Here is a 143,485-nt window from a genome sequence, read left to right on the forward strand (position 1 = left end):
GATTTCAGATCAAAATTGATAGGGACTTAGTCAGGAATAATATAGCTAATCTAATAAATTCAAATGTGCAGAGCCAGATAAAATACATCTAAGTGTACTGAAGGAACTTGCTGATATACTCTCTATACCACATGCCATCATTTTTCAGAAATCTTAGTGAATAGGTGATGTGCCAGAGGACCAGAGAAGGGCAAACATTATCTCTCTCTTGAAAACATACACACAAAATGCTCCAGGAAAGTACAGACCTGACCTATCAGAAAAAGTGGTAGAGTGTATTATGTAAGGGCTATCTGCTAGAATCTTGATGACAACACAGTGATCAATAGATGCCAGCATGTGCTTGCCCAAATCCAATACTGCCAAATAAATCTTACATTTTTTTAATTGGGTCACTAATTTAGTAGATGCTGGAAACTCTATGAATGTCATGGATTTCAGCAAAGGATTCAATGTAAGTCCCCCATAAAATTTTGATTAGCAAATTGAATAACTGTGGAATAAGTGGCTCAGCAAAAGAATCCGGAATTATTGTTGATTATAAATTTAACATTGTGATACTGCAGCAAAGAAGGCGAATGCTATTTTAACTGCACCAATAAAGCATCTGCTCTGAAACTCAGAGAAGATATCTTCAACACTACAATTTTACTGGTACATTATATGTATCTGGAACATGTGTGGCATGACAATAAGAGATAAAGTCATTAGTAAAGAGCTGCATCAAAGAACCGGGATACATGATATAGTCAAGATGGGCAAGGCATATAGCATGAAGAAAAGGCAACCAGTGGACTAACAAATGACTAACAAACTGGATATCAAGAAACCACAAGTGGCCCTTGGGCAGACCTCTTATTTGATGGGATGAACCAATGGTTAAGCTATTTGGCCAGAAATGGAAAAGAAAAGCACAGGATCATACATATTGACAAATGAGAGATTTGCATGAAGCTGAAAGGAGTGGACTGATGAAAAATTGGATAGGAATAGAAGCATACTTAGTTTACATGTCAAAGGGAGTAATAGTCCCACTATATCTGCACTGACAAGCATGCCATTTCACAGGTGAAAGGGAAGGTGCCCGGCTTGTGGCACCCTGTGCACCTTCCCTCCTCCCCTCATCACATGGTGGGGACAGGAAAGGGTGCATTTGGCATCCTTTCCCTTCCCCCATTAGATGGTGGAAAGAAGGGTAACATGTGTTGCCCTGCCGCCCTTTCGGCCATCACATGAGGATTTAGGGAGGAAAGTGCGGGTAACTCCGTCTGAATGACACTTTCCTCCCTGTGGTGGAAGACAAAGCCTCCACTTTGGGAAGAAAGCAGGCAGTGCCTGCTGTGCATCATGTGATGGCACATGGCAGGCCCAGTCCAGGCCACAAAATAAAGCAGCAAAACGGGGCATTTTTGCCCCATGTGAAGATGTCCAAGGTCTCATCTGAAGTACTGTGTTCAGTTCTGAGTGCTTCATTTTAAGAAGGATATAGACAGGTTGCAGAAAGTTCAGAGAAGGGCAACAAGGATTCTAAAATGTATGGAGAACTTGGAAAGGTTGAAGGAGCTGGCTGTGTTCAGTCTAATGGTTTTAAGGGCCAGGCCTAATGGTTTTAAGTTACCAAAGAGTAAGTGAGTTCAAAATGCAGAAGTAGTGTGCATGCAGTTAACTCAGTAGAGATGAGAAGGAGTAAAATCTTGTCCTTCCCAGAAGGCTCATCCAAAAGCAAACTGCTGCAGCCCCTCTTAGCTTCTGTGTTCATCCTAATTAATAACCTGTTAGCATCTTGACCGCAGTCTGATGTTTGGCCACACATGTCCCTGTTTTCATCTGTAAAATGTTGAAAGTATGTCATGATTGTACCCACTCTGGGATTTGTAATTTAGTGAGGCATTAGAGTTTTCTGGTTGAGAGTTGTAAATAACCCTCCATAAATGGTAAATTGTAGGATTCCAATAGATGGAAATGTGGCAGTTAAAGCAGAATCATAGGGCTTATAACTCCGCAATGTAAAAGTGCCTATACAATTTCACAAATGCAGGGCAGTAATTGTACATTTTTCTGCAAGTAAGCTGCATTATTTTCAATAAACACACAGAGAATTGTGTTATAAAAACTTCATAATTTTAGAAAGAATAAGCCCGTACAAGGTCTGATTTGCAGACATCAGCAACAGCTAGATCTTCTCCATTTGAGAAGTAATTGATATAGAAAGAAGAAAACAATCCATGGCCTGAATAATTCATATATAGTTCTTGCGACGATGGGTATATAACATGCTATACTATGACATAAGAGACATGTAACTAAGTATTTTCCCAAACCTCCTGAGAGGTTTAAAATAAAGCCAGCAGATGATCCTACTTGTGTATATAAATAAATTGGATGTTTGTTTTGAAATGGTTACATGCTCTGATATGTTTAGAAAAGTGTTTTAGAAAAAAGAAACTACTTTCCCTCTTACCTGTTCATTAATACTAAAGGCAAAGAACAAAATACTGAAAGAAAACATGAATTACCAGACAAAAAATCTTTCCTAGAACAGAGACAAAGTACAAGGAATTAAATTCTCAAAATGCATTACTATTCAAACAACACAAATGTCTTATCTAAAAGAATTTGTTGAATTGTATGTGTTTTTATATTGCAAAGGCTCTGTTTTGGGCTGATCTGTGATGTAATTGAAAGATGGAGAATAAGTAGTTCTGTCCTCAGCAGGATGAAGTATTGCCAGGAGTATCGGGGCCAGCAGACTGCCATATCTATAAATTGTTGAGAAGTGAGAGATAAAAATGGCTTGGAAATCCTCTGCCATATTTCTCTCTGCCTGGAGTGAAAAAGATTAAGGGATAACAGGACAACAGCTTCCTGGGGCTGTTATAGCCATGAGAGAAAACAACAGAGAGAAGGGCAAGGGCAAGAGAAACAGGATTGGAAATACTGTACTGTTGTGATTTAGTTTGGATTACAAGGGGAAAAACTTTGTTAACTTTAAATTACAGAAAGGTTCTGGTACTATGGAATGGAACTTTGACCTTGTCTCCTTGGTAGAAATCCTATATACATTCATCTGAGAGCAATACCTATGGGGCATGACAATTTGTTTTTCTGCATGAACATGATCAGCTTTATTTAAAGGTTCCAATTCATTGCTAGGTATAAGTGGTCCATTGGACTAAGACTTCAGAAGACCAGGGTTCAAATCTTCACTCAGCCATGGAAACAGTCTATTTTATCCTCAGAGGAAGGCAATGGTAAACTGCATTTGAATCAATCTTGCCCCACAATAGGCTCACCATAAATTGAAACTGACTTGAAGGCACATAACAGCAACAAATCTCAATGCCAGGAGACTCACTGACAAAAAGGGGTTGATACAGGAGTTGATTTACTACCAGCAATCGATTCAGCGAGTCTAACTCTTGTGGGGACTAACAATTGAATTCTGGCTAAGAATAATTATGGTTCTCATCCTGTTTTCAGTCCCAACTGTTTTTACCAACTGCTAACACAAAGTTGACTTGACAGCAGTTAACAAGAAATAAAAAAATCCGACTACATCCCACAATTCTCCAATCTGGCTGCCTCAGTTTAGTGAACACTTTTCAATACCCCTAGACTGAGATTGCAGACTTGAGGATTGTGGGACGTAGTCTGATTTTTATGTATTGTTTGCTGTCATGTCAACTTTGACTTAACGCTCAGATCATGAATTAAAGACCTCCAAGCCCCCCCCCCCCCCTATGCTCAACAACTGTGCTCAGTTTATTTCAGACTCACGGCTGTGGCATCCTTGACTGAATCTGGTTTCTATATTTAGTTGCATGTAAGGGAAAGATAAAGGTTTTCCCTGACAATAAGCCTAGTCATGTCTGACTCTGGGGGGGGGGGGGGCATCTCCATTTCTAAGCCGAAGATCCGGCATTGTCCGTAGAAACCTCCAAGGTCATGTGCCAGCATGACTGCATGGGGCACCATTACCTTCCCTCAGAAGTGCTACCTATTGATCTACTCACATTTGCATGTTTACAAATTGCTAAATTAGCAGAAGCTGGGCCTACCAACGGGAGCTCACCCCTCTCCCCTGATTTGAACCACTAACCTTTTGTCAGCAAGTTCAGCAGCTCAGCGGTTTAACCCACTGCGCCACCAGGTATGTATTTTATGTTAGTTTATGTTTTGACTGTTGTACTCCACCTTGAGCCATGTAACAAATAAAATTTATTACTGTTAATAATAACATTATCATCACCATCGTTATCTGGAATGCTGTCTCCCACTTCTTCTGTTGCATTGCTGTCTTTTTAGTGAGCAATTTCTTTTCATGATATGGCCAAAGTACAATAACTGTGACTTCCAAAAAAAAGTTCATGTTTGATTAGCTCTAAAACCCATTTATTTGTCTTTTTAGCAGCCCAAGGTGTCCACAGAGCTCCTCTCAAACATCACATTTCAAATGAGTGGATTTTCTTCCTATCAGCTTTCTTTATTGTCCTGCTTTCACAACCATGCATAGAAATAATAAATGTGATGCCTGTCCTAAAATTCAATCATCTATCTTTACACTTCAGTATCGCATCTAGCTGCTCTTCCATTTTCCTAGTCTTTTTCTACTATTTTGACTGCAGTCTCTTAGTATGGAAAATCTTGAACTATTTCTTGAGCCAAGTATGGAAAATCTGGCACTATTTCAGTTGATTGGGTATTTTTAAAAACCAAAACCCCAAAATCCACCACACAGAAACAGGTATAAAAGACTTAAGATAAAATCCAATGGCTAGTCCCATTGGATGGATGAATCTTGCATAAAGTGTTGTTTTACTAACTTCTCAGAACTTCAGGAGACTTTCTTCTCCCATGGCACAAACCATAAGATGTAGGCTGTGCTTTTCTGCTCTATCTCCCTCCCCTTACTGGTATGCAAGCAAAGGCTTGGCAGACTTGAGCTCACCTTTACTAAGGCATTTCACATGCCAAAACAAACAGAGGGATGAAGCGGAAAGCTGTTGTTTGCCCTCAAGTCACTTTCAACTTCTTGCAAGGTCTCTTCAGAGAGAGTTTGCCTTGGCCCTCCTCGAAGCTGCATCTACACTGTAGAATGAATACAGTTTGACACTACGTTCACTGCCATGGCTCAATGCTTTGGAATCTTGGGACTTGTAGTTTGATGAGGCACCCTCACAATTTGGCAGAGAAGACAAAACAAAACACTTGCTTATGGTCATCCAATGAGTTTTTGTGGCTTGAGCCTGGATTCAAAGCCTGGCCTCCAGAGCTCAAGAGTATATCTACACCAGGCATGGGCAAACTTTGGCCCTTCAGGTGTTTTGGACTCCAACTCCCACAATTCCTAACACCCTATCGGCTGTTGTCAAAGTCTTTCATGGCTGGAATCACTGGGTTGTTGTGAGTTTTCTGGGTTGTATGGCCATGTTCCAGAAGCATTATCTCCTGGCTTTTCACCCACATCTATGACAGACATCCTTGGAGGTTGCGAGGTTTGTTGGAAACACAGCAAGTGGGGTTTATATATCTGTGGAATGTCTAGGGTGGGAGAAAGAACTCTTGTCTGTTTGAGGCAAGTTATTTATTTATTGTATCAGAAGCAAACTGAGGGTACAATTGGAATGCTCGTATTTAAAAAACACTAGCAAGGTTGGAAAGCTTGACATTATACTAAATGTCCTTTGACCAGTAGCTGGCCACTTGGAGTGCCTCAGGTTTTGCTATAAGAAGGTCCTCCATTGTGCATGTGGCAGGGCTCAGGTTGCATCGTAATAGGTGTTCTGTGGTTTGTTTTTCTCCACACTCACATGTTGTGGACTCCACTTTGTGGCCCCATTTCGTAATGTTGGCTATGTATCTCATGGTGCCAGAACACCATCTGTTCAGCATCTTCCAAATTAACCAGTCTTCTGTGTGCACAGGGGGGAGTATCTCATCTGGTATCAGTCATGCAGTGAGGTGATGGGTTTTAGCCTGCCACTTTTGGACTCTCACTTGCTGAAGTGTTCCTGCAAGTATCTCTGTAGATCTTAGGAAGCTATTTCTTGATTTAAGACATTGACATTCTGGCTGATATCCAAACAGAGAATGGGCAGGAGATGTCACTGCCTTGGTCCTTTCATAGGAGCCCCCAGTGGTGCAGTCGTTTAAACCACTGTGCTGCTGAGCTTGCTGATCAAAAGGTCACAGGTTTGAATCCTGGGAGTGGAGTGAGCTCCCGCTGTTAGCCCCAGCTTCTGCCAACCTAGCAGTTCAAAAACATGCAAATGTGAGTAGATCAATAGGTACAGCTCTGACAGGAAGGTAACGGCTCTCTATGCAGTCATGCTGGCCACATGACCTTGGAGGTGTCTACAGACAACACCGGCTCTTCGGCTCAGAAATGGAGATGAGCACCAACCCCAGACACAACTGGACTTAATGTCAGGGGAAAACCTTTACCTTTACCTGGTCCTTACATTATTGGCTGCTACTTCCCAACAGATGTCAGATGGATGCGTAGACATCCTGTGATAATGCGGCATGTCTCATTATCTAAATTAGCATTGAATAACTTTGCAGTTTCAAAGCTTGGCAACTTTCCGCCTGGGGGGAATCCTTTGTTAGGAGGTGATTAGCTGGCCTTGATTGTTTCTTGCCTGGAATTCCCCTGTTTTTGAGTGTTGTTCTTTATTTACTGCTGGAATTTACTTTATTTACTGTAGGAAGTTTGCCCATGCCTGCTCCATCCCTAGCACTGAGCCATGGCAGTCCCCCTGGTGTCAAACTGGATTCATTCTACAGTATAGATGCACCCAAAGCCCAACGCTGAAGAAGCCACCCAAGAAGGTACACCTCTAGGCTGTCAAGGAGCACTGAAAGGGGCCCTCTCTCTGCCTGGCCCCCTTTCTGATCCAGGTGAGCTCTCCCTCCCGCCGGACTCGGAGGCGTGGTGGCGGAGGAAGAGGAGGAGGAGGAGGAAGGAAGGAGAGGGAGGAAGCCACTCGCCCGGCTGGCTCCGTCCTGTCCTGGAAACCGCCGCCCGGAGAGTCCCAGGCAATCGGCCGGCTCTTTCTGTCTCTCTCGGGAGGCGAGGAAGTTGGCGAGCGCCAAGGAAGGCGGCAAGCAGAGAGACGGGGAAGCCCAGCCTCTCCCGGCGCGGTAGACTGGCTCCTCCGCCAGGTACGTTGCCTTTCTCTCTCCCCCGAGTCGCTGTTCCCGTCCCATTTTCCATGTGTCCATTCCTGCTGCTCTGCTTCAGCCCTGCTCTGCTTCAGCAGCTCCTTGTTGGACGGTTTCTCCAGTTCAGCCTCTCTCCCCTCACTGTTTGAGCGACAGCATTCCTCCTCTTTGCAAGCGCTCTGCCTCTCGGCCCTTCACGTTGCCTTGGCTTGTGTTTTAGGATGCTTTCCTCCCTTTCTTTGGTCCTTGCTTGGAGTTCAGCAAGGATTGTCATCTCTCTCCCTCTCTCCCTCTCTTTCTCTTGAATTTCTCAAAGGAAAGTTGCGGCGGCAGCAGCATATCAACGCTTTCTCAAACTTTTCATCACACTAGAGAAAAAAAATCCACTTAAAATCCAGTTTCTGCCTCCTGCAGAATTCTGGGGTTTGTAGTTTAGTGGGGCTGCTAAAGGTTCCTCCCTAAACTACAAACCCGAGCATCCTGCAGGAGGCAGAAAACAGATTTTAAGCGGATTTTTTCCCTCTAGTGTGATGAGGAAGGAACTTGTGGAGTCCACCTGAGAATAGTTACTTAAGGAATCCCTCGTTGTCCGAGTAGGATTGTCTTCCAAGATGGGTGTAATGTTCGAGGACAGAAAAAGAGATTTAAAGATGGGTTCAAAACCAACCTTAAAAACTCTGACATAGATACTGAGAACTGGGAAGCCCTGACCCTTGAGCGCTCCAGTTGGAGGTCAGCTGTGACCAGCAGTGCTGCAGAATTTGAAGAGGCACGAATGGAGGGCGAAAGAGAGAAATGTGCCAAGAGGAAGGCACGTCAAGCCAACCCCGACCAGCCAGGATACTACACTTGGAGGAACATCATCCTCAGACTACGAGGGATCGCCTAAGTAAGTATTCCCAGGTGGACTGCACAAGTACTTACTTAGGTGATCCCTTGTTGTCCAAGGATAAGAATCAAGGGAACTGGGACTCAAAAAGATGTCGTTGTAGGCGTCTACTACAGACCCCCAAGCCAGGAGGAAGATCTTGATGAAGTCTTCTGCCAACAGTTGACCAAACAGGCACAGAAAAGAGATGTAGTAGTCATGGGCGATTTCAACTATCCCGATATTTGCTGGAAAACAAACTCGGCCAAGAGTACAAGGTCCAACAAATTCCTCGCTTGCCTTGCAGACAATTTCATGGTCCAGAAGGTAGAAGAGGCAACAAGGGGATTGGCTACTCTTGATCTCATCCTAACAAATGCGGAGGACCTGATCGATGCGGTCGAAGTGGTAGGATCCTTAGGGGCAAGTGACCATGTGCTCCTGCAATTTGAGGTACAAAGGAAGGCCGAAACTAAGACAAGTCAAACCCGCATTTTGGACTTTAGGAGAGCTGATTTCCAAAAAATGAAGGAAACGATGAGCAGCATTCCGTGGACACAGATACTAAAAGACAAGGGAGCTACGGATGGATGGGAATTTCTCAAGAGTGAAATACTCAAGGCGCAATTGCAAACCGTGCCAACAAAGAGAAAAAATAGGACAAGTGCAAAGAAGCCAGAATGGATGTCCAAAGAACTTCTAACTGTGCTAAGACACAAAAGGGACATGCACAAGAAGTGGAAAAAGGGAGAAATCACCAAAGAAGAATTCAAACAAATAGCCAACACCTGTAGGGAAAAGGTCCGCAAGGCTAAAGCAAAAAACGAGCTCAGACTTGCCAGGGACATTAAAAACAATAAAAAGGGCTTCTATTCTTATGTCAGTAGAAAAAGGAAAAACAAGGAGGCGATAGGACCTCTTCGAGGAGAAGATGGGGCAATGCTGACAGGGGATAGGGAAAAGGCAGAACTACTTAATGCCTTCTTTGCCTCGGTCTTCTCACAAAAAGAGAGTCTTCAACCTCAGCAAGATGGAGTGGGTGAGGGATTGGAGGACATCCAACCCCAAATTGGGAAAGAAGTCGTCCAGGAATACCTGGCCGCTCTTAATGAGTTCAAGTCCCCAGGGCCAGATCAACTACACCCAAGAGTATTGAAGGAACTAGCGGAAGTCATTTCGGAACCATTGGCAACCATCTTTGAGAGTTCTTGGAGAACTGGAGAAGTTCCAGCAGATTGGAGGAGGGCCAATGTGGTCCCAATCTTCAAGAAGGGAAAAAAAGACGACCCAAACAACTACCGTCCGGTCAGCCTCACGTCGATACCGGGCAAAATTCTGGAAAAGATTGTTAAGGAAGCGGTCTGCAAACACTTAGAAACAAATGCAGTCATCGCTAATAGTCAACATGGATTTATCAAAAACAAGTCATGCCAGACTAATCTGATCTCTTTCTTCGATAGAGCTACAAGCTGGGTAGATGAGGGGAATGCCGTGGATGTAGCGTACCTGGATTTCAGTAAAGCCTTCGACAAGGTCCCCCATGACCTTCTGGCAAGGAAACTAGTCCAATGTGGGCTAGGCAAAACTACAGTGAGGTGGATCTGTAATTGGTTAAGTGGACGAACACAGAGAGTGCTCACCAATGCTTCCTCTTCATCTTGGAAAGAAGTGACGAGCGGAGTGCCGCAGGGTTCCGTCCTGGGCCCGGTCCTGTTCAACATCTTTATTAATGACTTAGATGAAGGGCTAGAAGGCATGATCATCAAGTTTGCAGACGACACCAAATTGGGAGGGATAGCCAATAGTCCAGAGGACAGGAGCAGAATTCAAAACGATCTTGACAGATTAGAGAGATGGGCCAAAACTAACAAAATGAAGTTCAACAGTGACAAATGCAAGATACTCCACTTTGGCAGAAAAAATGAAATGCAAAGATACAGAATGGGTGACGCCTGGCTCAAGAGCAGTACATGTGAAAAAGATCTTGAAGTCCTCGTGGACAACAAGTTAAACATGAGCCAACAATGTGATGTGGCGGCAAAAAAAGCCAATGGGATTTTGGCCTGCATCAATAGGAGCATAGTGTCTAGATCTAAGGAAGTAATGCTACCCCTCTATTCTGCTTTGGTTAGACCACATCTGGAATATTGTGTCCAATTCTGGGCACCACAATTCAAGAGAGATATTGACAAGCTGGAATGTGTCCAGAGGAGGGCGACTAAAATGATCAAGGGTCTGGAGAACAAGCCCTATGAGGAGCGGCTTAGGGAACTGGGCATGTTTAGCCTGAAGAAGAGAAGGCTGAGAGGAGATATGATAGCCATGTATAAATATGTGAGAGGAAGCCACAGGGAGGAGGGAGCAAGCTTGTTTTCTGCTTCCTTGGAGACTAGGACGCGGAACAATGGCTTCAAACTACAAGAGAGGAGATTCCATCTGAACATTAGGAAGAACTTCCTGACTGTGAGAGCCGTTCAGCAGTGGAACTCTCTGCCCCGGAGTGTGGTGGAGGCTCCTTCTTTGGAAGCTTTTAAGCAGAGGCTGGATGGCCATTTGTCAGGGGTGATTTGAATGCAATATTCCTGCTTCTTGGCAGGGGGTTGGACTGGATGGCCCTTGAGGTCTCTTCCAACTCTTTGATTCTATGATTCTATGATTCTAAGTAGGATTGTCTTCCAAGATTGGTGTACTGGCGGTGGGTCCATAAGTGACTGTGGAGCCCTATTCTTGATCTGCATGTAATCCTGCAAGTGAGGGCATCAGTTTCCAGGTGGAAGGCGGTCCCAGTCAGAGTTGGCTTGACACACCTTCCTCTTGACATGTTTCTCTCTTTCGCCCTCCTTTCGATCCTCTTCAAATTCTACAGCACTGCTGGTCATAGCTGACCTCCAGCTGGAGTGCTCAAGGACCAGGGCTTCCCAGTTCTCAGTGTCTATGCCAGAAATTTTGAGGTTGGTTTTGAGCCCATCTTTAAATCTCTTTTCCTGCCCACCAACATTCCATTTTCCATTCTTGAGTTCGGAGTAGAGCAACTGCTTTGGGCATCCGGACAACCTGACCGATCCAGCGGAGTTGATTCTGGAGAACCATCGCTTCAGTGCTGGTGGTCTTTGCTTCTTCCAGCATGCTGACATTTGTCCACTTGTCTTCCCAAGAGATTTGCAGGATTTTCCAGAGGCAACACTGATGGAATCGTTCTAGGAGTTGCATGTGACATCTGTAGATGGTCCACGTCTCACAGGCGTATAGCAGCCTGGGAATGTGGTGGCCTCAAGAAGGACATTGATACACTGCAAAGGCCTGAAAGCCAAGTCCTATGGGTCCCTGTATATGTGGGGTTTAGGGAAGAGGAGGTTGAGGAAGGATATGATGTTTAAATAGTTGAAAAGGTGCCCTGTTCAGGAGGGAGCAAGCTTGGTTTTTTTTTTGCTATTCCATAAAAGTATTTCTCAACCTTCCTAATGTCGTGACCCCTTAATACAGTTCCTTATATTATGGTGACCCCCAACCATGAAACCATTTTCATTGCTACTTCATAACTGTAATCTTGCTATTGCTATGGATCGTAATGCAAATATCCAATATGCAGGATGTATTTTCATTCATTGGACCAAATTTGGCACAAATACTTGATATGTCCAAATGTGAACACTGGTGGAGTTTGCGGAAAAAATAGACCTTGACATTTGGGAGTTGTACTTTCTGGGATTTATAGTTCACCTACAATCAAAGAGTATTCTGAACTCCACCAATGGTGAAATTGAACCAAACTTGGCACACAGAACTCCCATGACCAACAGAAAATACTGGAAGGGTTGGGTGGGCATTGACCTTGAGTTTGAGAGTTCTAGTTCAGCTATATCCAGAGAACACTGTGGACTCAAACAATGATGGATCTGGACTACACTTGGCATGAATACTCAATATGCCCAAATGTGAACACTGGTGGAGTTTGGGGAAAATAGACCTTGACATTTGGGAGTTGTAGTTGCTAGGATTTATAGTTCACCTACAATCAAAGAGCGTTCTGAACCCCACCAATGATAGAATTGGGCCAAACTTCCCACACAGAACCCCATGGCCAACAGAAAATACTGTGTTTTCTGATGTTCTTTGATGACCCCTCTGACACCCCCTCATGGCCCCCCAGGGGTCCTAACCCCCAGGTTGAGAAACTTCCCTATGAGGATCTGTATGTGTGTGATTTAGAGAAGAGGTGGTTGAGGAGGGATATGATATTTAAATATTTGAAAGGGTGCCCTATTCAGAAAGAAGCAAGCTTGTTTTTTTGCTACTCTATAGATTAGGACATGGAGCAATGGATTCAAATTGCACCTAAACATTAGCAAAAACTTCCTCATGTTAAGGGCTGTTTGTCTGCCTGGGAAAGTGATGGATTCTTCTTTGGTAGTTTTTAAGCAGAGGCTGGATGACCATCTGTCAAGAGTACTTTGATTATGTGTTCCTTCATGGCAGTGGTTGTACTGGATGGCCCTTGGGGTCTCTTCCAACTCTATGATCTCATTATTCCGCTTCTCCACTTATGGCAACCTACTGAATTTCACAGCATTTTCTTAGGCTCTTGGCACATTACAGCTATTAGATCAATGGTTTTCAGCAAGCCACCCACACATAAAAATCTCCTCATGCCTGGTTTGCAACAGTATTTTGCTGGTCCTGCACGTATACGAATGCACTAGACAAAAACTTCCTTCCACTATACATAAGCTTTTCTGGAAAACCTGTCTCTCACCGCTATCCTTTAGGACAATCAATATTCTTCCAATATGTTTTGCATTTCCATGGCTTTTTTCACACCTCTTCCTGTTCGTCCACTGTGGCTTCCCTCAGAGCATCTGATGAAGTGGACATGCTAGCATGTTTTTCTTTCCAGTTAGTCTCAAAGATGTTTTTTTTGTGCTAAAATGGATTTGCACATCTATTTCTTTGAATTGGTATCCTTGACATGTGACGTGTGAATACAGTTGTTTTAGTGTGTGTATTTGAACAAAGTCCTATTCTTGATGTTAAGGACTTCAACATTCTATGGATCCATGACAAGGGTTTTGAGGATATCATATGCATATTATTTGATTGTAGATTGTATCAGAAGGTGAGAAGCTTGTACTTTGGCCCATATACCAAACAGACAATTTATTGGGACTATCAATTCAGAACAACATATTTTATATGTGGCCAAGACCCAAAAATAACATCTAAAACAGCTCTGTAAAGAAAAGCAATACATCTGAGATCCACATACGTGGGGCTGATCAGAGTGAATTGTAGAGGGGTTAGGGAAATATGATGTATATATTCAGTTTTATCATACCAAGTATTTACACCTATATATAAGTGTCTTATTTAACTTACTATATGGAGTTTTATTAAGTTGAGCAAGCTTTGTTGGAGTCCAAGGTGGCACAGTGGGTTAAACTGCTGAGCTGCTGAACTTGCTGACCAAAAGGTTGGTGGTTCAAATCTGGGGAGTGGGTTGAGCTTCTGCTGTTAGCCCCAGCTTCTGCCAACCTAGCAGTTTGAAAACATGCAAATGTGAGTAGATCAATAGGTACCGCTCTGGCACGCTCTATGCAGTCATGCCGACCACATGACCTTGGAGGCATCTACAGACAATGCCAGCTCTTTGGCTTAGAAATGGAGATGAGCACTACCCCCCAGAATCGGACATGAATCAGACATGTACAGGTCAAGGAGAAACCTTTGCCTTTACTTTAAAAGCTTTGTTTTTGAGTCCGGTATGGTGATAGGTACCGCTCCGGTGGGAAGTTAACGGCGCTCCATGCAGTCATGCCGGCCACATGACCTTGGAGGTGTCTATGGACAACGCTCGCTCTTCGGCTTAGAAATGGAAATGAGCACCACACTCCAGAGTCAGACATGACTGGATTTAATGTCAGGGGACTACCTTTACCTTTTACCTATGGTGATATGGCTTAAGGGCTAATCAAGAACATTTATTTATTATTTACAAGGGTTTTGGGGTTGCTTCCCATCCATAAGACCCCCTCAAAATTATTTCATTGTTGAGAAGCTCTGTCCCCAACTATTTATGGAATGAGTTTGCATATTTCTCTTAAGGATTTTGCCTTAGTCCTTATTTTAGTTAGTCCTTATTTTGACTGTGTTTTCATGAATTAGTGGGCCTAAACTTCTGTTTCCCAACAAACAGGTATTTTGTTTGCGGTGATGGTTCTTCCTTGAAGTCTGAATGTGCATTTGGGTCTAACAGAGAGAAGTAGAAATGTGGTAGATGTAATTTAAGCATTTCCCTGGCATATTCTGAGTATGCACATAACACTTATTATGGTGTAAACAAGAGACTGGAATGACTAAACCACTGCAGAAAACTCATAAAAGCAAGCTTTACTTTTTATGGGCTTCAGCATGAAGTGTGAAAGTTCTTGAATTTATACTCCCCCATCATCCTGCTTTAAAAGGAAAAGTCACTTTGGGTTCTTCAAACAGTATTGTGCAACAAAGTCAAATGTTTAGTCTCAGAGCAAATTATGTTAGTATTATGCAGGAGTCAGTGACAAAGTTTTTTGGAAATGCTGTCAAGACTGCATCCTTAGCCAAGACAGACACTGTAAGAATTGTGTGTTGTTGTTGTTTTGAGAATTCAAATCACTTTGATTGTCTTCTTTTCCATTATTTATATTTTAGAGAAGGATCAAGAACCTAACTTTTAAAATAAATGTGTAGCAATTGCTCAAAAAGGAGCAAAACTTAAAGTTACAAGGAAGTGATTGCTTAGTGCTGTAGCACTTTCCTTGGAAATAACTTTTTATTGTTTTATTGCGCATATAAAAATAAAACAAACAATAAAAAGCAAGTAGCCGAAACAGAAAAAGAAATGCATACAAAAATGCAAGCATACAAAAAAGTTGGGAAAGTAGTATACAGCAAACATTTGTAAAACATATGAAAAGCAGATATTAGCTGTAGTTATCACACCTTAACATGTCCTTACACGTCTCACTCCACACCCGTGAACCCATCCCCCTTGACCTCTGACACCACTCAATGTGGATCACATAACCAGCAACTAATGTTATATCTTCTTTCAATCTACCTTCGTCTTCTTTTCTGTTTCAATTCATCTAAATGTTTATATTTTACATTGAGAATTGGATCCCTTCTACACTGAATCCAAATGGTAGCCCAATGCCACATGCTAGACACTGGATCAGGCCCAACTGGAATCTTCATAGGGATTCCCTCAACCAGAAGTGGAGGGAAGTCTCTACTGCCCAACTATGCTAGATGTCCCTCTCCACCCCCTGTGTCATGGCAGGTCCCAGCCACAACATACCACCTATCTTATCCCTAGGGTGGAGATGTGGAAAGCCCCTCCTCTAATGTCAAAACAAGCACAGGGGATACGGAAGATGACAAGGTGTAGTCAGGGACCATAGTGATATAGAAGACACAGGGAAGTACCATGCAATTTCCTCAGGATGGCAGGCAGACAGGACAGCTGCAACTGGTTCAGGTTGGGAACCAGTCCAGCTGCCTTTACTGTCTCTAAGTCAGAGGGAAAACCTGACTTAGAGACAGGAGCATTTAAGGTAGGTTACCTGGGGCAAGGCTTCATTAAGGTGGCTTTTCCCCAAGATAACCTTGAATCAGCCCTTGTGCAGTGTGTAATTGCCATGGGGCTGATCAACCAAAATGTTCAGTGTCGATGTACCCTAGGATTCCAAATTTTGATCAGTTTAATCACTTATTGATTGGCCAAATATTTGTCCCTGTATGGGTAAGGGATATCATTCATCTGTCTACACACAGAGACACATGCATTAACACATACATAAACATGTGTGAGGATAAGTATTGTGCATATACTGAAAGCCTGTACACGTGAGACATTTCCTCTTCACTTTTACAATTGATACTGCCTCGTCTATGATAAATTATGTTGGAATACATTTGTATGAATATCTAAAAAGTATCCTTTAATCTTCAAAATCACTGTCACCTGTAAATGTCATTGATACTAATATTTCTATAATTATGTAGGTTATTAAGCTACCTTTTGCTTTTACTATGAAGTAGTATTCCCTTTAAAAAAAACTATTTTACAGGGAAATAGTTCCTATTTTTCTTCAGTGCAAGTTCCATTGAATTTAATGGGATTGAATTTCAAGAGAAGTGCACATATAAAGGTTGGTTTGCCTCAAGGTCTGGCTGCAGTGTCCCCTTTCATATAAATCTAGTATTTGTTGCTTCTCCATTGTGTATGTTTTCTACCAAGCTATAAAATGCTGAAATTTATCTCCAAAAGCTCAAGTACAGAAGGGGGAAGTTTAAGTCAACAATGTGCTGGTATATTTGGTTCCATTTTTTTTTTTTACTTTGACCCAGCCCAGCCATTAAAATTCCCATTTCCAAGAACTCTCGGAAATGAAATAATGTCTGAGGACTGAAGTAGAGGATGAGAACTTCACAGCCATGTAGCAAAAGCATTTTCAGAAGTCTACCTGACCTCCTTCAGATGTATTCCCTCTCATGCCTCCAACCAATGTGTAGAAAATGAATTTTATTTTTTTGCATGAAAATAAAACCCATAAGAATGAGTGACAGAAGGAATTATACAATATTCATTGATTTACACATTCATTTTGCTTTTGGGGGCTCTTTGGTGTGCACAAAAACTTGTGGTTGGTTTTTTGTTCAAAAATCCTCACTCTTTTTTGAAATTATGTGAAAGGAATACTTTCTGGCGCCACATTCACAGGGATTAGGAGCCCAGGATTTTAAACCCACTTTCAGCAGTGTTCAGAGTTCTGGTCATGATCTGTAATGCCACATATGACTTAGGTCCAGAATATCTGATAGATTGTGTCTCATTGTAGGAATCTCTCAGAGCCTTAAGAACCACAGAGAAGGGTTTTTTGTGGTCCTTCCATAATCACAGGCTTGTTTGGTGAGGACACGAGAGCAAACTTTATCAGTGGCTGGTACCACCTTCTGAAATTCCCTTTTATAAGAGGCCAGACTGGCTCCCTCCTTGCTCTCCTTCACCAATAGGAAAGAATCTGTTTGTTCAATCAGGCTCTTAATGTGTACTTGGAGAGAGGCTTCTTAATGGGTGAATGTGTGCTTTATTTATAATTTTGGTATGTAATGTAATGATTTTATATTGTTATATTTAAGTCTGTTGTTTTCATATGATGATCTTAATTAAGGTTTAATAATTTATTGTTTGTAGCTAATTCTTTTTAGGAGCTGCCTTGGGACCTAATCCTAGATTAAAGATGCCATGTGAGTTAATTGATTTATTAGATAAATGTCATGGAAAGAATAAAGATGGATTTCTACATCATATAAAAAACAAACAAATAAACCCAACCCAAAATTAAATTGGGTTCAGCCTGTTTCAACAAATGCTTTATTCACTAACAATATGGGCACGTGAAATGAAACAACCAAGTCAAATAAGGCTTGTACAGTATAAGTAAATAAAAACATTTTAATCTTCTAGAAACCTCTTAAAAATTTGTCCAAAATGTGACCAGGTTTTTTTTCTTTCACTGCCCTTTCTTCTTTTTATACTTTGATTTTGGTGGCCTAACTGGCAGATAATACCTGCCATTTTAGCATGTTGGGTGTAGCTAGTTAGGTAGGCTTTTCTGTTTTCAGTTTTTCTCTCTATTTTACTTTTATGTATGCTTTGTAAGAGATTATGAAGGCAGCTGCTGTTTATCTTACTTGTTGCATGCAGGCACACAGAGCTAGAGCAGTATGGGCTAGACAGAACAAAACTTCTTCAAGTACAGGTCACAACCACAGATGGGGTCCCTTCAGCTCAATGTTGGGGTCCCAAAGTTTTTTCCTGAATGTCACCATGTGGCTGTTTCAGACATTTACATGAATCTGCTGTGCTTTGTTTACAATGGACTATGAGGAAGATGCTTCAGCTGTGCCCCATAAAAAGGAAAATCCTATTTATCTAGCATGGCTAATGCTGATATATTATCAATGAATGTTATATACATATATATCCAGGGTCACGTGAAGGTTTCTTTGGACAAATGGGGGTCCCAAGTAGAAAAGTTTAGCAAGTCCTTGGCTCAGGCTGGAGTGAAGACCTGCTACTTCTCAGCAGAAACTTTATTGTTTATATGTATTGTTTACTGCATACTCAGTGCTGCAGCCTGTCACTGAAAGTCAGTGTTTCTTCAGGGCTGCTTTGTCATTTCCCCAAAAGCTGATACTGTTTCATAACTTCTAGCTAGCTAGAAATAAAGGAGGAAAAAGGGGGAGAGGCTGGGCCATCATTAAAAGGAGCTTCTCTGCTGGAGGCTTTCTTAACTGAAGCATACCTGTGTGATGTCTTGAATTTGATGGGTCTTCCCTCTGTCACTGACTTTGACAAAAGTGTGTGCCTCATTTTGACTGTGTTGTAGCTTGAAGCTAAAAACATTAGTAGTGAATATTGATTCTGTTTACTTATAATAAAACAACTAACTTTAAACTTGCTCTATAATTAACTGTAGGAAAGAAGATCTGGGTTCCAATTTTGATGGAAAGGCACACTCTGCAAAGTTGGATCTTTCCTAATTCTACAGATATAGGACTTTATCATGCAAAGCCACTGCCCCATAGCAGTCACGCAATTACAATTATCAGCAACTATGTCAATTTGTGGTCCTATAACTGTGCTTGGCTTCATAACGCCAGCATCCCATAGTTCTGATACGCCATAGTATTAAAAAAATCTTTATAGGACAAAATCACAATTACAGCTGAGGTTAATTTAAAAAACTTGGAATCAATGATTTACTACCTTGGGAATAGCAAGGGGTTTGAGAGGAGGAGAATCTCACCCCAGATGTCACTTCAGTGGTAGAATGCTGGCACAAAAGCACAAAGGGCTCATCACATTAGGGAAGTGATGAGAATGTGGCACAATTGTAACTGTTGGGTTTTTACATCAGTTGTGAGGTAGCAAACTGACAATAGGTTTTACATGGCATTTTGTAATAAGGATCATCCCTAGAGGTGACTGTCTTGCTTTAATGCTAGTTTGTCATCTTTACCTTAGGAATTAAATGTGATTGCTTGTTCTAAGTGAAATGTTAGTTATCAGAGCTGCCTGGTTCTTTCTAGCAGTTAATTAAACACCTTCTAAGACTTGAGAGGGGATCTCCCCAGAATGCATTCTAGCTCTGAATCCTGAAAAGTCTTGGATCAATTCCATTATTAATTTATTCTTGTTGAATATGTAAGCTTTACAGAGTCTTCAGTAGTACAATAAATGACATGGATCCAATCTGGTAGTTCCAATGAGAGCAGCCCTATTAAATCAGTAGAAATTATGTAAGTGTTGAGGTATGAATCTGATGCTGAAAGTCTTCGGTGATTGGGACTGGCATCTTTACTTATAACAAAATGCTGTTTCCCACTAGCTCCAGCTTCAGAATCAAAAGCTTCTGTCGGCAGAATAGGGAAAGGTGATTTCTGCTCCTCCTCCTGTCTCATTTATCCCCCAAATCAACTTAAATATATGAGGGCAGGCAGGGATAGAGGAACATTTCAATTCCTCCTGACCTGACAAATCTTTCCTCTCTGATTTTTCTAATGGTTCAGCATTCCCTAGTGAGTAACAATCAGTTCTGAGAGGGATAAGAACAATGAATTATTAAATTTAAAGAAAGATGCGGGGCGTAAGGGTCTCTGGCTTATAGATGAGAATCATATTTAATTTAAGAAAAATTCTAGAGGAAAGAGTGTAACTCTATTACATTTCCACAGTTATATCACTCCTTTGACAAACTTAATAGACATGTCTGAAAAGTCTTCCATGCAATTTTCATTATAGGATCAAAAATACAGACTGTAATGTTATTAGATAGCTATTGTTTTGTGCCATTGAGTCATTTCTGACATAGGTATTCTAATCAAAGAATTTGAAAGGTTCATATGGGTCGTTTGGCTCAGTCTCCTGTTCAGTGCAGGATCTCCAGCAACTAACCAGCCTCATTTTGAAGACATCTAGAAAAAGAGGCCTCAACTTATCTCATAATTGGTTCCATTGTCAAATTGTTTTCACTGTCAAGAAGTTTATTCTGATGTTCAGTCCAAATATACCACCCTGTAACTTACCCAAGGTATCTAATGGGTTTCTATAGCTGGGTGGGGATTTGAACCTTGGCCCTAGTCCACTACTAGAACCACTATACCATAATGGAAAATTACTGAAATGTAAAAATGTGCTCTCTTAGAGTTTGCATCAGTGAGGTCCATAGTATAGCCAACATTTTCTAAGCACACAAAGAGCTTTTTCCTCATTTTGTGTGTGTAGTGAATGGGGAAGTAATCAATCATTGTGCAAAATCATTCATAATCAGTTGCATGGCTGGGGGATCCATCATAACTACACAAGGGAATATTTCCACTGTACTAAAAGTGTATATATAGGATCTTGGCCATAATTTCCATCACAGTCAAGTAAGAAACTTTGTTATGAATTATGCTTGTATTGTAATGTGTGGCAATTTGGATTAACTGAATGTTACTAAATAAGGTTTGTTCCGCCCCCCCCCCCCCCGCCCCCCACCACTATCTTAACTACTTGGATGGTGAACTGGCTGTGTAGGGAACAAATCAGAGACAATATAGTTGAATCAAACAAGAGTTTATTAACTGTCAAGAACTTTAGACTTTCTCTCCTCTTGAATCTCACTACAAAGTCCTTATGAGGAGAGGTAAGTCTTTGAGAGATAGACACAGTTCTGGTGAAACTGAGGCTATTTAATCTTTGTTTCTTCTTATTGTCTCTGTCTTGTATAATGTTCAATTGTCTGTAAGATGGTCTTAATATTTAACTCTGACTGGACTTGAATGTAGATCTGACTGAACTTGAATACAGCTCCAACTGCTATTTTGTAGACCTTCTGGCCTTCACAAAAAGGTCCAAGAACCAGAACTGACCCCCCCCCCCCGAAACTGAACATAAAATATTAATACCTCTAACTAAAAAGAGCTTAACTAGGGGTAAACAGTGAGAGTCTTCACGAGGCACAACAAGGTTTATGATCCATGTGACAAGATAAAAATTTGATAATTCTCTTTGTCATGAAAGATTTCAAACAGGGTATTTCTGTACTGATTGCGCTGGAGTTGCTTCTAAACAAGTACACTCATGCCTATTTTACCAAGTCTATAGTGCAGTATTTTAGGGGGCACCTCCCTTTTAGCTAAATAGACCAATGGGGGGGGGGGGGAGAGGTGGTTGGAATTTTCTTTTAAAAAATGAAATGTAGTATTGACAGATTTGTGTCTGCTTGCAGCATGTGAGGGTGGAGCATTTAAACTTTTCATTATGTAACCTTCCAAGTCTTTCTCTGTGTTTCCCCCCACTAACTAGCTATGTGTGTGTATATTAAATTAAACCATTCTCTAGTGCTACCTAAGTGAGCCACTTCCCACCCCAGAGCTGTGTTTTAATAATTAAAATGAAACATTGTTCTGCGCACCTTGGAACCCTAACTTGAAGGTGTCGACAGATATCAAGTAAATGGACCAATGCTAAGCCAAGGATCTTCAAGAAACTACATTTATTGGTTAGGGGCTCCACATTGATAAATGATGTTTGGTCATCCTGTTTCCAGTGAGAGTAGGTAGGCAGACAGAACTTTGTTTCACTTCACAGTTGATTTATCATGTCATCTCTCTTGGGTAATTTCAAAATGGAAAAATGTAAATCAGCAACAACAGTAGTAGCAGCAGTTTAGCAGATTGGAAGTGTCTTGAGCAGTAGAGCAGTAGAACAAATGGGCTTCAGCCATACAGGAGCAGTGTCAAGCTTTCAAAGTTATAAAATACTTTATGAAAAGAATTACATGTCTATATAGGAAAGTTAGGGGCAAGCTATCTGTCTATCTTTCAGAAGACATCCATGTTCAGAGGAAAAGAAGAAAATGAAGTCTCAGAAGCTCATCATGTAGCTAGAAACTTAGACTAAAAAGAGAAGTATCAGTATAACATGTAACAAACAGGAGACAGCAGGGGAGAGGCGGTGGGGGGAGGGGGTCAACAAAGAGGGCAATGAGGGAAGGGCTTTTCCTACCAGCTAACTTAGCTGCTTGTTTACTCCTTGTTGAGGACTCGAAATTTGTGCAGGATGTGGTTGACTTCCAACAATCTGAACAACCATGTTGTCTCCTCCTCCTATTTATTTATTTATACCGAAGGAGTCTCACAATTTCTTATTTGTTTCACTACTGACAAACCAGATAAACAACGCTGTAGCTAAATTAGATTAAACTCTATGATATATATATATATATATATATATATATATATATATATCAGTTTTTTTAAAAAAAATAAAGTGAATTTTTAAAGATTTCATGAATGCTGATTTTTCTTATTGGCTCTCAATAAAATTGAAACAAACATTACACTGAGCCATCTGTTACCTCCTGGGTGTATTGTATAGCTGCAGGAGTCCCCTCCTTACATCTCACTATATTGTGACAAATTGGAGAATTATCTGGTTGCATCCCCATAGTCAAATGCAAAGAATTACAACATCTCCTGGTGTCCGATGACTGATGTAATAATTTTCCACTGGAAGTACTACTCAATGGGAGATATTAAGATGTCCTGCTGTTGCAGGCTGGCTTGTTCCCAACTTCCCACCTTAATGATTTATATGAAAGCCATGTAAATACTCATGGTGAATTTTACTGATTTCAAGTGCAGATATTTGAAGACAGGATATGAATTTTTAGCCACATGGAAGTCATGTCAACTTACATGAATGCTGGGGTTGCTGTGAGTTTTTTGGACTGTATGGAGATGTTCCAGAAGCTTTCTCTCCTGACATTTCACCCACATCTATGGCAGGCATCCTCAGAGGTTGTTGGTGGTCACAGACAATTTCACCCATTGTATTTTCTCCAAGCATCTAGCAAAACCAGAATGGTGAAAATGCCATATCACCAGCTGAGTTATTTTCAAGAACTAACATGATTCATTCCATATGATGAGAGCATTTGAGTAGGAGTTGAGAACAGAGATGCATTCTATGTCATGCAACTGATATAAATCAAATTATGTTTATTTTTAATAGGTTTGTTTTAAGTTTTAGCTGTATTTTCTCTATTTAATTGTATACCACCTTTAGTCCGTTCTTGGGGAAAAGTACATGGGGCAAATAAATCTAGGCCCTTTCCCATTTCTTGAGGCTCAACTGTAAAATATATCCATACATTACATTTTCCTTTTATATTATTGCACTATATCCCATTATTTAAAATGTCCAAAGCCCAGTAAAAAAATGAAGAATTAAAATAATAGATGTGGATGGAATTTAAGACTCTTGCATAGAATTTGACAAATGTAAATGAGTATTTTGAGCCTTAGAATGGATACATCTATTAAAAATAAATGAGAAGGGGACTGTTTTGAAGCTTTTAAGATCTTATTTCAGCTCTTGCTTGAAATGATGTTTCTAGTTACAATTACTAACTGTACATGATCACCTTTACAGACTAGTGCATCACATAGTATAGAAAGAAAGATGCATTAAGTTTTGGGATTGCAGTCATAGGTCTAATCACTTGGGGATGAATATCATTGAAACACAAATGAGGTTTATCTTCTGTAGAAGTGTACATAAAGTTGGCCTGGTCCCATTTTGTTAACATATTCATTTGAAATGAAATTCCTATGTAAGTGCCATCACACAACCAAAATTACTACTTAGACTGGTTGCTCTTGGACATTTTAGATTTCTTCTCCTCTCTATCTTTTAGAGTTTATAGTAAAATCACAGCACACAGATGGCCACCCAAGTGCATTTCAATAGTGTAACTAGTATGCGGACTTCCTCATGTAAGTATAAGCAGTTGCAGCAAGAAGGAAACCCCTTTTGTCTTCCAACATTCCAGATGATACATTTTAGCCAGTGCTTTCTAGTGGTATCACATAAAAATCAGAGTTTGATTAAATTCCCAACTTTGTGATGAATTTTCTGGGTACATGTGGGCAAGTCAGTTTTAGTTTCCTACATGCTTAATAGTGAATAGTGACATCTTATTCCACTGAATGGGTTAGATGGTTGAAACAATCTTCTTTTGATGGGATGGGTCTGCAATGAGGATTCTTTTCAACCTTTTCTTTCCTCACTGTGGACTGGCTCTGTCTCCCTTTACAATGGTTAAAATGGATTCCTTCCAGAGGTACTTTCCTCACATTTACCAGCGGAGACATCTCTGCTATCTGTACTTACTTTCTACACCAGAGGGTATTTCATCTTATTAATATCTAGGATTGGCAGCTGGTCCTGCCTCTTTCTAAACATAATTGGTTCTCACCTTACTCTTGGTTTTACTGGCAAGGAGAACAGCTGGAGTTGTGGGCTAAGAAGATTCTGGAGGGCTACATGATTCCCATCCCTACTCTAAACTCCATAAAAGATTACTCTGTCCTGAAAAGCTTGGAAAGCAAAGCAAAGTTGAGAAAAGTTGCTCTTTTACAACACAATTGTTAGAATTCCCTCCTTCTCTCAACCAGCATGACCACTGACTGTGCTGCTGAGAGTTTCTGAGATTTTGTGGTTAAAAAGTAAGTTAACTTTATAGATAGTACTTTATAGTACTTTATAGATAGGCATACATTATTCCTTTGTCTTGCTTTGTGAACTGCTTTGATAATTTTGCCAATGGAAAACAGGTCTATGAATTAATTGATTTATTGTTGTAGACATAGAATGAAATTACCATTAGCTCTTTTTAAGAGGAGTTTGAGCCCTGTGGTTTGGATAGGGACAGTGTATATATTCATGGATTCTAATGAAAAAGAGAGTTAAAAACGTGCCTTTTCCAGCAGGCTTCAATAATGTTTAGGTACTAGCCAAACCTATTGCTGTTTACTTTGGCACAATAAATTGAACAATTTATTTGTTCAATTGATTGTATGATGCCTTTGATATCAGTGGCTATTGCTGTGTTTTACTGAGCACTTTATTTGAGTTGAGCTTTGTTAATTTCTGTATGTTGTAGTTTTATGTAAACGGGTGTGTTACTGATTTGATATATGCTGATTATTGTATTTTTATGTTGTGTGGCACCACTGTGTGTCTTTGGAGAGTGACCATATATTTCTTTCCTGTTGTCTTCTCTCTCAAGTTGTCCTCATACAGAGCCCTTCCCCTCACCTTTTTAAAGGCCTGACTCCACTGTTCCGTCCTCCACGCGCTCCTCCCTTACAAATACATCTTTTTCATTGCCATATCACCCAGGGTTTTATCACTTTATGTGTACATTTGGCCCACCCATTGTGTGTGTTTGTTACTGTATCTTGCACTGCTCTATTTTGTTCTTATGTTCACTTATGTTATTGCCTTATTTTATTGCATTGTTATTTTTGCTATTTTGTATTCATTTTATTGTAATTGTATTATCAGGCTTGGCCTTATGTAAGCTGCCCCGAGTCCCCTTTGGGGAGATAGTGGCGGGATATAAATAAAGATTATTATTATTATTATTATTATTATTATTATTATTACTTTTTATGCCACCCCGAGTCCTTATGGGAGATGGTGGCAGGGTAGCAATAAATAATAATAATAATTATTATTATTATTCTTATTCTGCATCCAGAGATTCAACCAGCCATGCTCAAAAATATTCAGGAGGGAAATTTGAAAAAAGCAAACCTTGATTATGCTGCAGTGCAAACATTATCCTGGTGTGTAGGCACACCTTGCTGTAGCCTTGCATTTCATAGATCCTCAGGCTATCTCTGATACCCAGTTAAGCTGTTTGTGGTTTTAAATAAGTGAAAATCCTTTACTATGCCATTTTATATAATGGGACTTGTGCATCCACAGATTTCAGTATCCATTGAGGACCCTTCTACACTGGCCAAAATGTTAACGAAATTGGGAGTTTTAAACATTTTGACTGAGAGTGGCCACACCCACTCGTGCTGATCCGCAATCAGCATGGGTGAGCAAGGGCACCTGCTCCCTTTTGCTCTGTACCCAAAATGATGTTACAGGGCTTTGGAATGGGAATTCCCTCCTCTCCTCTCCAAAGCCCCCTGGTGTCAGTTTGAGGCGCCAGAAAGAAAAGGGAAATGTTCATGCCTCTGTCAGAGGCTTGACCTGATTAGAACAGGGCAAAAGGGAGGGTAGTGAGGAGAGGTTGGCAGTGCCCTTCCACTCACCTACCCAGGCTGCCTGATCCCGCAGAGGGACTGCCTTCTGGGATAGTGCATGGTAGTCCCAAGAGGCAGTCTCCCAGATGTTTTTTAACATCTGGGACCTGGGACCTGGACCTGGACGCCTCAGGATAATGTATCCTCTATACCACATTATAGGGTAGTGTATATTGGACCTGAGTTGTCCCGGAACCAAACTAGAATGGATAATGAGCACCCACTGTACTATGATGAAGTAGGTACTGAGATACTGACATTGTCAACCTCATGCATTTAAAAATCAATAACCGAATATTCATACTTTTAATAATATTTTAAGGCCTTTCAAACCTTTGTTAGTCTTCTGCCATTTGGTAAGAGCCAGTGTTTCTCTACAGTGAGGGAGAAAGAGAGATAGCAAAACCTATTGTAGACCTCCAGTTCATGCCAGTCCTCACTGTTGTGAAATTTGCCAATGGAGTCCATCAATCCCTCAAAATCTACAGGTTGCCTAGCATGCTCTACAGTGTTCCGTAGCATGCCACTTTCCAACCAAGGTTAGTTATCATTTTCATATCCTTCAAAATGATATAGATGTTTCAATGTATTTGTATTATGCTTCAAGTGAAGCATGTTTGTCATAAGAGGTCGATTTCCCAGGTGATGGGAGAATGAGTGTAGAATTTCTGGGATTTGTGTATTAAGCAAAGGGGGGTCGGTACTACTGCTTATCAAGATGCAAGTGGCATCAACTTAAGAGATTCCTTACAGAGTGCTCTAATGGAAAAGTCACCTCCTGTTGTGTTTGACACAGAAGGCAATGATCTATCTTGGTGTCACAGTCACAGTTTTAATGAAGCTTATAAGCATAGGCTGTAGATCAGAAATCATTGTATTAACTGCAGTAATTAATCAGGCTGACACTTTCTCAAATCCTATGTAGAATAATAGCTCTAAAGCTTCATCTAATGTGCAGGAAGTCTGAGCTAGAAGTGTGAGAGCCTTAATTAAAACTCTGCCTTAGCACAATAAAATTTAAATACCACATGTTTTAATTAGGGTTGCTGCTGCCAGAACTCTGAAAGAGGAATCATGGGCTGACTTCATAGTTGCATCAAAGCGGGATGGTGTTCCAAAGTGAAATCTGTACTACATGATATCTGGACTTCTTTAGTTAAAACTGGTACATGTCGGTCTGGGAGTTTCTTGTTGACCATGCCAACAAACATTCTGTGTGTAGTCTGTCTGCATTATTCTTGTGCTGCATTCCAAGAAAGGGAGGGGAAAAACAGCACTAAGCTAAACAGAGAGAAAATTCAAAGGAGTACAAAGCTTCAAATTGGTGCTGAAAAAGTAATGTTCACAAAATACTAAAACATTCAACATATGGAATTATAAGGAAGATTTCTTGAGGAGCACTTAAAGAACAATTGTGGAAATAAGCTGCTGCTCAGAGACAATATCTTTGTATTATTCATTATTATTCAACAATCCTTGGCTGCCAAAAATTCAGTAGTGCATTAAAGCTTCTTTTTGTTATATATTAAAAGTATTGTTGGTGTTCCTGGCCACTAGGACCCCACAAAGTAATGTACAATAAAATATCAAACCAGTCTTTAAATACAACTTGAAAGCAATGTTAGTCTCATCTTTAGAAAAGCAAAGTCAGATGCAACAATCTAGTTTTGGCTGCCCATCGCAAACAGCTATAATGATGGCATCAGCCTAACTTTTTTCAAAGGAAATTCCAGGATTGAGGCATAGCTATAAAGAAAAGGGCTTTTCTTCTGTTTTGACCCAATTCACCACTTGTACCGATGGGATATGATGCAGGACCTCTGTTGAAAAACTCAGATTTTAGGCCAACACTGCTCTTTCATTATTTAAAGCTCAATAGCTCACCATCAATATTTTGCATTGAGCTTAAAAACAAATTTTAAGCCATTGCAAAATACATGTTCTGCAGAGCACATTACATAAACAGTTGGGCTTCTGTATATTGCAGTAAACTGAAGCTTACGAACCCTTTTCAAGAGCAGCTTCATGTAGAATGCTCGAGAATAGTCTAAGTAAGAAGTTATTCAGACATTGATCACAGTGGCCAATTCAGCCTTTTAAAATTGTTGTTATTCATTTTGTGTTAAAGTGTTGTGTAGAACCTAATTGAATCTGATGGAAGTACCTCAACTTTACACATTTATGGATTTGAGTTTTGTAGGTCTGAGTATTCACAGGTTTGATTAAAATGTTTTCTCCATGAATCTCTAGGACCTCTGGGGCACCCCTGTGGCCAACATCTGCTGGAAGTTGACATGCTGAAGGGCCTAGAGCAGGCATGGGCAACTTTGGCCTTCTAGGTGTTTGGGATTTCAACTGGCTGTTAGGAATTGTGAGAGTTGAAGTCCAAAACACCTGGAAGGCCAAAGTTTGCCCACGCCTTGCCTAGAGATTCAAAGAGAGTTGGAAATATTTAGATCCTTTTTAAATGTGTGGTTTTTCACTTTTATGGGGGTCCTGACTAATTTTTCTGAACAAGTCACTTAAAGTTATAAATGCTTATTCCTAAGGTCATAAGAGTGTCTCTGTTTTTCCATCTGTGATCTACCTGGAGTCACCATGCAAGAGGATTTGAGAAGGCTTAGTGAGATTTCTGACTTCTCCCTGTGGTCAACTGACCATTGTGCCATATAAAAACAGCCTAGCATCTAATCCCAATTTCTAAATCAATTTGGTACATGCTGATTATGGTGATCAAAGTACAAACACAAAGGCTTTTTAAAAGCACAACACATCAGATGGAGTTTGTTGCAAGTTCTTTTTGATCCTTGCCATTATATTAATGAATAAAAACACATGTACAAACAACAGCAGAAGGAAGAATTAGAAAACTACATGGAACCAGTGACAGCGGACTTGTTGCAAAAATCCATAGGGCAGGCAAGGCAAGTGGCATCAGTGCAGCTGTTCTGACAGATAAATGAATATAGCTGATGATACAGTGATGCTGTTATCTCTTAAAGACAATTGTTGACTCGACTTACTTTACCTTGTGTTCCTTCTAAAGTCATCTAAACTACTGAAGGCAACATATCTGACTCCAGCCCAACTTTATGTGATGCTGTTTATCACTGGCAAGCACATCTCATCACAAATCTGTATCTAGGGACATGTTTGCCTTTGAGCTAGAACTTGATAAATCAGTAGGAAAAAGAGAACTTCAATTGGCATGATTGAGACAGATCTTTGGCCTTGGTGAGAGTTGTGCTGAAGATATATATATGTATGTGTGTGTATGTATATTTGGATCTTTATATGAAATAAAATGTAATTTATGTCCTATAGCAGCTTCCCTTCTGACAGAAATAGTCTCTTTTGATGAAGAGATTTTGATCACGACTGTGGCATGAGGGAAAGCATCTGTAAAAAGAAAACTGTCTTTTTACAAACAAATAATGTAACAGAAGGCTTGTTTAACATAACATGTAGTTTGACCTTGGCTTTGATTTTTCTAATGAGGCTCGCATTTATAAGATATGTTGCTATAGTGCTGATCAGGCCTGTAGCCAGGATTTTGATTTGGGGGGGGGGGTGAGTTTGGTTTGGGGGGGCTGAGTCTGAGTGAAAGAGAGTCTACCCTAGAAACTTTTTGTATTGTTACCCCAATACCCCCATGCATATGGGATATATTGAGCATGGTGATCAGATCATGATATGAATAAACATAACAGTTTAAATAATGTACCAGTAAGGCCTTTTCGCGGACCACCATGAGAATTTCAGGGGGGGGGGGATGAAGCCCCTCAAGCCCCCCCCCTCCCAGCTACATGCCTGGTTCTGATGGTCTGCTCTATTCCAACTTGTTCCATGATGACAGCTGTGTGGCTGCTTTTACTGCGCAGATTACCACAATTGTCCATGGCCAACAGCGCATCCTTAGATATTACTTTACTTACTTTACTTAGGCGATCCCTCATTGTCCGAGTAGGATAATTCTCCAGGGTGGGTCCATAGGTGACTATGGAGCCCTATTCTTAAACTGCATTGGTTTCCAGGTGGAAGGCGGTCCCAGTTGGGGTTGGCTTGATGTGCCTTCCTCTTGGCACATTTTTCTCTTTCACCCTCCATTTGTGCCTCTTCAAATTCTGCAGCACTGCTGGTCACAGCTGATCTCCAGCCAGAGGGCTCACAGGCCAGGGCTTCCTAGTTCTCAGTGTCTATGCCAGAGTTTTTAATGTTGGCTTTGAGGCCATCTTTAAATCTCTTTTCCTGCCCACCAACATTCCATTTTCCATTCTTGAGTTCAGAGTAGAGCAACTGCTTTGGGAGACAGTGGTCGGGCATCCTGACAACGTGGCCAGTCCAACAGAGTTGATGGTGGAGGACCATCGCTTCAATGCTGGTGGTCTTTGCTTCTTCCAGCATGCTGACATTTGTCTGCTTGTCTTCCCAAGAGATTTGCAGGATTTTCCGGAAGCAGCACTGATGGAATCATTCCAGGAGTTGCATGTGGCGTCTGTAGACTGTCCACATCTCACAGGCATATAGCAGAGTTGGGAGGACAATAGCTTTATGAACAAGCACCTTGGTATCCCTACGGATGTCCCAATCCTCAAAACTCTCTCCTTCACTTGCAGAGCTCAGGCAGTGTTGTATTTCGGTGTCGATGTTGACTTTCATGGAGATGAGGTGGCTGCCAAGGTAGCGGAAATGGTCGACATTTTCTAATGTTACTCCATTAAGCTGTATCTCTGGCATTGGATAGGGATTGACTGGTGACTGCTGGAGGAGCACATTGGTTTTCTTGATGTTCAATGACAGGCTGAGCTTCTCGTAAGCTTCTGCGAAGGTGTTTAGAGTGGTTTGTAGGTCTTCTTCTGAATGCGCACAGATGCCGTTCTCATCAGCATACTGGAGTTCTATAACAGATGTTGTAACCTTGGTTTTGGCTTTCAGTCTGCTGAGGTTAAATAGCTTGCCATCTGTCTGATAGATGATTTCCACTCCAGTGGGAAGCTTCCCGTCAACAAAATGAAGTACCATAGCGATGAAGGTGGAGAATAATGTAGAGGCAATAACACATCCTTGTTTGACACCTGATTCCACCCTAAATGGGTCACTTTGGGAGCCATTGCTGTTCAAGACTGTTGTTATCATGGAGGAGCCACGGGATGTTCACAAATTTGTTAGGGCACCCGATTTTCTGGAGGATGGTCCAGAGAGCGCTGCGATCCATTGTGTCGAATGCCTTTGCAAGGTCAATGAATGCCATGTACAGTGGTTGATTTTGTTCCTTAGACATGGGTGGCCTACAAATACTATGATCCCATAATGCAGGCTGGAAGTTTCCAAAATGTAGTCCCAATTTCCAAGGACCATGTACTGGAAAATAACATTGTGTACACATACAAGCAAGGGAAACATTTTCATCTCTATTGGCAAGGGTGTTGCAGAACCTCCCAACACATAGGGAGGTTTATTCCATTCAAAGTGCTGGCTAGCACCCTCCCTAACATGTCAATATTCTATCTCTACTATGTATGCAGTCAGAGTTTCCCATTCCTTTCTTCTGAAATTATGAATATGTGGGTTGCCTTTGTTGAGAGAATGTGATTTTCCGAGGGTCACCCATGAGTTTCCATGGCCAAGTAAAATTTTAAATAATAGTCTCCTGGAGTTTCAATCCCAATAGTCACATCACTGCACCATGTTAGGTCTCCCTGCATATTTTACTGGTGCATCACCATTGTGCTAGCAGATGTCTAAGGTAGGCTTTTAAAAAAGTAAAACAGAAAAGGCACTCCTCTGACAGCTATTGTTTACATGCTGACAGTTTGCTTAATAAAATCCAAAAGGCTGAAAATGATTAAAAATCTGGTGTTTTCATGTAATTGCATTTGTCTGCAAACCATATGGTGTTCAACAGATAATCTGATAATAACTTGTTTATAGGGCTTTTTCTTTGCAGAGATCTAGGGCTAGAAATAGAAACTCTTCTAGCAGAACAGCAAACAAATCAACAAATGTTATTTTCCCCCAAATGATTGTTCCCAAGTGTCTTATTTTACCTTATTACTTTTGCTTTAGTTCACTGGAAACTTTTCTTACCCAAATAACCCTTCCAAGGGCCTCATTGTACCGATTGTCAGTACAGGTTTGGGTCCCCCTCCCCACCCCTCATCCAATTTAATACTCCCTCCATACTATACTCAATTGAATTACAATGTGCTAGAATTTAAAAGCAATCTAAGTAGCTTTACTTTCCCCTGCTTTTTACAAAAGGTTCTATATTGCATTTTTGTAACCTAACATCCTGCTGGTTTTGAGTGGCAGGTGAAGGGCATTTAAATTAATGATTTCCTTCTCCTCAGGCTCTGTGTTGCACGTAAGATTATTCTTCAGAAAGATTTGGGCTTGAGCCTGTTCCACTTGAAGCCACTAGTAAGAATGTGCCTCTTAACAGTGCTGTTTCTTGTGTAGTTTAAAATCAATGACTGCTGAAGCGGCACATAAAAAATAACTCCTTGATGGGTATGCCTCATAGAGCTCTGTGCTTTAAATAGGAGCTGCTGTAGTTTTCCTGAAGGTGCACATGAATATTGTTCAGAAAGTAGGGTTGCTTTTGCTTCCTATACAACTGCATCAATATATCACTCTGCCTCCAAAGAACTCAAGATAACTGTTCATGTTGTCTACAGTTCTCTGTGATATAGGCAGGCACCTGTGATATAGGCAGGCACCAATATGTCTTGGACATATTTTTCAGTCAGGCCAGCTGCTGGGCTACTCTGGGCACATGAAATTGATGCATCTACACTGTAGTATTAATGCAGTTTGCACCACTTTAACTGCTACAACTGAATTCTATGGGATCATAGGCTTTGTAATTTTCAAGATGCTTAGCTAAAGTGTCCTGGTGCATCACCAGACTACCACTCCTATGATTCCATAGCTCTGAGCCATGGCAAGTAGAATGGTGTCGAACAGCATTAATTCTACAGTATAGATGCACCCAAAGGCTAAACATTTAGTTCTTATGGACCATACTATCAGGAAATTCACAATAATATTGTAACATTTCTCCTTGGCTTTGATCAATTATCATGAATATACTTTTTTAAAGTTTAACTTCAATCCAAGGCCCTATCCTGCTGATCTATCCAAGGTTAGCACAGCCAATTCACAGTCAAGGTATATAGCAAAAAAATGTTCCAAAATACTCAGATGCAAATAGCATGCTGTCTGTCTGTGAACACATCTTCTCAAGTATTCTAAATCCAAAGCTGGAAACAGAAAGCAATGTTTACTAGTCATTCATACAATGGACACCTCTTCTTTGGATCAATTGGCCTCCAGTGATTTTGTTAGCAGAGATTGGAAATATTACTTTTATTTGACTCATAATCCCAGTTTTTATCTTCAAAGATGGCCCTGCTAGTTGAGAGATATATGTAATCTTCAACAAAGTAATGTTGTTATTTAATATTTAAGGATATTTAATATTGATATTGTTAATGACCTTATGACCAATGCTGCATTGCTGATCAGAAGGAGGGTAGGTTTTGATTGAACATTAGAAGGACTTTCCTGATGGTGAGAATGGTTTGGCAGTGAAATAATTGTCTAGAGAGGTAGTGAGTTCCCCATCTCAGGATATTGTCAAAAGAGGCTGGGTAGCTGGAGATCCTGCAATGAGCAGGGGATTGGACTTGATGGCCCATGAGCCCTATCCAACACTATGAAGCTATAACTCTTTGAAATTTAAATGCTTTGTTCAACATTTTAACTGAGCAGCATATCACACAGGCTCTTGTTTTATACCTTCCCACATAAGGCTGTACATATTCCATCATAAACTATCACCAGGCAAGGAAAAAAAGCAGTTTTTTCAGCCCATATAATTCCATGATTGTGATTTTTTCCCCTGCCTATATAATGATGTTTGCCAAGATATAAGTCTAATCCATGTTCTAAATGGCCAGTTATCATGCACACACATTCTTTCTCCCTCCCTGGTCTCATTTTTATGGTTTTGAAGTGGTAATATTAGCCCCCTCCAAGGACATGTAGACAGCTTGGGAAGTAAGGTTGGTGGAAGAGTCAAAACAACTGCTATGTTCACCTCTGATGTGAAACCCAAAAGACTGGAAACCTACGGTACTGGTTATTTGATCTTGTTTTGCCCTTAACTCAGTTTTGCATGTTGAAATTCTTTATGAACATTACTTCCATTACTAGAAAGTGTTTTAAAAACATGTAATTCTATTTCTTGAACACATTAATCTCACTGAACTTTTCTCCTATTCCATTGAGTATTTTGCTGTTGATTCAGGCTTCTATTCCTCAAGAGCCAGAAAAAGAGTTCTATTGTTCTTTAATAGTGGTGTTTTCCAAAGCATTGATTTTGTTTCAAACATCCTTACATTTGTACAAAGTACAAAGAGCATCTCTAATTTTGACTTGCAGTTTCACACTGAAACTTTGAGAATACCCCATGATGTCCATGAAGAATGCCAGGTCTTGTGGCCTCTTTTGGTTGTCAGATTATTTGCAGGTCAGCATTTCATCTCAGTGAAAAGTTCTGTATTCTTCTTAAGCATGTCAGCCTATCTCTTTGGCTCATCCAACACACTTCACAATAATAAACCAAATCCCTGTTCTCTGCTTTGAGACCTTTCAGTAGCTCCTTGAACTAATGACTGTTCAGTGCCCTACTTTTGATAAAGCAAACGTGGACAGATTGTTTTCATTCCAAAGGAGTGCTTGCAAGAAATCTCCAAAAGAGTGATGCTATGCCACAGTACCTATTTATTTGTATCAAAGCTAACACAGGACCTTTCTTTTTTAACAAGGCCTGTAAATCTCTTCTGAGCACAAGTCATAGACTGGTGCAACATCAGTAGCAAGACAGATTCTCTCTGATGTCATGACGGTGAAATTCCACATGAGAGAATAGCTAGCTAGATGCTGTTATGTCAGTTGTCTTGTCAACAGCCAAAGGGTTGAACACAAATTAATAAACAGAGCCTTTCTGAGACCTAACATTGTTGCCCTTCTCTGAACTTGTTCATATTTGTGTTTGCTCTTCTCAAAATACAGCATCTCAAAGTAGACATAATATTCCAGATGGGATTAGACTAGCCCAGAATAGAGTAGAATCACTGCTTGTTCAAACTTGAAAATGATGGTCATACAAATGCAGCCTAAAATTGAATTAGCCTTTTTTGCAGCTCCATCACACTGCTGACTTCTAACCACCTTGAGACTGACTGATCACAGGCTTGATCCATTTCATATAAACTTCTCCCAAACCAGACACTTCTCATATGATACTACTGAACTTTTCCTTCCTTCCTTCCCTATTCTTCCTGAAGTTTTTCATTTGTTTGTTGAATTCCTTTTTGTTTTCATTTGGTTTTTCACTGTTAAAACTTTGAATTTTAAAATGTTTAAAATATATTGAGACATTGTCTATCACTCCCAAGTTCTGTGCCATCTATAAGTATGAGAAGGTTTCCTCCCTTCATTTATCTATTTCGCAGGACCAGTCCTGTATACAGTTAGTATAAAATTCATCTAACCTGCTGGGACTATGCAAATATCATGTAAATTGAAAATGCATGATTTATTGTAGGCACAGCTGTTATAGTGCTGTAAATTAAGCCTGCATCAATATATCACTCTGCCTCCAAAGAACTGGCACAAGTTTCCCTTCAATATGTAGATCTAGAAAACAAAATGTTTTTTCCCAAACAAAATGTTTGGGGGGGGGGGGGATCAGAAAGAGTTGTGATAAAGAAATCTGATAAACACCTCTTGTTTGGTTAGAAATCAGAGTGTTTTGTTTTTCAATTTCAGAAATGGACACATGAGTGAATGGGAGAAGAGTTATCCTGTCCTAAGAAACTATAAGTATAGGTTTGAGCATATTGGTTTGACATTGGATGTTGGTGATTTGATATGGTATTCTACAATCTTGTATGTAAGGCTTTCTATCTTTCCCAATAAAAGAGTTAGAGCCAGTGAGAGGTATGACCAGAGGATAATACTTTCCAGTATCAACTGGTGCCTCCCATGTTAATGGGGCAGTAAAGCTACTCTGGCTTGAGCTTAAAAGACGATATCCAAAACATTGGACTTATTTGAAGAATTGCTCCTGTAAACATGATATTATTTATATTTGTTTATAGCCCACATTTCTCCCAGTAATAGTACTCAGTGTGGCCAACAACATACTTAAAAAGAATACCAATTAAAAACTATACAAAGACTATACACATTTTTAAAAGAGCACTGCACAGTATTTAAAAGTCATTCCAGTCAGTTTCCAAAATGTTTTCACTTGCTGATAGTAGCAGAGCAAGGATGGGGTCATCATAGAAAGCAGCAACTGTGACATTCTCTTCCTTGCTCTCAAATGAGCCTAAGATGATATTGCAACAGAGAGAATGGCCTCTTTGGGTGACATTAGTACATAAAGGGAGACATGGTCCTTCAAATAGCCAGGATCCAGTAGCCAGGATCCAAGCCACGCATGGCTTTAGAGGTCATCACTTTTAATTATGCCCAGAAATGGACCAGGAACTGTTGCCACAAAGATGACCCTTCAGGATTTATATCATTATTTCCAACATGTGATGGGCAACCTTCAGGGATTAAATGGTTTAATTGACTTATTGGGAAAGGCCACACACATTTCATTGCACCAAATGAAAAAAAGGTTGGTCATCAAACTACTCCAACACATCCTTGGGATCTGGGACTCAGTTTTCTCACCCACCCACCTCCTGTCACCTTTAGGCCTAAAAAAGGGCTTTTTCAAAAGTAAGTAAACTGAAATTCTACTTCTGTATCTTCTAATAGGAAAGAATGGCCTCTTCTGGGCTAAAATGACCTGAGCAAGATGAGGAATTTCTGCAATTGTGCTCCACAGCCCCTTGTTTCCAACATTTCTACCCTGTCCTTCTCAACTCCTGAAGGGGGACTCAGGGTGGCTTACAAAAGCAGCAATTTGATGCCAACAACATACAATACATTATGTACAACATTATACAAAAGATAAAACATTAGATTGAAATACATTTGGAATATTATTATTATCATGTAACTGAATCAAAATCTGATATAGCAACCAATGACCCAGTCCAAAGCCTGCCATAGTAAAAATTCCAACATTATGATTACTACCAAACCTACTGACCAAAGGCCTGATCCCAAAATCATGTTCTGAGCTTCTTTCTAAAAGAGAGGAGAGACCTAGTCTCACTAGGGAGAGCATTCCATAAGCAGAGGGCCACCACCAAGAAGGCCCTGTCCCTCGTCCCCGCCAAACACACATGTGAAGAGGCGAGGACCGAGAGCACGACCTCCCCAGATGAACTTAAATTCTGAGGTGGGTCGTAGAGGGAGATATGTTTGGACAGGTAAGCTGGGCCGGAACTGTACAGGACTTAATAGGCCAAGATCTTGGCTGCCTATTTGTTTCAGGGCCCAATTCAAAGTGGAGGTCCTATAAAGCCCTACATGTTTTGAGTCCCACTTATTTGAACAAAACACATTCGCCCATATGAACCAGCTTGAGCCCTGACATTCACAGTGGGGGGAGCCCTCCTCCCATCACAAGCATGGCTGGAGGGAACGAGAGAGAGGGCCTTCTCAATGGTAGCTCCCCAGCTCTGGAATGCCCTTCCCAAGGAAATTAGATTGACTTCCTTATTGCTGATTTTTAGAAAGCTACTTAAAACTTGGCTCTGGAAGCAGGTTCTTGGAGACGATCAGTCTTCAGTGGAGGTATTTTAGTGAGATCAATGGTTTTAACATTTTAATGCTTTTATTCCAGCAAGAATGGCTATTGTTGATGTTGTGTTATGTTCTTCTATGTTTTCAGTATTTTAACTTATGACTTAGGTACTATTGTTTTTTGTAAGCTGTCCTGAGTCTTTTCCAAGAGAGGGGGCGGGATATAAATAAAACTTCTTCTTCCTCCTCCTCCTCCTCCTCCTCCTCCTCCTCCTCCTCCTCCTCCTCCTCTTCCTCTTCCTCTTCCTCTTCCTCCTCCTCCTCCTCCTCCTCCTCCTCCTCCTCCTCCTCCTCCTTTTCTTCTTGTGGCATTTATCAACAAAAAAGAGGCATTAGAGGCCATAAAATGTCAAGATGGGTTCACTTTTGCACTCCTGGTATAGAATTATGGGAATGGTTGCTCACTAGTTTTTGTGATATAGAGACATTCCTTCAATTTATGACCTTTCAGAACCACAAATGTATATTCAAGTCTGAACACTCTGAAGCTTCCAACAATTAGTAGAAGGTCTAATTTATTTGCAGACAGAGAAAAGAAATGGATGTGTGCCATCTTCCTTGGATTGAAAGCAGATAAAAGCTGCAAAATTGCCATTGCATAAGAATCATAGGGGAACAGCATGCTAAAAAATTAACATCTTTCTCATGTCTTTACAGATTGACCTTTCCAGAACAGAAACGGAAACAGAAGAAAAATATTGAAAGCAAAGTGAACACTTGTAAGAAGTGAGCTACATGCACCTCTGAAGTGGGTCGAAATGTAGTCCTCTGGTAGGGCCATGAACCTACAATTAATCTATATATCTGTACTGATGTTTGGAGTAGCAGGTCTACTCCTCTTCATGTATCTGCAAGCCTGGATTGATGAACAACATACAGGTAACATAACTGATCAATTAGGATTAACAAATAATTTTCTTTGTTCTGTTTTAGCTCTTTCAGTATCGATGGCATCTTATATTACTGGATCAAAGGTTACTGATTTTTTATTAATGGAATCAAAAAGTACTGTTTACCCTTCCAATAGAAGGAAACCCCTTGCAAGTAACTAGAGACCTTAGTCCTTTGTTGTTTATGCAGTATTGTCCTAAATAAAAAGCTGGTCCTTGACAGAATTGATCAATTGAAACAATGGGATTAATATAAGTGTTGGTCTAATTGGATATAAGAAGTTGATTTGCTGAGATGCTCCATTTCAGATTGGCACTTGGGTTCAGGCCATGGTGACATTCTCAACTAGTAGAAGAGATGGGATTAGCTTGGTGGAGACTGGATAATTTTATTAAAATTATAAAAGTGGATGGATTTGTAGATACGTTGAATGACCAGGTAGCTGGTTTCAATCAATTTAAAGCAATGCTAAATAGTGTTACATACAAGCCTGTTGCCTAAAAAAAAATAAAAAATTGGAAAGCGGGGGAACAATTTTTTTTAAGCAAATCATGAAGAGTAGGTCCATAACAAAGAAAAATTAAAATTCTATGACTCACTCTGTATTTTATATAGACTTAATTAAATCAAATTTCTATTTTAGCTACAAAGTTTCAAGACAAAAAAAATCTAAAAATGACTCTTAATTGGTAATTTAGTGGTTACAAAAGAATACCACAACCCATTGTAAACACTTGAAAACAGTGTCAATACACTTTGACAGAAATCAGACTCCATCGAGAAACTTCAGTGCAAGTCCATTCAGTCTTTCTTGCCCCATTATGCTTCTAACGTACGTTTTCCAATGCTTAAGAGTTGAAAACAACCTTTCATGTGTAGCTGTTAACACTGGCAATGTTGCAGATATCTGAAGAAGTTTCTTCACATTTGGAAAAAAACCTGTCTATCACAGTCAAGATATATGTCTAGTACATTTGATGGCTTTTCTTGCAGGTGTAATCTTTTTTTTTTTTTTTTCATTTTTTACACTACAGTTCAAATTCTTCCATCATTGTGTCAGTATCTTGAAGGCATTCATTGTAAAGTTCTGAGCACTTGTTCAAGTTGGATTTTAAATGGACACAATTAATTGGGAGGAACACTTGCAGTTCCTGAACTACTTCCCTGTGCCTTGTAAACCTTTCTTGTAGATGACTGCAGAAAAAGTATAGAAATGGGATGTAGACATTTAGCCTATAACATTCCACTGGTGTTGGTGAAGTTGCCTGAATGTTGCTTTTCCAATTCTGTCTTGAACAGATGCAAGGAATCCTAACTTCTCTACCCATAAACTTCAGCACTGATCTTGCTGTGTTAAAGATCTCCTGAAATTCTTTCACGGATTCTGTGTGCATCTCTTTGGCTTTTTCTAAGAGACTGTCAACATGTTGCAGACTACAGAAAATGTTTATATCTACTCTTGCTATGTTTTGCTATGCTGAAGGGATGATGACATGGTTACTACAAATTTAACATTCAAAACAGCTAAAATAAGGTGTCCAAAAGTCTCACTGTTGTATTGAGGACTCTCTTTTCATTCTTCAAGTGTTCTCACCACCACACTGCACAGTTCAACAAAATGTAAGACATCATGTCACTCAACCCAACAGGTTTCACAAAGCGGCAGCAGGTCTTTTATATTTTTTCTTCAACAGGTCCAATCTGATAGATGATGCTCTGAAGAAACTGCACAAGATGATATTGTTCATTGGCAGTTTTTGACAAGTGGCATGCTGCAAGTCTTTGCTAAGGTTAGATTTAGTGAGTGAGTACTGCAGTGGATGTAGACAGCCATTGGATTCTTCTGCAATATAATTGCTTGTGCACCACTAATATGACCCTTCATATTAGCAGCTCCATCATAATCCTGTCTACTCAAGTATTGCAAGTTCAGCTCAGTTTTTCCAGTGTTTTCAAAATAATGCCTGCAAGTCCTCCACCTGCCATATTACTTATTTTCATAAAGCCTATAAAGTCTTCTCTTATTTCTGCATTTTAACATTGGTGTTCCTTAGCAGAAGTGATAACTGTTCTGAGCCACTCACACCCAAAGTTTCATCTTCCAAAACAGAGAAACACAGTGATGCATTGCATCTTTCAATTTTTTTTTCAATTATCTTGTTATCACAATTGTCTATTAGTTCATTCTATATTTGATGACTAGTATACTAGACATTTATAGAATGTCTAGAAGACTTTTCAAGTCAGTGTCTCCTGATCTGGCACAAGATCTCAACAAGGCCCTGAAATTACAATCATTGTGCAAAGCTTCTTCACAGGTAATAGATCCTGAAACATTGTTGTTGTTTATTTGTTCAGTCACTTCCGACTCTTCATGACCTCATAGACCAGCCCACACCAGAGCTCCCTGTCAGCCATTGCCACCCCCAGCTCCTTCAAGGTCAAGCCAGTCACTTCAAGGATAACATTCATCCATCTCACCCTTGGTCAGCCCTACTTCCTTTTTCCTTTTATTTTCCTTAGCATCATTATCTTCTCCAAGTTTTCCTGTCTTCCCATTATGTGGCCAAAGTACCTCATCATTGCCTCTAATATCCTTCCATCCAGTGAGCACTCAGCCATTATTTCCTGGAGTGTGGACTGGTTTGTTCTTGCTGTCCAAGGTACTCCCAGAATTTTCCTCCAGCACCACAGTTCAAAAGCATCTATCTCAGCCTTCCTTATGGTTCAGCTCTTGCATTCATAGGTTACTATAGGGAATAACATTGCTTTAACTATGCAGACCTTTGTTGCCAGTGTGATGTCTCTCCACTATTTTATCGAGATTGGTCATTGCTCTCCTCCCACGAAGTAAGTGTCTTCTGATTTCCTGGCTGCAGTCTGTGGTGCTGGAGGAAAATTCTGAGAGTATCTTGGACTGCAGAATTCTTTGCATCTAGAAATACAAAGTCTGTCACTCCCTCCACATTTTCTCCCTCTATTTGCCAGTTATCAATCAGTCTGGTTGCAATAATCTTGGTTTTTTATGTTTAACTGCAACCCAACTTTTGCACTTTCTTCTTTCCCCATGGTTATAAGGCTCCTCAGCTCCTCTTTACTTTTAGACATCAAAATGGTATCATTTGCACATCTAAGGTTGCTAATGTTCCTTTCAGCAATTATAACTCCAGCCTTGGATTCATCAAGTCCCATACATCGCATGATGTTTCTGCATACAAGTTGAATGGGTAGAGTGAGAGTATACAGCCCTCCTGTACTCCTTTCCCAATCTTGAACCAGTCTGTTGTTCCATGGTCTGTTCTTAATGTTGTTACTTGGTTGTTATACAGATGCCTCAGTAGACAGACAAGGTGGCTTGGTATCCCCATACCACCAAGAACCTGAATCATTGCTCCCTCTTAAAGCTAGTTCTTGACAGTCACAATCGTTTCCACAATTGGCAGAAGTTTCTTTCTGTCTTCTGCTTTCTTCTATTTCCTTTATCTTGATGATGGGTGACATCAAAACATTTTTCACTGTGTCTTTGCTCCTGTTCCATGGTTTCTTTTGGTAGGGTTTGCATTAGATGAACCAGTGGTAGACACCTCATTTTCCACAGTTGTCACCTACAATGCAGGGATCTTCATCAGAACAGTGACTCAAGCTAGCAGACAATTGCACAGTAAGGTAGCTGTGTTTGGAATGACCAACAGCTGAGTTCATGCCTTCCTTTTATACCACAGTGGGAGGGGAGGAGCAAGAAGGTGGATGTAACAGAGCTCTGAAAAGGAGAAGAGCAAGTGAGCAGTGATATGACTACTTTCAGGGTTTTAAAAATAATATTTCAAAAACTATTAAAGATTATTACATGGGGTACAAACAAATGAAACTATATAATAAAATATATTGTGTTCACATTTCACAAAAAGTTGATTAGAATAAGAGATACAGCCCTTTGAAAAAAATTATACATATATTTCACTTTAAATTGGAATATCTAAAATCATATGTTGGATGCATTTGCTCTAGAAGTTCTGCATCAAATGAGGTGGGATTTGAAGAGAGATTCCCTACAGATATTTACTTTGTGGTTGCTGAGCATAGAATAAAGCAAACGAAGAGAGGTGGTAGAGAAATTGTTGCTGTTTCTCAGACCATCAGTCCGGTATTGGGATAGCATGATCAAAAACGAGGGATAGCATGATCCCCTGTTCTATTTCATCAGCTTGTTGATGGTTTAAGTTCAGAAATCAAGAAAGTATAATTGTTCACTGTCTCTAAAGACAGACGGGACCTCAAAAACTTCATAGTATTGTTAACTGTTTTCCTGTTTTTTTCCCTCTGTTTTTTTTCTAAATGCTTTTCTTAATCTCCTGATTCTGCAAATCTGTCAAAAGAAAAATCTTTACACATGTGTATACATCTGCCTGAGGCTTGCCATACAACTCACTCCAGAAGAAAGAAACAAAATGAAAAGACAAACCGTAACCATTGAAGAAGTAGCTTAGTTAGCATTAAATCACACCACATTGACATTGAATAAGTAGCTTAGTTTGCATTAAATGACACAGCATTGACACATACTTAAAACATAAACATGAAGAGACCAAATATAGCAGTTGTATAATCTGCAATTACTAGATGTGGCCAAATTTGTATGTATTTAAAAGTAATAACTAATACACTGAAGAATCTCAAAGCAGCTATTGTTAGTCAGTTATCTGAAATGAATGGATCCTGATTAAATGGAATTTGCAGAATTACATGGTATTTAACCTTCTGGTCAGAATAGACCACCCAGCGTGCATAATGTTTATCTTTCTATAATTGGTTTTAAGTAGAAAAGAAGAGGATTTAAAGAGGGAATTGGAGAATCTAGCTGGGTGGAACACCCTAAATTATAATATAGGGAAAGAATATGCCAACAAAAATTAGACTGAAGTGGAAGAATTGATTTTACTAATTCACACATTCAATGTTATAGAGATGTTTACTCTACAAATGGAGTATTCTGACTACAGCAAGGAAAAACATCAAGTCAGAAGCATTTCAAACTTCATTTGAATTATTCAGGAATATAGGAACTGTTTTCTTTCGGTGTGTATTAGGTGATTTTCAGCTCACATACAAAGATTGGCTTACAGTTTGGAAGTATAAATAACATTAACAATTTGATGACAGCACTAATTTTCATTAAGAGGCTCTGGCAAATGAGCATGACATCTTATACAAAAACATATCAGACTTAGTGCAAGGCAAACTCATCTGTGGAGAACATTCTGAAACACAGTGCCCCTCTTTATGACCATCATAGCTAATGCCTGAAAATATAAAGGTCTGAAGAATGGTCTCCAGTGATGATCTTAAGACTTGGGAAAATTCATATGCATTCCATCACTTACCTCAGCTCCAACCTGTTTATAGTAAAGGGGGAACAGGGAACTTAAGACCAGATCTGACCCTCGGTATGTGTGAGAGGCACAAAGCTTAGTACTAGAGCACATACTTTGCAAGCTGAAGGTCCCCAGGTAAGTTTCTGGCATCTCCAGTTTGAAGAGGAAAAGGAAATAAGTGATGTTAAAGACATCTGGTCAAGAACCTAGAAAGCTGCTTCCATTCAACATCAATATTACCAAGCTAGATGGATGAATAGACTGATCTCAAGGTCAAGCAACTTATGTTCTATGTGGAAAGGAGCATATCTCATTGATATAACACTTTAAATGGAAGAGACCCAAGTTTTATTTTTTGGAATTTCCTGGGAGAATTGGGAAAGACACACTGTTTGAAACACTCAAATCTATTACCAATTAATGTCAGTATTACTAAGCTAGCTAAATCAGTGGTTTGGCTTGTTATAAGTATTCTCCAGTATCCCTAAAAATTCTGTCATATGAGTAAATTATGAGGTTAACCCCAGATTGAAAATGAATATCTCTGTACACTCACATTGGTCTTTAGTCCATCCATTACCTGCAGATGATAATACTGGCTCAACAGGATAAACAATCATCAATAGCTCCTAAGTTGTCAATAACACCCAGTGTCATAGCAATCCCTTGATGCAATACATCCCTTCTGCTTTTGTGATGGTGTGCTGATAATAAAATGTTATCAGGAGATGGAATTCTTCTCCCCTCCTCATTATTCCCAAGTTGGACATTTATATATTATGATGATTATATTTGATTTTTCGGGTTGTTTAAAATTCTGGAATAGCACGGTTGCAATAAAAATCAGAACAGCAGCAATGTGGTAAGGTGGGATTATAAGGGAATGAAGAAGTATGATTGCAGGACCATGAAATGGCTTATTGGTTTTACTTATATATGTCAAAAACATTGCATAAATAAATAAGAAGAAAATTGATAAAGGGAGTCCAAGCAGCTAAATAATTTTAGACCAAAAACAGGCAACAGCAACCTTACTGTCTGTTCTTTCTCTGTGTATGAGGCAGGGCATTGTGGGCAAGGATACAGATGCTGAGTTGTTTCTTCTGCTCCATAATTACACAAGGTGGATGATTCTTCTAGGTAGTGCCATTTAGTCAGGATGTCTTTTGATCTGCCACCTCACTTCTGAGTCTGCTCAGAGACTTCCAAATTGCCCATTCTTGGTTTGCCCCTGGAGGAAGACCCTCGTAGGGGGCCATCCAGTTGGAATAACCTGATTTTGCTGCCCACAGGGATATTCTTGCTGTTTCCGGAGGAACATTAAGAGGAGTGGTGGTTCTCATGAAACTTTTTCTTGATTTAAGTCTACTGTGAGGAGGCTGATAGCCATACAGTGGGTCACTTTCACAGTGTTAAACCTTATTTCTCTCACAATTGGCAGCAATTTTCCATCACACATTGGGGGGGGGGGATGCCAACTAGCTTATAAAGTCTATCAGCTAATTAGTGCAACTGTGTGATTGTTCAACCGTTATATACCAACTATCAATTGTAACACAACTATAGTGTAATGGGAGATTTGTGTGATAAAGTCCGTAATGTGCCTGCACAGATAATGACCTCTCCCTGAAATTCAGATTGACAGTGAAGCTGGAAAGACATTTCATCAATAACAAGCATTATATTTCTTTCCCCCCAGAGTTTATTATTTGTTATTTCCTGCCTGAACTATCGGATACATAGTGGTTGTGATTTCATAGCCTGTGGAGAGCATTCTTAGGCTTGTCAAAGTTTGGAAATGTCGTTTTTACCTACAATTGGATATTACTCTACAATCCAATGTTGTGCCCATTTATCCAGCACAACATCTTTGAATCCAACAGATTTGTAAATTGTATGCATCTTCCACCTTATTTTGAACCAATTTTTCCTCCTTCATTTACATTTGGTCAAGGTAGGAAAGTCACACACTCTCAATGGAAGGTAATCACAGATCTCCTCTTAACATATCTGCCAATAAAACCTTTGATAAATTTCTCTTAGGGTAACAGGGAGTTGGAAATGATTTGAAGGTGCATAAGAACCAAATTGTACATTTGCAGTGAAAAGACATTACTGTAATGTATTTCAGAGTCTATCTAACTCAGGGGAAACTAACAGCTGTTTCTTATGCTCAGATGAGTATTATCTTTAGCTAACAAAGTATTCCTGCTAAGTATATTTTTGGTTTAACTGAAGCCTTTTCAGTTAGGTTTATATATGTAGCAAACATTCATGTATTTATTAAACACCTGCTCCTGTTTGGGATACACATCTTGAACTGTCTACAAATTTTAGAGGACACTGCTGCCTATCATTTATCAAATTATACATTTACTCTAATTCCTTATTTAATAGGTACTGATTGAATATCCTTTTAATGTCGGTGAAGGAATATGCTTTTCCAATAAGTCACTTTAGAATGATAATTTGTCATATTAAACTGGATTCTGCATAATACAAATCTTATTTTGTTTAATAAAGTTTGCAATAAATCCTATACTATACAAGTGAAATGCTTCTAAAATTCTGAAAGTGTTTTGTGAAGGGAATGAGGAAAGAAATTGATTAATTTCTTTCTCCAAAAAAAAACAAATAATGGAAACTACCTGATGAATTTCATTAATCTCTGTGTTATCAAAACTGGACAAACCATGACTAGGCTGATTCTTAGTAACAGTTAATAGAAACAAGCAGTCTTTTAACCCTTAATTTACAAAGCTAAGCACTGCGAATTAATCACAGTTACGATTAATTGCTGTCTAGGATTCAGATGACACGGTAAACTGGAGTTAATCTCCAATGAAAGGAAATGCTTTTGGTCTGCTTGTGGCAGTCCTAGAGAAAATAGAAAAAAAATCATGATTCTATGATAACAAGTCTCAGCAGATTGAAGGAGGACAAATGATGTCCCATCTTCAAAACCAAACAAAAAAAAGAGGGGGGAAACAATTACTACTTAATTCTAGAGCTGATCACCAAAAAGACAATCTGTAAGCTCTTTGCTCACTAAAAGATTTCTCAGAAACACAGGTTTCTCAAAAACAAATCACACCAGCCTAATCATCAGACTAATCACTTTTTTGTTTTGACAGAGTTACAAGCATGGTAGATGAAATTATTAATGTGGATGTAGCACACCTTGATTTCAGTAAGGCCTTTGACAAGGTCTAACAAGCAAGCTAATAAAATGTGGGTTCAATTATGCTACTGTTAGGTGGATTTGTAAGTGGTTAACTGACCAAACCTAAATGCATTGCTTATCAAATTTGCAGATGACATAAATTTGGGAAGGATAGCTAATACCCCAGAATTCAAAATAACTTAAACAGATGAGAGACAAGAGCCCAACTAACAAAATGAATTTCAATTGGGAAAAATGTAAAGTACTACAAATATGCAGAAGAAATGAAACGTGCAGATAGGATGGATAACACATGGCTTGACAATAAAACGTATGCTGCAGAGACGTGGAGGTTTGGTAGACCACAAGCTAAACATGTGTCAACAGTGTGATGCATCAGTTAAAACAATATAATTCTGTGCTGCATCAACAGGAGTATAGTGTCTAAATCAGGGGAAATATTAGTTACACTCTTTTCTGCTTTGGTCAGACCTCAACTGAAATACTGTTATCAATTTCTAGACACCACAATTGAAGAAGCCTGGATAATTCCAGAGGAGGGTTACCAAAACAGTAAAAGATCTAGAAACTTTGCCCTTTGTGGTGTGGCTTAGGGAACTAGGTATGTTTAGCCATGAGAAGGTTCTCCATGACATGATAGTCATATTTAAAAATTGGAAACACTTTGATACTGAAAATCTAGACAGTTTGTTTTCTGCTGCTGCAGAGACTTGGACATGAAGCCATCAATATAAATTGTAAGGATAGAGACTCCACCTAAACATTAAAAAGAGTTTCCTGATTTTTTTTTGTCATGTCAGGAGCGACTTGAGAAACTGCAAGTCACTTCTGTTGTGAGAGAATTGGCTGTCTGCAAGGATGTTGCGAGCAGACGCCTGGATGTCTCACATGTCCCTCATGGAGAGTTGGAGCTGATAGAAGGAGCTCATCTGCGTTCTCTCCAGATTCGAACCTCCGACCTGTCGTTCGGTCCTGCTGGCACAGGGGTTTAACCCACTGTGCCACCGGGGGCTCATCCTGATGGTAAGAGCAGTGGAACATGCTGCCCTGGAGAGTGATAGAATTTTATTCTCTTGAGTTTTCAAATACAGTCTGGTTGGCCATCTTTCAGGAGTGCTTTGGTAGTGATCTCTTCAGACTGATATTTTTAATCCAAATAAGCATGCATATTAAACAGTTCTGGTGTACTTTTTTATTTGAGGGTTTTTTTATTTCATCTTTTAAAAAGTTATATATTTGTTTCTGGTGGTTGTTAATAGGATTAATGTTCTGTTTTCTGAAATTGGATGTGTAACATGTCAAAAATTATCTTGGTCATCTAGGGATCATTATTTCATAATTAGCAGTGAGATACACTTCCATTTTTACTCTAGGCTTTCTTTTTCCCTGGTGTTAATATTTCTGTTATGCAGTTCATAGCTATTTTTGTATCAGCGTTTAAAGTATTGAATCTCTCTGGCTCTGGAGACCTTGGGGTCAACTGAACAGCATATTTCTGCAAGTGGAAGATTAAGAAGCATAGCATGGATCTCAGGAAATGTATTCTGCCTTGCTTAATGAGGTTAGAAATGAAATGGACAGGCAGAAGTTCATATAATCATGCTGTCTGAGAAATCAAAAGATAGGCCAAATTTAAGGATGTCTGCTTCATGCTGAATGACATGTTCACTGCTTTGGTTTAAAAAAGTATGGTGATTGTGATGCTGAAACTGCTTTATCACTCTTTCCCCCAAATTAAAATTTATTTGAAACTAGTGTAGTTTTTGGAGTCATGTTTGTCTATTTTTTCAAATGACTAAAAGGGATTATCATATGTGGAGAGGTCTCTTATGATTACTTTTTAAAATGTTTTGTGTTTAGAATTGTTTCATCGTATCTTCTATTTTGAAGTTTTGCCAGAACAACTTCAAAATAGAAGATATGAATGCAAGTGACAAAATCTTCTTTTCCCAGTATTTGTTAGAATGTGTACAAATATATAGTCATTTTAATGGGATACAGATTCCATTTATCGTGCACAAAAGCCGCTCTAATCCACTCTAATAGGATGAAATCCATTGCAATGACTGAATTCTATGATTATTTGGTTCTTTAATCACAGAAAAAAATATATTTGTAAATGTTTTACTTTCAATTATTTACCATACTATGTGACAGAATGTGAATCACAATGCCTTTGGTTTCAATATTTGTTAAGTAATTCACGTAGGAGTTTACATCCATATTACATTCCTGACTTTCAAATTACTATGTGATGAATGAACTGTCTAGGTTATTGTGCATCGTATGTTAAATGGAATGTTGGATTTAAATGCCTTTAGAAGAGCAGGCTGAATCTGCAGAGTAAGTTTAAATTGCATACCTTGTAAGCTGAATACCTTGCAAAGCAGAGCCAGGCTGGGATTTCTGTATCCCATTCAGCTTATGGTTTACAGCTTCCCATTGGCCACAGAGCTCCATGCAAGCTGTGACATCTTCTGGTGTCAGAACAGGATGCCCATGTGACAAGCAAGGAGGAGGAGCTGGTTGCAATGCTAACATGTTTTGTCAACACAGATATGACCACAACAGCCAGGCGCAAGCACACAAAGGATGAGGTGACAGCGCAGTGGGACTGATGCAGTCCTGGATGATCTAAACCAAGTTCCTCAAACTTTTAAGCAGAGGGTCAATTCACAGTTCCTGTTGGGGAGCTTGAGTATAGGCTGCACACTTCACATATTTCATGTGTAGAGCAAAAACCATGAAAGAACAATACAATATTTAAAATGAAGAAGAATTTTAACCAACATAAAATCACCAATATTTCAGAGGGAAGTGTGGCCTGTTTTTGGCTGATGAGATAGACAATTTAATTATATTGTTGTTGTATCCCTTCAAGTTATTTCAGACTTAGAGTGGTCCTAAGTCTAAAGTTTAGGGTGAAGGTTATGTAAATGACCTTAGAAAGTTGCATCTTGCCCATGAGTATTTGTCCGTGGAACCCTGATCTGAACAACAGACCCAGGTCCAGTACATACATGCTGGCTCTGGAGTACTCCAGGTTACATTTTTAGAAGACTAACCTGTTCAAATAGCCAATCCCTTAGTGCCTTGTCTTAGAATTGCACATTTCTTTAAAAAATATCCAAAAGGGGAGAAACATACTGTTGTATGTTTTATTCTTCCTGTTTTCTATTATGCATTACACAACAAGGGCAGCACTGCAAATAGGCATTTTTTTTACATTAAAAGATTAAACCAGATGGAAGGGAACTCTGTGTCTTTGCTGCTGGACAAAGAAGAGTAAATAACTGTGTTCTCAAAGGTGCCTGAAGTTCAAAAGAAGTGTGCTATACTTCACAGAGTACAACATATTACCTGGATTTGTGTTAAATTAGGCCTAACAATTACACTTTTAGTAAAAATATTTTAGTCTCCATTAGAGTAACCCTACACAGTAGTCTAGTATTACAAACTCATCTGTAAAAATAGCAACATGTTGTGGCATAGCTGGCAAACAAGCCTAACATTTTGGTTTGTTTTATTTTTTTTAATGATAAGAGCTATCCATTCCTATCTACATATTTAAAGCTGTTCTGGAGCTCTGTACAGTAATCCATGAATAATATGGAATCAAGCAGACAGTATGAGTTCAGCTCAAGTAGGCAAAGTACTGCCTTCCTAGTTCATTGAGGCCCCTGCCATCAAAAGCCAGTGTAGTATACTAGGTAAAGACTGCAAATTTAATCTCTGTTGAAAAATAAACCTTACTGGGTTACTTTGAGCCAACCACGCTCTCTTAGTCTGATGTACCTCACAGGGCTTTTGTGAGGACAAAATGTGGAGGAGGAGATTAGCCATGAATGCTGCCTTGGGCTTATTGCAGAAAAGGCAGAATATAAATGAAACCAATAAACATTGCCAAGTATCGAGATTGAGCTTCATGTCAACTGCATGCATCCCCAGCCACCACTGATTTCTAAGTTTTGTTGAAGTCAGCCATTCCTGTTCTTGGATCTAGTGAAACAGAGAGATGGATTTCATTTCAAAAATGAGCTGACAGCATGTAAATATCTGGGCATATGTATTTCCTTCAACTATTGCATAGGAAAGGAGATGGATGCTACAGGGCAAATTCCACCATAAATAGAAATCCAGCACCTGTTCCAGTCAGAATTGACTACTGGAAATGCAATATTCAGTCCCTAATCCAAAGAAGCAATATGAAAGGATGGCATAGTCAATGCTATCAAATGTTTTTGCATTTATCTTTGTAAAGGATTGGAATAGCAATGGTTCAACTGGTGTGATTGCTCCAGGGCCCTCACTGGCTGAGGGTCCAATGATTCAGGAGAAAGGTATAGCATGCTTTCTCTTCATTCCCAGTCCCCTCCTAAATCTCTCAGTGTTCCTGGTATCATCAACATTGTGTTTTTTTTACTTAATCAATTGGGTAACAATTCATGGAGATTTATTTCTTCAGTTCTACTGGGTCTTGATATAACTTTTCATGCAATGGTCTCCCCTGGCCTAATGTGGATATGCCAGGATCCAAACCTGGGATATTTTGCATGCTCAGCTTGTGCTTTGCCAAGCTGGGCATGTAATCAAGTCATGCCTCCTTTGCCATCAAGTCATGCCTCCTTGTCACTAAAACAAATCAAAATGAAGATAATTTGTGATATGGAAAGGCAGGAACTTTGGCTCATAAAGCAAGCCTAATCTGGAAGGAATAATTGTTTCTTGAGATCCCAATACAAACTTTCTACATGCCCTACCGCATTGATACTGCAGGGTCCCATCCTGAATATATATTACCAGAGCCATGAAAAAGCTTGTTTTCATTATGAAACTACGGTACTGTTATACATTTTATGTGAAAAAATTAGCTTTGCTACATTTATGTAACAGTAACAGCAAATCTGAGAGAGAGATAGGCATAATTATTTTGCAACTTGGCCAGTATATTTAATTTTTTTAATTCTTAAGGAGAAATATTTTGACATATATAAGACCAATTGACTTAAAAAAAATCATTTTCCTGGTCTTTTTCATGTATTAACCTCCCAAAGTCAATTTCCCTTATAAATTCACACTCAGTGGACAAGACGTTGCAGCATTTTCAGCATTTTTGTTCTGTTGCAGAACATCTGCAGCTTCTGATGTGTGCTAGCTAGCTGGTAAAAAAGTATTTCAGTTTTTGATGTAGTCACTGACAGTGTGCAAAAATACATAGGACTATGTGATGAAAATTAGATAGAATCATAGTGTTAGCAAACATCACAAGGGCCATCTAGTCCAACTCCTTGCCATGCAAAAAAAATATAATCAAAGCATCCCAACACATGGTCATGCAGACTCTGTTTAAAAACTTACAGAGAAGGAAACTCTGAGGCGGCATATTCTTCTGTTGATTAGCTATTGTCATGTTAATGATTAAATGGATCTATTTTCCAGTAGTTTGAATCCAATGCTCCATGCCCCAATCTCCAGCAGTAGAAAAAAACCTGGCTCCATCTTCAAACAAGGCTTTCATTCACCACTCAACATTGTTCAGGTTAAACACACACAACTCCCTAAGCTGCTCCTCATGGACAAGGTTTCCAGAACTTTTACCATTTTGGTCACCTACCTCTGGACACATTTCAGCTTCTCAATATCTTTCTTGAATTGTAGTGTCCACAACTGGACACATTATTCCAGATGAACTACTACTACTACAACAATTAATAACAACAACAATAACTTCTGGTTTTTTTTAGGTAGGAGGGGTTGATAGATCAGGTTCCTCATTACTGCATGTACATTTGCATCATTTACATTGAATTGAGAGACTTTCTGGAGTGTTGTTCCAGCATGCTAAACCTTGGATAGATGAGCTCTTTAACCTTTTCCCACATATTAAAATGAATTCATGCACTCCTGCTAAGATCTCATATAAATTTCTTCCTAGTCTCTAAGGGTGGTCAGGACATATGTTGACTGGGACACAGATCATAGCCTACAGAAAGCCTTGGCTAATCAGATGAATGAGGTAAGCAGTAAACCTAACCAGACAGATGCAACTTTGTTCATGCATGCTGTCATTGCCTTTAACCAGCTGATCTACAGTATATGAAACTCAAAATGTTCACGACACATGATTATACAGGGACCTATTTACTAAGAATGCTGCAGCAGTTGAACAAGAAGCCAGGCAAATTCAGATTCCTGGCTTTTCACTGTTCTTCCAATGACAGTCCAAGACAAGGTAATTAAGCAACATTTTACATTTTCAAGAGAAACAGCTTTCTCAAAAGACAGAAACTGTGATTCTTCTCAGTCACATTTTCATGAAGTTTTCTTCAGGAATCAGTCACATTCAAACTAAAACTTGGGAAAATGACTTTTCTTGTTTTTTAATCCTAGAAATTATTGTCCAAATGGGCAAAATTGTGAAGTTCTGATATTAGGAATGCCAGGTTGAATACAGAACAAAACTTCTAATTTTTGCCAAGGCAAAAAAAAAAAAAACTTTTAGAGTTTTGATGTAAAGTATAAAGTTACACCAAGTAAAGCTACATGATATTTCCCACATCTTCAAATGGCCTTTTAATTTCTGAAGCCTCTATATCAGTGTTTCTCAACCTGGGGGTCAGGACCCCTGAGGGGGGTCATGAGAGGGTTTCAAAGAGGTCACCAAAGACCATCAGAAAATACATATTTCTGATGGTCTTAGGAATACTTTTGTCAGTGTTCCTTCACCAGTGTTCACATTTGTCCATATTAAGTATTTGTGCCAAGTTTGGTCCAGATCCATCATTGTTTGACTCCACAGTGCTCTCTGGATGTAGGTGAACTACAACTCCAAAACTCAAGGTCAATGCCCACCAAACCCAGTATTTTCTCTTGCTCATGGGAGTTTTGTGTGCCAAGTCTGGTTCAATTCCATCATTGGTAGAGCTCAGAACACACTTTGATTGTAGGTTAATTATAAATCCTAGGAATTACAATGCCCAAATGACAAAATCAACCACCCCAACCCCACCAGTATTCAAATTTGGGAGTATTGGGTATTTGTGACAAATTTGGTCCAGTGAATGAAAATACATCCTGCATATCAGATATTAACATTACAATTCATAACAATAGCAAAATTACAATTATGAAGTAGCAACGAAAATAATTTTATGTTTGGGGGTCACCACAAAAGGAGGAACTGTATTAAAGGGTCATGACATTAGGAAGGTTGAGAAACACTGCTCTACCTGACCATGCATTGGCCAATGGTAGCGTCCTACTATGCATCCAAATATAGGAGCACAGCTGGATACTTCTTTACACACCTCCCCCTGGCCAGTAAATTCCTACCCTTGCAATATGTCATCATAGTATAATCTTACATCATTGTCCATACGCATATGCATACACATAGACACATATGCTGTTCTGTCCAGGGCAAAGATATTTCATTAAGATTTCACTAACTCATTCAATGTAAACTGAAAGTGGAAGAAATATAGGATGACCTATTTCGATACTGACTTGTTATGTTTAAAATTATAGGATTCCTAGAAATATGCAAAGGAGCTTGTGATGGTATTCCTTTAAAAATGTCTTTATTTAACTTTTAGCTCATATTCTTTGACTATTTTAAGCTTTCAAGAACCATGCTAGTAAAAACAAACTTGAAAAATTTTGCCATTGTTTTAGACCTGAAGTACTCTTAAATAAAAGCCTACATAATCTATATATATAAATTTGTTAGGGGCATCCAATGGAGAAACAAAACTCAACCCCCCCCCCAACGAAACTTAACCAAAATTCCCATGCCCATAACACAACCCACAAGGTACAAGCCTATCTACTCAAAATGAAAAACAACAACAAACAACACACTCACAAAACGGCAAAAAAAACTCAAAAAAACCCCAACGAAACTTAACCAACTGAGCATGCGCATTGGCGCCCAGCTGCAAGTTCCCTGGCGCGCGCACATGGCCTTCCGGCCAACGTTCCCTCTGCAGAAACCATGCCCACTCCAAGCCCCGCCGCGCCGCTTCCCGCACACACACACACCCTGCCGCACACACACACACAACCCCACACTCCATCACTCCCCCCGCCGCCGCACACACACACGCAACCCCATTCCCCCAGCCGCCGCACACACACACGCAACCCCACACTCCATCACTCCCCCCACTGCCGCATGCACACATGCAACCCCACTCCCCCCGCCGCCGCACACACACACGCAACCCCATGCTCCATCACTCCCCCCGCCGCCGCACGCACACACACAACCCCACTCCCCCCGCCGCCGCACGCACACATGCAACCCCACGCTCCATCACTCCCCCCGCCGCCGCACACACACATGCAACCCCACGCTCCATCACTCCCCCGCCCCAATCTTACCTCCTTTTACTTCACGCCACCTCCAAACCCCACCCCGCCCCTTCCCGCCCTGTCAAAATCTAGGAAAGACAGGAAGGAAGGAAAGAAGGATGAAAGAGAAAGGGAGGTAAAGAAAAAGGGGGAAGGAAGGAAAGTTAGAGAAAGAAGGAAGAAGAAAAGGAAAGAAAAGGAAAGATGGAAGGAAAGAAAAGAGAGACAGCAGAAAAGAAAGAAAAAGGGGGAAGGAAGGAAAGAGATAGAGAAAGAAGAGGAGAAGGAAAGATGGGAGGGAAGGAAGGAAGGAAGGAGGGAAAGAAGGAGAGAAAGAGGGAAGATTGGCCACAGCAACACGTGGCGGGTAAAGGTTGTTATTTCTATTATTATTATTATGCTATTGTTCCTATGAGACCCTGGGGGAATGGGAGAAGTGTCAGGTCCCAGAGGCAATGCATTGCATTATTGTTATTGTTATGATGGTGGTAAAATAAAAAGAAATAAAAAGTGAAAGAAGGAAGCAAACAGGGAGGGAAGAAAGGCAAAGGAAGAAAGGGGGAGGGAATGAAGGAAAGAGAGAAGGATGAAACCAAGCAGTGAAAGAAAGAAAGAGGTAGAGAAGGAAGAAAGGAGAGAAAGGGGGAGGAAAAGGGGGAAGGAATAGGTAGGGACCTCTCTTTCATAATAGTCCAGATATCTACCTCAACTTTTATAAGTTTTACTATAGGCCACAGCAACGCGTGGCACGGCACAGCTAGTACCCTATAAAAGGTGTGTGTGTGAAGGGGGGGGGGGAGTTTGCTGAAGTAAACAATATAATTCTTTTGCAATAAGAGACATCCAAAAACATGGACATTGTTTAAGTTGCCCTTATCAGAGATTTCAAGATCTGATAATCAAATGCATGGATCATTAACCAGAGGGTTTTCTTCCACAGTGTATTATTATTTTAAAGCCTAGATGTGTTATCAGCCTTCATAACTAGAGCAGAAATAAAACTATTCCAGTTCAGGGGCACAATGTGCACAAAGACTATAGATCAGCTGCTGTCAGATCCATTTTTATGAAGTGTTTAATTATACTGGCTTCTCGCCTGTGTGGAACAAGCAGAGAACTGTTTACTTGCTGTTCAATGTCAAAGCAGCAATTTCAATTTATTACTCATGATTTGCAAAGGTTTTTAAGGGTGTGATGAGGGAAATATCATGCATGGTTAACAGTTGAAATGATGCCTGGGTTGTGTTCATCAAAAGTTACTCTTATTTAGAACTTTGTGGCAGTTCAGTCCACTACTGGGTTTATCCACCGCTCCCAAAATAAAGGTTTGGTCTGGTTTTATTTCTTCTTTCAATTTAGGGGTGGAAATTGTGTAGCCTCTCACATGTTGCTGAACTGTTAACTCCAGCATTCTCTGCAATTGCTTATACTAGCTAGATCTAATGGGTATTGCAGTTCAACAATGTCTAGAGAAGGTCATGTGATTCCTAGTCCTGCTTTATGTCCCTCAAAGGCATTGAAGAGTTGTTGTTGTTGATGGTGATGATGATGTTGTTTTGAGGTATTTACATGATGCTGAACTGAAGTTACATGAGCCTGTCTAGGATAGTCTATGATGCTAATTTCCTGTTTGGACGTGTAAAATGACTCAGTGGACACAACATTTGTTGCTTAATACACTCTGTATATCTGACAACACAATCAGAAACGCAATAGGCTGTTTTGTGTACATTCAACACCTGATTCCTACTTTCTCCAACCACCTTTCCTATGGAATAACAATTTAAATCCACTATCATGCTGGTTTCACCTGTTGGAATATTGTTCTTCTCCCTCATTCAATGTTAGGGCAACAAGTAAGCTCGGGAGGGCTACCCAGTTCTCCAGAGCTGCAGTGGGAAAGAGAGCTAATCTCCTCATTCTGCTGACAGAAATAATTTGGTCAGTAGTTGCACTTCATTGTATCTGGGTTTTAGGGGTCTAAATTGAAAATGTCACATTTCAGAATAATTGTGTATCTCTATCTGATTTCAGTTTCATGGCCACTTTTATCTCACTCAGTATACACAGAAATCCAGGTAGCTCAGTGGATTCTCCCCCAGGATTGTTGTTTTGAGAGCATTACAGTTGCCAAACTGCTAAAAAAATGTTTACATGAGGGTTCAGTGTACATATGCTGCTGCTTTTCTTTTGGAATAAAAGTGTGAATTTCAGTGATTTTAGTGTCGGGTAATTGTTTTAAGAATACACAAGATACTGAATGCACAAAACAATTGAAATGTTTTAGAAATGCCCTTCAATTTTAATCTGGCATGGTGTTTGCCATGGTATAGAGTTAGGTTCAACTCTAGAGAACATGGCTCTAATTCCCACAAAGACTTGGAAACTCCCTGGATAACCTTGAAAAAGTTACAATCTCACAGCCCCAGAGGAAGGCTGAGGTAAACTTCTGTACAAATCTTCCCAAGAAATACCCTATGACGTCTCATGATAGAGTTGCTATAAGTTGGAAACAAAATAAATATATGCAAACCAATATCCATTAGTAGTAGCTATTAGTATAAAATATCTTTGAAATGTGACAGTGCATGAAATCAAGCACTGCTCAATGTAGTGATGTAATTCTTCAGTTGATTTCTTCTCAAGGGAAGCAATGAATTATTTTAGCAATTTTCGTCCCACTACAAACCATTCACAATTTAGCCTTTTCACAAATTGGGAGTCCCCCCCCCCCAAAAAAAAAATGTTTTTTAACACATTTGCCAAATTCACAGCATTTATGTGCATATTATAATATTTCTTCACATAAAATATTTAAAAAGCTGTTTCTTATATGGAAAGAAAACTATTTTCTATGCAAATAGAAACCTGAAAATCTTGCAGAGAAAAAAACCCCCAATTAAAGCATTTTTGTGGAAGAAATAATATTTCTGCATAGAAATATTTTTCTGTGCAAAAAAATGCTGTTTCCTATGTGAAACAGCCACATACAACTTTTGTACAGAATAAGTTCCAAAATGTCTGCAGCTTTTCTAACATTCTCAAAAGAGTATTTAGATTTTGGCAACATCAATAACTTTACACAATTTCTCATTGTCTTTCTAAGGGTTCATTGTTTTTTTCTATGACTGTTCAAAGGATTTTAAATGCCTTGTATAATTATAATGCAGTCAACGGGCTAGTTCTCTTTTAGAAGTAAAACCTATCTCTCAGTGAATATTTCCTTGTACAGTAGAGTCTTGCTTATCCAACCTTTGCTCATCCAATGTTCTGTATTATCCAACACAATCTGCCTCCTGCCCGGACCCACAGCTGTTTTAAGCATTACGATGTTTTGGTGCTAAATTCGTAAATACAGTTAATTCCTACATAACATTACTGTGTATTGAACTGCTTTTACTGTCAATTTGTTATCAAACATGATGTTTTGGGGCTTAATTTGTAAAATCATAACATAATTTGGCATTTAATAGGCTTTTCCTTACTCCCTCTTTATTATTCAACATTTTTGCTTATCCAACATTCTGTCAGCCCATTTATGTTGGATAAGTGGGAGACTACTGTATCACCAACTACCATGTCTCTTGTTTCAGTACATGTGCACCCTTTTCTATCCTGAAAGAGCAAGTAATTCCTTAAAGGTTAAAATATTAAAAGAGACCAGCAAACACTGCTATGTATGGAATGCGCTCCTCATTTAAACAAAGCAATTTTTAAAAGATTTTCTTAAAAGACACCTGCCAAGACATCCAGGAGTTCCTAAAAATATTTCAGAAGCAAACTTTACTTTCTCAGCAGTCACTTCTAAGACACAAAGCATTTTTTATTTTAAAAATGTGACTCTGGTTCACAATTTTACAAAAGCAAGCAGTTTGATCATTTTAACATGGCTGTGTTTATGCAAGCAAAACAAATCTGAAATGATAAATGAGTAAAGCAGAAGAAACTGTCATTTTGCTTCATGCTGACAAAATGCAGTTCGGAAGACATTTCATGCAGTTCTTCTACTTGAGTTACTGAATTTTTCAATCTGGCTGTTTGTATACTAAGTTAGTTGAAATTCAGAAGATAGAAGGTAGTTTCATGTTGAATGATGAGCTTTGCTCAAATGTTTTCTTTCTAAAGCAAGGCCCCAGCCCTTAGGATTTAGAAATCACGGAATATCCAGTTGCAGAGAATATATGCCTTCCATATTTGAAACAGCCTCACAGGCTACTGGTTTGTTTCTGGATACAATTCACAGTGACCCATAAAGATCAAAATGGGTTAGGCCCAATCTCCACGCAAGCCTTCCTGTGTTTTGAGAGCTTCAGGGAAGGGCTTTTTAACAATTGTACCCAGAAACAAACCAGTAGCCTGTGAGGTTGTTTCAAATATGGAAGGCATGTATTCTCTGCAACTGGATATTCCCTGATTTCTAAATCCTAATTTAGATTAGACCATTTGAATCAATTGCTGCATAGTGAATCAACATTTACATAATTGCCATTGGTTCAGAAAATGCACTCTACTTGGAATTAGCAATTGGATTTATACCCTTCTCTGTCTTTAATCCTTTTATACCTCTCTGGAGCCTTGTCTACACAAGTCAAAAACCCTAAGCTCACTGAAAACAGAAGGCTATCTCTATTTGACACATTTATATTTCCAATAAGTATCCTTGAGTTTTTACTTTGAATCAATATTTTCGTCTTTAGGCAAGGTTGAGGAATACCATGGCTTTGGGGCAGTCTGGACAGCTGGATTGGGTCTAATTCAGCCTGAGCCACTGTCCAGCTTGGACACATGTGCCATCACCCCTTTTCCTGTATTCATCAGCATAGCAAAGGGGATGGATCATTGCCATGTTCTAGTCTCAGCAAAGGCGCCAGTGATGGCCAGTAGTTCACACATAACTCCATGCAACAGTGACAGTGGGCAGTAGTGTTTGACCATCACAGGCATCTCTGCTGACATCAGTACATGATGTCAGAATGTTGCATCTGCATGATCACAAAGAAGGAGCAAGAATCACCTCCCTTCTTCTAAGGCAGTGGTTCTCAACCTGTGGATCCCCAGATGTTTTGGCCTTCAACTCTCAGAAATCCTAACAGCTGGAAAACACCTGGGAACACAAAGGTTGAGAACCACTGTTCTAAGAAGAAGAACAAGGGGTGTCCTGTTTGAGAACAGAACTATGTAAACCTTCATCCATTTATTCACCCCTACTGATTCTTTGGTTATACATAATGAGACTATTGGTGGCTACTTTTATCTTATTCACGGTGAAATAAAATTAATGGTACTTTTAAGCACCCAAGGTTTCACACATATCTAATGTTTTTGTATTGCTTCCCCACCTCCTTTTATATGCTAGGCTCTTTTATTAAACTCTTGGTATCTGCCTACTCCCACCCAAAATTGCTTGGTTTCCTTTGATCCATTTTTCTTTCACTGCCTTTCATTTGTGTACATTTCATTTTGAACCTCTTTCATACTCTCCTTCCATCACACTTCCCAGTTGTAGGTGCTCTTGAATACCCCACTATCAACTTTGTCTGTTACAGACTCTAACCAGCCTGGTGAATTGAAACAAGGCAACAGGACATTTCTATTGTTTTCTATTGTTTAGTGAGGGACTGTAAAGCTGTAATGGCACATTGATCTGGAATTCATTTGCCAGGCATATCTTCTAAGTATGTGGCAGGGCTCAGGCTACATTGTAATAAGTCCCCCCCGGGGTGAGAAGGGCGGGGTATAAGTAAATGAAATAAATAAAAAAAATAAGTGGTCTGTGGTTTGCTCTTCTCCACACTCGCATATCGTGGACTCCACTTTGTTGCTCCATTTCTTAAGGTTGACTCTGCATCTTGTGGTGCCAGAATGTAATCTGTTCAGCACCTTCCAAGTCACCCAGTCTTCTGAGTGCCCAGGAGGGAGTTTCTCATCTGTTGTCAGCCACTGATTGAGGTTCCGGGTTTTAACTTGTTTTTTTGGACTCTCGTTTGCTGAAGTTTGACATTTCTTAAGGTGATACTTGGCACCACACCAACATGTTTTGCATTTCTGTTACATTTCATACTCCATCTCCTTCCATGGCCTGGTCTGGATTTATGTCTATCTATATAGCAGATTCATTCCATGAAGTAGAGTCAAAGCTTAAGTAGAAACAAACTAGTCTCAAAAGTGCTGCCAGTTCTCTCCTTCCCAAACCTTTCTCCCTTCTTAATTCTCTCTGCGTAACTCCTCAAAAACTTGGAAATGAGTCTATATTTACCTTGCTTAAGACCTAACTGATACTTCATGGCAGAGAATGGAAAAAGCTCCCATATGTCTGACAGAAAAGAAGAAACTTCCATATGTCTAAGTGTGATTTCTAGAGAAGATCGTTTTGAAAATGTTTGAGTAACCTGTTCTTAACAGGTTGCATGAGAGAGATATTAAAGTATGGTGTGAACTTGATTATACTGTAGGTAACGTTTGTGGATAGGGGTGAGAAAAGATGCATTTTAGAAAAATGTATATTCCAGGCATTTTGGTCCCAGGTGGTTTATATTATAAAGGCATACACCACTACTTTGAAATGTATTCAGAAATAAACAAACAAAAACCTTGTGAAATTCATGGGTTACCATATGTTGATAGGTGTCTTGAAGGCACTTACTTACATACATGCTATTATATATTATGTGACCTTCTTAGGGTGGTTCCAGACAGCACCAAATGCCCTTTTGTCAGGGGAAAAAAACCTGGAACCTGAGAAGATGTCCAGATACAGATCTGATGATCCCAGGATTTCTGCCTCCATTGTCCACACTTGCTGCTTTGTTGCGGGATTTTGCAGCCCCCAAGATGGCTGCTGTGGGACGTCCGCTGGAAACTTCAGCTTTTTTTAATAAAAGTGAATATATGAATATGTGAATATATGAATTATTGTATAACTTCCATTCCTGGGTTATGCAGGGCCATCTGTGAAAACAGGGTGTTGTTCCTGGGTTATGCATGTCTGTTCCAGATTGCTCTTGTGAAAGGATGTGCAACTTTGTTCTGGTCAGAGAAAATGTACCCTCCACATGTTTCACGAAGTTTCTGGCACACAAAGTTTTCACATTCTTCTCAACTGTCACCTTCTTTTTAGGATCGACCAATCAGGAACATATATCTAAAACCCAAGAACAAATCCAGATTAAAAATCCCGTGATTTCTGAGTGCAGGGCATACAGACATTCGAAGATGCAGATTTTCAGCTCAGAACCCGGATATTCCTACACCTGAAAATCTTACGATTTTTACTGTGTGTAGCGATTGTGTCCATGTTTACAGGGAATGGTGTTTGGTCACCCCGCTGTTTGCTGGGAGAGCTCCTGGGATAAAGATAATCTCTGGATGGGCCCTTAGTTTGTTCTTTGAATTTTCATAGAATCATAAAGTTGGAAGAGACCACAAGGGCCATCCAGTCCAATCTCCTGCCATGGAATCAAAGCACTTTTGACAGATGAGTCTTTGAAAGTAGTGAAACTATCTACTGGAGTTAGAAAATCCTTATTTACTTTACCATTTGAGTTCTCTGTGGGTATTTCACTGACATTTCTGACAGAAGAGATTTCTTCCCACAAAAGAACATTTCTGTTGAAGAAGGATATGTCTAATGCAAACCTCCAAATAATGAACAGGTATTTCATAGGTCTGAGATGACATAGTCTGCAGAATTTTAAGTTGGTAGCATTAATATGAATATCAGTACAAATGCCATCCCTATGTTTGGGTTGGTTTTTTAAATTTCATTTTCACCTTATCTGATGACATTCACTTTCAGGGTCCTTCTGCACAGCCATATAACCTAGAATATCATGACAGAAAATCCTACAATATCTGCTTTGAACTGGATTATCTGAGTCCACACTGTCATATATTCCATATATTCAAAGTAGAAAATCTGGGGTTTTTATTCAGCTGTGTGGAAGGGGCCTCAGTTACCTCATATCTAATGTGAGAAGGTTACTTCTAGGCAATACCCCTAGCAGATTGCAAAGCTTACAATAATGAAATCATTGGTGTATTTTTAAAAGGACATGTTGGATATATTGCAACTTGATTTGCAGCACAAAAGAGAAAAATCCCTTCCAACTCATTTATCTCAATCTTTTGGCAATAGAAGGAAGAAGCTTAGTTGAAATTGGAACCAAATGTGCTCATGCCGATGGGAACTACTATGTCTTCTCTCCAGCATTTGCTTCTTAACTATCATAGATTTTACTGTTCTCCCATGCTTTAATATTTTTCTCCCTTTCTTTCTGAAATCCAAGCACCTGGCATTTATATTCAGATGGAACTAGGTTGGTTTGGGACTGTTACAAGGATTGCCCTTTAGTCTGTACTAGGGCTATCTAAAAGAGACCCACTGCCACTAACAGGAGACTCCTAAACCAGCTTTCCAACTTCACCAGTGGCCATGCTGGCTGGGATATTAAGGGAATTTTAGACCAAAGAAGTAATTTTTCCTAGCTTTACCTTATATAGTTGTGATGGTAAGATGAATCTTCTTTGATTGCTCTCTCTGCTTTTCAATCAAACAAAAGGCAGTGATAAAGAATTTATTATTTATTTACTATATTTTTACCCCACCTTTCTTACCCTGAGGGGAACTTAAAGCGGCTTACATACCATGGCAAAAATCAATGCTGTATTACACATACAATAGTAAATATGTCATTTCAATTTTAAAATAGTTAAAACATAAATACAATAAAACAGATTAAAAACATACATTGTGCCAAGTCTGATAGTTATTATTCAAGCTGCTGCATTCCAGTCGGACTCCATATCACACTACTCCCCAAATGCCTGTGTTCAAAGCCAAGTCACTTTTTCCTGAAGCCCAGGAGGGATGGGGCCAGTCTGATGACACTGGGGAGGGAGTTCCATAGCTGAGGGGCCACCACTGAGAAGGCCCTGTCTCTTGTCCCCATCAGCTGCACTTGTGAAGGCAAGGGGTCCAACACTCCTTGTCAGTGAATACAGTGAAAAGGAAGAATATAAAGAGATCTTGTAGCACTTTTAAAAATAATGGTTCAGTTCTAGAGTGACAAATAAAGCGGGATGGAAACAACATCTAAGAGCCTCTGTGCTCTAACAAGTACTCCCTGAACTGCCTTGGTGATGACAAGAAGTCCCCACTGCCAAGCTATGCCGAACCTGGTACAGCACTGCTGGGCAGGGGCCCAACTGTCACCCCCATTCCTGGGTATCACTGCTAGTGACCCCCTTTCCCCCCTCCCAGCTGCCTTTCAAATCACAACAGAATAATGAAGTGGGGGGAGGGGGTTCTTAAGCATCAGATACATTGGTGTCTTACTGTTGTAGTTAGCAGCCACACAGAAGGCAACATGGGAAGGGACAGCCAGCTGGTTTTGCCCAGCATTGGGCTGCAGTTAACTCAACTGCCCTAACATTGGGGAGAACCTGAATCCTGGTGCAGGGTTTATCGCACACACACACACATCGGGTTATTGTAACTCAGGACACAGGTTAAGCCAAATCAGGCCCTGCATGTTTTGTAGCTGCCGACAGGCTGACATGAGCTCACACTGACCTAAGTGCTCAGTGTAGATGTGCTCTAAGAAAAAAAAAGCTGTAGCATAACTTTTGATAGACTTAGTCTACTTGTTTATATGAGCAAGCAGACCAAGATTACTGAACACCTACGTCTACTGAACAAGTAGACTATAGTCTATTAGCTAGTAAATTCAGTCTATAAAACCGATGCTACAACTTTTTCTGTCAGTTTCTAAGAGGCTACAAGGTCCCTTTATATCCTTATATCCAGACTCATGGCTGTTGTTGTTCATTCGTTCAGTCGTCTCCGACTCTTCGTGACCTCATGGACCAGCCCACGCCAGAGCTCCCTGTCGGCCGTTACCACCCCCAGCTCCCTCAAGGTCAGTCCAGTCACTTCAAGGATGCCATCCATCCATCTTGCCCTTGGTCGGCCCCTCTTCCTTTTGCCTTCCACTTTCCCCAGCATAATTGTCTTCTCTAAGCTTTCCTGTCTCCTCATGATGTGGCCAAAGTACTTCAACTTTGTCTCTAGTATCTTTCCCTCCAGTGAGCAGTCGGGCTTTATTTCCTGGAGGATGGACTGGTTGGATCTTCTCGCAGTCCAAGGCACTCTCAGCACTTTCCTCCAACACCACAGTTCAAAAGCATCGATCTTCCTTCGCTCAGCCTTCCCTAAGGTCCAGCTCTCACATCCGTAGGTTACGACAGGGAATACCATGGCTTTGACTAGGCGGATCTTTGTTGCCAGTCTGATGTCTCTACTCTTCACTATTTTATCGAGACTGGACATTGCTCTCCTCCCAAGAAGTAAGCGTCTTCTGATTTCCTGGCCACAGTCTGCATCTGCAGTAATCTTTGCACCTAGAAGTACAAAGTCTGTCACAGCCTCCACAGTTTCTCCCTCTATTTTCCAGTTGTCAATCATTCTTGTTGCCATAATCTTGGTTTTTTTGACGTTTAGCTGCAACCCGGCTTTTGCGCTTTCTTCTTTCACCTTGATTAGAAGGCTCCTCAGCTCCTCCTCGCTTTCAGCCATCAGGGTGGTGTCATCTGCATATCTGAGGTTGTTAATGTTTCTTCCAGCAATTTTCACCCCAGCTTTGCATTCATCCATCCCCGCACATCGCATGATGTGTTCTGCATACAAGTTAAAAAGGTTGGGTGAGAGGATGCAGCCTTGCCGGACGCCTTTCCCAATCTTGAACCAGTCTGTTGTTCCGTGGTCAGTTCTGACTGTTGCTACTTGGACCTTGTACAGATTCCTCAGGAGAGAGACAAGGTGGCTTGGGATGCCCATCCCACTAAGAACTTGCCACAATTTATTATGATCCACACAGTCAAAGGCTTTAGAATAGTCAATGAAGCAGAAGTAGATGTTTTTTTTGAAACTCCCTGCCTTTCTCCATTATCCAGCGGATATTGGCAATCTGGTCTCTCGTTCCTCTGCCTTTTCTAAACCCAGCTTGAACGTCTGGCAACTCTCGCTCCATGTATTGCTGGAGTCTTCCTTGCAGGATCTTGAGCATTACCTTACTGGCATGAGAAATAAGGGCCACTGTACGGAAGTTGGAGCAGTCTTTCGCATTTCCCTTTTTTGGTATGGGGATATAGGTTGATTTTTTCCAGTCTGATGGCCATTCTTGTGTTTTCCATATTTGCTGGCAAATGGCATGCATCACCTTGACAGCATCATCTTTTAAGATTTTAAACAGTTCAGCTGGGATCCCGTCGTCTCCTGCTGCCTTGTTGTTAGCAATGCTTCTTAAGGCCCATTCAACCTCACTCCTCAGGATGTCTGGTTCTAATTCATTCACCACACCGTCAAAACTATCCTCGATATTATTATCCTTCCTATACAGATCTTCTGTATAGTCTCGCCACCTTCTCTTGATCTCTTCAGCTTCTGTTAGGTCCCTGCCATCTTTGTTTCTTATCATACCAATTTTTGCCTGAAATTTACCTCCAATGTTTCTAATTTTCTGGAAGAGGTCTCGTGTCCTTCCTATTCTGTTGTCTTCTTCCACTTCCATGCATTGCTTATTTAAAAATAGTTCCTTATCTCTTCTGGCTAACCTCTGGAATTGCGCATTTAACTGGGCATATCTCCCCTTACTATCACTATTTCCTTTTGCTTTCCTCCTTTCTTGGGCTACTTCCAGTGTCTCAGCAGACAACCATTTTGCCTTCTTTTTCTTTTTCTTTGGAACGTACTTTGTTGCCGTCTCCTGAACAATGTTGCGGACTTCTGTCCATAGTTCTTCTGGGATTCTGTTTACTAAATCTAGTCCTTCAAATCTGTTCTTCACTTCCACTGTATATTCGCTCGGAATGTTAGTGAGATCATATCTAACTGGTCTGTGTATTTTCCCTGATCTCTTTAGTTTTATTTTAAATTGAGCAATAAGAAGTTCGTGATCTGAGCTACAGTCAGCCCCAGGTCTTGTTTTCACCGACTGGATGGATGTCCGCCACCTTTGGCTGCAAAGGATGTAGTCAATCTGATTTCGGTGCTGACCATCTGGTGAAGTCCATGTGTAAAGCCGTCTTTTAGGTTGTTGGAAGAGAGTGTTTGTTATACACAGCGAGTTTTCCTGGCAAAATTCTATCAGCCTGCATCCCGCTTCATTTTGTTCTCCCAGACCATGCTTGCCTGTGATCCCAGTTGTCATTTGACTTCCCACCTTGGCATTCCAGTCTCCTGTAATGAAAATAATGTCTCTTTTTGGTGTATTATCCAGTAGGTCCTGCAGATCCTCATAGAACTGATCTACTTCTGCTTCTTCAGCAGCTGTGGTTGGGGCGTATATTTGGATCACTGTAATGTTGAAAGGCTTTCCTTGCACTCGAATTGAGATCATTCTGTCATTTTTTGGGTTGTATCCAAGCAACGCTTTAGCGAATTTCTTGTTAATTATGAAGGCTACTCCATTTCTTCGATGTTCCTCTTGTCCGCAGTAGTAGATCTGGTGGTCATCTGATGTGAAGTGGCCCATTCCAGTCCATTTCAGTTCGCTGACCCCCAGAACGTCTATCTTTAGTCTTGACATCCCGCCTGGCGCACTACAACAAGCGCTCCACCATCACTTCTCGCAAGATCCAGACCGCCGTTCGCCTCTTGCTTCCTGGAGAGCTGGCCAAGCACGCCGTCTCGGAGGGCACCAAGGCCGTCACCAAGTACACCAGCTCCAAGTAGAACTACCAACTGTCTTGGTTTGAATTGGCTTCTACCATTTGGAAACTAAATAGACCCAAGCGTGATCCCTGGGGAAGGCAATGGCAAACCACTCCAGTATCCTTGCCAAGAAAACTAAATGGACCAGTACAACCAGAGATATGTCGGTATGCCATTGGAAGATGGGACTCCCAGGTCGGAAGATGGCCAAAATGCTACTGGGGAGGAGCAGAGGATAAGTTCAACTAGCCCCAGATGTGATGACGCAGCTAGCTCAAAGCCGAAAGGAAGGCTAGCTGCCAACGGTACTGGAGGTGAACGACGAATCCGATGCTCTAAAGATCAACACACCGTAGGAACCTGGAATGTAAGATCTATGAGCCAGGGCAAATTGGATGTTGTTATTGGTGAGATGTCAAGACTCATGGCTATATCTTTTAATTCTACCTCCAGTGAAAAGAGATCACTAGAAGTGCACTGAAGATTCTCTTCTCTAGAAAAATTTGAAGACCTCAAACCAGGTTCTGCTGGAAACAAGGTTACCTTGAGTTCAGTTCATTTCTGGAGGTTATGCTCTGGGAGAAATGAGGATTCATAGCTAGATAACCCCTTAAAACTGTTCAATTTTTTGGCAACTTTAAAGTATAAAATAACCAGATTTAGCAATAACTTAAATTTTATTGCATGGAAGGTTCCATGAAAAAATGGCAAGATATTTGTATGGTAAACAGTGAATTAGTTGTAAAAATGAAATGACATTGAAAAATGATAATGAACAGACTGGGTTGGGGAAAGATAATCTTGCAATGTAAAGATGATCCTTGGGTCCAGATTTTAAATGAACAATTAGTATCTTCATTAGTGTCACAAATGAGCAAGCAAACAGTTTGTTTAGCACTTGTCCACAAAGTGGAAGAAAGACAAACATAATGCTGTGGCTTGCAAACTGTATTGATTTATAAATACATATAAAAGCTTTTAACAATATTTTTCAAGATATTACTTTTACTAGGGGCATGGAGAGTGACATAAAATATTAGAGGGTGGGTGCATCAAAGCAGAAGCTTATTTAGTCCTATGAGGAATCCTCAAGCAGAACATGAAACTTTACCCATTTATATACCAAGATCTAACCTCTGACTCATTCAGATATTATGTGATCTGCTAATGATAATACTACTCCAAAGAACTATATCAGGAAAAACACCAATGTCTACCTTTCTTTCTTCAGTGAAGCTGATGAACTGCTCTAAGACTTAAAATAATATGCTTCAAAAACAATACATTTTGAAAATGTTTTTCCCCAGTGTTTTTCTAATAAGGGGAGTGTTTTTCTAATAAGGAGTGTTTTTCTAATAAGGGGACATGCTGCTTGCTTGTGGGTGGTGGGCTGCTGACCTCTTCCAGCATGGTGTGAGAACAAGAAATGGAAACTGCAAAAGCTTTGAAAGAAGTTGCTGGGTTTTTTTATTTGTAAAGAAAGTGTAATAATGGATGAACAGTGTGATGTGAAAGTGCATCTTTGACATTTGGCAGGAAGGAATGGTGCCCTGCTGCTGCTTCAGGAAAAGTTACAGGGCCAGGCCAGCAAGGGATACCTTTTTGGGAAATTTTTAAATGAGATATTATTTCTAGAAAGAAAAAAATCCTAAAAACGTTATGAAACTTGGTGGGCCAGCAGTGGTAGATGTGTCCTCTAAGAGTGGCCATTTTCATCCCAATAGCCCTGAAGATGACAGGAAAGCCCTCCCCCTTGCCACCCATAGGCCAGATCTAACTGTATTTTCCAGCTGCAGGAAGAAAACTGCTATTTGACCAGCCAGCCATTTTCAGAAGATGTGTGAAAACACATATGGGTGTCCCTCAAAATTTGGGTAGAAGAAATGGATCGAGGTTCAGCTGAAATGCACAAGCCTATTGCTGAGTAGACCTCGGGGAGATAGGGTGGGTTACAAATAAAGTTTTATTATTATAGTATTGTTTTCAAACTGTCTTTTTGTTTCAGCTTTCTTCAAATTCTTCTATTTTTCTTTGTCTTTTGTTCTCTATATAGATTATTCCCATAGTGATAAGTCCACTCTTTTCCTTCTCCCTGGTTTCCCACAACTTTGTTGGTGGTTTTGTCAAAGTTTTGTTGAAGAATTAAGACCCTGTTTAAGAATTGCACCACTTGGGGTGCGGGGTGGGTATGGCAAACTGATGGCCACTCCAGGTGCCTTTTTTGCCTCTATGAGGAGCAGTGTGTTAACTCCTGCCTGACCTCCTTGTTGGGCAAGCATTTTTCTGATTTCTTATCTTTTTCCTGAAATGTTGCTAAAATCTGAATTCATTCACACACAAAATGATTTGTAGATTTGAAAAACCAAATCATAGCATGGAAGTTTTGTGTTTTGTTATTGATATCAGAAAAGATTCTGGTGTTTCATTCTCATTGGATGGGAACAAAAATTATCACCATGGTTAGCAACTATTTACATGTTATACACTCTTTCTTGTTGAAAATGAGAAAAAAAATAGATATTATTTATATCCCTTATTCATATCCTCTTAGCTGAAAATTTCTTATATGTAATTCATTCATATGTAGTCATTCATTCATGACTTCATGTGCAGATAATTAAATTGTTGTTTTACTGAATTTTCTAATAAAGAAGGGTGTATGTGTATAGTTTATCTAGGGCAGTGGTTCTCAACCTGTGGGTCCCCAGGTGTTTTGGCCTACAGCTTCCAGAAATCCCAGCCAGTTTACCAGCTGTTAGGATTTCTGGGAGTTGAAGGCCAAAACAGCTGGGGACCCCAGATTGAGAACCACTGATCTAGGGCATCTCTGCAAAACTCAAACATGGCAGTCCTAACACATTTGAATCGCAACTACATATACTGTATATACTCGAGTATAAGCCTAGTCTTTCAATACATTTTAGTGCTGAAAAACGCCCCCTTGGCTTATACTCAAGTGAGGGTCCTGGCGGGAAGTTGTGGGGCTGAAAGAAGATCTTTGTAGGGCTTCTACAAGTTGCATGCCTCCTCCCCTTTCAGCACAGCAACCCAGCTGGATCTCTGTACTGAGAGAGGAGGAGAGGAGTCCAAAGGAGAGGAGAGGAGTCCAAAGAACTTCTAACTGTGCTAAGACACAAAAGAGACATGCACAAGAAGTGGAAAAAGGGAGAAATCACCAAAGAAGAATTCAAACAAATAGCCAACACCTGTAGGGAAAAGGTCCGCAAGGCTAAAGCAAAAAACAAGCTCAGACTTGCCAGGGACATTAAAAACAATAAAAAGGGCTTCTATTATTATGTCAGTAGAAAAAGGAAAAACAAGGAGGCGATAGGACCTCTTCAAGGAGAAGATGGGGCAATGCTGACAGGGGATAGGGAAAAGGCAGAACCATCTTTGAGAGTTCTTGGAGAACGGGAGAAGTTCCAGCAGATTGGAGGAGGGCCAATGTGGTCCCAATCTTCAAGAAGGGAAAAAAGGATGACCCAAACAACTACCGTCCGGTCAGCCTCACGTCGATACCGGGCAAGATTCTGGAAAAGATTGTTAAGGAAGCGGTCTGCAAACACTTAGAAACAAATGCAGTCATCACTAATAGTCAACATGGATTTATCAAAAACAAGTCATGCCAGACTAATCTGATCTCTTTCTTCGATAGAGCTACAAGCTGGGTAGATGCGGGGAATGCCATGGATGTAGCGAACCTGGATTTCAGTAAGGCCTTCGACAAGGTCCCCCATGACCTTCTGGCAAGGAAACTAGTCCAATGTGGGCTAGGCAAAACTACGTTGAGGTGGATCTGTAATTGGTTAAGTGGACGAACACAGAGAGTGCTCACTAATGCTTCCTCTTCATCTTGGAAAGAAGTGACAAGTGGAGTGCCGCAGGGTTCCGTCCTGGGCCTGGTCCTGTTCAACATCTTTATTAATGACTTAGATGAAGGGCTAGAAGGCATGATCATCAAGTTTGCAGATGACACCAAATTGGGAGGGATAGCCAATAGTCCAGAGGACAGGAGCAGAATTCAAAACGATCTTGACAGATTAGAGAGATGGGCCAAAACTAACAAAATGAAGTTCAACAGTGACAAATGCAAGATACTCCACTTTGGCAGAAAAAATGAAATGCAAAGATACAGAATGGGGGGCAATGCCTGGCTCGAGAGCAGTACGTGTGAAAAAAATCTTGGAGTCCTCGTGGACAACAAGTTAAACATGAGCCAACAATGTGATGTGGTGGCAAAAAAAGCCAATGGGATTTTGGCCTGCATCAATAGGAGCATAGTGTCTAGATCTAAGGAAGTAATGCTACCCCTCTATTCTGCTTTGGTTAGACCACATCTGGAATATTGTGTCCAATTCTGGGCACCACAATTCAAGAGAGATATTGACAAGCTGGAATGTGTCCAGAGGAGGGCGACTAAAATGATCAAGGGTCTGGAGAACAAGCCCTATGAGGAGCAGCTTAGGGAACTGGGCATGTTTAGCCTGAAGAAGAGAAGGCTGAGAGGAGATATGATAGCCATGTATAAATATGTGAGAGGAAGCCACGGGGAGGAGGGAGCAAGCTTGTTTTCTGCTTCCTTGGAGACTAGGACGTGGAACAATGGCTTCAAACTACAAGAGAGGAGATTCCATCTGAACATTAGGAAGAAATTCCTGACTGTGAGAGCCGTTCAGCAGTGGTACTCTCTGCCCCGGAGTGTGGTGGAGGCTCCTTCTTTGGAAGCTTTTAAGCAGAGGCTGGATGGCCATTTGTCGGGGGTGATTTGAATGCAATATTCCTGCTTCTTGGCAGGGGGTTGGACTGGATGGCCCATGAGGTCTCTTCCAACTCTTTGATTCTATGATTCTATGAGAGAAAGGCACACAGCCTCTCCTCTCCTTGGTTGCTGTGCCAAGAGGAGACGAGAAGCTATATGTCTCAATTAATGTAATTTTATTGGGTTCTATTTTTATTCTGAAATGTACTAGTAGCTGCTGCATTTCCCACACTAGCTGCCCTGAGTCCCCCTTTGGGGGTTGAGAAGGGCGGGGTAGAAATGCTCGAAATAATAAATAAAATAAATAGGCTTATATTACAGTCAATAAGTTTTCCCGGATTTTTATGGTAAAAATTAGATGCCTCAGCTTATATTCTGGTCAGCTTGTACTTGAGTAGATACAATATTACCATATTTATTTACAGTCTAGTTGCACCTACCTTCCCCTAGATAGTTCTCATGTTGTGTTATAGCTGAAAAGGTGGTTATTTTTTTAAAGAATAAACAAATGTTATCTTATTTGGACTTCTCAGAGCAAGAGACAGGAGAGCCTTTGAAACAGGGATGAGAAAAGTGTGATTGTCCAGATGCTATTGGACTGCAGTGCTTATCAGCATTAGCCAGCATTCTCAGCGATGTGCGTATCATGGGACCTGCAAAACCAGCAGCATGAAGAGAGACACATGTTCCTCATGAATCCTCTGAGCAGTACATTGCTGTTAGATTTCAGCAGTCCACCATAAATTAATAGGTTTACTTTTCTCAATCTATCTTGCAATGTAGCTAGACCTCTTGGTAGATTACACCACTTGTCTTCCCCTCAAAAACACACTGGCTGTGTCTGTTTTGGCTACAAAATATTGGGACTTTTAAAGTCAACATCAGACAAGGCACCATAATCTTTAGACTTAAAAAAAATGAAGTTAAGAGATAGCAGACTTTGTGTCTGATTGCTCTCCTCCTGTATCTTCCAACTGGAAAAGCTCTAGCAAGGTCAATCTGCATTAATCTAAAACCCTCAACCTTTAAATGGTTTATTTCATCTTTGTCAGAGGCAGAATTAATCTATTTGATAGAGACATTGAAATGGGCTCAAGTTCAAGTCCCAAGATGCATGTAAGTGCTCTTTGGACATTTCGGCATTTTAGTATGCACTCTCCATCTAAACAACAAAATAGTAATTGCCATTTTCATTTCAAAGGTTTGAAAGAGGAAGTAATAAGTGCAAATCACTTTGAAGCATTAGCATAACAGTATTAAGACCAACTTGGGATTCTACCTTCTCTTGCTGAAATCTTTGGTTCTTTAGCAGTAACCATAATTCATATACATGAAAGCAAAAACTGAGATGGTAATATATAGCAAATTCTTCTTTAGAGTTAATAATTTAAGGAACTATATAAAATATACACATAAGAATCGCTTTTACCAGGGCAGGATTTGAACAAATGGAGTCCATGGAGAGACCTGGCAGATTCATTCATATCCCACATGAAGAAAGACTTTGTATCTGTGTTGCCTCCAAAGTCAAAACTCTGAACCACACTTTACATAACTGCAATCTATATGAAAAAGAAAGGAAACAATACTTATGGCCTTTTATCTATATATATAATAAAAGAGAGTGTTTGTGGGCGAGGGAGGACAGAGGGAGGACGTAGGTAGGAGTTTGTGGCAGCTTTCTGATTGGCTGCCACTGTGGTGCTATTTGCATATGGCCTCTGATTGGCCAGCCTGAAAGTTCCAAGATTCTCAAGTGGCTGAGAGGAGAAAGGAAATCTGCATATGGTTTCTGATTGGTCAACCTCAACAGGGCCCCCTGTTGGCAAAGAGGGTTAATGACAGCTGCAGGGACATGAGAGAAGGAAATTTGCATATGGTTTCTGATTGGCCATCTGCTAAGTCCTTGCAGGCCTTCTAGGTTGCCTTCTCCCAGCTAGGCCCCAAAAGAGGCAGCCACCTTCCCTCTTCTACATTGTGTCCAAGAAGGCAGCTTCTAACTGGGTGATCTGAAAAAGCATTGTCCTTCTACAAGGTATGGCACTACATTATTCCAATGAAAGCAGAGAAAAACAATAATTATATTTTTAATGATGCCTTTTTATGCTTCTGAATATTTCTGGCCCCCAAAGCCCCCTCACCTCGGCCTCCTTTGACCCTTCTGCCAAATCCTTGCAGGCTTTCTAATTTGCCTTTTCCTAGCTAGGCCCCAAAAGAGGCAGCCATCTCCCCTCTTCTTCCAATGTAGACCTCTCATGACCCACTTTACGCCCTGGTGTGCTTTGACCGGGGATGGACCATGGATTATGGGACTTGCAGTACCTTCGCTCCATTCCTGAGACCTCTGCAATCCTCATCCAATTACCAATACAGACCACACTTGGCACACTGCGTCTCCATGACGCACTCAAAATCCTGCTGTGGTTTGGAGGAGGATGCACCATGGATGATGGGACTTGCAATACCTGCACTCCCTTCCTAAGACCATTACAACTGCCAACAATGATGGATCAAGACCACAATTTACACAGAGAACCCTCATGACCCACTCTACATCCTGGTGCGGTTTGGAAGAATTTGACAATGGGTGATGGGACTTGCAGTCACTTCACTCAATTCCTGAGACCACTGAGACCCTCACCAATGACTGATCAAGACCAAACTTGGCACACAGAGTCCCCATGACCCACTCTAAAACCTGGTGCACTTTTGTGGAGGACAGACCATGGATGATGGGACTTCAAGTACCTCCACTCCTTTCCCACGACTGCTGCAACCCTCATCTAATGTCCGATCAAAACCAAACTTCGCACACATAGCCCCCATGATCCACTCTACATCCTGATGCTGTTTGGAGAAGAACGGACCATGGATGATGGGACTTCCAGTGTGCTTCAGGGCAGTGTGGGCCACTAATGATGGGATTTGCAGTACCTTCACCTGATTCACTTCTCACAGAACATTGTAGCCCCTACAAATCACAGACCACGCCCAAACTTGGCACACAAAGTACTCATGACCCACTCTACATCCTGATTCAGTTCTAAGGGGGATGGACCATGGATGATGGGACTTGTAGTATCTTTACTCACTTACTGAAACCACTGCGACCCTCATCCAATGACCAATCAAGGCCAAATTGGCACACAGAGCCCCCATCACCCACTCTACATCCTGGTGCACTTTCGAGGAGGACAGACCATGGATGATGGGACTTCAAGTACCTCTACTCACCAAGACTGCTGCAACCTACATCTAATGACCAATCAAGACCAAACTTGGCACACAGAGCCCCCATGACCCACTCTACATATTGCTGCAGTTTTGGAGGAGGGTTGACCATGGATGATGGGACTTTCAGTACCTTCACTTACATTCTGAGACCTCTGCGAACCTCATCCAATGACTGATCAAGACCAAACTTGGCACAGAGACCTCTCATGACCCACTTTACGTCCTGGTGTTGTTTGGAAAAATTTGGAGATGGGTGATGGGACTTGCAGTAACTTCACTCACTTTCTGAGACCACTGAAATCCTCGCCAATGACTGATCAAGACCAAACTTGGCACGCGGAGCCCCAATGACCCACTCTACATGCTGTTGCAGATTGGAGGAGGATAGACCATGGATGATGGGACTTCAAGTACCTCCACTCCCTTCCCAAGATTGCTGCAACCCTCATCTAATGACCAATCAAGTCCAAACTTGGCACAGAGACTCACCATGACCCACTCTACATCCTGCTACAGTTTGAAAGAGGATGGACTTCGGATGATGGGACTTGCAGTACCTTCACTCACTTACTGACACCACTGCCACCCTCATCTAATGACTGATAAAGACCAAACTTGGCACACAGAGCCCCCATGACCCACTCTATATCCTGCTGCTGTTTGGAGGAGGATGGGCCATGGATGAAGGGACTTCAAGTACCTTCACCCACTTCCTGAAAATAATGCAGCCGTTATCCAAACACCAATAAAGACCAAACTTGGCATACAGAACTGCCATTACCCACTTTCTCTAATAACCCGGGCAACGCCGGGTCCCCAAGCTAGTATGCAATAAAACAAACAGGGATACAGCAGCCAAAACCTTATTTTTGTTGGCCAGTTACAACCCCATTCTGACAACAAAAGTTGTCCTTTATTTGTTTAACACTGCTAAAAGGAGATCAAAGTACATAGATCAGATTGGGGCGCAGTGTAGGGGAGATGAGGATAGTTGATGTATATATCTATGGGTAAACCACATTGGTTTCAAGCTAACAAACACCTGTATATTTGTATTTTATTTTATTTTAAGAAGACTAGATGTATGTTGTGTTTACACTGTCTGTTTTGATAAGGCCAAATGGCTAATCAATAAAAATGTTGTTATATAAAATATACCTCTTGCTATTATAGTTATTGCTACTATAGCTAAAAAGGAAAAAGTTTTTAAATGACATGCTGGTTTCCCCCATTTTCTTTCCCTTAACACTGCTATTGCTCTAATGATGCATTTCTGTTTCCTTTGTGCTTACCCTTCTCATTCAGGAGCAATAATTAAAGGATCACAGTTTTGGTGGGTTTTCTTGGCATATCAAAATGTCTGTCCTTCCCATTGTTTATAAATCCCAACACTAATATATTTATTATTTTATGTAATTTTCTTCACTCAGAGAGAGCTTCCGAAAGTGTAACTACTCCCCTTGCTGGTACCTTGAAGTCATAACATGACTTGGCTATAGCTTAAAGTATTTCATCATAAAACGATTGTACTGCAATGTAGAAGAAAAAGAAATATGTAAAACCTGGGCAAAATCAGAATGGACATTTATTGCTTTTGCCCAGTTTCCAAACATGGGTGACATTTTTTTCCAAATGGGAGCACAGCTGTATAGAGGTAAAAAAAATAAAATAATATGATGTTTATTCAGCACAAGTTGCTACAACACATCCCTGTATTTTCCTTGTGAATTTCTTTGATCCCGAGTGTTGCATTCAGTGTGATGTTTAGAAACCTACAAACAGTAGGAGAAAAAAAATCAGATCTTGGAATTCTGACAGTTTTAATGCAGAATGCAGGAAGCACGATGGATTCCAACAGAAAGTTTTTATATGTAGTGTGTGAGATGTTTAAAAGAGGATGGAGAGGGCTGAGGGAGCCAGATATATTTTCATTATTTCAGCTATTGCTGTTGATAACTTTATAAGACTTTATAAGACTGCATTAGCCTCTTAGGAGATGAGAGTGGTGGGTGCTCCCACCCCAAAATTGAAAAATATGCCCCAAATGACTCTAGGGCATAAGGAGAAGCGTTCATCATGTTTTTGGTTACAGCAAAGGCATATCCTAGGCCTAAAGTGGAAATGCACCCTATTACCCCTAGTGGATATGCTGGAGAATTTCAGGACAAAATATAGGGGGCCGGGTGGAATTGGAATATATAGGTAGAATTTGAGTTGGGAAGATCAGCTTTCACTGCTACCATTTGGGGAAGAGAAGTGCACACACAAGTATAAAATTATAGTGTCTGAAAAGAGAAATATGCCTCGCAGAATATTTTTTCACCAGTTTTCTCAAATTCAAGGGAAAAGTCAAAAATCAAGCAGGTAATTAAACAGAATTCTTCATAACTACAGCACTACACTTTAAAATCTTCTGCTCTGATATTCATAGATTAATGAAATTGAAAACTGATATGGAGACAATCTGATCCCTCAAGTATATTTGAGCCATACTGTTTAATTCTGTGCACTAGCATCTCACTTAACTATAGTTAAGTGTAGAGAGGTCCAAAAGAACGTGCATGCAAAACTGCTTTTGAAAGTGTCTGAAACTACAGCCTATATTTTCTATGTCTAATTGGATTGTCCTCAGATGTAGATAAACATTATTTTGTTCCATTTAAATTCTTCTTTTCTTGGATTGGCAATGGTAAGAGATAATAGGAGCTACAGAGCATAATATGGACGACAGTGCTTTCCCCATCACTTTCCTCAGCTGAATAACCTAGTGTATAAAACCCAACTGTATCCTTCTACTTCTACTACAGTTTTGGAGATCCTGTAATGTTCCATGTATCATTGGACTGCAGCTCCTATCATTCCCTCAACAATAGTTATGCTGGCTAATGCTGATGGGAATTGCAGTCTAATACAATATCAAGAACCACATAGTTGCTGCTACTATTTTTTAGGATATTTTAGGACATGCTTCTGAATTCAGAGCATGCCCAGACCAAACTTTATAATTTTATATTAACAGAATAAGTCATGGACATGAGGTTTAATAAATTAAGGTTGCATTATCAAAAAGGTAAAGGTAAAGGTTTCCCCTTGACATTAAGTCTAGTTGTGTTCGACTCTAGGGGGTGGTGCTCATCTCCATTTCTCAGTCGAAGAACCAGCATTGTCTATAGATGCCTCCTAAGTCATGTGGCTGGCATGACTGCATGGAGCACTGTTACCTTCCCACCGAAGTGGTATCTATAGAGCTACTCATACTTGCATGCTTTCAAACTGCTAGGTCAGAAGAAGCTTGGGCTAACAGTGGGAACTCACCCCGCTCCCTGGATTCCAACCAACAACCTTATGGTCAGCTAGTTCAGCAGCTTAGTGCTTTAACCCGCCGAACCACAGGGGGTTCCCTGTGATCAAGATCACCTTAAACTATGGCTTGATCAGTATGAATTTCCATTCCCTCTTTGGCAATTTGGCAAATCCTAGAAATAGCCATAATAGAATGGTTGCCTTTACACTGTAGATTAATGCCTTTTGGCACTACTTTAACTGCCATGGGGCAATGCTGTGGACTCTTGGGAGTTGATGTTTGGTACAGCACCAGCACTATTTGGCAAAGAAGACTGAAGACTTTGTATATGATCCCTGCAATTCCATAGTACATTGAGCCATTAAAGTAGTACCAAACTGCATTAATTCTACATGATGCATGCATTCGAAGACTTAAAGGGTGTGATGCCACCTATTCTGCTCAACTTATTTTGTGCCTTTCACTTGCATTATTTTATAAAATATATTTTAATTTTTGTTGGTAGAAGCTGTATGCCAATGTTTTCAAGAGAGAAAGAGGCAAAAGAAAGAGACTCTTCTTTCCACTTGCTAGACCCTTTTTGTGAGAGCAATACCTCTCACTCATCATCTCATAAATATTCCACTTGTTACAATTCCACTTTCATGACATCTTTTCTCATGCTATGAAGAAAAGCCTCCTAGCATTCAAGCACAAATCAGCCATTTTCTTGGGAGAACTCTGCATTTTTGGACACTTTTATGCCACTTCTTAAATATGCTGTTGATCCAGGTTACATATATACCAGCATTTACTCATCACCAGCAACCAGAAGTGTTCCCCTCTATTTGTAGACCAGCGAACCTATAACTTCTACTTCACTTTCCACAAAAAAACATAGAAATGGATGAAATTCTCCATGTATTTATTGTGGGGAAGAGAAACATCCCACAGCTATTCCAGATTCCTGAAGCACATACAAAAACCCCAAGGAGAGTCTAGGATATAATTTTGCACTAAGCTGAAAGCATCTTCCATTCATAAAGAGATTGAATCTAACCCCAAGTCATCTATACCCATCAGGGGACATGGGTAGAATATTTGGCCAGTGATAGCAGATCTCTTAGCTCTATATAGAAACGGTCTGATTTAAAAAATAATGTATCCATCCTCTCCCCACTAAAAAACAAACGGTGCTGTAATTTCACTGCACATACTTGGTTATTGAAATGGATTTCAAAGATGGGATAAACATAATCCTTAAGAGTTGGTTTAATGTGAAGGAAAATGGAGAAAAATGATGCAGACTGCTCCAGAGAAATTGATTTGTTAAAAACTGAAAACCAAATGAAAGTTAAAAAAAATAAAAAAACGAACAACTCATTTTTATTTTGTCACTAGAGGGCACCTTACCACACCAAATCGCTTTTCTGGGTTGCTCCTTGAAAATGGAGCATTTTTTTCAGACAGGTTTTCCTGTCTTTTGTTTGGATGCAGAAATGATCAGTGCTATGCCTAAAATGCAGCATTGATAACAGCATGGGCTTCTCCCTTTCTGAGCACATAGTAAGAAATCACTTTATAGTGCTCATCAAATTATTCTGCTAAATTTCATTTGTGATGCACAAAAATAGGAAATCTAATTTATTTCGCTTGAAAGCTTGTTCTGTTCAATCTTCAACATTATTAATATCAAAATTCACTTTCATGTGATTCATAAAAACAAAGATACACTTTTCTGGAGCTATACAACCTGAACAAACTTTTAACATCGAAAGATATAGCCATGTTAGTCTAGAATATCTGTATGCAAAGGATACTTGCAGCACCTTAGAAACTGATTGAGAGAACAAAGTTGGTAGTATATGTTATTGTAGATCAAGTCTCTATTTTCTCAGTTTCTAAGTTACTACAAGAGCTGTTTGCAATTATTTGACAAGTTACTTCCAATATATATGTTTTATGTGTTGTAAGCTGTTAGCCCTAGCTTCTGCCAACTTAGCAGTTCAAAAACATGCAAATGTGAGTAGATCAATAGGTACTGCTTCTGGGGAAGGTAACGGTGCTCCATGCAGTCATGCTGGCCACATGACCTTGGTGGTGTCTATGGACAACACTGGCTCTTCAGCTTAGAAATGGAGATGAGCACCTCTCCCCAGAGTCGGACACATCTAGACTAAATATCAGGGGAAACCTTTACTTTTAACCTGAATGCATTCTTATTCTTTTTACATTTTATGTTTCCAAGTATTTTAAACTTCCAGGATACACAGCACAATAAGGATAATTCTAAGAAATGGAAGGACGTAAGACAGTTTGCAGGTAATTTTATAAAAATAGGCACTAGAGCAAACTGGTTGGAAGATTATGGGAGTTGTAAACTAAAAAAGGAAAAAATTCTGATTGGAGTCAGGAAAACAATGCACATTATTACTTAGATGCCGTCAGTCCTCCACATTCACTGGGGTTAAGGGCACAGGGTCCCTGTGCAACTGAAAAATTACAAATATGGAAATAGTTGTAGAGAATACCTCTCCAGAATGGTCTTGGTCATCCAGCATGGTGCTGTCATCAACTGGAAGATGCACTGAAAGACTAAGAGAGATGTTCTTTCTAGGAATCACACTGCCTTTCAGCATGCCTGGAGGAAGTTGACCAATGACTATAATACTGGAAGACCTAGAGATTCATAGAAGCAGCATTTTAATCAATTCCATTAATAACCAAAACACAAAAATCAAGACCACAAATGTAGGGGAATGACTGTAATGCACTGTTGAGCTTCCAGTTTGTGTTTGTGTATACATGTTTGAAATGAAAGTTGAGAGAACAGAGTGACCAAGGTGCTTAAGTGTTTGGAAACCAAGCCCTATGAAGAACAGTTGAACCTGGGTATGGAGGGGAAAAATGAATGATTGATGAAATAGAATGAATGAGAGATGAAAAATGGATCTGTCATGTGGAAAACCAAAAGTACTTTCTGATAGGACAGACCCTGCCAACTGACCAAGGACTTCATCCCACAGGATAAGTAAAGCATTTGGGATTGTTAGTTTTCCCTTAAGCTTTTCAAAGCCTCATTTGGAAATTTAAAGGGATGATTTTCCAACCCCCATCACACCTTCTCCTTTTCACCACTTTCTGTAGGATTTATCTGTTTGATTTGCCATCACACTGTAGAGAATTGTTTCTTCCCATTGTCCTTCCAGGATTTTGATTATCTTTTTTTTAAAAAAAATCACCCTGAATCATAGGAAGTGGTTTTAAATTAACCCTGATTTTTCCCCAAGCTTCTGCATTGGCAATCATAGGAACTGGTTTCAAATTACCCCTGATCTTTCCCCAATTGTAGAAAGTGGTTTTAGCACTGGTGATCAAAGGAAGTGGTTTACAATTGGGAAAGTGGGCATTTCAGATCCTCCCACACATGGCAGCATCATTTTATTTACAAGCAGGCAACTGGGATTAACATCACATGGGGCTTACATGTTGGCCCCATGTAAGCTGCCCCAAGTCCCTTCAGGGAGATGGAGGTGGGTACAAAACTAAAGTTATAATTATTATTATCACATGGGGAAATTGACCATTTTGCCCATCTCTATGTGGGGAATTTAAAAGTAAATTGATTGCCAACCCTACCCATCATGTAAAGGGCACCATGGGTTACCGTTTCTTAACTGTGAAGAAATGCTGATTTTACAGCATGGGATGAAGCCCTTTACAGTATTAAATGGAAGGGGAAATAGGGGAAGATCAGAGGCTGAAGGTTCAGAAGAAAAACTTGGATTGTGGGGCAATTAAGTGAATATCTTTTAGGAAGTTGTTCTGGGTTTCATGGGAGCTATATCCAAGTGGTTACACATATGCTTTGAACTTTAAATGCTTGCAACCAAGGACATATTTGGATGTGATAGGAAATACTGGGTTGCATAGTTGTAAAATACATGACGTAATCTAAGGTTTAGATGAGGGAAAAGTCAAGACAGGTATGAAGGCTGAGAGGAAGAAGAGAGTAGATGAAAAGAAACCCAAGAAGCAGGAAATTAAATCACTCTGTTTTAAAAATCTGAATATGATATGGAAATTGTACCTTTTCAACAAAATATAATGATAGAGAAATGTAAGAAATATGCTGAACAAACTGAATGGGTAGGAGAATTAATGATGAAAAGTGAAACTTGGAGTCAGACTGAATGTAATACTTGATCCATGATGGTTTGAAGCAGCTAGAAGTTGACAGCGGAAAGTAGGTATATCAACTCAGATCAAGGCCATGGAATTTGGGTAAGGAGATTTAGCCCTTCTCCTCTGCTGAGCCAATATTTTCAGGGTTGATTTAATTAGTGAAATGGTGCCATGACCCTATCCTGATTAGCGCCCCCACTACCCTGCGGCTAGTTTTACATATTTAATTAAAATGCTGGAGATCAGATCTTGGATTTTGCAACATTATATCAGAAATAATCATACCAGAGAGATGAAAAATTACAGTAATCAAGGCAAGAAAAAAATAGGAAAAGATAGTGTATGGCTTTAAAGTAGAGGAAGACAACCATAAATGTGTCTTAGACAAACTTTAAAAAGTTGGAAAATGCAGGTTGAATAAGAAGAGAGACATGTTTGAAAATGAAATAGATACACTGTTTTAGGATCCTTGGAAGAAAGGAATTTAAGAAAAAATATTCTCACATAAAAAGTAGAGGAAATACTATTTATTTATTTATTTATTTATTTATTTATTTATTTAAAGCATTTATTTTCCACCCTTCTCACCCCAAAGGGGATTCAGGACAGAGCACAACATATAAATGGCAAACATTCCATAATAAATAGACTATAGACATACTTAAAAATTAAAATAATTTATCTCAGCATTAAACTCCACTGTTTAAAACCATCTCAATCATCCGCATTGAATCCGGTTGTCATGGTAAGGTTTCCTATTGCTGCCTTCTTGCATTGTCCCAAACGCTTGGTCCCACAGCCAAGTTTTTACCATCCTTCTGAATGATAAAACTGGACCTCTTGTTGTATTGTAATTCCACCTTAGATGTCATAGTTCCAGTCAACAAAAATCTTGAATTGGCAGTTTAGGGAAATATATTTAGAGAGCTTTTCAGCAGTGGAACTCTCTGCCTCGGAGTGTGGTTGAGGCTCCTTCTTTGGAGGCTTTTAAGCAGAGGGTGGATGGCCATCTGTCAGAAGTGCTTTGAATGTGATTTCCATGCTTCTTGGCAGGGGGTTGAACTGGATGGCTGATAAGGTCTCTTCCAGCTCTATGATTCTGTGAAATCTCATTCAGAGACCTCTAATGCTTCATCAAGTGACACATCCCCCGATGGCAAAGGGGGCAGTCTGTATTTATTTATCATATCAGAAGTGAACCAAAGGTATAGTTGTAGTGTATTTAAAAAAATACAAAGTTAAAAACTTGCCATTATACTAAATGTCCTTTGACCATTAGCTGGACACTTGGAGTGCCTCGGGTGTTGCTATAAGAAGGTCCTCCATTGTGCATGTGGCCAGGCTCAGACTGCATTGAAATAGGTGGTCTGTGGTTTGCTCTTCTCCACACTCACATGTCATTGACTCCACTTTGTGGCCCCATTTCTTAATGGTGGCTCTGAATCTTGTCATGCCAGAGCACAACCTGTACAGCACTTTCCAAGTCACAGTCTGTAGAGAGGAATAAAGGCACTATAATTATGTAATGTGAAAGAGCTTACTCTCAGACTAGTCCTTATGGTTGATGCATTGTACAAAGGGACACTGCTACTCTAATTCAGACAAAACAAACTTCATATTTTGTAGGATTCTTCTCTTGCTGGTCTTGGAGCAGTGATGCCCACTAAAACTGGATACAAAATAAAAATTACTTCAGGTATTGTTTGGATTTTACTTTGACTCTACCAATAAAAACTACACAAAGTTTCTGAAATTTTGCAACTGTTTACAGTATTTTGCTGGCTGGACTGAAAAGCTGTCTTTGTGTGTCTGTTAGTTCACAGCACCTGGCCGTTGGCCACTGTAGGGCAGTTGGCCAAAGTCTTTCCTCCTGTTACCCTGCCCTGTGAGCAAGTGATTTGAACTATGAGAAGTAAATTGAGAGATACTTTGGTTCCATGCTGTGTTTTGCCAATCTGCTGTTGTTGCCAGTCAAAATGGGCAAATAATGCCTATTGGGATTTTAATGCTCTTGACTTTGATGGGGAGATATGCAATCAACTGAAGTGTTAATTTGCAAAGACTTCCAGTCTTCTTGTCCTCCTGGGATACAACTGAAACAATGTGTTTGTTAAGAATGCTTCTCTTTCTAGCTGTGGTTCCTGCCAAAAATATGAAAGTATCAATACTTATTAATGAATCAGATAATAATAGTAATCTTTATCTGCATTGATGGGTTCTTGAATTTTTTCATAGAAAATGAAATTTGGATTTATTTCTACAATCTACTACTTTAGCAATAAAATAGGAATTAGTAGGAAGGGAGATGACACTACAGGTGGGTTGATTCAATCAAGGAAACCACAGCCCTAGCTTTGCAAATTGCAGCCTGAGTGGGACAACCGCTAACTGGGGTCTAGAAAGTCTATCATTAGTAATGTTGGAAAGAAAAAAAACAAAAAACTACTACAAATACAAACTATGGGCATGAAGTAGTCTTTATAATTTCTGAAAATTCAATCTAAAAAATAGTAGAGAACAGCCAGAGCAAAGAAAATCAGAAGTGTTCATTTTGGGTTAGAGGAAATATAGAAAGGCTATTTCAGATACATCCGACATCTTGGTGTCATACATGTTGCCTTTTATGTTGGATTATCTTGTCCAGCTACTTTAATTTTTTACACAGCTTCCACTCCCTGCAATCATGGGACTATGCCACAATAAGCAAAGATGTCTTCTTACTATGGTCTTGGGAGCTAGTTATCTTTGAAATATGTTTTAAACAAACTTCTTTGTGAACATCTCTGTAGCACAACTGATTAAAAAAGTATCACTCTAACAGGTTAATTGAAATCATTATGTTTTGGATGAATAATTTAAATGCTACTTTTTTTTTCCATTTTTACTGAGGCATATGCCAGATATGAAAATATGTCATTTTCCCTAAATGGAAATGGACCTTGTATAAAAGGCAGAAACAAGTGAAAATGAAATCACATGCAAGTATGTATAGCAGTGCTTCCCAACCTGTGGGCCATGGCCCACTGGTGGGCCATGAGACCTAAAATAAGGTCATGGCTCTAGATTATTAAATATGGTTTTCTGTGGGTAAGCAGATGGCGACTACTGGATGGCATATGTTCTGTATCAGAAACTAGAGCTGATGTGGTCTATTCAATGGAAATAACCAAACCAAATCTAAAATTGACCAATAACAGATTTGTACCCCTTTTGGTACTAATGTTGGAGAGTGGTCCCTTGTCAAAGTGGTCCCTGGTCAAAAAAAGGTTGGGAACCACTGGTATATAGGATGAGCATCATAAGGGAAGAATTACTTTTTTAAAAAAGTGTGCATTTCACACTTTCATCTCCAGCATTGTTTAGCTAAATAGAGGATTAGAGAAACAGATGTTTTCCTTTGATCATGTATAACAAACCTCTGTTTTTTGAGGCTAATCTTAATGTAATTGCCCATCGATTTTTATAAAATAACTGTTTTTATTTAATAACAACAAAGAACTATTTTGTAGCGTGTCTTTTTTTTAAGAGTAGCTATTCTTAGAACTCTTCCAGATTGATAAAAAGAAGCCTCAAGTTGTCAAGATATCACTTGTTAGGTTCTGCTGGCATTTGCTCAGTATTTTCTCATCAGTGCTAATTTTTTCCATTATTTGTTGCATTAGCTCTTCCAAAGGTTATTTTAAAACCTGCTCATATTTTATGCAAGTGGTCTTATGGTTTGCTTCAGATACATTTTTAGAAATTTCTAATTTCTTGTTTGTGATTGCAGAACCACATTATTGGTCCCCAATAACAGTGGGGCAGAAAGCAAAGTCAAAATATTTTCTCAATATGGTTAGAAGAAAAGCACTACTAATTTACTGTGAATTTCTGCTGAATTTAGTCAGATCTATTACCTATTGAGAATACTTCAGACCACAACCCTAATTTCAAATGTGGAATAATCATTTGATTTTTAAGACTCTCACAAACCAACTCGATACATAAACCCTACACAACTAGAACTTCCCTGCATTCAGACACCAGTTTCTTCCTTCACTTCCTCTTTTGGGCTCTGCGTATGTGTATGTGACTTCAAGTTGCCTATGGAAAACTTATGAAAATCATAGGGTTTTCTTAGGCAAAAAAATACCCAGAAGTGAGTTTTCCCCTTTCTTCTCCTGAAATATAGCACCTGGTATTCATAGGCAGTCTCCCATCCAAGTACGAACCAAGATAAAGTAGGATTTGGTATCTTTAGTTCTCGGGTCCTAACATTTGTCAGATAGATTACGGAATCCCTAAACCTGATAAAATAACAAAATGTTCTTGAAAACTTCTCATAATATCGACTTACGATGCTATCAACCTTTCTCAACCGTTTTTTCCCCTGGAGAAATCCTTGACATAATTTTCAGGTCTCAGGGGAGCTCTGCAAAAATATTACATCCACAGTTCTTTTTTTTCCAATCCAGATCTCTAGTGACCGTTCTTGAAAGCCTTAGGTTAGGGTACCCTCATTCAGAAATACTGGTCTATAAACTACTTGGATTTATTTCAGAAAGGCAGTTTAGAAATTCAGTATCCCCCAGGTATTCTAGACCACTGCTTCTTAAACTGTAGGTCCCGGACCCAAATGGGGTACCCTTCACTCAGTGTTGAGTTCCTGAAAAATAAGGCAACAGCATAGGTTTTTTGAATGTCATCTAGTGCTGTTTCAGATATTTACACAAATCTGTTTATACTGTTTATAGTGGACTCTGTAGATGATGCTTCAGCTATACTTCATAAAAAGTAAAATCTGCCTGTTTAGCGAGCTTTGCAAATGATGTTTTTTTTATCAGTAAATATTTTATATTAACCTATATCTCTGGGGTCATGTAAAAATGTCTAAGGTGGAAACGGGTTGCAAGTGGAAAAGTTTAAGAAGCCCTGTTCTAGACTATAGCTCTCAAAAATCTTCACAGTGACTGTGCTATCCCAGGTCTTATAGGAATTGCAGTCCAAGGGCCCTTCCAGAAAGGCCTTATATCCCAGGATCTAATCCCAGGTTTTCTGCTTTAACCTGGATTATAGGAGTCCCCACTACCAGATAATCTGGGATAAACTAAAAACCTGGGATCAGATCCTGGGATATAGGGCCTGTCTGGGGTCATGTAAAAATCAGTAGTTACCCACTGAATTCCCTGAAAAGGGAACTGAATGTGAAGGATTCTGTGTGAGAAGTGAACATTCAGCTGCTGAACTATGGGAACTTAAGGAAGTAACCATCCCATTACTAAAAAGAAATCAAATTTCCTTAGATGAGTCCAATTCAGGGTCTAAAGTGGGGAAGTCTTTCCTTGCCAGACTGTCAGTTTTTTAAATATAATTTTTTATTGATTTTGCATTTTTTAAAAATGCCAGACTGTCAGTTTTAAAACTGCAAAGTATTATAATTATTGGTGGGGAGCCCTTTCAATGTGAGCTTCAGGTGTAAACCATGAGATACGGAAATAGGGAGCATCACAAAATATGCAATTCTCTAGTGTGTTATCTATAGCATTTAAAAATAATAATATTCTCTTGCTTGAATTTAAATTCTCATTTTTTCTAAAGGTTTTTTTTTCCCAAAGAACAGACATCTGCTATAATTATCATCTTCTTCCTTATTCTTTTTGAACCTTGGTATGTAGAGCACTCCTAGCATGTTCTCTTGCATATATAAACGCCAGTGTTCTCATTCATGAGTGACCTTTAACAAATTATTTCCAATAAATGCAGCTGGATCTAAATAAAAGCCCTGAAAGGTCATAATCGCAAGTTTGTGAAATGTAGGTAAAATTATTCCCTTCTGCTGGCAGCATTTGATATCACTGAAATTTCTTTGTAGGGTGTTGGTCCAATCATCTTCATTTAAATTCATGCACTAGGAATAAATAGATCTAAAGGCGATGGTCCAAATTTATTTGCTTCCAATTTCCAGAGGTAAGCCATATTTCTCTATACATAACATATTTTGTGTAATGCTTTCTATTTAAAAAAAAAAAGACCTTCAGTGGAAGCATTTTCACTTCCATTTCACTTAACTATATCCCTTAATATTTAGTCTCTGTTTGCTCATGAAATATTGGGTTGGGTTGTTGTAGGTTTTACCGGGCTATATGGCCATGTTCTAGAGGCATTTTCTCCTGACGTTTCGCCTGCATCTATGGCAAGCATCCTCAAAGGTAGTGAGGGTTGTTCCTTTCCTTCCAGTCCAGTCTCCCACTGGTTATAATGGTTATAAAGCTCTGTAGACATCAACAAGTGTACAGTTTGGATCCATGTTTATTTACCTTTAGGGGGTCTATTTTATAGGTATTCGTTATAATGGCTATTTTCTTTCACTCTCCTATGCAAGTTGTCAAAGTAAAAGCTTTATCACTTTGAGTCCCAATATTGATGGAGAAGTGGGAGTTATGTGGCATGACACAATATGTTCTTGGTTAACCAAAACTCAGCAATTAGAACTCTCAAGCAATCAGGAAAAAACTGAAATTGTATTCTGCATTCGCAAAGCTGTTATAGTTCACCTGCATCCAGAGAAACTGTGACTTCCAACGACAACGGATTGGGACAGGACTTTGCACAGAAAAGCCCCCATGACCAACTCAACATACTGCAGGGGTTAGGGAGAATGGACCTTGATGTTGGGAGCTGCAGTTCATCCTTATCCAGAAAGCTCTGAACCCAGCCGATGTTGGATCTGGACCAAACTTGGCACACAGACCCAACATGGAAAACTCTGCATAAGGCCGGTTTTGGGGTGAATGACCTTATTCACCCTTATCCAGCAAGCACTGAATGCAGCCAATGTCAGATCTGGACTAAACCTGACATGCAGACCCAACATCACCAACTGTGGGGTTTGGGGTGATTGGCCCACGATTTTGGGAACTGTAGTTCACCCACATCAATATGCATTTTCTAATGGTAGCATTCATAAAAAACAACAAGAAAGAGTGTTTTTTTCCTAAGAAATAAAGATATAAATTACCGAACTGATACACCTAACTCCCCCAATAAAACAGTGCCTTTTTCAAATAACCCAGGTCAACATAATGTACTGGAGGGATTTTTTTTGCGGCAGCGGGGGGGGGGGGGATGACCCACCTGCATGGGAATTGTAGTTCACCCTGTATCCAGAGGTATTACCAAACTTACCAAAATAAACAATGCCTCTCTCAAGTAACCTGTGTATCACCAGGTTCCCAAACTAGTATTAGTATAAAATCAATACAGATTTGATGGAATGGTATAGTATGGGGTATAGTATTATTATTATTTATTATTTACAGTATTTATATACCTCTTTTCACAACCCTAGGGGTAATCAAAGCGGTTTACACATAGATAATGGCAAAAATTCAATGCCTTACAACTACAACAGTAAAGCCACACTTTAAACATAAATCATATTAAAAACAGTACATCATCAAATATCAAAACAGTTATTAAAACCATAAAACAATGTTATCAGTCGAGTCGCCGTTCCAGTCCTTGTCCCACTAAAAGCTGCATACATCTATTGTCCGAAGGCCTGGTCCCAGAACCATGATTTTAATTTTTTTTGTAAAGGTCAGGAGCGAGGGAGCAGATCCTACCTCCTTTGGGAGTGTGTTCCATAAGCAGGGGGCCACAGCCGAGAAGGCCCTGCTCCTTGTCCCCGCCAGCCGCATTTGTGCTGTTGATGGGAGTGAGAGCAGGGCCTCCCTGGATGATCTTGAATTGCGAGGTGGGACGTAGGGGCAGATGCGTTCGGACAAGTAAGCTGGGCCCAAACTGTATAGAGAAAGCTCTTTTAACCTATAAAGATAGATTAAAACCAGCACTTTGAATTGGGCTTGGAGTCCAGGATCACTCCCAAGTTGCGAACCTACGTCTTCAGGGGGAGTGTAATCCCATCAAACACAGGCTGTAACCCTGTGCCCTTTTCGGTCTTTCGACTGACCAAGAGGACCTCTGTCTTGTCTGGATTCAATTTCAATTTGCTAGCCCTCATCCAGTCTGACACAGCAGCCAAGCACAGGTTCAAGGTCTGAACAGCCTCCTTAGTGACAGGTGGGAAGGAGTGACAGATTTGGACATCATCTGCATACAGGTAACACCTTACTCCGAAACTCCGGATGATCTCCCCCAGTGGCTTCATGTTAAATAACAGCGGCTAGATGTTAAATAACATCGGGGACAGTACTGAACCCTGAGGGACACCACAAGACAATGGTTGTGGAGTCAAACAGGCGTCATCCAGTAATAATAAATAAATAAATAAATAAATAAATAATAAACTTTGTTTCTATACCGCCCTATCTCCCCAAGGGGACTTAATAGCTAGCTGTCTACTACTGGCTAGCTACTAAGGCAGATCTGGCCAAGGTGGTCCACGCCTTAGTCACCTCTAGACTGGATTATTGCAATGCATTCTACGTGGGGCTGCCCTTGAAAACAGCCCGGAAATTTCAGATGACCCAACGGGCGGCAGCCAGGTTGTTAACTGGGGCTCCTTACAGGGAGAGGTCATCCCTCCTGTTCAAGGAGCTCCACTGGCTGCCATTCATCTACGGGACCCAATTCAAGGTGTAGGTTCTTACCTACAAAGCCCTGAATAGTTTGGGACCCACCTACCTGTGTGATCGCGTCTCTCTATACGAACCCACACGGTCCCTTTGATAATCCGGAGAGGCCCTGCTCTTGATCCCACCAGCATCGCAGGCACGATTGGTGGGTACGAGAGAGAGGGCCTTTTCGGTGGTGGCCCCTCAACTCTGGAACTCACTCCCTAAAGACATCAGACAGGTTCCAACTCTGGCAGTCTTCAGGAGGAGCTTGAAGACATGGCAGTTCCAGTGTGCCTTCCCAGAATAATGATCCCATAGCACTTTGTCCTCCAAAGCACTTTACATTTCTTTAAGTCTGCTCGTATGCCGTTCCACAAACACCAGTATCACCTTTTGCTCATGTTCCAGCATTACTTCCAATTTTAACCCTACATTTGGCCTTCCCACTGTTTTTAACTATGTGTTGTTTTATTGATAACGCTGTGTATTTTATTGCCTATGTTTTTTAAATTGCTTGTATTGTTTTTATTATTGCTTGTATTGTTGTGTTTGGGCTCGGCCTCATATAAGCCGCACCGAGTCCCTTGGGGAGATGGTAACGGGGTACAAATAAAGTGTTGTTGTTGTTGTTGTTATTATTATTATTATTATTATTATTATTATTATTACTACTACTACTACTAAGGTGACCAAGGCTGTTTCAGTGCCATGTCCGGGCCTAAAGCCAGACTGTAGTTAACCCTATTTTAATAGTAACTCTCAAGCAGCCAGAAACAACATTTATTTGGCATCTATCAATGGGTGCCAGTTAACTAAAAATGTACTCTAACAACGTCAACTGTAACAGGCTTTTCTAGATAATAAATCAAATAACTTTAAAATAGAATATAATAACTTTAATTATCATTGCACATTGTACAATGAAATTAGATGCTTTCCCCAGCACACATCACAAAAACGTACCCATCCCTCTACACTCCAACTGCCATCTCACAGTCCCCAGTTCCACATCAATGTGAAATCTCACATTAGTTCTTTTTCATTGTGGCTTTTTATTTATCTGCTGATGTATTTTATCTTTTTAATGGACAGTACACTGCCTAAATAATTTTGATTAGCAAGTAATTTTGCTTAGCAAGTGCAGTCAACTCATTGGCTAATGAATAGAGAATGGGAGGCATTTTTCATTGCTTTTCCTTATGATTATGGCCATATGGAAAGAAATGTGCAGTAAGAAAGGGAGACAGGAAAAGTTCAGAGACTGATATCGTTCTTTTAAAAGAACACATGGACATTATTTCATTTTAGTATCTAGAAAAACACTCATTCCTTACATGAATTATGGCAGGCATATTGAGATAATCATGAAATTGCCTGAGGGATAAAGGGACTTATATTTGTGGTTTTCCAGTTGTGCTTTCACAGGCATTGTTCACTGGTTGTTTCCTTGCACAACCACAGTACAGGCAGCATATGCCACTACAATAAACAATGTTGGCTTGGTGTGGGGGGGGGGGCATTTTGCCATTCATCAGATGGGCATGTTTTGATTATTTACTGTACAATTAGAGCATTACATTCCAAGTTGAATGCCATGCCATCCCATGGAATCCTGGGATTTGCAGTTTGGGGTGGGGAGGAGCAACCAGAATTCTCTCCCAGAGAACTCTAGTATCTTGCTAGACTGAGACAGTGTAACCTTTGCTTGCTGATGCTTCAGTGTACACAAACCTAACTTCATGTCCAAAATTATTTTAATGTATATACAATTACATTTAGGCTACCCATTTAAGCTACCCATTTAAGTAAAACATACATGAATTTCATGTTTAGCCATAGGTCCAATCTCCAAGATATTTCATTATGCACATTCAAGTATTTCAATATCCAATAATAAGTATGGGATATTTCTAGTGTAGAGCATTTCGGACAAGGGGTACTTAACCTGTGTAATAACCACGAAAAGGATCTTCCATAAATAAAGCGTGTAGAAGACTTGACCTTGTTCTTTCTCTCTTTCTCTGTCACACAGATTGGTCACTCCAGAATTGCCTAGAAGTTTGGGTGTCCTGACTGTTGTTGGTGAGACCTATACAGGAACAGGCGACTAAAATCTGATTCTGTCTGCCAGAGCCAACAGTAGTAAATTGAAAGAGCAGATTCTCTCCCTCCTGCTGCTCATTTTTCCACATTGTTTTATTGGCAGTCTGACAGATTTTATTTCTGAAACGAATTAGCTGAACATTAGGCATCCCGTGGAGGCTTCACTTTGGGACTGTGCTTTCAAAGCTGCTGCCAACAATCTAAAGTTCTCACTGACTTGCAGTATGTCATAGACGTTACTCCTCCAGAGAATCATGCCTATTTACTTGAACTTTCTGTTCATACAGTGGCCAGTCAGGTTTCTATAGGGAGATCACATACATATGTAAGTCCTCTCAAATCAATAGACAATGCTGGCTTTATTGAAGGCACTGAGGTGTTTAAAATGACATAAACATCTAGATGTATATCTGAATAGGCATCTCCATCCACATTTTGTCAGAGTTATGCATGACTGCCTCAATATGAGGGAGAATCTGCATTCACATTTGTTCCATCTGGTCATGATGGGTTGAGGCAACGTGGCACTAAGGGACACATACAGCCACTTTGAGTCTCCTTGTGGAGAGAAACGTGGGATATAAATAAACATAGTAATAAATAATGTATGTAAGTGTTTCCATATCACACTCAGACCACCTCAACCTTTTGCCAAGAACACCGAATATCACAAAAGATGAGCACAGCTGTCATATTTATAGCATGTTTCAAACTGAGCAAAAAGAAAACATAATCTGGTTCCACCTAGGAAACTAACAGTTTAATCTTTGCATAAACTTTATGGGCTACAACCAATTTTTTTCTTGCATCTGAAAAAGTGAGCTAGAGTTCAAGAAAACCTTACGATCAAACAAATTCAAGGTGCCAGCAGGTCGATGTTTTCCTTCCTTTTTTATTCTGAAACAGGCAAAAATGTTTATCTCTGAGATGTACAATCAATAGTTTTTCCATTTGTCTATATCAATATAGAAAATTGTGATTTACCTGTCCCAAAAAAGCCAGGTTGCAGATCTGTTGTCTATATTATTACAGACAATTTTCTGGTGTTTCTAGATGCCGATTCTTCCATCAGCTAGTTTTATTAGAGCATGTTCACTGGCTTGCAAAATGAGAATCAAAAAGCTTTTAAAATGTATGCTGGTTTTAAAGAAATTTTGTATTCAAAATGCAAAAAAAAAAAAGACTTCAGATTTGCTCCATTCCAGTTTTTTTCCGCAACTTGCTTTAACATATCCATTTTAAAATATGTGACTGAGTAAGAATTCTTTGGGCAATAAAGAATAAACAGTAAGAAGGGGGTTAAAATCTTCTCATAGACTTTTAAAACATTTTACACATACTTCACCGATACAAAACACAAAAATCTGTTCAATAGTACTAAAGGAAATCACAATGGAACATTAGCTTCCATGTTTAATCAGAACTGAGTAACAACCTAATTTAAGAATGGAAAAAAATAAATCTAAAGATGAACAAAAGATGGATCAAGAGATACATGCCACACCAGCTCATTGATCACAGGTAGAATCTGGGATTACCAGCTCAATGAGGCAGAAACACAGTCTTTCTGTAATGATGAGCCAAAACAGTTCTGTAGGGCATGGGGATTTGGGCAGAAGGAAGCTTTGGACAGAAGGAAGTGGGTAGACTTTATTTGGCCTCTATACTGGATGTTTACCATCCATGCTGTAAATGTATTATTATCAATTACATTCTAAATGCAAGTGGGTGGGAGAGATAATGAGACTGAAGCTATATAGTATGCATCTACACTGTAGAAATAAGACAGTTTGACACCATGTTAACTGCCATGGCTCAATGCTATGGAATCACAGGTGTTGTAGTTTCACAAGGTATTTAGTTTTCTCTACCAAAAAGTGCTGGCGCCTCACAAAATACAAATCTTAGGATTCCATAGTACTGGGAAATGGCAGTTAAGGCGGCATCAAACTGCATTAATTAATTCTACAGTGTAGATGCACTCTTAAGTGAATCATAAGAGTTGGAAGAGACCGCATGAGCCATCTAGTCCAACCACCTGCCATACAGGAAAAGCAGAGATTTCCTGGAATCTATCTACCAGTGTCATACATCTAGCACAAAGTTTACATTGTTCATAGAAACCTTATTTTCATTTTCATGCATGTGTCAAACCCACTGGTATTGAGCTTTGATTCTGCTTCCATCAGCAACTGCATGCTCTTGTTGACTTCGTTGGGATTTATGTTTTTTTAGCCAGCTCTTTTAGCTCTTACACAACTGCTGGCATTTTTCTGCTAGCCTGTTCTTGGATGCAACCTCTCACAGCTCAGTCTCTTAAACACAGTGCTACACCTGTTCTCTATATTTATGTATAGAGCATATTTGATTGTTACTCTGTCAATGTGCATTTTGGCTCTAATTTCAGTTTCCTTTTCTTATTCACAGAAGCATTAATGAATGTGTACTCCAAGATGTGTACTCTATTCACATGAGATCCGCTTTGTCGGACTGATGAGAACATCTTATTTTGTTCTTGTTTGTATTATTTATAATGACTTCATTAGTTAGAAGCTCAGAGTGGACACGTGGGTTAGCACAAGATTTTTGGCTGCATTAGCTTCAGCAAATGTTTATATGCTCCCAGGATTATTTGAACCTCCTAGGAACAGCTCTGCATCCTTATTAGAGTCTGACAATTAAAAGACTGTTTTCATATCAAAAGTAATCACCAAATATTAACCAGAATGCGGTGAGAATTCAGTTGCTCCAAAAGGTCCAACGTACTTTCATTTGGTCCAATCAGTATCAACTTGGGATCCATTTTTCTGTTTAACGCTGCCAGAGTAATTGGCAAATTGGCATTATGACAGTTTGCTGGGGTTATGCAACACGCAGGAAAAGGTAATTAATGCTTTGTGGGACCTTTTCATCATACCCACTTGCATAATTGGCACAGAGGTTTTTTTGAATAAACATGACAAGACTGTAACACATTCTAAAGCATTTGCAGAAGTATGTTTTTCAATACTGAGGGAAAATGGAGCAATTAATAATATTTCACTGTTTAAATGTGTGTGTGTTTTTTTTTTATTTGGGGTGGATTCTTGGTCTCCCAGCTTGCATCAACAATAAATAAAAACATAAAAATGGACATTATTTGCCATTTGCCTAAAGGCCAACCCATTACTCAAGGCTACTTCAAACTATTTAGAATGCACTGTGTAGTGAACGGGTGCTTTCAAAATAGCAAAAAAACAACTAATGAAATTATTGTCTAAGTGGGGAATTTGTTTAAGACACCAAGGCCTCATTTACACAGGCTCCTTAACATGGGGCATACATTCCATCCTCAATACATGGCAATCATGAAAGTCTGACTGATTGCTTTGGACCATCAGCTTCCTGTATGTGTTGCCATCACCACTGCTTGATGGCTGAAGGGGCTTGGGGGGGGGGGGAGTCCCGGTAATATCCCCTCCTTCTCCTTGGATGCCTGGGTATGTCTGCTGATGTCAGCATGAGGATTCCATGATGGCCAGGAATTCTTATAGAACTCTGCAGCAATCTGGCAACAGAGGCAGCATGAGTCTAATCCCTCCCCTTGTTCTGATAAGAACAGAGAAAAGGAGACGGCAGTGGCATGTGAGGACAGTGAACTAGTCCTCGTTGAACCTGGTCCTACTGTCCACAATGGTTCAAAGCTGTGGAGTTGGTTTCAGAATTTTAACCAAACTCTGCCATGTACGTGCACACACACACGTACACACAACTTTTCTTAATGTGTGGCTAAACTGGGTCAAGCCCACAAGACGTTTACCCCATGATAAGCATCAGAAGAAACAGAGCTTCATAAAGGCAGCCCATGTAGATGTCTCTACATACAGTGGCAGAGGAGGGCTTCCGTGTTCTGGGTTTCAGTCCCAACATCAAAGGAACTATGCAAAACTATCCTTTTCTCACAATAGGATTAATACATTGGATTACTCTTTTAAAGTTCAGTCTAAAACCTGGAATGAATGCATTGCTAATATAAACTGCTACTGCATACTCCTTAAAAAAATGTCAGAAAGACATTGCCATCCCACCACCGCAATAAGAGACCAGACAACAGTGTGGATTGAAATTTGGGCAACTTTTATTTAAAATGTTACCTGAATTAACTTTTTCTGACTTAAAACATATAATTAAAGGGGCATGAACCTGGTGTGTATTTAAATCAAGATAGTGGCCCTTCTTGACCTACCCCTCGGCTAAGTTGGGTGAAACACCTGGTTCCCTATATATAGTCAACGTTAACACCTCCAGGGTGACTACTCAAGAAAATGTACAACGAATTCTATCTCAAGTCCAAAGGATTTTACAGAGCCAGAACTCTCCCAATTTCAAGGCCATTTCCAAGGCCATTTGCCCTCACCCTGGTTACGTAAAAAAAGGGGGTGCCTTAGATGTAGACGAAATGTAAACCTATGGCTGCTTTCTGGAGAAAGGTCTATTTATAGCCCCAAGCTCCCAATTTACTCTTGCAAACAGTATAGGGTAGTCAACCCCTCCCCCCCACACACACACACACATACACACACGCGCGCACACCCCAAGAACATAGGGGAGAAAAAATCCTACCCGGCCCCAATAGGCAACCAATATATTATACTGTTAATGGGTGGGAGGGAAGGTCAACAAAAAGCTCAACTTGAGCTAGGAGGGGCAAGGTGCTCACTAAGGCAGCCCCACCCCCTTGGAAATAGTTCCAATGGAACTATCTCTAACAGGGCTGATCTCCTCTTGGTGAGGGTAGCAAAAGGCTTTCCTGCACCAGCTGTGTTGGCTTGGGAATCAAAATATAAGGGACCTGTTAATGATATAACTTAAAATTCCAGCAGAAAACAAAGGAAACTATTTGAGATGTGGATTGCTGTTCATATTAGGTTAAATCCACAATGAGCTCAGTTTAGAGTAGGCTCATTGTAACAAAACTTATTTAAGTTAACTGTTCCTGTTTTTGCTTTAGATGGAACTATGAGATCTAGCTATAAGAAACAATGGCTGCAAATTATCTAGCCTAGGGGTGTGAAATTCTTAACTTGTCTGCAGAGCAGTGTGGCTGGAGCGTGTTGCCTTGGTGTTTATGGAAGAAGCATGCAAGGGGGAATGTGTTAGCACAGCAAGGCTGGATCTACAGTGCCATATAATGTATTTTGATCTCCATTAAACTGCATTATATGGATCTACTGACCAGGCTAAGTTATGTCTCCAGAATTTGGCAAAACTTTTTTCTATACTAATGCATCCCCTTTCCAAATAATCCCTCATTTTGTAATACTCACTTTTAAAAAGGAATACCAGCTCATAAGTGTAGGAATATTTTGATACTGGTGTCTATAGAAATAATCTGGAGAAATTGCCCTTGGTGTTATTGGTCCTTTTGCCAATGAAATTGTCAGAAGTCTTTCCAGAGTTCTGTTGTTACATTGTTGGTTTGAGGTAGATACCATAAATTTAATAATCCAATTTGCATTTATAGGCATCTCTGTAAATATGTGAAATGGGAGACCACATGCACAAGCTCAGTTCCCCCTCTGGGCTGTCTTTAGAAACTCATTGATGTCACTTCCTTCCTCCATCAGCAAGTGAGTTTTTCTTTAATTCTCAGCCCCAGCTGTCTATGCTGTCAACACAAAGTTATTAAAATTCCTTTAAAGTGAATCAAAATAGCCTAAAAACAAATGTACTGGGAAGCAGGAAAGCATCAGTATTCAAAGTCCACAAACCTTTGAGCAAAATAAGAGTTGATCCAACTAGAGATTGCAAACATTGGTCTTTCCTAGCATCTTGTACATCATTAAAGGATGCTTAAAACATACACTCCTCAATGTTTTATTACAACAGAAAACAGAGAGAGGGAGCCTTATTTGGTAAAAAGAAATTAGCCTCAAGATGTGATTTCAATTGTCACAATGAGGTTCTCAGTGAACGCAGCACTGCCTACTGAAAGTCTGCCTAAATAATGTTTAATTTTCCTTTTCCAAGCAAAAAAGTAACACTTGTATCTACAAAACAAAATAGTACACCATTATGCAGGAAGTAATTACCATAAAGAGGCAATCCTCTGCCATCGCTTAAAGCAGTAAGTCATCTTGATTTTTTTTCTTTTTGTTTTTAGGAAGATAGTTATTGTAAGAGATCATTAGATAAGTTTCCACTTTCAAGTCTGTAGGTATCAGAACAATTACCTGCATTGTGTTTCTAAACAACTTGCCTGGAAATAAGTGGTTTGGAAACTTAAATCCACATTTCAAGCCCTCAGTAATTCAGGGAATAATGATGATTTGGCAGTTTAACATCATGGCTGAATTCTCATGTAGGTGTTACTGTTTCACAGCTAATAATAGAAAACTATAAGGTATATGATTCCATACAGTAAATAAAACCTCTCATTTTTAATGACCCTTCCATGCCTTGAAGTTCACAGAAGTATTTTATTTATGGCTATTACCTCCTTGCTTTTCCAAGCAGTTCAAGGCAGCATGAATAGCTTGAGCTTTAAACAATTGTACTTTTAGATAGATAATAGCCATGATGGCTCAAATATTCTTGGAGTCCCCAGAAAGGAAATGTTCTCAAGCTTTGCCTCTTCCGCTCAGCTTTTATCCCTACCCCTCCTACTCGAATGACTTGTAGGAAAGGGTAGGTAGTACCTATCACAAAGTGAGCCAATGAACTTCACAGCCTAGTTGGAAATTGAAGCACAGTCATTCCAGTTCTGGTCTGATTCTCTAAGCACTATACTACACTAGCTGTCAAATGAAGCTCATACATTCCAAAGAGAAAGTCATTTATTGTCTTGCTGCATGTTCACTGATCTGACCCAAAACTGTCTAACTTGACAATGGCTCTTCTGCCGTGGTTTGGGGAAGTCAGGCAATGATTTATCTGTTTGCATTGGCTGTACCCAGTGACAAATCATTTTCTACCCATATAGAAGGCATTGGGGAAGATTTGATCATGCATACAAATATTGTGTATGAAGGCTTGGGGATAGTGATGTCTTACACCACTGTGAGTACATACAAAGTGCACATGAGCCATCCTGTTTTCTCCACGCACAAAGGAATGTCATCCAAAATATTTGCCTTCTGCCAGAATAACAAGGTGCGTGTGGCATATATCATCTGATTGATTAAATGTATGCAGAAATCAAGTGTCAATGGTCTGAAGGAACTCTGTGAAAGAGATGTTAATTTAACAATTCTTAGTAAGGGTATCATGCTCCGAAAATATAAGTAGTCACAAATGTAATGATATTACCACCCTGTGGATAGGTTAGCACCTGTTTTTAGATGGGGAAAATTATATTTTCTTAACATTTTAATTTTATTTGTAGTAAGAAGCCTAGTCTATTTGTCTTTATGCAGAGGCAAACTGCATTTCTGTAAACAAGACAGCAAATCCTCAACCTCCTATATTTGAACAAGAACAAAAGTGAGAGCATTTGTCAATGCCTTTAAACCTGCCAGTTTGATAGTTTGCCTCATGTGGCTCCACAGCAATCCCTCTAGCTACACAAATTGTGACACTGACAAGCTGTAAAGGGAGTGCCATCCACATATCCTTGCCCCAGAAATCTGTGATTGATGAAGTTCGACTGAAATTCCCACAAACGACGTGAATGCCTTTCAGTAGTAAGGACAATGTAGTCCACATGAAAAGCAAAAAATATCCCTTTGTTGCCTTAATTTTCAGTGTGTTCTGCATCTTTTAAAACCAAATAACAGGGAGCAAAGCATCTTAGTCTCTCTCTACCTTATTTTTTTCTCTAAGTGACCCTACTGGCTCTCTCTTGTCATTTTTGATTAGACGAGCAAGATGCCTGACTCTGACAAATCATTTTTCCATCTTACCTGCCTCAAATGAGGCAGAGATATTTTCTTTTATAAAATGTGTGTGTGTGTATCAAAATATAATATTTTTTATTTGTTAGCTGCCTCTCCTAATGGTGCCGTGTGTGTGTGTGTGTGTGTGTGTGTGTGTGTACACGTCATAGTGAAATATACAGCTCAAGTGCTTTGCGACTCATACATACACAATTCCAATTTCTGGCATTGGTATTAATTGGGTCTATTCAATTTCTGAATGTGTGCCTTCAATAATTATGGTTGAAATGTGTGAATATGCCACTATATCTCTTTGCCTATGCAAGCCTCTATTACAGCAGATATTCCATGCTCTGGCAGAGGAAATGTTCTATGACTTCGCTCTTCATAGCTGGAAGTAAATGGCCAAGAAACCTTTACTTTGTGTCTGCTTTGGCTGCAAAAGGCAGCCTCTGGGAGCATCCTCTTAAAAGAGGAATGGAATGGTTAAGATATGACTTGTTTACAGAATGCCGTGAGTGGTATATGAAAATTCCTTATGTTATAAAATGTTAAATGCTGTGCAGGTGGTAGTTATTGTAATGCTTTTTTCTGTTCATTGAACTGTCTTTGTATTTGATAACATAATTTAATTCTCAGAGAAGAGATTTTAAAAGAGTCAGCATAGAATGATGGAGCAAAAATTGAACAAAACATTGTCAAAGACTGGTCTACTATAAAGATTAAAACCAGTTTTCTTATTAATTTTCTTACAATAATTCAACTGATATTTTAAGGACCACCTACTTAATATTTCACGTTGTTACATCTTGACTCTTCTTATACTTAGTGAGATCCGTTAGTCGAATTTAGGCCTTGCTAAAATCAGCTGGGCAAATTAGTTGTGAGTTCAGTTCAATTGATTTCAGTGAGAACTACATTCAACTAAATTAGTCTGGATCCAACTCAATGTGCAAGTAGTATTTTAAAATTCAGTATACAATCCAAAATACTCATTACAGTATAATTTTAATGTATGGATTTGTTTTGTTTTATTTTGCAATATTTTTCAGTTTTGTTTCACAGCCTTTTTCATGATTTCATTTTCTCATGTATAATAATTATTAATTTTCTTTTCCAGTTTCTGAAGAAAAATTACAACAGCAGGCATTCAATCAGGTATTTCAATCATTTTACCTTTCTTTGAATTTCATAGTTTATATGATGAACAAAGGCTGAAATTCATTAATGAATTTATATAAAGACATGTTTGTCTTTCCCTATACATTTCTCACTATTAGATAAGCACAACTAAAGCAATCCCAGTTTAAGAAGAAAACAAAACAAAAGAGATTTTGGATGAAAGTAGGCTATATAGAAGCAATACTGTCAAGTCCAGGGGAAATGCCATAAGGAATCAAATGGAAGATTGGAAATAGAGTTCATTTATAAGACTTTGTTATACAGTGGGGAAGTTCCTCTCTCAAACATTACCTTGCTCATAAGAACCTAGAAAACTAGCCTTCCCTTCTTAAATAAAAGCTGCATGAAAGAGCCTTAGTATAGTAGCCACTTGCATGAAGCACCTTCTTGACTCACCACATATTTAAGCTATCATTGCATTATTATTATTATTATTATTATTATTATTATTATTATTATTTCTGTTATAGTTCAGCCGGAGGCTGAAGAAGATGAGATTGTTTTATCAGAGGTTGTGAGGACTGATGGGTTTTCCAGTGTGGGAAATGAGGGGTTTTAGATCACGATTCTGCCTGGGATAATGGGGTCTGTGTCTGGTGAGAGAGAAACAGTTTCAAAGCAGAGCAGAGAGGGAGGGAAATGCTGTGGCATCAGAAGACAGGGAAAACCTTTTCCTTAGCCATTCCTTGGCAATGGAGGATAAGTTGCTGAAACATATCTGAAGTTAGTAGGAGTTTGAAGCATGAACTCCAGGAGGAGAGAGCCAGATTATGGTGGTCACAGAGAAACAACAGAGTGAGAAATCCAAACAACTGAGTGAGAAATCCCTGAAGCAACAGAGCAGATGTCAAAGGCATGTCTTAATGGCTTTGTGGTCCTTAAATTAAAGGATTCTTTACTTAAGGGTCAGAGCAGACAACACTGCATTACCGTGTACATCTTGGGCCATGTCCCACATTCACATTTATGTCTAAGGTCTTTGGGAAAGTCTTGTACTCATGTTCATCGATTCGTGTTTTGAAAGAAGTTCTGTATTCTTGGTAATGGATGTATGCCTATGTTTTGATCCCTGTTTTTTTCATGTACTTTGCCACTTTTGAACAGAACTTTGCTATTTGGACTATTGCCTTTTGAATTCCTTTTTTCCTATTCCTTTTTGGACATTGCTTTTTCTATATTGCCTCTTGCTTTTTTATATTTGCTTTTCTCATTAAACTGTTTAGTTAATAATACTGGACTCTTGTTTGATGCAAAGGTAAATTCAGGCTAGAGTGGAACAATTTCTTACCCACCTCTCCTTGTGGTTCGAGATGAGTTACAACATAATTAAAACACATAATCATCTAAAACATTATCTAAAATACACATATTAAAACATATTATTTCTACAAAATACACATTAAAATACACAGAATAAAGATTAAAATATAGAATGTGTTTAAAACCTAGGTCTTCACTGCCATATAATTCAGTTCCATGCAGTTAAACTGCATTCTGTGACTGCATTATATGACGGTGGAAATGGGTCCTCTAAGATCCAAAGCAACTACTGTTTTTCAATGTATTTTTCTGTTTATGCTGAAAGTTTTTAAATGGAACCAAATATCTCTAGCTTGCATCAATATAAATAGGTATCAAAGTAAAGCTAAAACTAAACTAGGACTAAACATAACAAGGGCTAAAAGAAACTATCAAATCCCTAGCCTAAACCACCAAACAGTAACTAACTAGAATGGAAACTACAACACATTAAAGAATTCTGACCCTTCACAATCTAAACTGCAATAGGAAAAAAGTAAAAATGAAAAGAGTATATTGTTCCGCCATTTCAGATCCAACTAAAATACCTAATAGAATTACTAATACTAATAACCATAGCCACAAGTTATTACATTAGAGTTCTGATTGCTCAAAAGGATCACACATAGTTTCCAGTCATTCAAACATTTTATTTATTTATTTAATTGCAGTATTTATACCCCACCTTTCTCACTTTGAAGGTAACTCAGAGGGGCTTACAGAACACACATATGACAAGCATTCAATGCCGAGTATACACTTAACAAGGACAAACAACACAAACAGAGGTAAAGGCAGGTTTTCCCATCTTATTTCCATCATCTTGGAGGCTGTGCTCAACTCCAGCCATGGGCAGGTGGGAGGTGCTATTGCTCCATCTTCCATGCTGAGGAGCTTTCCTTTGATTGATGTCCATTTAAGTGTGCCTTTATTACCTCCCTGCTAAATGCAGTATCTACTTGCATTTCTGCTTTCGACCAGCTAGGTGGGCAGGTGAGCTGGGGCTGACGGCGAGTGCTCACTCTGACCCGGGCTCAAACAGATTTTCCTGCACCACAGCAGTTTCACCTGCTGTGCTATCTTTTAAAACCCATATTAATTTGACAATTTGGGATCACTCTGTAACTTTTACAATTGATTCTTTCATCATTGCTGCTATGGATCATTTTCAGGCTTGAGCAGTGCTCTGGCTGCTGTCATTATATATTGCATAAGTACGCACAACTGTATTAATGTCTTACTGTCATTGTGCAAAAGAGAACACTCTTCTCACATTTCTTTGAAAATAGAAGCCTTAGCAAAATATTTGATTTTTAAAACTGCAAAAAGTGCATTTGGGGGTTTAATTTTTTTTCTCCTACTAATAGATTGGATAAGACAAGGCATTTAACAGAGCTTAACTCTACTATACATGAATATTAGTAGTAGCTGCTGAGAACTTGCAGCATCAATGAGTTTCAAAAACAGCAGTCACACAGAACTTCTTGCCCTTAAAAGAAAATAACATATTGTAGTGGGAAAATAGTTATATTCACTAATGCCAGTATGTCATTGTATCATCATAATTATCATCCATCAATGCACATTCAATTGCCAAAAATAAAGCAATAAGAGCATCTCTGACTGGCCCACAATCTGATGATAATAGAGAAGCATAAAGCATAATAGCAGCATGCAGGGCAATCTAAGTCTAGAGATATTGCCAATTAACACTGTAGTTAATTAACCAATTAAAAAAGAACAAAATAAGAGCCATTAGAAAGTGGTCATATGAACAGTCATACAATTTTAATTGTCCTTTATTTTGAATGGCAAATTCAGCAATTTGCTCATCATTTAATAATTAAAAATATAACCAACATGCTGGCAGGTCTATTGTCAATTGAAATGTCTCGAGCAAAACTTCCCTCTGAACCTTGTACAATTTATAAAACATTAAGAGTTATGCTGAGGCTGCAGACTTACACCCACTTGCCTGAGGGTGAAGCCCATTGAACTGAGCGGAGAGTATTTCTGTGTAGACATTATAGGGTTACACCGTTAATCTTCTGATTCTCCCAAATTATAAATACCAGTACATAATAGATGTTCACAGTTAGTGTTATTTAATATCCAACAAAGCACCATATTCTTAAGATGTGCATAAGGGGGATTCTCAACTTATGATTGCAGGAGAGATGCTGAGGGCATAACCAGAGGTGAGGATCACTTGGCTTTCCAGATGTTGTTGCGCCCTGCAACTTCCATGATCTCTAGCAGGCCTTGCTAATAGCAGAGCATATTGAGAATTGCCATCCAACGACATCTGGAGGAAAACATGGTTCTCACCTTTGCTGTAAGCATCCACCCTATAGAGCTTGTGGCCTGAGCAGATGCTATTGACTTATCCAACATTGGTTTAATAAAGTGTCCCCAGCTCCTCTTTTGGTATTTGTACATTGAATGCTATGACAAACAAATGCCTATGCTGTGATCTTCTCTCTCCCATATCCCTTCCATGCATTCTTAAGCAGGACTGGGATTATGAACTTATGAGTATTCCTAAGAAATGAGTGTCTGGTGTTCCTTCTCGGTTCTGATGAGCCCTTTCCATTTCCCCTTAATACAGTTAATAAAATATGTGTGTTTCTGGACATTATTTATAATAAGATTGATACCATAGTCAGCAATAATGGGAAAATAATAGGGATAGCTTCTTATACCACAAATAGGAAGAGCATTTCATTTTTTTTCTATTCAAAACTAATAATTTGCACACTGAAATGGAACAATGAGATCAGGTGAAATTTGCATAAGTAATCAGAAGCCAATTTAAGGGTTCTTCCAAAATGCATCCTTGGATGATTTTTTCTTTCACCAGCCTCTATAATAATAAATAATAATAAACTTTATTTTTATCCCGCCCTCTCCCAAAAGGAACTAGGGGCGGCTTACAACAAAAATATAATATACATAGCAATAATCAACAACCAAAACAACACAAATCAAGAAATCATAGTACAAAAACAAAAGCAGCCATAAACATATTAAATTATAACATCAATACATCACAAAATATAAAATTATGTGCTGAGATAAAACATATTATACACTACTTTTCATATGCTTTCTGTTTTGATACCAAACTTAAAGATCTATTTTTAACATATTGGACATAGCTAGCAAGATAGCCTATTTTCCCTTTGTCCATATGCACAATAAAGGCTTCTTGAGGCAGCTGGGATTTTTTTTTTACCTTGCCTGTTGCAGGCAGACACACACAAATAGAATCCCACCCTCTCTCAGCTCAAGTTTTATTACTGCTGACACAAAGAGCTCGCATTGGTGCAATGGGTTAAACCCTTGTGCCGGCAGGATTGCCGACTGAAAGGTCAGTGGTTCGAATCTGGGGAGTGTCAGCTCCAGCTTCTCATGCAGAAACATGAGAGAAGCCTCCCACAGGATAGTAAAATATCCAGGCATCCCCTGGGCAATGTCCTTGCAGACAGCCAATTATCTCACACCAGAAGCTACTAGCAGTTTCTCAAGTCACTCCTCACACACACACACACAAAACTGTTGGCACAGTGCTGCAACCCAACACTGTTTCTCCATCTTCCCTTCAAGGCCAATGCTACTAAAAGAAATCCAGCTAGACAGAAAAGGAGGAAGGGGGCTAAGAGACATAAACTTTCTTTGTTTAAACATTTGAAAGGATGTCATATTGAAGATGGAGCAGACTTGTTTTCTGCTGCTTTAAAGACCTATAGAGCAGTGGTTCTCAACCTGTGGGTCCCCAGGTGTTTTGGCCTACAAATCCCAGAAATCTCAGCCAGTTTACTAACTGTTAGAAGTTCCAGGAGTTGAAGGCCAAAACATCTGGGGACCCACAGGTTGAGAACCACTGCTATAGAGCAATGGATTCAAACTGCAGGAAAAGAGATCCGATCTAAACATTAGGGAAAGCTCCCTGACAATTAAGAGCTATTTGGCTGCAGGAAACACTGTCTCAAAGTGTTCTAGAGTTTCCTTCTCTGGAAGTTTTAAACAGAGATTGGATGTCCAAGTGTTTTGATTGTATATTCCTACATGGTTGGACTGGATAGCCTTTCTGTTCTCTTCCAATACTATAATTCTATAAAAGGGACCTCACTGCCAGGCTTGCTAAACAAGGTATGCCTGTCCCATCATTAATGTTTGCACTATAGAAAAATTAAGTATAAAAACCATGGAACAAAACATCAGAAAGACTGCTTTGCATAATGTAATCATTACTTTGCAACATCCTTTTCTTTTGCTCTCTTCATCTACTGAGTGCTGCCCTCTTCTTGACTGATGATTTCTCCCTGAGAGCTGGGAGGGGAGCGGTTTCAAGGCACTCCTGCTGTGTTTGTCAGTTGAACCTGGGGAGAGCTACCTGAGGCGCTTGTGAGAAGCTTAGCTGATCTTGTTTTAGCAAAAAAAAAGTCACTCCTGTCAAAGTAGTTCAACATCTGTTTGCTGCAAGTACATCCTTTCCTACTCAGGTAACTGCTTTAGAAGTCCTTTGGTCACTTTCGGTTACCTCTACGCAATGCCCTTAGGGATAACTTTGAGCTTCAGTCAGGGGTCCCAGCTTACATAAATTAAATTATTCCTGGGTAATAACTCTCTTGGCTTTCTAAATATCTTCATTTCCCTGGTTTAAAGATATTATATTATAGTTTAATGAAGTATTGTATTCTATATTGTATTTAGAGATTGGAAAAGCTGTTTATTGGAATCTAGTTCCCAGAATCCCCCAAATATAAGTGGTCGTGCCCTCCTACTCTCTCAGTGTGGCAGAGATAGTCCCAATTAATCTTCTGCTGTTCCACTTTTTAAGCTTTCCAATATCCCCATTTCTCCCTCCCCCTATCACTATTCCTCTCTGTCCTCATCTCACTTCATTTGCTGCAAACTTAGACCAAAGGGCAAAATTAATTTGCCCTCAATTTATTCGACATGGCAGATAGGAGAGATAGAGGAAGAGTCTTTTGCTTTCCACTGGCTCAGCAAAGGTAAACTTCTGCAGCCAATGCATATGTCCTTTCTCAAGAATAGCTTTTGCCGACTTGGCCACTCTCTGTTACTGCTTGGCCAGCCACCCATATTCCAGTTGGAGAGCATAACAATGGTCAATCCATCATTCAAACCTTTCAAATACTAAATATAGTAATTTAATATTATTGCTGCTTTGCCAGCCAGTTAGAGATTTGTTTCTTTGTTCGAGTACTATTAATATTTGTATTAAAAGATCCCTTGTCTGTCCTCAAATTCAGCAACTATTTGTGTTGTTTCAGAATATTTCAAATGCAAAAGGTACAAATCTTTATCATTACCTTAACAGAAGCAATTGTAATTATCGAACAGCTCTGTGGTAATATATATTCTCTCAGATTACTTATTACTACCCACTCACCTACAAAGCCAAGTATGTATTTCAAGGATGGGAAATATAGTTTGACTTCTCTGTCAAATTTGTATCTCCCATGGTTCCATTGCATTGAGCCTTGACAGATAAAGTGTTGCCAAACCTCCTTAATTCTGTAGTGTAGATATATCCTAGGTCTAGTTCACCAGACACATTTATTATTTATCCTAATTGTTTGAAACGAGTTCCATTGTATACTGTTCTGTGATCTTTGAATATAGGGCAGGATATGCAGTACATATAAAACGAAGTAAATATACAGGTTGGAGTTGACCTCATGTATGTCAGATGATTTTTGCTGCTTTTTATTTGAAGCAAGACAATACAACACACAATACTTTCACACTTCATTCCCTTTTTACTTTCTTTGAATCTGGCTTCTATAAAGACATGCTAAACTTCTTTTATTTTTTTCAGGACTTCAAATTCTGTTCCACAGAGAAAACCACCAGAACAAGAAATTGGATCACTGCTGGGAATCTTGACAAGCCAAGTAAAGCTCTTGCTAAGAGTAGACACTATCAAGGAGAAGGTGGCCCTCTCCTGCAGAGCAAAGACTCCTTGACCACCAAATTATCTGAAGAGCCACAGAAGATTAAATTTCTGCTTAAACAATTCAAACAAGTGAATTTACCATCAATCATGCACCCTCTCAACAAGAATTTCATCAAAGATGATCACTGGAAAGCCACAGATGAGATGCAAGAAAGACGCAGGTCTTTTCTGTATGATTTCTGCAAAAAATATGTTAGTGAACACAGACCCCGGGCTCATCTAGTGCGCATGGTGTCCAGAATCTATGTGGAAGAGCAACACAAACTCCTGTATTGTGAAGTCCCTAAGGCAGGCTGCTCCAACTGGAAAAGAGTTCTGATGGTTCTCAGTGGCCTTGCTAAATCAGCAGCTAATATTACCCATGACACTGTGCACTATGGAAAGCATCTAAAGAAACTGGACAGCTATGACCTGAAAGGCATACACATGCGTTTAAAGACATACACCAAAGTTATATTTGTACGGGATCCCATGGAAAGGTTAGTGTCTGCATTTAGAGATAAATTTGAGCATCCAAACAGCTACTACCACCCTGTCTTTGGCAAGGCAATTATTAAGAAATACAGACTCAATGCAGACAAAGAGGCATTGAAAACAGGATCCGGAGTCAAGTTTAAAGAGTTTATCGACTACTTATTAGACTCGCATCGACCAGTAGGTATGGATACTCACTGGGAGCAGATAAACAAACTTTGTTATCCTTGCATTATCAGCTATGATTTCATTGGCAAATTTGAAACACTGGAGGAAGATGCTAATTATTTTTTGAGACTGATAGGTGCTCCAGAAGGGTTAACATTTCCTAATTTCAAAGACAGACATTCCACTGACAGAAGAACAAACTCAGAAGTTGTGAGAAAGTACTTAGAAGATATACCTAACAGAGAGAGGCAACAGACATACAATTTCTACTATATGGACTACCTGATGTTTAACTATACTGTGCCATATACAGAACCTTGAATTGGCTGAATGCTTAAGCAATGTTAGCATTTAGCTTGTGAGTAGAAAACATGTAGCTTCTTAAATGGCAATGTTTTGATTCACTGATGTTTTCATAAGCTGAAGTGACACCAACTAGCTCATATTATAGAATCACAGAGGAGAAAAATTAATTGCACTGAAATGTCTGGGAGGAAAAACACTTTTATATTAGTTAACCTTAGGATCTACAGATCTAATGTGAATGTCTTTAAATGAAGCATTTATATCATAATGATTCAGAAACCTTCAAAATAGCATGCCCTCATTTGCATTTGTTCATCTGTCATGTATCATGAATATATTTTTAAATCTTCTGGGGAATATCAATTAAAAGCAAGCTTTCTTTTTTAAAAAAGCATCCATAATATGTGAAGATGGAAGTACTGGATTTGTTCCAAATAGGCATGAGGAAATGGCCCTGATCCAAATCTTGCATGTGCACGGAACCCCATTAGAAATTTGGCAGTTAATTTAAGCAGGGTTTTTTTTAGTAGCACAAAAACACATTTTACTACAACTGCTTCTCTTCCTACTTGATCAGTGATGTTGACATTTTTTCTAGCAGGACTTTCACATGCATATAAATTGGATCAATTTCTGTTAACCCCATTAACTTACATTCCCCTTCACTGTTAGAAATAATTGTACCAAAGCCAGTTTCTATATGTTTCCTAGCTGGTTTATAGCAATAGTTGTTTATTAGCAATAATACTAATCTGTCCCTGATTTAAAGCTGTTATGTTTTTGAACATCACAAATTGGTCTGAAACAAAATTTGTATCAGAATATGTTGCTCTCTGCCTCATTGGAGAGCACTTATTTATCAGTTTTTCACTAGAAGGTGGATGGTGAAGAATTGGCCTTGATATAGGATTATAAAATCAGAGCTATTTACAGCCAATGTTGCCTTTGTCAAAAAGGTCATAGCTTGGGAGAAGTTTTGGATTACAGTGCCTCTAGAACAGCGTTTCTCAATTTGGGGGTCATGAGGGGGTGTCAGAAGAGTTGCCAAAAACCATCAGAAAACACAATATTTTCTGTTGGTCATGTGGATTCTATGTGGGAAGTTTGGCCCAATTCCATCATTGATGGAGTTTAGAATGCTCTTTGATTGTAGGTTAACTATAAATCCCAGCAACTACAACTCCCAAATGACAAAATCAATCCCGCCCAACCCGACCAGTATTCGAATGTGGGCGTATCGGGTATTTGTGCCAAATTTGGTCCAGTGAATGAAAATACATCCTGCATATCAGATATTTACGAGTCGTAACAGTAGCAAAATGTCAGTTATGAAGTAGCAACGAAAATAATTTTATGTTTGGGGGTCACCACAACATGAGGAACTGTATTAAGATATCATGGCATCAGGAACATACTATTCTTGCTTATATAAAAAAGTTATTTAGTTATATAGACAAAGCTGCCAACCAATTTTGGAGACAAGCATGTTTGGTCTTTTGCAGCACTTGAAGACATTTTTTTTCAGACCACCTCCTAGATCTCTAGAACCTGTAGACTTTTACAGTAAAAGAACAGCGATATTTCCAAGCTCTGTTCTTTTATTGAAATGGTTTGATGGAAAGGGGAGACTTATTTATTTATTTACTTTGCTTATATACCGCTGTATCTCAAGCCCGAAGGCGACTCACAGCGGTTCACAAACAGTAAAAACTGTAGAAACAGCCGTGGTTCCATACAACATATAACAATTGACTTAACACATTATCCATAAATTACCAATAAGCAATTACAATGCACAATTATTACAAAAAACAACCGTACCCAATCTTCTCATCATCCAAGCGTAGTCCACGTTCGTTGTCCATTGTTCCATTCCTATGTTCCATTACCAGATTGCACTAAATTACTCAAACGCCTGCACAAACATCCAGGTCTTCACATTTTTGCGGAATACCATTAGAGATGGTGCTAGTCTAATGTCCGTAGGAAGGGCGTTCCACAGCCGAGGAGCCACCACCGAGAAGGCCCTATCTCTCGTCCCCGCCAGCCGAGCTTGAGAAGCAGGCGGGATTGAGAGCAGGGTCTCCCCGGAAGATCTCAAAGTCCTGGTGGGTTCATAGGCAGAGATGCGGTCAGATAGGTAGCTTGGGCCGGAACCGTTTAGGGCTTTAAAGGCCAACGCCAGCACTTTGAATTCAGCCCGGTAGCAGATCGGTAGCCAGTGGAGTTGGCGCAACAGGGGGGTTGTATGCTCCCTGCGCTCCACTCCTGTTAAAATCATGGCTGCCGAGCGTTGGACTAGTTGGAGCTTTTGAGCTGTCTTCAAAGGCAACCCCACGTAGAGAGCGTTGCAGTAGTCTAAACGGGATGTAACCAGAGCGTGGACTACCGTGGCCAAGTCAGACTTCCTAAGGTACGGGCGCAGCTGGCGCACAAGCTTTAGCTGTGCAAATGCTCCCCTGGTCACCGTCGAAACCTGGGGTTCCAGGCTCAGCGATGAGTCCAGGGTCACACCCAAGCTGTGAACCTGCGTCTTCAGGGGGAGTGCGGCCCCATCCAACACAGGCTGTAACCCTATGCCCTGTTCGGCCTTGCGACTGACCAGGAGTACCTCTGTCTTGTCTGGATTCAATTTCAATTTGTTCGCCCTCATCCAGACTGTCACAGCAGCCAAGAACCGGTTCAGGACCTGGACAGCCTCCTTAGTAGCAGGTGGAAAGGAGTGACAGAGTTGGACATCATCCGCGTACAGATGACACCGTACCCCGAAACTCCGGATGATCTCCCCCAGCGGCTTCATGTAGATGTTAAACAACATAGGAGACAATATTGAGCCCTGAGGAACCCCACAAGACAATGGTTGCGGGGTTGAACAGGTGTCCCCCAACAACACCTTCTGAGATTGACCCTCCAGGAATGACCCAAGCCACTGCAAAACAGTACCTCCAAGACCCATCCCTGCGAGGCGTCCCAGTAGGATACCGTGGTCGACGGTATCGAAGGCCGCTGAGAGGTCCAGCAGCACCAACAGGGACACACTCCCCCTGTCGAGCTCCCGGCGCAGATCATCCACTAAGGCGACCAAGGCTGTCTCGGTACCATGTCCCGGCCTAAAGCCAGACTGTGCCGGGTCTAGATAATCCGTGTCTACCAAGAATACCTGGAGTTGTGAGGCCACCACACGTTCCAAGACTTTGCCCAAGAAGGGGAGATTGGAAACTGGCCGATAGTTGTCGAATTTAGTGGGGTCTAGTGATGGTTTCTTCAACAGCGGTTTTATTATAGCTTGTTTTAAGCTCGCTGGAATCTTGCCTTCCCGAAGGGAAGCATTAACCACCACCTTAACCCACTCAGCCAATCCCCCTCTGGCCTCCTTTAGAAACCAGGATGGGCAGGGGTCCAGGATGCATGTGGTTGGCCTCATTCCTCCAAGTATCTTGTCCACATCCTCGGGTTTCACCAATTGAAATGAATCCATCAAAACTGGACAAGCAGGTGCTCGTGTTACATCCTCAGAGACTGCCATTAACATGGTATCCAGACCAGAACGGATCAAAGCGACTTTGTCTGCAAAGAACTGAGCAAAAGCTTCACAGCGAGAAGTCAAATCGTCAGGGTTCCCACCTTGAGTGGTGGGATTTAAAAGGCCTCTGACAATTCGGAACAGCTCAGCCGGACGGTTCTTTGCAGACGCAATAGTGGCCGCAAAGAAGGCCTTCTTTGCGGCTTTTATTGCCGCAGCATATGCCCTTAAAAAGGACACAAACCGTGTTCGATTTGGCTCACTCGGATCCGAACACCACACACTCTCTAGTTCCCTCTTCCTTCGCTTCATCGCTGCCAGCTCCTCGGCGAACCAGGGAGCTGGTTTAGCTCGGCTACTTGAGAGGGGACGTTCCGGAGCGATCGTGTCAATTGCCCTAGTCATCTCCCCATTCCAGAGAGTGACCAGGGCCTCGACAGGATCACCTACCGAGGCGGCAGGAAACTCCCCAAGAGCCATCAGGAATCCATCCGGATCCATAAGCCTCCTGGGGCGGACCAACTTAATGGGTCCTCCACCTCTGCAGAGGTTAGGGGGCGCAGTGAGCCTAAATCTTGTGTTGGAAGAGGCAACAAAGCTTGTATAGAGTAATTACTGAGATATTTGGATAATGCCTGTTCTTATTTTTTATACATATTATCATACAGTCCTGAAACCTTTGTCTATGTGCTCAAATATTTTGCTTCCTATTAATCCTTTCTGTGAAGATGTTAGTTTTTTTCTTCCCTTTAAGAAGGAGCATTCATGAGGCTCTAATATTCACTTATCCCCACTTATGGCAGCCAGTTTTCAGAGTATAGATCAAGAGTACAGACCAAGTATAGATCAACTTCTTTGCCTGTATCCTTCAGTATCCAAACATGGAGTTCATGAGACAATGAATACCAGAGCAATTTCTTCTGTTTTTACCATAAGCTCATGTTGCAGTAGCCCTATTATACTCTGGTTGATATACTGTATGAGTATATACTAGTATATATGCATGTATAAGTCAATATATATATGATATACTCATATATACGCATGCATAAGCCAATCTCATGTATAAGTTGAGAGCAGATTTTATTACCAAAATAATGGGTTTTGCTATCACCCATGGATAAGTCAAAGAGAGGAGAATAACTTTCCACAGCACTTCCTTGCACCATCCACCCTTTGCTGTCACCACCATTTTTCCACCCAAGCATTCAAAAAGGCCTTTCACCACATTATCAGAGAATGCTACGGTTCAGATGTATAGATAGATAGATAGATAGATAGATAGATAGATAGATAGATAGGTGTGTGAATCATCTCCTTCTCTGAATGCTGAAAGACAAGAGCTTAGTCCATCCTTGGAGAACCTAAAAGAAGCACCAACTCCTTCTACTCTTTTAGCTCTCTTACTAGGAGAAGTACTAAAGATCCACCACTGCCACAATTTTCCCACCCATGCATTGTGGTGCCATGGTGGAAAGAGCAGGGGGGTTGCTGTCTCTTTTTGGTTTCCCTGTGATGTGCTAAATTCTCACTTTTCACCCCACTACTCAGAGAAGGGGATGGTTTGTACATGGCTTATACATGAGTATATACAGTTTTTTTCTATTACGATTAGATTTATCATCATACAATTTAAAAACTTTTGTGTTTTCTTAGTCTGAAAAGAACTTGAGAAGAAACTTACATAATTCTCACAAAGTGGACCTTTTCAGTCAACACAAGCAATCTGAAAATCCCTCATGAATTCAGAATCCTTCCACTGCTGAGATTCATTCTTACTGACAACTATGGACACATGTTGATGGTAATGTCTGCCTGAAGAAAATCCAACACTGTTATCTAGAACATGAATGGTTGTTGGGTTCACTGAAGCATTGGGTTTTAAGGTTTCCAACAGGGTTTCACATCTTTCTTTTCTCCTCTTGTGCAGAAGTAAGTTATGTTTGGGGCAGTTCAGCAGATTCAGTTTTGGCACTGACTTCACAATAATAAAGCAGCTCACAAAACATCATGTTCTCAGAAGGGATGGTTTTTTGTGTGTGTCCCCTTTCTTAAGCTTCTCTTTGTCTGCTAATTTCTCCTGCTTTCAGCTTCTTCTTTGTTCCCTACTTGTTGCCAGCAGGTTAGAGTAGCTTCCAAATTTCCAGCTCAGCTTAGTGTAGTAAGATTTCTGCATAGTAATGTTTTGTATCAGAGACTGAGAACATCTAGTAATAATGGACTCTGTAAGAAACCTCCAGTATTCAAGCCTCAGAAATCAAAAGCTGGGAGTTGTAGCATACTTACTATAAAATCTTTACTGCCTCATTGTTTACTATATAAGGAAATGTGTGCAGAAGTGGGAATGATATTCTACTTTATAAAACTGCAATTCCAAAATTTTAAAAAATGTATTTTGGTTTTTTTTAAAATAATTTTTATTGAGTATTTTATAAAACAGAACAACGAAAGAGGGGGAACAATAAAAAGAGGATAGAAAAGTAAGAATAAAGAGAAAAGAGCACAAGAAACAAAACAAAACAAAACAAAATAATAAAAAAACTAAACTAAACTACCCTAAACTATTCTAAAATGACTTCCACTCCAACATCAGGATCTTTTCCGTCAACTTCTTCTACTCTTATATATTCTTATCCTCTAATATTTTTCTAAATTTCTTTTCATAATCATAAAAAGAAGTCCAATCTGTTCTCTTTAGCGGTTTCCCGGTATTTCTTCTCATTAGAAATGTCAATTCGTCCATGTCTCTAATTTCTTTAACTTTCTCCAACCATTCTTCAGTAGTAGGTATCTGTTCATTTTTCCAAAATTTGGCAAAAATAATTCTTGCCGCAGTAGTAAAATACGTAAATAATTTATCTTCATTTTCCTCTACTTTAAGGTCAGAGTCCGTAAATCCTAGTAAATAGTATTCAGGTTTCTTTTTAAAACTTCTCTTCAATATCTTTTGTATTTCTTCATGTATAGATGCCCAGAACTTAATTGTTTCTTTGCACGTCCACCACATGTGGAAGAATGTGCCCGTTTGTTTTCCACATTTCCAACATTTATCTGAGACATTTGGATACATATGGCTTAGTTTGTTCGGAGTCAAATACCATCTATGAAACATTTTATACCAGTTTTCCTTCAAGTCCATGGCATAAGTATATTTCAACTTTTTATTCCACATTTGTTCCCATTCTCTAAATTGAATGGGCCGTCTTAAATTTTCGGCCCATTTAATCATACAATTTTTAACTTGCTCCTTTTCTGTTTGCCATTGGATCAATTTGTTATAAAGAATTGTGACTACCTTCTTCTCAGTTTTTAAAACTTTGTCCCATGTGTTTTCTTCCCAGTCAAATCCAATTTTTTTATCTTGTTTGAAATGCTCTTTAATTTGGAGGTAATGTAACCAAGTTATATTTCCGAACATGCTCTTAAGTTGTTCAAACGATTTAATCTTCATTTCTCCTTTCAACAAAATATCCTTATATCTTGGCCAAATCCTCCATCCTAAAAGTCTTCTTTGATGGGCCTCCATCGCCGAGACCCAAAGAGGTGTAACTTTATAAAAGAGGGCTTTGTATCTTAACCATGTCCTCAGTAGGGAGGCTCGCACGAAATGATTCCCAAAGTTTTTTTCCTTAGATTCTCTATTATACCACACATAAGCGTGCCAGCCTACCCTCAAATCATGGCCCTCTAAGTTTAAGCACTTTTCCTTGTTCAGATTCATCCAGTCTCTTATCCATGATAGAGCACAAGCCTCATGATAAGTTTTCAAGTCTGGAAATCCCAGACCTCCTCTCGTTTTTTTGTCAATTAAATTTGTATAGTTTATTCTTGGCCTTTTCCCTTTCCAAATAAATTTAAGTAGATCTTTCTTCCATTTTTAAAATAAGGTTTGATTTCTTATTACCGGTATATTTTGGAATAGGAATATAAGTCTTGGAAGAATATTCATCTTTATTAACGATATTCTACCCAGGAGTGACAGATTTAAGTAGTTCCATTTCTGTAAATCCTTTTGAATTTTATTCCAAACTATTTCGTAGTTATTCTTCAAAAGTTGACAATTTCTCGCGGTAATCCAGACTCCTAGATATTTAATTTTCTTTACACTCTCTATCCCCAATTGTTGTTGAATCTTTATTTGTCTCTCCTTTTTCACATTTTTGAATAACAGTTTTGTCTTCTTCATATTCATTTTGAATCCAGCCACTTTTCCAAATTGGTCTATTTCCGTTATCCAATATTGTAGATTTTTATCTGGATCTTCAATTGTTCCTAATAAATCATCTGCAAACGCCCGTATTTTATATTCGAATTTGCCAATTTTCGCTCCTTTTATATTTTCATCTTCTCTAATTTTCTTCATTAGGATCTCCATAGCCATTATAAAAATCAACGGGGATAGTGGGCATCCTTGTCTCGTGCCCTTCGCAATTTCAAATTCTTGTGTCAGTTGTCCATTTATTTTCACTTTGGCTTTTTGGTAGTTGTAAATAGCATTAATTGCATTGTTAAATTTTGCTCCCATATCCAATTCTTGTTTAATATCTTAAAGAAATCCCAATTTAAATTGTCAAAAGCTTTCTCGGCATCTATTGCTAAAATGGCGAATTCTTTTTGATGATTTGTCTCGTAATATTCCAAAATATCAAGGACGTTGCGGATATTTTCTTTCATGTGTCTATTTGGGAGAAAACCCGTTTGCTCTTCTCCAATCCATTTATTAAGAAACACTTTTAGCCTTGTGGCCATAATATTTGCAAATATTTTATAATCCGTATTTAAGAGAGAAATCGGCCTGTAATTTTTAATATCATTTTCCGGAGAACCTTCCTTATGAATCACTGTGATTTCCGCTTCTTTCCATGAGTCTGGAACTTTCCGATATTTCATCGCTTCATTTGTGATAGTTTTAAGTATTGGGAGTAGCTGTTGTTTAAAGGATTTATAAAATCCAGCCGTAAATCCATCCGGCCCTGGGGCTTTATCTCCATTCATTTTATTAATTGCTTTTTCTATTTCCTCCTCCGATATCTCTTTGTTCAATTCTTCTCTATCCTCATCCGTTATTTTGTCTAATTTCATTTGGCCAATGTACTCCATAACTTCCTCTTTCTTTATTTTATCCTTTGTATATAATTGGATGTAAAATCTCCTGAATTCCTCTATAATTTCTTTATCAGTCCTCAAATCCTTATCCACTGTAGTTATTTTAGATATATGATTTATTTGTCTTTTTTCCCGGATTTGGTTCGCCAGCCATTTACCAGGTTTATTTGCATTTTCAAACGTCTGTTGTTTTAAAAACTTCAGTTGTATTGATTGAGATTCTAACTCTACATGAGTTTTCTCTTGTTTTAACACCAAAAGTTGCCTCTCTACTTTTTTTCTTTGTCTCTTTTTTAATTCTGCTTCCTTAATTGCAATTTCGGCCGCCAACTCGTTTAGTCTTTTATTTCTTTCCCTGTTTTTCCTAGCTCCTTGTTGTATAAAGTGTCCTCTCAGAACTGCTTTGAAGGCATCCCACACCACACGTGGGTCCATTTCCTCCACTTTATTTATTTGCAAATAGTCTTGAATTATTTTGTTGTAGTGTTCTTTATCCTGTTCTGTTTTTATTAGATTCTCGTTCAATCTCCATCTCCTAGAGTAGTTTTTATGGTTAATACAAATTTCTAAAGGGCAGTGGTCTGACAAGTCTCGTGGTAAAATATTAATTTCCTTCACTTTGGCGGAGAGTTTTCTAGTTATCCAGGCCATATCAATCCTGGACCAGGATTGGTGTCTATTCGAGAAGAATGTATAATCTTTTTTATCTTCATTTCTAGTTCTCCATGTGTCTTCTAAATCAAATTCTTTTTGCAACTCTATAAATTTTTGAGGGAGTTTACCTTCCTTTATTTTCTTTTTCTTCGCATTTTTGTCTATTTGAGGGTCCATCACTCCATTGAAATCACCTAACAAAATCAAATCATCAAATTCTACTTCTTTTAGTTTAGAGTTCAAAAATTCAACAAATTTTATTTTTGGACCATTTGGTGCGTAAATATTGCATATCAATATTTTTGAGTCTCCAATTGTTATCTTTACCGCAATGCATCTTCCTTCCAAGTCTCTAAAAGCTAATTCAGATTCTATTGCTTCTTTTACATAGGTTACAACTCCTCTTTTCTTCTTCTCATATGAGGAATGATATTCTTTTCCTAATTTTTTGTTTGGGAGGTGTGCAATATATTTATCACTGATATGCGTTTCCTGTAACGCTATTACGTCATAATCCAATTTCTTCAAGCTGTTCCATACTTTCTTGCGTTTCTGGGGGGGAGTTCAAACCATTAATGTTATTTGAAAAGCATTTTATTTGTCGTTCCATCATCCTATTCATTCCCATCCAGTCCCAATCCTATATGGCCAAAAGCCATTTCCGCTGTTCCAGTTGCCTGTTGTTCCGTACTCTGATCATCTTTTTCTTTTTCTTCTTTCCGTGGTGTCATTCTTGGTGTCATTCTCTGTGGTTTGGGATCTTTCAATAGGTAACTATAATCCTTTGGTGACTTATATCTTGCCTTTTTCTCTTTGATACCCTTTCTTGGAGTAGATAGTCTTCTTTCTTCGTCTCCTTCCGCTTCGTCTCCTTCTTCTTCCTCCTCCTCTCCCATTTCTTCTTCTTCTCCCTGTTCTTTCATTAATTTATCATAGAACACCTTAGCCTTATGTTCAGATGTTAGCCAGTATCTTTCTTCATTATATGTCACCATTATTCCTTCTTTTCTCTCCCACCTGAATCTTATCTCTCTCTTTTTCAACTCTTCTGTTAGAAAGAAGTATTTTCTTCTTCTCACTAAGGTCATCTGTGGAAATTCTTTCAAAACTGCAATTTTCCTTTCTTTGTAGAAGATTGGGTTTCTGTTACTTTTAAACAAAATGTCATCCCTCACCTTCTTCCTTGTAAATTTTACAATCACATCCCGTGCGGTTTTATTCCTCCTTGCATAAAATGAAGAAATCCTATACACTTGGTCCACCTCTTGTTCAAATTCATCCTCCTCACACTCCATACAACTTGCCAACATTTTAATAACCAATGATCTTATGTCTTCTTTATCCTCCTCCGCTATATTTCTGAATCTTAATTGGAAGTCCATTTGCATTTGCAGTAATCTCTCTTGTTCCCATTCCATTTTTTCCCTATGTTTATCCAACCCTTTTATCTTCTGTGCCATTTCTGATTGTGTTCCCTCAATTTTCTCTTTAGAGACTTTTAATTCTTTCACCTCTCCATGTAATTGCGATATATCTTCTTTTATCTGGCCAAACTCTTGCTTTATTTCCGACTTCAAGACCTTAAATTCTTCTGTCATCTTTGTAATAATTCTCTCTTGTTTCTTATAATATTCTTCATATTTAGCCTTAACCTCCTCCTTCAGTTCCACTTTCAGAGCATCTTGTTTTTCCGAGATCTTTTTTATTTCTTTTAATAGATTGTCCATTTTTGGATTTATATCCAGAGACCCCCTCCGGGATTCTGGTTTGCCTGGAGTTGTCATTTCTATCAACTCGTCTGCTTCTCGTCCTCGAATTATCTGTTTTCGTCTACTTCTCGTCCTAGTCCTTGGGGCCCTTCGTCTACTTCTCTTCCTCGCCTCGTCCGCGTCTCCTCACCTCAGGCGTCTGCTTCTCGTCCTCGAATCGTCTGCTTCTTGTCCTCGATCTGTCTCCTCCTGCCCTCTACTTCTCTATCGGATTTTTGGGCTTTTCCCAATTTATTTCCAATTTATTTTCAATTTATTTTCAATTTATTTCCAATTTTTCTCTAGCCGCTCTGTATCGGACTTTCTCTATGGTTTTCAAAATGGCGTCTTCCCTCCTTCCGCCCCGTCACTTCCGCCCCTCTGTCCCTTCTCTGCTTCTTCCGACCTTCTCGTCCGTCGCTTTGATCTACCTTCCGTTTCCGTTTCCGTCACTTCCTTCCCGCCAACTCAACCTACTTGTTTATAAAGAAGGCTGGAGATAGACACAACAATTATGGCGTCAAGGTCGGCAATATTATCAGTTTTCCACTTCTTTTAGGTTTTCGGGGGGGGGGGTACGAAAGGGGACTATCTCTCCATCTTCAGCTTCATTTTCATCTACTTTTTCAGAGCGGCTTTTCCTCTAATTTTGCCTCTAATTTGGATGGTTTAAATTCATCAATTTAGATTGCCAATTTAAATTAAATTTTATAATTATATATATATATTTAAATCGATCAATCAGGTATTGCTACCGAGAGACCGGCGACCAAAAATACGGTCTCTTCCTCTTTAAATCCTGCGGCTTCTTTTCTTCTTATCTCCTTCTCTCTCCTTCTCTCTCTCCAAGCCCTTGCGGTTTGGCTATTTGTTCTTTAAAAGTGTGGGATCTAGTCCCGTTACCTGTTGTTGGGGTCTTTCTTGCTTCTCCACCCAATCTGGGCTTTCTTTGTTTCAACTTCTTCTTCTACTTTGTGAATGGATCGGCGGCGGTTAAACGGACCTTGCGGTTCGATCCTCGTGGGGCGGCTCGCTTTCCCCTGTGTTGCTCGAACCCACTCGACCTCTCCTCCTTGAGGGGGGGGGGAGATCTTTGGGGTCTCAAGCCCACACTGGGATTCGCGACACCTTTGCAAACTCAATCAGGCAAAGGGGGGAGCATTCAGCTCAACCTAGCCGCCACAACACAGGTCCTCGCTGGGAGCTCACTCTCAGCGAGGCAGTCCCGTCGCCATGTCCACCGGAAGGAAAATGTATTTTGAAAGCTATCCAAATAAATGTAATAATAGATACTTTGGCTAAATGATTGGTTAATAAATAGTATATAATATAGTCTAAATAACTCTGACTTATTCCTTCAGTTCTAAAAAAAATTCCAAAATAAGGTCATTACTCATAAAGAATACTTTCCAGAAAAGGAAGATGACAAATGCATGTTGATGATTAAGTCACATTGAAATCTTGATAAGAAAATCTAAAACAGATTCCTCACTTCATATCATTTACTATTTGCATATTGCAAAAAGCAGTAAAAGAAACTTCAATGCTTTTTGTCACTTACTGTGTATAAAGTGATGAAAAAGGGCAAAAGCTGCACTGCACGTGCACTTGCCACATATAAAAAAATATTCTTGTATATTTAAATAAATAAAGTTTATCTGTCAAAGCAGATAGTGACTCAGGGTTATGAATATTCAAGTATTTCTCTCAATTGCAGAGAAAATTGATATTTTTGAGTAGGTCTCACATTCCAAAGTGTTTTGCAAAATAATTCTGCACAGAAATACACAAGCGGTGTCGTACACTTTCCAGATAGCCACGTGGTGGTGATGAGGGGACACACACAAAAATCTGCAAAATTTATCAATATCCCCCCCGCCCCGGGGAGTGGCTATTATTTGTGCAAGATTTCTGCACAAGCAGACAATCTTTCACACAAAAACCCACATAACTATCCAGATGTCAAAGTTTGCACATAAAAGAAATTATTTTCACACAAGGACTCCTTATATATTTATGCACAGAATAATTCCCCAAATTATTTTTGTAGCCAAGAAGCAAATAACACTCCTAAATAAGGTTCCTTTATTCTTTTTCTTTAAATCTCCTCTTAACTGAGTTGCTCCAAAACATCTGTAGAGTTCTCCAGTGGTGTAGGAGAACCACTGGAGAAACTATACTGTTTAGCCAGTATTGTACCACCTGATATCCGCTGGGAAGTAGCAGCCTTTAATGAAAGGACAAAGGCATTGACATCTCTGGCCTGTTCTCTGTTGGGATATCAGCCAGCACGCCAACACCTAAAATCAAGAACTAGCTACCTAAGATCTACAGAGACACTCACAGGAACACCTCAACAAGCGAGAGTCCAAAAGTGGTGGCTTAAAACCCAGAACCTCAATCCATGGCTAATACCAGATAAGAGACTCCCTGCTGGACACACAGAAGACTGGGCAACTTGAAAGGCACTGAACAGACTGTGCTCTGGCAGCACAAGACACAGAGCCAATCTTCAGAAATGAGCCTACAAATGTATTACATTTATTTATTTCAAACATTTGTACCCCATCCTTCTCAACCCCTGGGGGGAGGGGGGACTCAGGACTGCTTACAACTGGCAACAATTCAATGCCAACACATACAAGCAACATAGTATAACACACGTAAACATTAGTGAAGTTCATGGCATGTGAGTGTGGAGAAAACCAAACCACAAACCACTTACTACAGTGCAGTCTGTGTCCTGCCACATGCACAATGGAGGACCTTCTTACAGCGACACCAGAGGCACTCCAAGAGGCCAGCTTCTGGTCAAATAACATTTAGTATAATGCCAAGTTCTTAAGTTTGTTTGATTTAAATACATTATAACTGTACCCTCAATTCAGTTCTGACATGATAAATAAAATCTGTAGAGTGTATTTTCAGAAGGTAACAATTTTTTAGAAATGAAAAATGAGTAATAAGTGGCAGCACAAGGTCATGTGGCTGGCATGACTGCATGGAGTGCCTTTATCTTCCCACCGGAGCAGTATTTATTGATCTACTCACATTCGCATGCTTTTGAACTGCTAGGTTGGCAGAAGCTGGGGCTAACAGCAGGAGCAGATAAAAACTATCAAAATGTATCAGATCACTTTTGTACGGGGCTTGGAAACAATGCATATCCTCGGTATATTTTTTTTTTCCAATTCCTGTAAATTGTGTTTAAATAGATTTGATACCTTTTCCCATCTGAATTCTTTTAACACTTAAAAACTTCAATATTACAAAACATATGTTACTATGTACCTTTAAGCAAAGTATTTGCATGTAACAAAGCTATGGTGCATTATAACTGTAAGTAAAATATTATTTTGTGAAAAAAATATCCAGAGTTCCCCATTAATGTGAAAACCCTAACAAATGATATGATGCTGCCCAAATTTATTTAGGTAAATATAGGCTATGCAGGTAAACACTGAGCTAGACAGCTGGTATTTGTGCACATTTTAACCATCCTCAGCCTCCCATCCCCCACCCCAAATGTTTTGCATATCTTCAATCATGGCAAAGCAGTCATTAGAGCAAAACAGTGATAATGACAGGTCTGCTTAGAGGTAACAGCAGCATGATCAATTTAACTGTGAGAGTCAAAATAGCAGCTGCTAGCCACATCACTTTCTGCCATTGATATATCCATGTAGGCCATATTGGACTTTCAGAAGAATGCACTAGAGCAGAAACAAATGCTGAATTGTACAGCCACTGCCAACCCCATTTTCGATTCATAGCATACATGGGTCAATCTTATGAATAGAGTCTTCTCTAAAGATTTCCCATACAAATGTTTTCAGGCCTAAGAGAAACATGCAGAAACATAATGTGGGGAGCAGTTCTCCTTCAGTACATCTCTTTTATTCCCTGAGCCTTCCCTTTGCCAAAGAAATCAAGCTCTCATGGGGTAAAGCCTACTAAATGCTCAGTGCTTTCTTTTTGCCAGATCTGTACTACTTGCTGAGCTATGTGGATGCACCGAAAGAGGAACACTGGGTACTTGTCATGGAAAACTGGTAGTACTTGGACTTTCTATTCTATTCACACTTGCTATGCCTGGGCTCGGCATCTTGGCTCAGGTGCAAAACCACTCGCTCTAACAATGGTAAGAATCCACAAAAACAATACTTTTGCTTTACTCTGAGGTAGTTTTTCAGAACTCGGAAAGTGGTGGGTTTTTTTATTTCAATCTTCCACCACTTCTTGGAAGACAACAAAAGGCTGTTTTACAACAGCAAGCAATACTTTTTTCATCTTCAGCATTAAGAGGCCTCAAAGGTAATCTGGAATTCTATGTATTGTAAGGAAAATATTCCCCTTCAATTTTCTTAGTTGTGGCTCCAGTTCTTCAATTCCACACCAATGGAACATGGATGAATTATTTTCACAAGTATTTTCATGTATTCCTGAATACATTCTATACAAACTTGGCTCAGGATAGGTATCTTTCCAACTGTTACCACTTGAAAGCATTTTATTGCCATGGAGGCTGAGACAAAAGAATCAGAGACTTCAGTTTTGGCATAACATTTGAGTTTCCATAGCTATCTATCCACTGTCAGGCATGTGTTTGACTATAAATAATACTGGATCCTAAAACAGAAATTAGAAAGTATAGAAAAGCCCAGACAGCAAGATCTGGAAACTCTATCTCTTTGTCACCACACCACTCCTTCCTGTCACTTTAGCTGTGTTATAGGTGCATGTTTTCAGGTCACTTGTTAATTTACAGCAACTTCATGATATTCACAAAATTTTAATAGATATATATTCAATAGGTGTTTTTTGGCAGTTCCTTCCTCTGAAATATAACTTGCAGCACATTATATTGATTGCTGGTCACCCATCCAAGTACTAACCAGGTCAGATATCTAATGCTTTGGGGGTATTGAGGTCTGGCTGTGTTATTGAGATCTGGCTAAATAATGCCAGATGCTAAATATATAAATTAGTATACAATAGGAGTTGACATAAGGGATCCATTCTGGGATATGATCTTTGCAGAAAATCTAGAACATTGGCTGGACTTCCCCCAGCTGACATGCTTCTAAAAGGTGAAACTACTGTACATAGTCAAAATGTCATTGTTGTTGCCACCACACCTGCTGCCTCATGTCGGGAAGAGTAACTAAAGGAAAGACTCACGTTGGGGCATAGGCTGCCTGTGCTGAGCTCCCAAAATCAGACCCCTCTCAAATCCTGTGGGAAGCTGTAGATACAAACTATCTACAGATACACTAAGAAAATCCAACAAATGCTACATTCAGCAAAGGACAAAGGGGATCCACTCACATCTGCAGGAGTTTACTGTATGCAACTGTGGACAAGTCTAGATAGGGACCCCCAAACACAGCACTCAAACATGAATCAAGGAACATGAAAGGCTCTGCAGACTACTTCAACTACAGAAGTCAGCCATAGCAGAGAATCTGATGAACCAACCTGGACATAGCATATTATTTGAGGGCACAGAGATGCTGGACCGCTCTGATGGCCACCATGTCAGGCTGCATAAGCATGTGGACAGTTTTAATGGAGAGGAGGAGACTATTAAGGTGAGCAGGGTCTGGCTGCCAATATTTAAGAACTCTAAAATTATAACAGTAAATAAAAAACAACAACACTCAAACACAGGAGAGCTCCAGACAAAAAACAATTGGGGACAACTGGGGACATCTCAACAAAGGATTCCCCCGGCAGTAATAAGCCACACCTAAAAACTGTCAGGCAGGTCATCAAATGCTAATCAAGGTGGCCTACTGAAACATTCACACCTACCTTCAACAGACAAGAGTTCTTCCTCCCACCCTGGACATTCCATAGATAAGATATATATAAACCCCATTTTCCTAGTTTCCAACAGACCTCTCAACCTCTTAGGATACCTGTCATAGATGCAGGTGAAACATCAGGAGAGAATGCTTCTAGAACATGGCCGTACAGCCTGAAAAAACTACAACAACCTAGCAGAGAAAGGTGTTTGTCTTTTTTCTCTGCTGAGAGAAATGCAGCTGGCATTTGTTCCTTGGGCAGAGGGTTATATTCAGGAGTTCAGCATGGACAACCTGATCACCTTCTGCCCTCACCTTTGTCCACAGTGGGTGTCACTGCATTTAACTGAAACCATGTAATACAAACTTGCATACTATGTGGACCAACTGTATAGATGTAAACATCCATAGCAAAGAAAATTGTTAAAATAGTCACATTAAATTGAAGATCATTTGAGAAACACGGAATTCTTCCTTCCGCCACTCCCTACCACTCTGAACCACCCAAGAAATATTTCTCATTTCTTCAGGACACCCTCAGGAAAGGTTTGATTGTGTCTTGGAGGCTGCAACTGGCAATCTGTTTCATAATTCCTTCCCTGTCTAAGGCCAAAGGCCAACTGTCCTTTCCTATCTAGACCCAAGGAGAAAACTTGAAGTGAACTTCCTATATACAGTCATTGTAGGAGTGATTTCCCACTTGTGTAATAGCCTAGACTTTGAAGCAAAACAATGCATTTTCTGTTCAGTTTGTATCATTTCAAAAAGAAGCAGGTACAGTTCCCCCGTCAGCTGATTCATCATTTGGTTTTTATAAGTTGAACATCGGAATAACTCTGGGATGCTGTGATGGCAAAGAGGGGAATTTTTAGCTATCCACAAACTAGCAAAACACTTCCAGGAAATAAATGTGCTATCAAGCAAGTACACTAAACTCTCCTTGGTCATCATAGATCACACCCTGAAATAACCAGTTTAACATTTTAGATAGGTATATTCCCAATCATTCCTAAACCATGTTTCTCCCCATATCTAAAGGCAACCTGTGAAGATGCTGCTTAACATACAGATCATTTGTCTTCCCACTTCCAGTTTAAAGGTTTCACAACTGGATGCTTATAGATCATTGTTTCAATGATGCGTGTAGTTGAAAAGAATCTAACTTTGGCTTTTCAGTGGTAATGGTAGTAAAAACTGAATCCTGGCAGTCAATTAAGCAGATACACAGCTTTAACTGGAAGCGGCTAGGCATTGTGAGTGACTGGTATGTAAAAATATGTGCATGGAGGGGGCAGGGAAAACTATGTCATCAGAAATCCAATGGTATTTCTCATCCCCTGGATTGCAATATCCCTTGGGGCTGTTTCAAGGTCACTTTCCTAAAGGGTATCTTCCTCACTAATTCTCTTACTATATGCAGGAGAGAGTTTTGTGATTGAGTAGAATTTCCCTTTTGAAATTTACAGAATTACTGTTTAAATATTTAAATCGAAAATGTATAATTTAGCCCTATGTTATCCTTTGATTAATATTTTCCAAATCTATTACGGTGTATTCTGAATCCTTGCACTAATATGGTCCAGGTCCAGGTTAACTGATACAGAATTGTTGTGTTCTCATATGCGCCTCCCAGTTTTTTACAAGACAGGAAATCTCAGTTCTTCAGAGATCTATTTAGAGGGAACATAAGAAAGGTCCTTTTTAGTGGCCACCTCAAAATTATAGAATGACCTTCCATTTTCTTCCCTGTTGTCTTTTTTGCCAGCTTCCAGGTCAGTCAGATTGTAAATCTGTTCAGGGATTTAGTCTGAATTTTAAGAGAGGCATCCAAAGTATTAAGCCTATTTGGGAGCTAGGATTAAAAGTGGATTTGGATTTGCAGTGGATCAAAACCCAGGAGAGATTCAACATCTGTTTCTGAAATGGAAACCAGTGAGCAACACAAGAAAATGGAATCTACAAAGAAAGCAACATTTGGTTCAGTGCCTGCTTTTGCTGAATTCAATCTTTTGCTCACACTGCAGCTTAAAGAGTAGGTAAAGAGTGTGCATCCCATTTGGAATTATGAGGCTGCCTCCTTCAGAATTCTGGGGTTTGTAGTTTAGTGAGGTCCAGGACCTCTCTGTCTGAGCGGTTTAAAATCCCCATCTCTAAACTACAGACCCCAGAATTCTACAGGAAGCAGCCACCAGATTTCAAATGGAATAAGGTTCAAAGTGAGACAGCCTTTACTATGTTACCCACGTAGTAAATGGTGACTGTTTTGAAGGTATTTGAGAAGGTTACCTTTTTGCACTGCCAATAGCAAAAGTCTCTCAGGCAGCAAGATTAGCAGGTGTCTGGCAATTGTAGTACAAAAAGTATTTATTTATTTATTTGGAGTATTTGTATCCCATCCTTCTCACCCCTGAAGGGGGACTCAGAGCAGTTTCATAACAGGCATTCAGTCAATGCCAACAATGAATACACAATAAAAAAACCCATTAAAACAAATCAATTAAAACATCAATTACAAAAGCAATTATTTAAAATCACATGAGTTTAAAATAGTAGTCCAGGTCAGTCCATTGTCAGCCATACAAATTGAGTCTCATTCTCGCATTGCTGCCATTTCCGTTCAAACACTTGGTCCCAAAGCCAGGTTTTGAGTTTCTTTCTATAGGACAGGAGGGAAGGGACCAGTCTGATGTCACTAGGAAGGGAGTTCCACAGGCAAGGGGCCACCACTGAAAAGGCCCTGTCTCTCATCCCCACCAATCACATTTGCAAGGGCCTCTCCTGATGATTCATGTTGATTCATGTAGGAACCAATGATACTGCAAGGCATACGTTTCAAAAGATCACAAATGATTTTCGAGCTCTAGGAGCAATGCTAAAAGAATGTAATGTACAGGTGGTCTTTTCATCCCTCCTCCCTGTTGTAAGACATGGACCCACAAGAGCCAGAAAAATAGTACAGGTCAATGACTGGCTTAGAAAATGGTGTCAGGAGGAACGCTTTGGCTTCCTCGACCATGGCCTGCTATTCCCGGAGGATGGCCTACTGGCAAGGGATGGGGTGCATCTCACACAAGTAGGAAAACACCTTTTTGCTCACAGACTCGCAAACCTCATTAGACGCACTTTAAACTAGGTCCACCGGGGGAGGGGGACAACAGCCTTGCGAACACTACTTTACCCATAATGTCTGGGAATCGCCAGAAGGCTAAACGGAGGGCTGCACAAACACAACAAGAACCAAGGACCAAAAGCACAAGAATCCCAATTAAACAGCTCAAGGGAAGATCCCAGGGGCTCACATGTCTTTACACTAATGCACAGAGCATGGGAAATAAACAAGACGAACTCCAACTTCTAGCACAACACCACAAATATGATATCATAGCCATCACTGAAACCTGGTGGGATGACTCCTATCGCTGGAATGTAGATATGGAGGGGTATAACCTCTTTCACAGAAACCAAACAAAGGGGAGAGAAGGCGGAGTAGCCTTATATGTCAAAAACTCTTATGCTGCAGAAGAAATTCAAGACAGCAATCTGGGAAACCAGCTTGAAATCATCTGGATAAGAATCAAGGGAACTGGGACTCAAAAAGATGTCGTTGTAGGCATCTACTACAGACCTCCAAGCCAGGAGGAAGAACTTGATGAAGTCTTCTGCCAACAGTTGACCAAACAAGCACAGAGAAGAGATGTAGTAGTCATGGGCGATTTCAACTATCCCGATATTTGCTGGAAAACAAACTCGGCCAAGAGTACAAGGTCCAACAAATTCCTCGCTTGCCTTGCAGACAATTTCATGGTCCAGAAGGTAGAAGAGGCAACAAGGGGATTGGCTACTCTTGATCTCATCCTAACAAATGCGGAGGACCTGATCGATGTGGTCGAAGTGGTAGGATCCTTAGGGGCAAGTGACCATGTGCTCCTGCAATTTGAGGTACAAAGGAAGGCCGAAACTAAGACAAGTCAAACCCGCATTTTGGACTTTAGGAGAGCTGATTTCCAAAAAATGAAGGAAACGCTGAGCAGCATTCTGTGGACACAGATACTAAAAGACAAGGGAGCTACGGATGGATGGGAATTTCTCAAGAGTGAAATACTCAAGGCGCAATTGCAAACCGTCCCAACAAAGAGAAAAAATAGGACAAGTGCAAAGAAGCCAGAATGGATGTCCAAAGAACTTCTAACTGTGCTAAGACACAAAAGAGACATGCACAAGAAGTGGAAAAAGGGAGAAATCACGAAAGAAGAATTCAAACAAATAGCCAACACCTGTAGGGAAAAGGTCCGCAAAGCTAAAGCAAAAAACGAGCTCAGACTTGCCAGGGACATTAAAAACAATAAAAAGGGCTTCTATTCTTATGTCAGTAGAAAAAGGAAAAACAAGGAGGCGATAGGACCTCTTCGAGGAGAAGATGGGGCAATGCTGACAGGGGATAGGGAAAAGGCAGAACTACTTAATGCCTTCTTTGCCTCGGTCTTCTCACAAAAAGAGAGTCCTCAACTTCAGCAAGATGGAGTGGATGAGGGATTGGAGGACATCCAACCCCTAATTGGGAAAGAAGTCGTCCAGGAATACCTGGCCGCTCTTAATGAGTTCAAGTCCCCAGGGCCAGATCAACTACACCCCAGAGTATTGAAGGAACTAGCGGAAGTCATTTCGGAACCATTGGCAACCATCTTTGAGAGTTCTTGGAGAACGGGAGAAGTTCCAGCAGATTGGAGGAGGGCCAATGTGGTCCCAATCTTCAAGAAGGGAAAAAAGGATGACCCAAACAACTACCGTCCAGTCAGCCTCACGTCGATACCGGGCAAGATTCTGGAAAAGATTGTTAAGGAAGCGGTCTGCAAACAGAAACAAATGCAGTCATCGCTAATAGTCAACATGGATTTATCAAAAACAAGTCATGCCAGACTAATCTGATCTCTTTCTTCGATAGAGCTACAAGCTGGGTAGATGCGGGGAATGCCGTGGATGTAGCATACCTGGATTTCAGTAAGGCCTTCGACAAGGTCCCCCATGACCTTCTGGCAAGGAAACTAGTCCAATGTGGGCTAGGCAAAACTACGGTGAGGTGGATCTGTAATTGGTTAAGTGGACGAACACAGAGAGTGCTCACTAATGCTTCCTCTTCATCTTGGAAAGAAGTGACAAGTGGAGTGCCGCAGGGTTCCGTCCTGGGCCCGGTCCTGTTCAACATCTTTATTAATGACTTAGATGAAGGGCTAGAAGGCATGATCATCAAGTTTGCAGATGACACCAAATTGGGAGGGATAGCCAATAGTCCAGAGGACAGGAGCAGAATTCAAAACGATCTTGACAGATTAGAGAGATGGGCCAAAACTAACAAAATGAAGTTCAACAGGGACAAATGCAAGATACTCCACTTTGGCAGAAAAAAATGAAATGTAAAGATACAGAATGGGGGACGCCTGGCTCGAGAGCAGTACGTGTGAAAAAGATCTTGGAGTCCTCGTGGACAACAAGTTAAACATGAGCCAACAATGTGATGTGGCGGCAAAAAAAGCCAATGGGATTTTGGCCTGCATCAATAGGAGCATAGTGTCTAGATCTAAGGAAGTAATGCTACCCCTCTATTCTGCTTTGGTTAGACCACATCTGGAATATTGTGTCCAATTCTGGGCACCACAATTCAAGTGAGATACTGACAAGCTGGAATGTGTCCAGAGGAGGGCGACTAAAATGATCAAGGGTCTGGAGAACAAGCCCTATGAGGAGCGGCTTAGGGAACTGGGCATGTTTAGCCTGAAGAAGAGAAGGCTGAGAGGAGATATGATAGCCATGTATAAATATGTGAGAGGAAGCCACAGGGAGGAGGGAGCAAGCTTGTTTTCTGCTTCCTTGGAGACTAGGACGCAGAACAATGGCTTCAAACTACAAGAGAGGAGATTCCATCTGAACATGAGGAAGAACTTCCTGACTGTGAGAGCCGTTCAGCAGTGGAACTCTCTGCCCCGGAGTGTGGTGGAGGCTCCTTCTTTGGAAGCTTTTAAGCAGAGGCTGGATGGCCATTTGTCAGGGGTGCTTTGAATGCAATATTCCTGCTTCTTGGCAGGGGGTTGGACTGGATGGCCCATGAGGTCTCTTCCAACTCTTTGATTCTATGATTCTATGATTCTATGATTCTATGATCTTAAACTTTGTGATGGTTCATAGCAGGATATATGTTCAGACAGGTAAGCTGGACCAGAACCAAAAAAGTAAAAAAGAAAAAGTAGCTGGCTGCTACCAGTTTATCACTTCTTGCGTCTTAGAAGGCCCAGCTAGCTTGATGTAGGTGCTTGGGGCATCTCTGGAGACCTTTCAGAAGTTGTACTCCTAGCATTCCGTATACAATGAAAAGCCCTTTGCAACAGGCTTTTCCAAAACAACTAGGAAGTAAGAAACAGTTAGATAATCCAAAAGGAAGAGTCTTTTGGCATTTGTTTGTTTGTTTACTGTTCTTTCTGCCAGCATGAGACCCAAGACAGCTCCCAATAAGAGGTAAATCAAAATGCAATTAGAACGATTAAAGGGTTAAAGAACAAATGAAAGGGATAACCTTTGTTTTAAGTAGAACTATAACATCCTGAAAACAGGAGCCTAAACTAGAGCAGAGATGAGCAATCCTGGCATTCCAGAGGTTGTAGGACTACAAAGTCCCATCATTCCTGACATTTGACAATCCTGGTGAAAGGACAGTCCCACAATGTTTGGACAGCCAAGATTGACGTAGAGCAGAGATGGGCAGTTACAGAGTGGGCAAGATTCATTGCTATCAATTTCCCTTCATTTTTGGCTAACGTTTTGGTCATTTTTCAGCTTTTTTGCTGGGGTTTGAAGAGCTTGGGAGGAAGTAAGCACCTGTATTTACCACTAGTTTCAGTTGGATATTACCAATTTCAGATGAAAAATCTCTCAATCTGTAGACTTTGAAGCCTTACTTTGGGTTCTAAGAACTGCAAACTACATTTTCACAACCACTGAAGTAGTGGAAATATTTGTGGCATTTATTATTATTATTATTATTATTATTATTTGAACTTATATGCCACCACTCCCCTGGGGCTCGGAGTGGCTTACAAGAATGGCTAAAATCTAACAAAATTTAAAAGCAATTTAAAACAATATTCAACCTACAGTCAGTGTTTTCATTATTTGGTATTATACTGTATGTATCTGCTTGAGAGAATCACGTCTACCAATGCAAATTAATTCTTGAAGGTACACATTTACCCCTCCTCTGACTCTAAATGATTTCTCCCATTTATTACACAGCTCTAGATGCCGTATCTTTTCAGCCCTCTCTTTCTCATTTTTCACCGATTTGCGTTTTATGTTTTGTTTGACAAAACAAAATAAAAAGGACTTTGCATAGGAACAAAAAAGAATAGAAGAAACAACATAAATAAAGTACAAATAGGCTCACTGAGGAACGTAACTTTGAATTTCACTTTGAGTGGCCACAAAGCAGCTTCTTATACCAAAAGGAATCCCTTTGCCTGGAGCACCCAGAACCTGAGATATGAAGACAGCAGAGCCCGTGTTCACACTTCCATTGTTTCTGTCACCTTTGTATGAATAATGGCCTCCAAAGTGTGATAATACACTGCCAGTAAAGGTAGATTTCTGGGCTAAAATGCATGAAATGATCCCATAACAAGTCTTGTGTTGAGTGTGCTCTTATTTTGAACACTGGTCTACTTAAATACTCTTACCCTAAGTACTATAGCAATGTAAGGATTCAGCTTTGGGAGTTGTATTCCCTGCAGCTACAGTACTTGGTTATATATAACTTATGGTACAAAGGAAAGTAGCATTACTAAATACCTTTCCAAATGGAACACTTTTCAATGTTCTACATCCTATCCATATTATTTGTTTTTGCTTTTTCGTGGCTGTTTGTGTCTTTGCATAATAAAGATACCTTTTAGATTCACAAATATTTTCAATATCAGCTAAGAAGCAACTGACTCGGCTTTATCCTAAACAATATAGCATACTTTGAATTAATTCCATAGCATAGGAGCATAGATGCAGCTTTAATGGAATCAGATGCTGGATATCACAGACAAGGATAGTAAAATGAACCTCCTTGGATTGTGGCCAGCAGTACTGTCAAAAACTCTTGACTGATTTCTCATGGAATTCTTGTTCTAAATGTCAGGGGACGAAGCATCTAAGAACGCTTAATGAACCAACCCAGCTAAGATTACAGCATTGAAAATTGGAAGTTATGTGCATCATATAGATCAGGAAAACCTGGATTTAAACAGAACCTTGATTAGCACTGGATGTGTTGTAGATATGGCAGAAGTGTTATGCATCTGGTTTATGAAATGTATGTGATTTGTTTCAGAGTGTGAAATATGAGCACTTGCTTTATAGCTTTGGCCCATTTAATCTAATACAGTCTCGGGCAGTACCCTGCCAAGAATGCAAAACCTTCGTGCACAGCATGCATTTTCCCCACTGGGCTATGGCCAGATGCCAAACATAGTCACAGCTGTACCTCCCAACATACAATAAGGAGAGGTTACGCCATCTGTTTGGAAAGAAATAGTGGATATTTTTTTTAAAAAAATGTCCCAGGGAAGTGATAAGGGTTGATGTTGTGGAACAATGTAGAGGTGCATGCCCATTCCTGACACACACACACCCTGACATGGTCTTGCTGTTCTTTTTCCCTATTGCTGTCAGTTGGTTCACTTGTCCTCTTCTTCTGGCCTAAGGGAGGGACAGAAGATCAATGGCCCCAATGGGAAGAAAGAGAGTGGAAGCAGCCATGCAGAAGAAAAGGGTGAGGAGTTAGAGCAGATGAACACAATGCTATGGCATCTGAGATATGTATCTAGGTAAGACATCAACTCTCTTTGGCAAAACACGCTAAAGATCTTGTAAAACTACAGCTCGCAGGCTTCCAAAGCATTGAGCATTAAGCCACGGCAAATGGATTTAAACTGCTCACAACATGAACATGAAAAAAGCTTGAACTTCATAGGATGGTTCTAAGGGCTACAGCTGTTTTATAAAAATATTTATAGCCTTCCCTGCTTCCAAGGATCTCAGTGAGACATACAATAAAAACAATTTCAGCAGTTTAAAACAATTTAGTAAGGATACTTAAAGTGGACTAAAACATATTGAGCTGACCAGTTAAAAGAAACCTATTTAAAACCAGTTTAAACCATTGAAGATCATGGAAAATAACAGACATGCACAAAGTAAGATTAAATCAGACACATCCCAAAGGTGAGATCAAAAAATGATTTGATGAATTTGAATTGCATCATTACATAGTTTTGTATCCTCTGGAGTTGTTTCTGGTGTGAGAAAATTGGCTGTCTGCAAGGATGTTGCCCAGGGGACAGCTGGATTTTTTTCATGTTTTACCATCTTTGTAGAAGGCATCTCTCATGTCCTCACATGAGGAGCTGAAACTGACAGCTGAGGGAGCTCATCCGTGCTCTCCCCAGATACAAACCTGTGATTGTCGGTCTTCAGTCCTGCCGGCACAAGGATTTAACCCATTGTACCACTGGGGGCTTCTCAGGAGGAGAGCAGAGATGTAGCTATGCCAATGAGACCATAGTGCTAGTGGAGCCAGCAGTATAACTGTTGCATAATGAAACTGGCATATAACATGTCCCCAATGTATATACCATGTTTTCCCAAAAATAATACAATGTCTTTTATTTATGTTTCCTCAAGAAGACACACTATGGCTTATAGTCAGGGAATGTCTTATTTTTATTAATCATGGTACAACAATCTGCATTTATGGGATGATTTTTCTGGACTCAGTAGCAGACTGCTTGCTGAAGCTTTTCCTGTATCCTCTGGTGTTTGGGTGGGGTGCGATAGACCCACAGACTGTTGCTGGTCAGTGCTGGGGAGCAGCAGCTTTACTGGTGTTTTTGGGGGGTGAGAGAGACCCATAGGCCCTAGTTGGTATTGGGGGAGAGAAATCCACAGTGCTGAGTAAAATGGCAGCCACAGCTTTACTTCTCCCCCCTGAGTATACACAATACCTAAAGCAGAGTGTCCTGCTCCTCACTTCATTGAGGTGGCTTTTACTTTCACCTTCTAGGTCTCCCTCTATGTCTCTACTTGCAGCACACACAGAACAACTGGGACCTGACAGGGGGAGCTGACCTTGTATGCTGCCTATCAGTATGTCTTATTTTCAGGGTATGGCTTATATTGCACAAATGCTTAGTTTATAGGTATGTCTTGTTTTCGGGAAAACAAGGTACCTCAATACACATCATTATCCTGTTTCACAATAGGAGCCTCCACAGTGCAACAGGGGGCCTCTGAGCATCATTGGAATTCAGAAGTATGGCTGTGCATCACGCCAATAGTGTAGCTCCATTATTGTAGCCCCTGAAGCAGGATCTCAGGCCATGTTTTTACTTGGAACCAGAATAACGCCAGAATTGGTGCCAATCATGCCTTTAAGGAGGGGGTGGGATCCCACAAACAGGGCACCACAGTAGAGAAAGAATCTATCATGTCACCCACTGGTGAGACATACAAACTATATGTGTACACGTGAGCTTGACGTGTAGTAAGTGAAGGGTAAGCAAGATTCGTTTAAGAGGAAAGCAAGTTATCAATCCACATTCCATCTTAACCAAACCAACAATACTGTTTTGAAAGCAGCCACAAAAAGAAGAATGGTTGCTTCTTTCTTTGGCACTTCAAATGATATTCCCAACCATGTTGCAAGAAAGGCATTGGTTGGGTGACAGATTGAGGGAAGGAAGTTGCCATTGATTTCTATAGGTGATGAGAAGGTTTTACTTTGGGATAGTGATGGGATTAGGGCACGACAAGTTACTACTTCTGATTTTCATCTGGAAGGAGTGTGCTTTCACTCTGGAAGAGTGTACAAAACCCCAAATAAACAAATCATCGGGTCCAGAAGGACATTTTTTAAAAACACAGATGGGAAATAGATGGTCTTCTAACTACAATATGTAACTTGTTCCTAAAATCAGTCTCTAGACCAGAAGATTAGAGAATCATTAATATAACATTGATTTTAAAAATGAAGTGGCACAGGGGAACTACAGTTCAATATAAATTGATGGAACACACTATAAAAAATAAATTTTTCAAGCACATAAAAATGCAAGCTGTGCAGAAAAAGAATCCAACTGGCACAATTCTCAATATCACATAATTTCTTCACAATTGTAGTTTCTCCTTTTATCCTCTTTTCATAGAAGTTTTTTAAAGTTACTGTGGTTTGCTATGCATTCATGTTTAAATGTAGCACACCCAGTGATTTTAGTTGTTATTTTCATTGATATAGTGTCATCACTATATATTTTAATCTCATCCATTTGACTAGAAAAAGAAGGGAAAGCACAAGTGGAAAGCTAAGAGAAGAGAATATAAGAATTTACAAAGTCCAGTACCAAAAGAAGAATGCAAGGAATGTAATCAGACATACTTTGACTTCAGTTTAGGATCACAGAATCATATAGTCTTAGAGCTGGAAAGAAGCATGAGTGACATCTAGTACAATGGTCAGCTATCCCGGAACTGTATCTGACAATGACAATTTTAATAAGAAAAGGCCCAGATGAAGGAAACCCAGTCAAGTCATTGGTGAATCGCAGGATTTCAGTGGAAACAGACTCATGGTACAGGCAGTCTTTCTGAAATGGGAAAACTAATCTGAGTAGGGTTTGAAGCCAATAAGAGAGTCATCCGAATGTACCCACAGTACTCACTGAAGTTCAGAGAACCACAAATATAGACCGAAACATTCTCTAATAGCCACTATTACTAAGCTGAGGCTATCATACCATGGCTGTATCATGAGAAAAGATGATTACATAGAAAAGACCATAGGGGGGAAAAAAACAGGGCATAACAAATGGATAGACTCGATCAAGGAAGCAGTGGCCCTGTGTCTGCAAGAATTCAGCAGAGTTGTTGACATCCCAGATAACAAAGTGGAAGCCTACATAGTTTGGGTTCAGGCTACCTACAGAATTGCTTTCTCCTGTACAATCTGCTCCACACATTAAGGTCCTCTGTGGGGTGGCTACTCCAACCAGCCAGAACAAACTGATGATTGTAACCCAGAGGACCTTTTCATCAGCCACTACAGGACTGTGGAACAACCTGCCAGAAGAGCTCTGTCAGCTAACTGTAGGTGAACTATAAATCCCAGTAACTACAACTCCCAAATATCAAGGTCTATTTCCTCCAAACTCCACCAGTGTTCACATTTAGGCATACTGAACATTCATGCCAAGTTTGGTCCTGATCCATCATTGTTTGAGTCCACACTGGATTTAAGTGAACTACAACTCCCAAACTCAAGGTCCATGCCCACCAAACCATTCTAGTACTTTCTTTTGGTCATGGGAGTGCTGTGTGCCAAGTTTGGTTCAAATCCATCGCTGGTAATGCTCTTTGATTGTAGGTTAACAATAAATCCCAGTAACTACAACTCCCAAATGACAAAATCAATCCCCCCCCCCCATTCCCACCAGTATTCAAATTTGGGTGTATTGGTTATTTGTGCCAAGTTTGGTCCAGATCCATCATTGTTTGAGTCCACTGTGATCTCTAGATGTAGGTGAACTACAGATCCCAAACTCAAGGTCAATACCCACCAAACCCTTTCAGTATTTTCTGTTGGTAATGGGAGTTCTGTGTGCCAAATTTAGTTTGATTCCATCATTGGTGGAGTTCAGAATGGTCTTTGATTGTAGGTGAACTATAAACCCCAGGAACTGCAACTACCAAATGACAAAATCAATACCTGCTCTGTCCCACCAGTATTCAGATTTGGGCATATCGGGTATTTGTACCAAATTTGGTCCATTGAATGAGAATACATCCTGCAGATCAGATATTTATGTTATGATTTATAACAGTAGCAAAATTACAGTTGTGAAGTAGCAACAAAAATAATGTTATGGTTGGGGGTCACCACAACATGAGGAACTGTATTAAGGGGTCATGGCATTAGAAAGGTTAAAAACCACTGATATACAAAATAATTAAACTTAAGGCTTTCATACTTTAACCATGCCATGAGAAGAGATGATTGAGTAGAAAAGGCTATAGAGTAGTCTAGCATTTCTGTGTTGTCAAACTGTTGACATACAAGATAATTAACCTTAGGGCTATCATACTCTGACCATGTCATGAGAAGAGACTGCGACCAGAAGTTGCTGCTAAATGTTAGAGAAATAATGTATTGTCGAAGGCTTTCATGGCCGGAATCACTGGGTTGTTGTAGGTTTTTTCAGGCTATATGGCCATGGTCTAGAGGCATTCTCTCCTGACGTTTCACCTGCATCTATGGCAAGCATCCTCACTACCTCTGAGGATGCTTGCCATAAATGCAGGCGAAACGTCAGGAGAGAATGCCTCTAGACCATGGCCATATAGCCCGAAAAAACCTACAACAACCCATTAGAGAAATAAGTTTGAACACTGTGAAAGCCACCCACTACATGGCTACCAGTCTCCTCCCAGTAGACTCAAATCAAGAGAAAGCTTTATGAGAACTACCACTCCTCTTGGCATCCCCCCAGCAACAGCAAGGGTATCTCTCTGGGCAGCTAGACCAGGAAATCCCAACTGGGGCCCCCCATGAGGGTCTTCTTCCAGGGGCAAACCAAGAATGGGCAACTTGGAAGTCCCAGAACAGACTCAGAAGCGGAGTGGTCAGATCAAAAGACAAAATGGCAAAATGGCACTACCTAAAGGAATCCCACACCTTATTTGACTGTGGAGAAGAACAGACAACTCTGCATCTGTATGCTTGTCCACTATATCCTGCCTCATGTACAGAGGAAGAATTGTTGGAGGCTACAGACAATGGCATTGCTATTGCCTGTTTTTGGTCAAAAGATATTTAGCCAACTGTGCTCCTATTTTTATCAGTTTTATACTAATTTATGCAATGCTTTTGATACGAAATAAATAAATAAATGATTGAGTAGAAAAGATTATAGAGTAGTCCAGCATTTCTGTGCTGTCAAACTGTTGATATACAAGATAATTAAACTTAAGGCTATCATACTTTGGCCATGTCATGAGAAGAGAGGATTGAGTGGAAAAAACGAATGCAGTGGTTCTCAACCTGGGAGTCAGAACCCCGACGGGGGTCATGAGGGTGTGTCAGAGGGGTCGCCAAAGACCATCAGAAAACACAGTATTTTCTGTTGGTCATGGGGGTTCTGTGTGGGAAGATCAGATATTGGGAAGATCAATTCTATCGTTGGAGAGATTCAGAATATTCTTTGATTGTAGGTGAACTATACATCCCAGCAACTACAACTCCCAAATGTCAAGGTCTATTTCCCCCAAACTCTACTAGTGTTCACATTTGGGCATATTGAGTATTTGTGCCAAGTTTGGTCCATATCCATTATTGTTTGAGTCCACAGTGCTCTCAGGATGTAGGTGAACTACAACTTCAAAACTCAAGGTCAGTGCCCACCAAACCCTTCTCTTGGTCATGGGAGTTCTGTGTGCCAAGTTTGGTTCAATTCCATCGTTGGTGGAGTTCAGAATGCTCTTTGATTGTAGGAGAACTATAAATCCCAGCAACTACAACTCCCAAGTGACAAAATCAACACACACACCCCAACCCCACCAGTATTCAAATTTGGGCATATCGGGCATGTGTGCCAAATTTGGTCCAGTGAATGAAAATACATCCTGCATATCAGATATTCATATGACTATACATAACTGTTGAA

The 143,485-nt window shown here is 39.8% G+C and overlaps 1 protein-coding gene across 1 annotated transcript; it reads left to right on the top strand.

The window, feature by feature from the left end:
• Nucleotides 1-6,983: 6,983 nt before the first annotated feature.
• CHST9 (carbohydrate sulfotransferase 9) lies at nucleotides 6,984-113,528 on the top strand. Its single transcript, XM_060775205.2, has 4 exons — nucleotides 6,984-7,164; nucleotides 38,663-38,884; nucleotides 103,609-103,646; nucleotides 110,818-113,528. The coding sequence occupies exons 2-4, from the start codon at nucleotides 38,785-38,787 to the stop codon at nucleotides 111,916-111,918; spliced, it is 1,239 nt and encodes a 412-aa protein (XP_060631188.2). The 5' UTR covers nucleotides 6,984-7,164; nucleotides 38,663-38,784; the 3' UTR covers nucleotides 111,919-113,528.
• The last annotated feature ends 29,957 nt before the right edge of the window (nucleotides 113,529-143,485 follow it).

Source organism: Anolis sagrei, chromosome 4 (genome assembly GCF_037176765.1).
Source record: "Anolis sagrei isolate rAnoSag1 chromosome 4, rAnoSag1.mat, whole genome shotgun sequence".
Classification (NCBI taxonomy): Eukaryota; Metazoa; Chordata; class Lepidosauria; order Squamata; family Dactyloidae; genus Anolis; species Anolis sagrei.

What these genes read in the sequence shown, in the direction of transcription:
- CHST9 (XM_060775205.2), top strand. Translation starts at nt 38,785, where the DNA reads ATGAACCTACAATTAATCTATATATCTGTACTGATGTTTGGAGTAGCA. An exon ending in GATTGATGAACAACATACAG is followed by an intron (nt 38,885 to 103,608) that starts GTAACATAACTG and finishes TTTCTTTTCCAG; the next exon opens with TTTCTGAAGAAAAATTACAA. An exon ending in AACAGCAGGCATTCAATCAG is followed by an intron (nt 103,647 to 110,817) that starts GTATTTCAATCA and finishes TATTTTTTTCAG; the next exon opens with GACTTCAAATTCTGTTCCAC.